The following is a 144,179-nucleotide window of genomic DNA, read 5'->3' as shown; positions in this document are numbered from 1 at the left end:
ATGAAGATAAAGTTGTAAATGAAAATTGTCTCATTGACTGGTTTGCGTTGGAGAGATTATGGTAGTGGAGCTCGCTGCCTCTGCTGTACAAAGTGCTAGCTAGCGTGGTGTGAGAGACCGCTTCATCGATGTCCGCAATGGTGGCAGGCCTATTTCGTAGATCGATCATGGTGCTCAGTTCTTGTTTAAATACGTCCCAGCCAGTTTCTATTTGCTTCAAGATGGGGGCAGAATGGGCGATGGTGCGGTGGGAGACGTGAAAAATGACTGGATCGTTTTCAGAATCTAAATCTGAAATGACATAAGGATGGACGGTAAAGGATACGTCTTTGCAAAGGACTACATCAAGCACATCGGGTTGTCCGCCGAATTTTGGATGATGAGTTGGGTCTGGTGGAGCACTGATGAAGTTGGACGTGAGTAGATATTAATGTAAAGTATCTCCAGCAGTGTATGGAGTAATGGAGTTCCATTCTCCATGTTTAGCATTAAGATCTCCAGCCAAGATGACTTTGGGTCCTAAGTTAGCAATGACATCAAAGTCTGTGGGCTCTAGCTGTGTAGCCGGGGACTTGTACGCGGTGACCAATATAAATGGAACGCCTGGAGTTATTAGCTCAACACCAAGTGCCTCCAAAGTTAGTAAGGGTGGTATTGTAATTGACCTGACGGGGAATGCCTCTTTGATTATGAGTAGTAATCTTCCCTTCTGTCTGCCCACTCTATCCTGACAATACACAATGTAATTGGGTAGTCGCCAAGTAGTGATACGAGCAGTAAAGTGTGTTTATGGAATAAACATGACATCAGCTCTATGGTGCGTGAGAAATCAAATAAGCATTTGTTTCTGCCCCTCGAGACCATCTGCATTTCACGTAGCAAGGACAAGTGTGTGATGCAATATGCTGGATTTAGAAACAGCCATCGTCAACCATTTCCGGTATTGTTTCTATTACTGCTGCAGCTTTGGAAGCTGAGTCGACTGCTTGGCGAAAACGGGTAATACCACGTTTAATATGCGATATTATTCTGCGTAATTCTAAACCCTTGGGAAATGAAAGAACGGACTTTAAGTCTAGGTCTTCTTTCGGGCCCTCCTGTTGTTCGACAGAAGCTTATTGGGTGTGGGGAGAAGTGAAAGCTTCAGCGTCTTCATTGTCCGTAGCCATAGGTTGGATATTAACAGCAGTAGGGATGGAAATCGTTTCTTTTGATGGTTTGTTGAAAGTTTTCTTCGTCTGATCTGGAAGTTTCCTCGGCTGTTGGGCTGACAATTTAAGAACTTCAGAATAGGATTTAAAGACTGGACAGCCACGGTAATTTGCCGGGTGATCTCCCTGACAGTTGGCGCAAGTGGCGGGGGTGGAGGAGTCTGCTTTACTGCAGGATTGGGTAAAATGAAATTGCCCACATTTGAGACAGCGTGGGTGGGCTTGGCAGGTGTCTTGTGAATGCCCCAAGCGTTGGCATCTGCAACATTGCAGCACTCAGAGAGGCTTGTATGGTTCGATATGGACCTTGTAATGAAGTAGGTTGGTACAATAGAGCGTTGATTATCCGAAGTAATTGGGGGACATGGGTGTTCGGAAAACTGGTTTGTTCGGATAATCGAACTGTACATGTTTATTTGCCATGCGCGGAGCGGCGCGCCTCAACTCTAAGCTGGCGTAGCTGTTGCTGTGAACAGCTTTGATACTGCCGCTACTTCTACAGCCAATGCCAAACCGACAGAAGTGTGCTGATTGTTGAAACACAGCGACTGGCGGCTTGGCCGGTCAGCAGCGCCTTATGAAGGCCCCATTAGAAGCAATGTTCCACCAGCGGTGGCTCAGTGCGGCGACTACTGTGGGAAACTTGGTTTGGGAGTGAGGGGGATGATGGACGATAGGGTGGGAGAGTAACAGGTGCGAGCGAGTACACAGTTCGGTTAAGCGGTCGTTCGGTTGACCGACGTTCGGATAATCGACGCTCTACTGTAAAGCATATATCTCCTTAACAGATGCAGTTCATTCCAAAGCAACGAAAAATAGTGGCATCATAATTTTCTTGTCATCTGTTTTGCTTTTGCGAGACATTTGGTGGACGTTTATTGGTTTGTAACCGAGACGCAATAGTTCTTAATTTAGATCGTCTAAGTCGGTGTCTATAGGCAGTTTTCGGACAACGACCTTAATAGGCCTTTCATTTTTCGCCACGCCTGTAGCATACTCAGTTTTTGTTTGTTCGCAATAAGCCTTGATAGAATTATAATCATCTCTGTTTGCTGCTTGAATACGAATGCGCTCCTTATTGGGCTGAGCTAGAGGGGGCTCCTTCAATGCTCGTGATAAGGTCTTAATAAAGGTATAGGTGTTAGTAATTCCGTAGATGAAGCTCGGAGGAGGCTTGAAACTCGATGGCTGCTTTGTCGTACCAATGTTTGTGCTAGCATTATCTGATTGTGTTGGGGACAAATCATCGAACTTGTTACTGAGTGGGAGAGGTGGATATGTTGAGGGACTATTAGAAAGGTGTTCTGCCTTGTTGAGGTTTGCCAAAGAAGACCTACGTCGTTTTAGCGTTCCTACAACAGTGAAATCCATATCTTTAGGAGTATTTGAAGTGGATGGTTGCGAAACACTTGACTGCTTGAGTGGAGTGGATTTCAATTTCGCTGGGGCGGCTGCTTGCTTCTTTTTGCCTAAAGGCACTAGAAAATCGTTTGTACGTTGGTTTTATTATTTTCCCCCTGAGGCCTGAAATCCGGGGTGATTGTACTTTTTTTATCTGATTTCGCTGATGTCTTCTGAGAAGCCATCTTTATAACTAAGGTGGGAGATGGCGCCAGCTTACCACTAAAGGGGTAGTGACATCCCCTGTGTATATTCTGGTCTTAGAGCAAAGCTTTAAGTTTAGAGATTATTAAGGTGCTCTTTCCTCCAGAGAGGAAGCACGAAAGTAATCGTTCGCCGGTATAAGTGCCAAAGTCGTCAACTATTTTTTTTCTACAAGTATCTCTACCTCCGAAGAGGAGAGTATCAAAATAAATCGTTAAGCCTAGAGAATAGCAAGGTTTTTAACAGTTAAGACCAAATTAGGGTGTCAACCTCCGTGGAGATATGAAAAAACAATTCGACGGTTGTTTCCTAAACCCCAAAGAGGCAAGTAATCCAATCGTATACACGAAGATCGCGAATAAATTCAACTAATGGGGATGGAATACGTAAATGACTCGCTTATTTTTCTCCGCCAGCTACGGATTCCCGATTTTTTTAAAACCTGGTGAGAGCTCCAGGTGGCCAGTTCAGCACCATTTTTTTGCTAGCCTAGGGCTAGCTCCCTTGCGAGGGTTACGCCCTCTATCCGGGGTGAGAGGTGAAAGTACTGGTGCAGAAAGGAGACTGGAGCTGGTCTATGGGATGAAGAGGAAATCTGGAATATCATTTATACAGATAGCACTTTATTATATTACATCTTTAGTTCATGATATTGCGGTATACATTTGGACATTATGATCTTGTGATCATAATCACTAGGGCAGGAAAAAGATGATGGTGAGGTGCACTTCACAGGACAAACACAAACAATTTGTTAAAACGACGAATGCTGGTTATCTTCTTGTCCAGGGGCTACTCTGGACAGTGATGAAGACATGTGAAGCCCTGTTAGTATAATGGATTTACAGTGCAGTATATGTGGGTGAAACATGGTGGGGAAGATGCTCGGAAGAATAAGCAGAAGCGACAAAATGGTCAGGGTGGTCAGGTGGAAGAGTTTTGAGATAAAGGGAGAAGAGCAGAGATAAAGGACAGTTGACAAAATTATATTCCAGATCGTAGTTGCGATCGAGATCCATCGTGTCCACAAGCAGAGAATGCCGTTGCTGAAAGCGGGTAGTAATGAATCTGAGCCTTAATTTTTCGATGTGATGAAGTAGAGTGGGAAACGTTATGGGGTCATACAACTCCTGCGTTGGACTCGGAAGCTTGATTCGGTATGCTAGACGAAAAGCATGTCGTTCGAGCACTTTTAATTTGTTGTAGAAGTAAGGTAATGCACTAACCCAGGCGGGATGGCCATATGTTAAGACGGGGCGCAAAAATACCTTGTAGGTATTGAGTACTGTAGAAGGCTGTAATCCCCATGTGGTACCAATAGGACGTTTAAGAAGGTTTAAACGATTATAGGCCTTGCCAGTGATTTCTTTCAGATGCTTCCGCCAAGTTAGATGATGGTCGATAGTGAGACCGAGGTAAGTGACCTGTTTAGTGGGTTGAATTTGTGTACCGACGATACAGATGTTGAGGAGATTCGGATTTTTCTGTACTCAAGAGCGCTTGCGAGGTGGAATAAAGACAATTGCCTGCGTCTTAGTGGAGTTGATGTGGAGTCGCCACTTATTGCACCATCGAAAGAAGGAGTCAATCGCTATTCTGAGAGAAGAATTAATCTGTTGAATGGTTCGGGTTGTACGGAGAAAAGCAGTGTCATCAGCATATTGAAAAGTGTGCACATTGAGAGGAAGCGCCGGCATGTCAGCTACAAACAGAAGATATAGTAGGGGTGAGGGAGCAGAGCCTTGGGGCACACCAGAGTGAATAAAAATCGAATGAGAGAAGGAGCTATTGATGGTTACATAAGAGAGGCGGTTAGAAATACAGTGAAATATGAATCGGAGATAAGAAAGCGGAGGTCGGAAACGATGTAGTTTGAACAGGAGAGCTAAATGCCAAACTTTATCGAAAGTTTTTTCGAGATCGAACAGTATGAGACAAGACGGTGGAGCAGTATTATAATGATTTGTAATGAGATTTAAGAGTCGGAGCAGTTGATAATTGATGCTAAAATTAGATCTAAATCAAGCCTGATGCACAGGAAGCAAATGATGGGTAGAGAGATGAAGTCTGGCGACGATGATGCGCTAGAGAATTTTGCTAAATACGGAGGTTAGCTGTATTGGTCGGTAAGATGCAACAGAATCTGGAGGTTTGTTAGGTTTTAGAAACATTAAAGTAGAGGATGTTTTCCAATCTGAGGGGAAGTAGCTGGTACGAAGTATAAATGTATAGATATAAGAAAGAAGAAGAAGAAGACAGAAGTAAGGTGCTTCTTTGATGTGGCGATAAGTTATCCGATCCAAACCAGGAGCTGTATTACGCTTGCGATTCACGACAGACGAGATACCGTCAGTAGAGATAGGAGCGGTGAGAGGATTATTGTCGGGAAGACTATGAGTTTCACTCAGTTGTAAGTGAGATGCTGATAGGTTCAAGATGTCCGTGGGATGCCTCCGGGGAAAGTCTGGTGAAAAGGGAGTGAATGTAGTTTGCAGGTTGTCGGTAAAAGCGTTGGCTTTATCTTCATCTGTTTGTAGCGGACAGTTCAACACCAAAGTTTTTTTTTTCGAGAGGAAGATTTTAGGTTGAGCAAGGAATGGGTTTTCTTATGGGATTTTTTATGATGTAGTATTTATTTATTTGTAGGGCATAATTCATTCCATTGGTATTTATCATCAATTATTTGCATATGGAACTGCCACTAGAGGGTTACGCCCTCTCTCTCGGCATGCGATGTACTGTGAAAAAGTGCAAACATAAATAATATTAGTTGTACAATGTGATATAAAGAAAATTATACGTGCGAAATGAAACAAATACTACCAAAAGTGCCTAATAGAACAATATGCATGAACACATATAATAAACATTAAGATACTGAGCATTGCAAATGATATAACATGAGAAAGTTATAAACAAGGAATAAGCGAGAAAAATAATGAAAATATAAACTGAAAGGATATATAATATTATATGTTGAATATAATTAGAATTTTTTATAAATATATTAGCATGATTGATGAGATGAAAGTGCATTATACGCCACAACACAATGAAATGGTTAATATAAACGAATGCATGTTAGGCTTCTGTCTTGGGGCGGCTCAAGACTGATGTAGACATGGGGAGCCCAGATTATTGTTGAGGAAGAACTGTGCAGCTATGGAAAAAGATGAGGGATGACTTGATGAATGATTTGACTTTGAAAGAATCTGCGTTGAAAGTGATCCATAGGAAGGTTGTTTACGTGAAGTGTGATCAATATACTCAACGGTGTATGACAATATTTGAAAGTGGAATCCTGCTCTGAGTCTATGAATATTGTGTCCAGAAAAATATCTTTATGGGATTCTAGGCATTTGGCTATGTATATTTTACGTAAGAGTGAGATATGTTCTACAAGTGGTGGAAAGTCTATTCGATTGTATAGTTCTCGGTTAGGATATGGTAATTTGATGCGGTATGCTAAGCGCGCTGCATGGCGCTCCATAATTTCGAGCCTATTGTAGAATCTAGACTGTGCTGGGGACCAAGCAATATGTCCGAATGTAAGTATGCTACCCATGAACGCTTTATAAGTGTTAATAAGCAGCCTTGAATTTAGCCCCCAATGCTGTCCTACAAGCCTGCGAAGCAATTGTAGCCTGTTTTTTGCTTTAAGCACAAGTTTCTGGAAATGAGCAGTCCATTGTAGTTTGTTATCGTATGTTATTCCTAAATACGTCACTGAGTTAGTCGGTTTTAATCGGTGTGTTCCAACAGTGATATCAAGCAGGTTAGGGTTGCGGTGAACTTTACTGCGGCATTTAGGTGGTATGATGACAAGTTTTTGAGTTTTCTCCTCATTTACAGTACGTTTCCATTTCGTACACCACGCAAGAAATTGATTAACTGTGAGTTGTAAGCTTCTATTAATGTGTTGTATAGTGCTTCCAAGAGTTAGGAAAGCAGTATCATCAGCATATGGGAATAAATAAGTTGGAGGAGCAGGTACTGGTACGTCTGATGCGTACAAAATGTATAGAAGAGGAGACAAGCTGGACCCTTGAGGTACTCCAGTGTATGGAAAGGTGGGATGGGAGATGGTATTGTTGATACGTACATATGCGATTCGATTCAGTATGAATGAGAAAATTACTCTAACATATGTCACTGGTAGTCCAAATTTAAGCAATTTGTAAAATAGACCATAATGCCAAATTCGATCGAATGCTTTCTCTAGATCCATTAAAAATAAACAAGATGGGAGCGATCTATTATATTGGTTAACGAGAGTGGTCATCAAACGAAGCAACTGGTCATTAATACTGTATGATGATCGAAAACCGGTCTGGAAAATTGGAAGGAGTTGACGATCATGAAGATATTGATGTAAGCGTTTTACAAGAATTTTTTCCAATACTTTCCCCAGTGTCGCAGTCAGTTGTATTGGCCAAAAGAACTGACAGAATGTGGTCAACACCAAAGACATCACCTTCAAAGTATATCACGATTTTCTAATAATTGTCAGTGAGAATTTTACTTTTGGAGTTTATTATTTGCAACGGGCAAAGCTTTAAGTAGTATCTGTGACATGTTTGCCAAGTAACAAATAACGCAACATATTCTGTTGTAATCGGTCACGAAAATAATTTTGTAAACTTATGAACTGTCTGACAGTAGTTATAGCAGTACAGTGCTGCCACCTGTTGATCTTGTATCCTAGCTCAGCGGACATTATGGAGTTGTTTTTACAATCATTCAGCTGTCATTCGTCGAAAAGTCTCTATAACACCCCCTGAAGGAAAAATGACACCTACCAAAAATGGAAGTTACTTTACATTGTTGATGAGAATGAGAGTAAAGGAATGAAAGTAAAAGTATACACTTGCACGGTATTATGGACATCTCATACACACGTGCAGTAGCCGTGCAAATGCACATGTGCACACCACGGCTTAAGCACCGGTAATTTATCTGCTTCATCTACTCAAATGCACATATGTACATGCACGGCTCAAGCATGGGTTATATACGTGTGTTGCATCCACGCAAATGCACATGTGTACATAACGGCTACAGCACGGGTTATATAAATGTGTGCTTCATCCATGCAAATGCACATGTACATATAATGGCTTTAGCACGGGGTTCTGTATGTGTGCTTCATCCATGCAAATGCACATGTGCACATACATGAGTTATATAATGTGTGCTTCATCCACGCAAATTCACGTGTACGGCTTAAGCACGGGTTATGTATGTGTTCATCATCCACACAAATGCACCTGTGCACATGTACGGCTTAAGCATGGAGATGGCACATGTATCGTATACGTACGTGTTGTCTGGGAGTAGGAACGGATTAGAAGCCCCGCAGGGCTTGGTTAGGTTCTGTTCTCTTGCCCAAATTTTTCTATACATTTTAGATAACCAACTTCAAACAGCTGGCTAGGGTAAAGTGCGGAAAATAATACAGGGTAACGCGCGAATACTGAAACTCTGAACGCGCGAATACTGGGATAGGCGTAAATGCAGCCGGATTTCTTTTTTGGAAATTATAACTTACGATGAGGAAGAATGGTAGTAATGTAAATCGGGAGTAGTTAAAAACGACGAGTTAGCCTCAACTTGAAGAACGTTTCGGGATATTTTCTTCATTGACGAAGGTCTATATAACTTGTTTTTGAGTTAAAGAAGGAAATCCCGAGTAAGTCATTGTGACACTCATAAAGAACGTCTCCTTATACGAGCATTATTATTTTGTATAGTCTTACATGCAATGATTTTAACTAGCTAATAGTTTAGATGAAAGTTTCAGTGACGCGGTAAGTAAGTGGTTAGCGTATTGAACTTCTATTCGCCGGACCCGGGTTTAAATCCCGGCCAGGTTGAAACTTTCTCAAATGTTTCAATTTCAATTTCAATATGTACTCAGTGTGACAACCAAGATCTTCTCTCCTCCAGAAAGAAAAAGATGTTGGAATGAGAATTGGAGAAGGACTCTGAATGGAGGTAATAATTCACAAACTTATTTTGAGCAGTTGTTCCAGATTTGATATTTTCAGCTACTTTAAAGCAGTTCCTGATTCCTTCGTGGTCAGTATTTTTATTTCTCTAAACATACATTATATAATGAAATAATACATTATATACACTGCAATATTGAGATTAATATATGGTGTTCCCTGGAAAACATGATCCGAACCATAGAGATTCATCTTAGAATGGATAACTGTTTCGTTAGTCACCTACTTTACAATATTACCTGCATAAACACTTAATCAATGCTGCCAAGTGCTGTCAGTGCCGAGAAAAGTTACGTGTAAGTTAAGTTGCATCTGTCTAGGCGTTCTCACAACTGCAAATGACCTGGACCCCAAATAATGGAATTAGAGCACTTAGAGAGGAGATACTTTTGTGGTTCCCTGTGCAATATGACATTTGGTATTGCTATATATTGTTGTGTTATTCCGTTCCCTTCCACATTATTATTTTCCAATTATTTCATAATCATTGATTTCTAGGGTATTACCGTACGACATTAAATAAAAACAAACATAATTTCTTTTAATAAGGCTAATTCAGTAATGGTTATAGTAGATAATGTTATGAAATGCAGTCTTCTCGTAAGTTTTGAGGACAAATTGCATAATGTAGTCAAGAGAATAAGTCATTTGAATGATACTAGCTCCTAGTGTTTTACAGCAATTCGGGACCATCATTTTTCCTTCATCAGATATTGTCAAACGCAATAGTGTATGTAGAAATTTTGAAAAGGCTTCCAAATTTATATGGTTTCAGAACTTTTGTATACATGGCTTAAAATGTAAATTTTTATCTTTTTATAATATCTTCTTCAAGAAGGACTTAAAAGCCCCTTTGCATACGCCATTGATCACACATAATTGTATATGGATGCATTTAGTGTAATTTTCAAGTCTTACATGAACGCCCTCGTTTTCATATGTTTAGTGTACGCATCTTCGGCGTGGGAGAACCGGATTTCATTCCCGGTGGGAGTTTATGTATTTCGGATTTCACATTAAGCTATAGGTCCACGTCTCAAATAGCCTGGGTGCTAAAAGGCATGCTAAACTCCAAATTAACTTTTCTTTTATGTCCGGAACAAAATTAATTTTAAATAGAGCACTTCTGAACATTTGTTTTGGCTCAGGGCTGTAGCCAGGGAAAGTAGGGGAGAAGTAGAAATATATCTAAAAGTGACCATTCTTTATTAGAAGTACCAAAAAATAACGTAAGATGCTATCTTATTTAGTGTTTATAATTCTTGGAATTTATACCCCTTATTTTCCCGTTATACAGCCTTGTTTTCCAAATTGCAGTAATATTGTGTCACACAGGTGACTGACTTCGACATCCAACCCGGAGTGTCACGTTAGGCTACTGGTTTTGTGAAAGAAGCAATGAAACAGTGGCGTCTCGTGACATAATTTGTTTCTAGTTCACAGCCGTTAGAAAATTCTAATTCTAGAATTCTTTCACTATTCTAAATAAGAAAAATGATAAAAATCAATGAAAGTAAACATATATATATATATATATATATATATATATATATATATATATATATATATATATATATATATATATATATATATATATATATATATATATATACAGTATTTTGTTTCTAAACATAGAGGTGCCGGTACGCTAGACCCTCAGGTTCATAAAGTTTAAATGCTGCATACCTGTCATTGTATTATTATTATTATTATTATTATTATTATTATTATTATTATTATTATTATTATTATTATTATTATTATTATTATTATTATTATTATTATTATTACGGTGGGTGCGCCATATATGGAATACGTTCCTAATATGAAATACCAGACTATTTTTTTCTACTATGTGCTGCCACTGAGAAAACTTTACGTAAACTTGTACAGCGGTGGACACTTCTAAATGGTGCACCTTAGCCGTAAATCTCTATATGGCTGTACCATTTAGAAGTGTCCACCGCTGTACACAGTGACACTTTAGTCTGCGCATGAATGGTTTGCTGCCGAACGATAACATAACATTTTCTTTTGCTGCAGAATATTTTGTTGAAGAATTTCAGTTTCTCTGGCGTATATTTTCAGGCTGCTGAATGTACTCAAAGAGGTATGTATTATTGTTGAGTTTGTGCTTACATACGTAATGTACCGTAAGGGCATAAAGATTCAGTACACAGAGAATCACGTAAGCGTCTGTTGGAAGACAATTGTCCAAAATGGCGATTTTCCTAATATGGAATACTAGCAGGATCCTAATATGGAATATTCCTAAATAGGTTCATACGTATGTGAACTAGAAGTGAAGAAGAATAATTGAATTGTAAGTTATATTAGACCTGACATATTATTTTAGATCTAGCGTCAGCGAAAATCTCCAAGTCAAGACGTTTATTATTTGTGCTGTCTGTCTGTGTGTCTCGCGATAACTCCTGAACGCGTGACCCGACTCGAATGACATTTTCACAGGTTACCAACTCCTTTATAGTCTACGGTGCAAAGTGAAGAGAACAGCACGATAGTACCGATTGAAGTAGTCAGTCCGCTATCACAACTACAGCCACAATATCACAACACAAGTGGTCGAAAACCAGGTGAGGCGAAAGTAGTTACGAACACTCCACACATAAACGATTTAGTAACTGCCTCTACGTCATCACAACGGGCTTTTACCTTATCATTGCAAGTAGTTAAAAACGTTTAACTATCCAAGCCCCGCCCAAGAAAACCCAATCGAAACAGCCAAAGAAAAGGACATCACGCGACTACAAGCTACATAGCTAATTCGAAGAGTCAGTGAGTGACTTGAACGAAGATCGTGACAGTTTTTAAGTGCTCCTACTGATGACGATGATGAGGAATGTGGACATTATAGTAAATTGTGGTCGCTCAATACAGGGGAGGGAGATTGGTTAAAATGTCCAGTTTGTAAAAGATGGTCACACGAAATATGTCCCATGTAAGGTGGAGAAAAATATGTTTGTGGCCAGTATTTTGCAAAGTAAAACTGGAATCAAAATTTAGACGCCTTAAAACACGCTAATCCAGTATGTTTGAACTTTTTCTTTTATGTGGGGTCTTTTTTTTTTTTACTTTATTTGTCGCATGTAGTTTGCTTCTAAGAATATTTCGTTTTATTATTTGTGTTGTTTGTTATGCCTAGTAAACATGCTTATTCCTAGGTAAAAGATATTATAGCTACTCCAAAGTTAAACAAGTAGCAATTACAGCCTATCACAGGAATTTACAAACATAGGCTTAGTATTGAATAAGTCCAGTCAAGTTGGATAATTATCTTTGTACTACGTAGAATTTTGGTATTTCTGCTGTTTTATGTTTTAATTATCTTAAGAATGTTACGATTTTTTTTTGTTTAATTGTCCTATAGATCTACCAAAAATGATATATATAGGCCACAATGCCTACAACGCGACATTTGCTTAATTCGAGTATGGGTGAGGTTTTCACTGAGTGATCACTCAGTCCCATGAAGCGTATGCCATGATGGTACTTTCCTGGTAGACTTATCTTAAGGGTCAATGTGATCTCGGAGTTTGAGGCTCGAACACTTCCTTTGCTCCTTTCCTTGAACTAATAAATTAATTTATTCCTTAAATAAACAAATAAATTGTTCGAATGCATTGCCCATGCTCGAATTGTCCAAATGTCGCGTTGTAGACAGACGCACATATTTGTTCTAGTATTCCATTTTAAGAACAGGTAGTGTTCCATATTAGGAGCGGCGTGTGCCTAATATGGGAAATTGAGTTTCTTTCAATTTTGCAATATTGTAAAAAATCAATAATGTGAAACTAACTTTCTTACTTGTATTTTGTTTTGTAAAGGTACGACAAGTATTATGATGTATAATATTTTTATTCTGAAGTACGCATTTCTGAGAAATAAAGAAGAAACAAAAAGTATTCCATATTCGGTGCCTTTACCCTATTACTGATGATGATAATGTCGAGTAGCCTCATTGTTTTATTTATCTCACGTATCCCACCCTCAACTTTCCATCTGTCACGGTCATTGAACTTCAGCGACAGACATTTTTGGGGGGATTATTTGGTTGTAGGATGTCAGTCTTTTCAGAAAAAGAAAATCTGGTGAGTTCAGAGGCGTTATGATTTAGTATATTACCGTGCGAAAAATGAATGAAAAAAAGAGAGAGACGCGAAAATGTGCCAGCGAGCGAGAGACAGAAGGGTCCAAATATTTTTTATTCTTTGAGTACAATTAACTAACTTCAAGAAGGAATAAACATTTGCAACTCTTTCTGTAGAAAAAACAAAGAGTAAGGAAAACAATAAAAAACACTGATTTTCAATAAAATATATATATTCAATATTTTGTATTTTTGAAGTTTCTCGTCAACCCCTTTTTAAGCTTGAAAAGGAAATATTCCGTCCTCATTTAAAAGGTACAGGTACGTAATGCCGTTGCATACCGCCAGAAACAAATCACTATATATATATATATATATATATATAGATAAATAGATAGATAGATAGATAGATACATAGATAGATAGATAGATAGATAGATAGATAGATAGATAGATAGATAGATAGATAGATAGATAGATAGATAGATAGATAGATAGATATACGTATAATAAGAAATATCCATTCATAAACAAATGCTCCATTGAATTCGTACATGAAATCACTTCTAATGTTCTTTTGGGCAATCAACCTGTCAATAACACTTCTGAAGTGAATCGTTTTCTGTTAAAAAGGCGTATGTGCTATAAACAAAATTTTCGGGAAATAACAAAAAAAAAAAAAAAAAACTATTTTCTCACGAGGCGGTTCGATTGATGAAGAAAGAAAATATGTGTAAATGTACATGGTTACTGATTGTTTAATAGCTATATAGGATGTAACTGTGAATTATTGTTCACTCTACAAAAAACATTAAACTTTGGACACACACGCCCTTTAAGCTCCGAATGCCATGGTCAATGATGCATAATTACGTTAAATAAATGCAAGATGTGTCCAAAAGAATACACCGACGAAAAACGTCATAGTTTCACAACCACGAATCAGAAATGAAAGAAAGAAAAACTACATGACAAGATTCAATCTAGAATTTTATATAATCGCCGCTAGAGGGGCGCATGTTTGGAGGTCATCCGCCCCTTACGCTAAATTTCAGAATTTGAAGGTAGTAATGCAGATTTAGAAACTTTTTGCTGAGCAAAGTCCAACATAAAATATTTGAAGTCCTTACACCTAATAAATACGGATTTTGATAAGTTACAATTCATTTCAATTGGCCGGAAGGAGCTATAGGCCTATATTTCTCTCCTGTATATTTTTTGGCCCAAGGATTCCAAAGGTGGCTCTACTTTCGAATTTCGTGCCTGCTTAAAATTCTGGAAATTAAGGAAATTTTTAATAAACTGTATGTTCTCCGCATTTATTCGGTGTAAAGACTTCAAGCTTGGACTTTGCTTATCAAAAAATTTCTAAAACTGCCTTACTGTCTCCAAAATCTGAAATCCAGAGGTGAATGGGAGCGGTTGCCCTCCTGTCCCACTGACGCCAGTGTCTAGTGGCTGTCATATGAAACTATCTCACTCTCTTTCGCATGGTTTCAGTTACATTTGTTTTGAACTCTTGACTGCGAAGATATTACGTTTTGAAATAGAATTCATTTGCTGAGTAAAACTGAACTTTATTGAAAATGGATTTGGATTTATTGTGCTCTTAACGCCCCAAATGTTCCTTTCTTCAATAAATTATTGACTCAAAAAACAACCAATTACATAGGCTTGCAGAAAATATTCTAAAGTTAGCACAACATGAAGTGTGCTTCAAACATTACTTTTCGAAAATTTATTATTTTAAAATAATTTTATTAGCATCAGTGTTCTGAAATAGTAATGAAATTTTGCAACAAAAATCTCACCCGCCTCACGAAACGCGAGCTTAGCCCCTAAAGGCATAAGTAGAAAAACTTCAGAGTTCGATTCCCGGTGGGGGTAAAATTGAACGACTGAACTGGTTCGGATTCCACTATAATCAGTAGTCCCACGTCTCTTTTAGCTACCCTAGCATAACTATGGGACATTAAACTAAACCAAACCAAATCAAATATCAAAGCAATTTGTATTACTAACTGCAAATCATTGAATAGTTGCATATAGCTAAATGGTATGATATGGTCTAGTTTGAGGTGGTCGGTGGTCAAATTAAAGCAAGTGAAATGTAATTAGAACTTTTAATTAAGCACGGTTTTAATCTTAAGTGTACACTAGGCCTAGGGCTTACGGGGAACAACTAGTGTTCCTGAAAATTTATCAGTTACAATTTGCATTTACATGTATTGCTGGAACGAAAACTTTGACATTAACATTATAAGTAGCCCAAAGTCTATGAGAAACGTCGTCTTTTGAAAACATTCTTGCACAATAAAACAAATTACGAGTAATTTTAAAATATTTTGCAGTTTAGCTACGTTTTTTGTATTATATTTGGAATAATATTTAGTTGTTTATTTAAGTGAGCAACATTGCTTAAAATAATGTAACTGCGACTTGTAATTAAAACCAATAAAAATAACTATTATTGTAATGTTATAGAAGCAGACGAAAGCAAAATTATAAAAAAAATATAGTGCGTCCAATAAGAGAACGTCTCTGACAGCTCGCAGTGACATTGCCACTACTCGCGTGTCAAGGTTTTTTTTCGGTGCAACTGTAGTGGCAATTTAATTAATGGTATAAGACAGAGTGATCGTGGTTGGTAACACTGGTATCAAAGTAGGGGCTGCAATGTCCCACCGCATGTGGTAAGAAACGTCAGAGACCATCTCTTGTTGGCCGTGCTATAACACAAATACGTCATTTTAAGCAGTATAATAATCACTACACATGTGTTTGGTATCTGTGAAACGATTTGAAATAACAGTTGTTGTATATGGCATTATGATCATCTAAGTCTTTTGGAAGCATCTACATGATAAGACATGATATGTCAGCATATTTTCGAAGTAAAGTCTTTAGAAAAAGTTAAATTTTCCATTTCTTATAAATTTGTTTCTTCATTCATTCGAAATACATAATATCATGATCAAAGTATTTGACGCTGATACAATTGATACGCATTGCTCAGTCCATGCCATTTAAGTTATTAGAGATCTCCAAAATTAAAAAGTCCTTGAGTTTTGGAAGGGGGCAGCTTCCAGGATATCACGATCGATACCTCCCTGATTCAATGCATTATATTTATTTCTTACAAAACATGATTGTTAGATACGTAATATGAAAATTATATCATAGTTTGACTTTTAATAGGTCTTTTCTTAACACATCCATAAATTCCGACGTTCTGTCTGCCTGTTTTATGTCGGATAAGCGAAACTCTACTGTATTTCCAAAGATAACATATACACAGGGGCTAGAGATCTCCACGGGCCGGAATTTTTAACCCATACCCGGCCAAGCCCCTTGAATCTATAAGCATTAGCGGATTAAGGGCGGAGCCAATGGAGCCCAGGCTCCGGGACCCCAAGCTCAGGGGGCCCTTTAAAATCCCTCTGTTTAATACTAAAATATAGCAATCAACTTATTATATTATAGGCTTCAGACCTATGCTAAATTTCTTTCGGCTCGTTACGCTCACGGTATCGCTAGATTTAAGTCTTTCCATCAGCAGTATTTAACTGTTAATAATGTACAGTAAAAGCTCTTTATTCGCGGGGTATATGTTCCATAAATATGCCGCGAATACAGAAACCGTGAATACGGAATGGTAATTTATATGGGATTATAGGGGATACGTTCCTAGATGACAAAATAAAAAGAAACAAATACATATATAAAAAATCAATTTACTGTAATTGAAGTAGTTGACCATATTGATTTATTATTATCTTCAGGCTTAGGCAATGGTTTGAAGAATTTTGTAATTTTTTCTTGCTTGGCAGTTTTTAAAAGCTCCTCCAATTCAGACTGATATTCAGCAGTGGCATTAGCAATTTGCCTCTTAAAAATAAGACTTCGTTCCATAGACGCATCAATTTTCATAAAGAAATCACAAAGCTCATTTGCCATTCTTAAACCTTCACTAAGATTTTTCAAATTAAATGTCACGTTTCCAGTGCTTGTTGAAGCCTCTTTTTCAATGGGCTGTGAATTTAACATTTCCTTCAAGTCGGTTTCAGTCAAATCTTTATCTTGCGATTCAAGCAATTCCTGAATGTCACTTGATTTTGTCTGTTCGAACCCATCTCGTCCTATTCCATTCGCAATTTTGGCTATGTTTGCAGTCAAAGTTTGAATTTGCACACATTCTTCGTCATTTTCCGCAATCAGAGCAGGCCACAGTTTTTTCCAGTATGACTTCAATGTGTGTGGGTTTAGTTCTTCCAATGATTCTTTTATGTTTACGATGCATTTTGCTATGTCAAATTTCTTCCAGCATTCCATAACATTCATATCAGGATTACATTCCATATTATCCAATACGAGTTTGAAGGTTCGTCTAATGTAATAGAGCTTAAAGGCCTGGATTATTCCTTGATCCATAGATTGAAGCAAAGCCGTCGTGTTGGGAGGTAAAAATGTCGCTTTTATATTTGGATGCATAGTTTCAATTTCGCTAGGATGACCTGGTGCATTGTCCAAAACTAGAACTGCTTTAAAGTCTAAATTCTATTTTTTTTTTAAATAAGTTTCAACTTCAGAAACAAAACAATTCCGGAACCAGTCACAAAAAAAGCGCTTATAACCCGCTTTCTTATAGGCACGCCAAAACACTGGCAGGTCGTCCTTGTTTTGATTTTTTAAAGCCCGAGGATTTAACGATCTGTAAAGCATCAGTGGTTTAATGACACAATCTCCAGATGCATTAGAACATAGCAGCAGTGTAACTCTATCCTTTGCTGCCTTAAATCCAGGAGCAGACTTTTCGCTTTTAGAAATGAATGTTTTGTTTGGCATTATCTTCCAAAACAGTGCAGTCTGCATTAAATACTTGCTCAGGTTTGTATCCTCCATCAGATACTAAGTTTGCAAATTATTCTGGATATCGTTCTGCTGCAGCAGTGCCTGCCGATGCAGCTTCTCCAACGATTTTTATGTTATGCAATGATTGTCTCACCTTAAATTTATTGAACCAACCTTCCGATGCTTGAAATCCTCCATCTGTACATTCACCTCATTAGGCTCTTTAAAATGAGCGTAAAGACTCTTTGCCTTCTCCCGGACCATTGGACCACTCAGGGGCACCCTTTTTTGGTTGCGGTCTTCGATTCATACTGACAACGCCACTTCCATTTTTTCTATTGGTGGATCACGAACAATTTTCGCTGACAGTAATGTTGAAACTACAGACGAACTTATTTTATCTTCGGATTTTTTTATCGATCGTACAGTTGATTCGTTGACATTGAATGAGCGTGATATGGATGCAAAAAACTCTCCAAGGCGTAAACGATCAAGCATTTCTATTTTCACTTTAAGCGGTAACACAATTTTTTTTCGTGTCGAAACTCGTTTCTCTCTCTCTCTCTCTTTCTTTCTTTCTTTCTTTTTTTTTTTTTTTAGTTGACATTACTGTATAAATTAGGAAGACAGCGTTAGAGACGTGTTACTCGATTACAATTTTTGTAACGAATGGAAAGACGAAACAATAAAACACGCAAACCGGCTCTTACCAAAGGACGGAACGTCTAATAATCTGGCGGCATTTAAAAATATACTTTATTCATTGAGTAACAAGGTTGCTTTCATTCTGTTTGTTTACATTCTCAAAAACACCGATCGCGGCGAAGGCGGTTTATGTCAAAGTCCGAACCAATACAGCAGCGATATCATTTAACAACACACTTTAGGCAAAGTTATAATAAGATCTATTTTACATTTTATTAGTCCATTTGACGGCGTTTACAAAGGATATTGGGTTGGATGCATATTGGAATCATTTTATTATTATGTATGTACGTACTGATTAGATTCGCGAATAAAGAAATATTTAACCGCGAATATAGGAATTGGGTCGCATTTTTTAATCCGCGAATGGTGAAAACGCGAATGAAGGAAGCGCGAATAAGGAGCTTTTACTGTATATAATTATTTAACTGTTAATAATGAATGTAACTAAACTAATTATTGTAAACTTGGAGCACATTAAAATATTACAGCATAGTTCTCGGTGGTTCGATAAGCCTATGAGACAGTGGAAGGCAGCAAAGAAAATTTATGCGCTGGAACTATTCGTAACATAGAGTCCCCTTAGTAGTCGGCTCCAGGTTCCCAAAAGCCTTAATCCGCCCCTGTCTATAAGCAATATTTCACGAAAAGCTGGTATTTTTAACAAATGTGTTCGTCATCAACTTTTCATAAAGTAGTCCCTTTCTTCTTTAAATAATTTCAGAGGCCGCGGTGTTTCAGTGGTAGAGCTTCACCTCTGGTGCATGGAGTCCTTGGTTCGATCCCTGTTCGCGCCAAGTGAAGCTTGCGCTGGACGAACACCGTGTGCGTGAGTTTTCTCGGGGTTCTCCCGTTTACTCCCACTTTCTTCATTCGACCATTTCGTTCATTTCTTATCATCACTGTCTCCTTTAGCCTAGCCGGCATAAACGTGGGACGTAAAACTTTTCATTCCAAAGATTTCATTTCAAATAATTTCAGTCAAAAAACAGTTGCAGGAAGGATGTAATTTCGAATAAAACAAACTACTATATAAAATTCTGAGTATATTATTTTTTTAATGAAACTCTCGCGAATCTTATTTCTAAATCAAAGGGTAAGAAGACTAAATTCACTCTCTTATTATTATAGATCCGTTTCAATTCAAGCAGTTGAAATAGTTGGGAAAAATTAAAAAGCCATGCCCTATATTCCAGTCTGACACAATCGGTATAACGCGGCCCACTGGTATGTCCAGCAAAGTGAAGAGTGTGGCGTAAACTTTTTCCTATTATTTGCAAGAACATGTGTCGAATTTCTGTTATTTATTATTATTATTATTATTATTATTATTATTATTATTATTATTATTATTATTATTATTATTATTATTATTATTACCAAAGATTTCTCCAATGATCAGTTGTCTGTCTGTATACAGTTAAGCAACCACAAGTATCACATTGAGGAATGAGTATAATTATTCACTTTAATAGTAATAGAAAAGTCTATTTGCTTGTATATTCTACCGGGAATAACTGCATCCGTCTAGAAATTTAGGACTAACAACAAAGGGATCCGATGTTCTGATCACACAGCGTGAGTGCTACAAGTTCTCTTCTACGCCTTGGCAAAATAAGGGCTATTGCTTTCAGCGAAAGAAAAAAAAAACAACTTAATTCCATTGCAGTTATATGCTTCAATAAATGTTAACTTATGTTTATAAATTATGTAAGTGATCGTATCGTTTTCTGTTTTTATTATTATTATTATTATTATTATTATTATTATTATTATTATTATTATTATTATTATTATTATTATTATTATTATTATTATTATACATTTTTAACACGTTGATTGCCATGTGTATAGAATTCCTCCATACACACGGCTCTCCCATGCAGCGCCGCGTGATGATTTTCCATACACAAACAATATAGATATTCCAAGTTCGTTGTGTTCATTCTGTAGGTGTGTATGTAATTAGATGCATATGGCGTAGAAATCAAAATTTAATGTTCAAGTCACGTATTTACAAAACCACACACAAAGAAATTTATGAACAAAGACATTGAGTTTGAGTTTAACATCTCATTCAGCAACGAAGCTATATGAGACGTCGACCTACTGATTAACGTGGACTCCGAGCCACGTGAGCTCTCGCTGAGTCTTCCACGCCAAAGGCACGTACGCTAACCGCTTAGCGACGAAGGAACTCATGAACAAAGACACTTATGGGCTAAAACAAAGATGTGTGATGTGATTTTGAGTTCATCATTCCTTTCAACAGCGAGGCTATATGAGACGTGGATCTACTGGCTAACGTAGAATCCGAACCACATGAGCTCCCGCCGGGCGGAAACAAAGAATTATTGGCGGATTGTTGTCCGTGATGCACAGGTGATAACGGTTAACAGTTGTAAATTTAAACAAATATAGTTTTAATTAAGCACGAATTTAACTTAAAGTGTACAGTGGGGAGGGCTCGGTAGTTCGCAAGGATCGTTTTCTTTACAATATCAAACCCCGTTAAATACGTTGCAAACCTGTCAGCAAGCCCCTATAAATATGAAACAGGTATTGTGTTGTAATGTTTATTTCAATGTTAACCTATGTAGGCCTACGGACTTCAATATTCGTCATTAAACGAAGGTGCAGACTGTCCATGATTTGCAGTACCGGTATTAAACTCTCTCTCACCCTCTGTATTCTCCTAACATGTTTCCCAGCGATTACAACATTTTTTGGTATCTCAATCACTTCTTAGTAGGATAGCTTTATCTAGAGGCCACTGATTAACCTGGCATTGTATTGTTCACTTTTTACCTTTGGAATTGACAATCATCGTTTGGACATTTCAGTCGCAACTACCTAATATTAACAACGTTTCTTCGATAATTTCGTAACATTGTATTATTTCTTTGTATTATTGATTAGCTTGATTAGGATTATTTAAACACTTTTTTCTTTGCACAGACGTGTCACATCTCTTGGACGAAAATACACTAGCTCTTATTGGGAATCAAATCCAGAACCAATTCACTTGAACCATTTGATCACAACAAGGCACATTTTGTTTGGAAAATTGTGATTAGGTATAACATTTAAAAATATATTTAAGAAAGGGTACGGAGCAAACGCACTGTACTTTCTCGCTCGAATTTCTCACACTGACTCATGTTAGGCTGCTGCTATTATTGAAACATTTATTTGGGAAATTGCGAATAAAATAATGTATTTTGGAAAACTTTGCTAGAGGAAACTTTAGGCCTAAAAGTAAAGTACCCATTGGTCATATTTTCGTTAGGAATAACTTAAGCCATATATTAAAATTATTAAGAATATAATTGTATGTGAACTAGAAGCAAAAACGTCTGAGTAATTTCTGAGAAAATCATGAAAAAGTCACCCCAAGAATAAATTATCCCTTGTGGATCTTTTCAGGACAAACGAGCTATGCTATATTATTAGTGTTTTCATAAAACATTTATTTATGAAATACGAACACAATCGCCTGAGTCGTTCTTGAGAAAATCGCAGAGTAAAACTTACTGTCAAAAGTAGTATACCACTTCCAGATTTTCAGGATGAAGGAATTATACCATATAGCTAGGTTATTTATGTAACATTTATTTATGAAACATGAACAACAAACATTTCTTGACTTGTTTTTGGAAGGTCATCGAGTAAAGCTTAGCCCCAAAGGTAAACTATTCTATCTGTAATTTTGAGGATAAACGATTTATGCCATATTGTAAATTATTTATATTCTGGACCAAGTATATCGAGTAATTTTTAAGCAAATCGTCGGGGAAATTTTCACTGAAAGGAAATGAAATCTTTAAGTTTTAAGTCCAATGGTTATGCCGGTTAGGCTAAAGGAGACTGTGATGATGAGAGATAAATGAAATGGTGGAATGAAGAAAGTAAGTCTCTTTTGAATTTTTCTTTTCGGAACAAGCGAGTTATACAATATTGTAAGATTACTACAGAAATTTTTTTACTGAAATTACAACAAATTTGTTCCAGTTATTACTGAGAAAATTGTAGAAAAAAATTCAACTGTTGAGAAAACGTCTCCTTCTGTATGTTATCGGGATAAACTATTTATGCTGTATGTTAGTTTATTAATGAAACATTTCTTTACGAAATATAAACAAAATTGCCTGAGGCGTTAATGGTAAAATAAATTGAGGAAAGTTCACCCCAAGAGTAAACTACTCCTTCTGAATGTTTACATGACGAACGTTTATTTAATGATACGTTTATTTATGAAATGTGGTTGAGAAAATTGTACAAAAAGAACGCATACCATACAGTAAATTACATGTATTTTTTCAGAAAAATGATTAGTGGAGAATTGTTAATAAAATATATATTTATAAAAACTAAATAAAATTGCCACAGCTTTTTTTTTTTTTTGAGAAAATTGAATTATTTTAAATTTTCATCCTTCAGTAAACACTCTTACTTTTAGGCGTCGAAGGATATAAAATTCGAAACGATAGTATGTTATTAAAACATTATGTCTAGAATTCGGTCCAGATACGTTGAACAGTATGGCTCTCTATTTGAGTGCATGTAAAAAAAGCGTGACGAACAGACAGAAGAATAGACGAACAGACATCGAAAAATAATTTTTTTGATATGTAGGTGCCATGTAACTTGAATTCATGGAAATCTCGTATTCGATTTTTATAACTATCGCCACACTTTCTTCTTTCGTCGCTCCAATGTGAAAATGAATAGCCTACACCGACACGTAAAGTGATAATTTGTAATCCCCAAAATTTAATTTGTTGTGTTTCATGTGTTGTCACGCTAAAAAAAACCTTATGCCTGTTACATCATTTTATTGTCAGTTTTTCACGCATTGTATAATTCGTACGATCGGTAGATTATAGTTAACATCCATGGCATATTTTGGGAGCATTCGTGTTCCTCACAAATAGAGCTGTATAATTTACTTTTGTTTAAAGAAACCTTTCTTTATTCCTTACACAGACTTATGATTGCATTTCTTGCACTTTGTGGATATGAAAAAAACGAGAGACAGAGAGAGTCAATACTCTAGAAAGAAACACACACACACAAACTCTAGAACAATAATTTAACATCAGCTTGTTCTTCATGACAACGAGCTATTCTACTTCATTCGCTATGACTGTAAGGCTCCAGGTCGCGCATGTCTTTTTTCTGTTCATGACTCGTAGATACACTCGAAGTGAGTTGAAATTTTTCTGCTGTGCAGAAACGGAGAGAAGAGGAATAAGCATACTATACCATAAACTGAAAACAATCGTTATTACTAATTCTAAATAAATACGTCATTAGAGGAAACAAATAGTTATTTGCTTATTATATTGTTTCGGTTCTTATTAACATAAAATTATACACTTTCTATAATGTTTTGTAAAAAAAGTAAAAATAAATGGGATGGGATTTGGTCTGGTTGAAAACAATATAAGAACTACCAGTCCGCCACTGTACCCACTTTACCACAGAGACTAGGTTTTGTTGCCTGTCTTTTTTTAACAAATAAATGCTCATGGCTATAGAGCATGTCACTTCCAAACTTAAGGAAACAGTTTTCTTCTTTGTTTCTATATTTCCGTACAACATCTCGGTTACAGAATCTAATTTATAATTGGGAGACAACTTAAACCTTAGATTTAAGCCAATAAATGCAATATTTTACTCCACTTTCCAGTTCTTTGATTCAGCTCTCCCCCTACCAATCGTGTTATTCCCTCTGCAATCATGCTCTGCTACTGCAAAATCCCTCGGAAAAAGTATTGCCAGTATAAACAAAACCGAACATATTGCTTATATTTTTATTATTTTATTATCTTTTTTGGAAATATCTTTTTAGATGGATTGGTTTCTATTATCTCCACTTATTAATAATAAAATTTTGCCCATAAACGTAAGGAAAATGGAATAATTGCAAAAATAGTGGGTTATAATATACGCGCATTTTTTTCCGCTTCAGGGTACGTGCAATGCAAAAAAGGACCACAAAGGGCCTATGACACATCCATAAGGTGTCTCGGCCACAACAACCGATTTTGATGTAATTTGGTAACTAATAGGACACCTTGCAAAACTAATATAACTGACAGGAATTTGTCGAAAAAGCTATAGTTTCTAAGATACAGTCGATTCATTAAAGATGACATTTGTAGTGATATCTCGAGAACGGCTCCACCGAGATCAAGCAAACTTTGCAAGCAATAGTAGATGCATGATAGCTTTAAAATGAAATTGAAACGAATTGTCTGCACCTTCGCAGAACTGCGCATAATGCGCAAATAATAGTGCGCAGGCGCATATCTCGAAAACGTGAAGACTGTGATATATTTTTTATTTTGCTTAGTTTCAACTATATGTACATTGCTTAGTCATACATTTCCATTGCACCTGTGTAGAAGTCGTATAGTTAACGTTAATAGCCGCCATATTCTGGTCGTAGTGATATCAAGTACTGTAAGACATCAATGTTGCACAACAGTAACACAGAGAGCGTGATGAACTATCAGGCCTGTGGTCACGATCTAGTGGAACACATCAGTGTGATGCAGACATCTATGCTTCAAAGAAGCCATAGAACATAGAGTTACCTATATATAATTAGTGTGGCCATGAGGACCATGAGACGAAACAGTCTCGTCGTCGCAAAAAGTATAGGCTGGTTCCAATTAGGGATGGGCAAAACCGGTTTTGAAAAGTTTTTCACCGAAACCGGTTCGGTTTTTTCACTGAAACCGTTTTCGGTTTTCTCCAGAAACCTGTACGGTTTTTCACCAAAACTGGTTTCTGTGAAAACTTTTGGAAAACATAAAACTATTTCTGTGGAAACGGAATCGATTTCCTGAGAGCAATGAAACACTATTCTGGTCAAAATTAGAACCAATTAAAAGAACGAAACCGGGTTTGAAGAAATCCGAAACCGGATCCAGTGAAAAACGGAACCTGCTTGGAGAAAACGAGTAACCGAACGTGTAACCGGTTTCGGTGAAAACCGAACCGATTTCGGTGAAAAACTTTTCAAAACCGGTTTTAGTTTTCCTAAAAACCGAAAACCGATTTTTGTGTCTACTACTGGTTCCAATAGATTGCGACTATAGGCCTAATAGTTTATCCGTACGCTCTCGTAATACTGTGTTACTATTGTGCAACATTGATGACCTACAGTACTTGATATCACTACAACCTGAATATGGCGACTGTTGACGTTAACTGTATGACTTTTACAGAGGTGTAATGGAAATATAACACTGAGAAGCCAGACAGAGTGCCGTAACCAGAGGTGGGTATCCGGGGGCAGACCACCCCCAACACCTTCTTACTTCAGTTGCTTGGAAACACTCATTTTGGAGTCTAGATTTTTCTTGCATTATGTTATGCTCGTCATGTAGTTCAAACTAAGCAAGAGAAAAATATATCGCAGTCTTCACGTTTTCGAGATATGCGCTGGCGCACTATTATTTGCGCATTATGCGCAGTTCTACGAAGGTGCAGACAATTCGTTTTAAAGCTATCATGTATCTACTATGGTTTCCAAAGTTTGCTTGATCTCGGTGGAGCCGTTCCCGAGATATCATGACAAATGTCATTTTTAATGAGTCGACTGCATCTCAGAAACAACAGCTTTTCTGACAAATTCCTGTCAGTTACATTAGTTTTGCAAGGTGTCCTATTAGTGTACCAAGTTTCATCAAAATCGGTTGTTGTGGCCCAGACACCTTATGGATGTGTCACAGGCCCTTTATTTCGGGAGGGGCTTGAGCCCAATAACCACCCCCTAAATACGTCATTGTATATACATCAGTGAACCGTTCCCATATTATCTGACAAAGCACCGAAACAAATTTTGAGTAAAGGTAATTTTAATAGCTATCAATATCAATATTCGAGACGAGACCGAGACTTTCGCGACTGACCTAAATCTGGTCTCGATTTATAGAGGTCTGTCTCGGTTCTCGGTATACAAAAATCCGTCTCGATCTCGGTACCATCCCTAAACGAAATGCATGAATGATGAGTTAATTTCGTTGTGCTCTCAAACGGGTCGGGTTGGGACGGGTTGTCGGGTCGGACCAGTCGAGTCAGCTCGGGTTGGGTTGTCGGGTCAGGCTACTTGGGTCGGGTTGGGTCAGCTCGGGTCGGGTTGTCGGGTCGGGTCAATCATGTCAATCGGATCAGCTCGGGTTGGGTTATCGGGTCGGGTTATCGGTTCGGGTCAGCTCGGGTCGGGTTGTCGCGTCGGGTCACTCGGGTCAGTTCACTTTGGTCAACTGAGTTTAGGTTGAGCTTAAACTCGGCTGGAGTCGAAAGCTGCTGTTTTTCACTAGCTGCCTAATTAAAAATAGCAATTTTCAATTGATTTTATAGTAACCATAAACCTATTTTGAACACTTGCAGCTAGTGTTTTTATGGCAAATGCTTATTTTTGTATTTGTGTGTACTTTAATTTTTAAATGTGGAAGATTGATTTTACCAATCGACTCTAATATTAATATCTACGCCAATATGGTGTCTGGAATTAGAACAGAACTAGAAGTTGTTTAAGCAAGGCCAAAAGAAAAAATTGATATGGACGATCAAGCCCATGCGGGGCTGCGGTGGCTCAGTGGTAGAGTCTCTGGTGCGTGGGGTCCATGGTTCGATCCCAGCTTGTGCTAAGTGGGCTTTGTGGTGGAGAAACGTCGTGCAGTGGGTTTTCTCGGGGTTCTCGTGTTTCCTCCCACTTTCTTCATTCCACCATTTCATTCATTTCTCATGGTCACCATCTCCCTTAGCCTTGGTGCAGAATCGAGGGACCTTAAACTGAATATTTCATTTCATTTCACCAAGCCCAAGAACATCGATACAAGAACAAGATAAAGATTGGATATGCAAAACGAAGTGCATAGTAATCTTGCTCTTGGCCTTATTTTGATGATCACCAAGTAGCGATGAGTATATTTTCTTGCTTTCCGTATAGTATGAAATGAAATTTTTGAGTTTTACGTCCCGCGGTTATGCCGGTTAGGCTAAAGGAGACGGTGATGATGAGGAATGAATGAAAATGGTGGAATGAAGAAAGTGGGAGGAAAACGGGAGAACCCCGAGAAAACCCACGCACACGGTGTTTGTCCACCACAAAGTTCACTTGGCGGGAGCAGGGTTTGAAACCGAGACCCCTAGCACCAGAAGTGAACGCTCTACCACTGAGCCACCGCGGCCCCTCCGTATAGTATAAAATACCATAATCAAAATTACACTTGGTCTACTTGGTCTTACCAAGACCAAGTCTTACTTGGTCTTACCAAGACTACGAAATGCAGGACCAAGACCAAGACAGGACCAAGACTGGGGTCAATTGGGTCGGATCACGGGTCGGGTCACTCGGGTCGAGTCGGGTCGGGTCGGGTCCGTCTTCAACCCAACCCGTCCCGACCCGTTGAGAGCACTATACTTGTTACCGGTACAGTGCTGCTACATTAGCTCGAAATAACTTTTCTTCGGCCTAACTTAAACATGGACAAGCAAGCCAAGATTAAAATATGACGTTAACATAAAAATTCAAGTCAGTGACGTAACAATGACGTTTAGCGTGTAATAGCACCCCCATACCCCCTAATGTGCCCAAGCACAATGCGTCCCTAGGCAATGCTCATCCTGACTACACTGCCTACCCTATTGTTATCCCACTATTTCAAATCCTAATGATATTGTACTAATAGACACCCACATTACATTTGTAATCTCTATACACATCCTTCACACAACGATGCAACAGAGAATGGGCTACTGTGCGACAGAGATTAAGTGAAACAAGTGAAAAGTTATATTGTTGATTATTTCTGATGATCAGAAAAGGAGCCTATTTGACAAAGAGTATTTAAAAACTTACAGACTTTTAAAGTCATCACAAGGAAGGGACATATTGACACATTAGCCTATGCTGATACAACATCGAAAATCAGCGATCCGCAGGATGCCACAAACGTTTGTGAGGGAGTATAATGTATTTAGGGAAGGTCCCATAATGAAATAGTGGATGAAGTCTTTTCTTTCCCTATAGTAACCATTATGATATATTATACACTAAGGTCGCCAAGAATTTTTTGGAGATCGGGCTCCCTCTACGTACTTGGAGTCCCAGAAAAGCATACATAATAGTACCTTGTTTTATTAATTACATCAATTGTATTATTTTCGGTCATATCTAATTTATTTTCATGATAGTTCAGTTCAACTTTGTCAGGGACGATCGTCCCCAATCGTTATGTTACATTGTGCCCGTTCAACGGTCAGTGATAAATACCATGATTTCTCATAATCACATTGAGTCAAACCATCAAACACAATATTCACGTTGTCAAGGAAAGAACATAGATTACACACACACAGCCGTTGATGTACTCTCGTAAAGAAATATGAAGATCTAGAAATCTGGGAGAACTTATAAAATTGAAAGAAGAGTTCACTGGTACAATCCGCGGCAAAAAACTTGCAACATGAGCATATAAGTTTATTGTGAAATAACGAAGTCTTTTGCTCCAAAATAAGTGTGCACGGGAGGAGGCCGAGGTTTATCCTGGCGTAATTCGTTCCACTTAGACATTATGTTCATTCACTGTGCTGTTAGGCGTAGTTTCACAATAAACTTACATCCTCATGTTGCAGGGTTTTTTTGCCGCGGATTGTACAAGTAATCTTCTCACTACTGACAACCAAAAAGATTGCTTTAGCGTAACAATGCTGCTGGAAGCACTTTTGAAAAATCAGAATAACTTTAGATTATCAGATGGGTTTCATTTCATATGAGAAATTAACATTTTGAAACTATCATACATTTGCCTTCGTGGCTAAGTGGCTATAGTATGTGTTTTCTGTGGGCATGATCCCTACGGAGAGGTTAGATTTTTTAAATAATTTTGAATCATCGCTGTGCATAACGAGCGCTCCTTTTAAAAATCTTCAGTTTGAGCAAGAGTTAACTCATTTTTTACGCCCTGAGTTCGAGCTCAGCTAAGCTCGTTTCAAAAGTGACCGTTTACAATCCTGTTTTTCTCATTTGCCTTCACTATCTCAGGAATAGCTTCTCTGCTGATATGAATTGAACGTTATGCCACATAAGAGTTTTGAAGAGAGTCAAACAAATGAATGTTTGACGGCGCAAAGTCTGGGGAGTATGTTGGATGTGCCAACACATCTCGCTAATTACATCTGCCCGTAGTTTCTCTATCTTAGACCATTTGTCCTTATGCACGTTGTGCACCGTCAAGGTGTGTCTCTTTACCTTGACTCGTATTTTTTCATACAATCTATATATCACTCGATTCAGCTTGACAACACAAATCGATCGATATCAGTTTTAACTACTTCCGGTATTGACTCGGATTCCATTAAGGTGCTTCAAGTTCAAATCTCGCTATCTCGAGTGTTAAGTGGTTGTAACTTAGTGTTATTTGATATTGTAGGCAGCGAGTATATAATTGAAATAAACCTACAACTTGTAAAGTTGTAAGTTGTAGGTATATTTGAAATCATTAAGTTATATACATTGTCTTAGTGAAACTCGTACAGCAAGCAAATTTGCATATTGGACCTTTTATATTGGGTCACACCAAGAGCCAAGTGTACAAGGTGAAGATTAGGATTTATTCAGTCACCTGTTTCCATCTGGCCTGAGAAATTCATTTCGGTCTTTAATAGCACTTACCTGTGCGAATTATTTACAATATAGGCCTACAAAAATGTTTACCAACCTCTGATATAGAGAATTATTTTAAGAAGGTATGAAAGAAAGAAAGAAAGAAATGAAACGAACGTATTTTTCACCAGTAAGACAATTTTGCTTTTGCGATCTCTGAGGTTTGGAAGTATGGGAGTACTCCTATCAGTAAGAGTCAGCAGAAATGTAATACGATGCAAATATCGGAAGGGGGATATTGTTTAACGTGCTCTGTTATATCACCAGGTTGACACGTATGATTAATGAAAGTGAATGATTATGATTATGGCAAAATTCCTAGAAGTGGAAGACCTCCGAGAAAACTCATAAGCACTATGTGGAACCGAAGTAACTAGTACTTCATATGAAGAAAGGGTCTCAGGGGCGGTTGGCATCAGAAAGTGAGCCACACCTGAAATTGGTACCTGTAGATTGTTTCTATTTTAAACAATTTTACGATGGATATTTAATTTTTGCCCTATGATACTGGTTTCACCCGATAGACTCGCATAAAATCGTTTGGCCCAATAAAACCATTCGACCCGATAGAACCGATTGACTGAGCTTAACGTCCCGTTCAGCAGCGATGCTATGTGATGTGTGAAACTACAGCTGAGATCCGAACCACATGATCCTGTATTGAACTCCGTTTTTAGAAAAATATCTGAACACTTGCAGCAATTGAAACTCACCACTGTGCTCCTTGAACTACTGAAGAACAATGTTGGCCTTGCGACAGATACATTAGGACTGTAGCAAAAGCATTATCTGTGACCATTCCAGATGATCAACTTGTTGACGAGTAAAAACGTCTGCAGGTTGAAGAAGCCTGCTGGAAGTGAAATCACTTTCGAGTACCTTTCTCCATGCAATATGAGTTGTGTTTGAAACTTCTCTGAATAATTGAATGAATGAATGAATATAATAGAATGGGAACTTCAGCTGCGAAGCTGTTTGTCCCTGTCACGATAGAGGCGAGAGCTCAAACACGGACTGCCCTACAAAAAACAAAGAATTCAGCTATTCGGAATCGGTGCGTGGTTAAAATGAACGCATTGCCATTTAGTGGTCATGCAGCATCGGAATGGTGCCCAACGTACTATCGATGTGAAAGCGTTTTACAAGCAGACTAATAGTGTGATTGCTGCACAAAGGGTATTTCAAAAGCATTACCAGCAATGACATCATGAGAGTGTTCAATCTTCTCATGCGATCACAAGAATTAATTTTGAAGAAACTGGTTCAGCCTTGAACACAAAGCTTCCAGGTGGCGTTCCAGCGGTAAGTACTCCAAAGAACAGTGCAGTTGTTCGAGTTTCCATCGAGAGGAACTCTCTCCGCTTTGTTTAAGAACATACATCTGAACAAGAGATTGGGAGATTAAGTGTACAAAGAATATTGCACGAATTAAAGTTCCACCCCTATAAGTTACAGGTTGTCCAGAAATTACATCCACGAGACCCTGTGTCCTGAATGGGTGTTGGTTAAAATTAAAGAGGAGGCCAATTTCCTTAACAATATATGAATGGTAGAGGAAACTCACTTCTATCTTAACGAATGTGTTAACAAACAGAATTTCCGTTACTGGGCACAGGAAATTCCTTGCGTGCTTCACGAGCTCCAAGGTTATAGCATGCTGTGCTCTATCATGTCATGGTGTCATTGGCCTTTACATTTTGAACGTGAGGATGGCTTTCCAACAACAGTAACATCCGTTCATTATGTTGGTATGCTTGAAACATTCTTTACACCGAGACTTCATGATCTTAAAGGAGCAGTTCGAGTTAAAAACAAGTTTGGTGCAATAGAAAGAGAAACAAAAAATAAGAGACCCGTATTTTTTTATATCTTGATAGGCCGTCTCGTTCAGCTTCTACAGGCATTTGTTTTTGATGAATCGTAAATTGTGACGTCATGGGTGGGATACGCGAGAAACGCAATGTGTGTCAGCAACCACTCCCTTGTACGCAGCTGATAAACCTTTAATAGTGCATTGGATTTAATAGATTGTGTTTTGGATGTGTCTTGCTCTGTGTTGAATTCTTGAGGGAAGTTTTTGTTAGTTGTTTTTCCTATAGCATTAGTATAAAAAAGAGTAGAGAGAGAAAGAGCAGTAATTACGTTTGTTGTGCGAAACAGTGTTTCTTCCAGACATGTTTTTAGGGTGGCACTGTCTCCAGGAGCTCTTAGAGATTACCCCGGAGGAGACCAAAATCATACGTCTATAATGTAATAAATATAATAGTACTGTGTAAAAATAATGTGCCTCTCCGAATACTAAGTGTCTCTTCCCCACCCCCACCCCCGGATTTTTTTCTGAAAGAAACACTAGTGTGAAGTAGAAAACACGTGTTAGTACAGCGCGTGCTTTGTCTGTGAAGTGAAGTAGAAATGCTTAACACCTGCAGTGTTTTCGGTTGTAATTCTTGTGCAATTGAAACTGAGGACGTAAAGTATCTTTTCTTACGTTTCTAAGTCGTGAGAAATCACCAGATCGATATAAATTATGGCTCAAGAAAATCAATGGGAAAAAAATGTACCAAATAAAATCATTCTTGTTCCAAACATCTTGAAGAGCCTGCCTTCGAGAAGTCAAGTTTACTGAAAGAAAAGTTAATGCCAGTGGCGGATCTAGGCTGGGGCCGGGGGCTTAGGCCCCCCAGTTTTTGAGTAACAAAATTGATTTAAGCTATTATTTAGATATTTTTGAAAGTTTTTAGTAAACATGATATACATATCATAGTCTGGGTTCTGACTCCCCCCCCCCCTGAGTTTTTACCGTCTAGATCCACTTCTGGCTAATGCCAGGAGAGTTATTTACACGCAAACTGAGAAAGAATGCTGCTCCAAGTATATTATTGAAAGGTTTAAAATCCGAGCCATTGAACACGCACCGATCTATGTCCAGTTACCAACGTACAAATATCGTACAAGACGCAATTGATGGTTGTAGTCAAGACCAGGCATTAGAGGGTAATAGAGACGATGTCACTCATGATTCTGAAGTTACTGCTTTAGAAATAAGCTATACAATGTGAATTAGGGAGTGAAATATACCGGCTTGTAGAAGGAATCAGTGACGATGACTGTTCCTCAAGACATTGATCAATCGTTTAATTTCTCTGTATCATGTGACAATGATGATGAAACGGGTGATGAGAGTTGTTCTGCGGACAGCTATGAAAATAAAAGAAATTTAACCGGTGAAGTGTTTTTCGTATTCTGGCAAACTTTACAGATGTTATTTCATTTTTGCCTCATATGTTACGCTCCTGTACATACCTTGAAGTACAAAATTATAGGGTCAGCGTTAAAAATTGCAACAAAACGTGAAAATGAACATACTTATGTTTGGGGATCGGAAGAATGATTAAAGAAAAGGTACTTAGGTGTTGCAGCAATCTCGTCCGCTATCTATTTACATATTGGTTTCGATTTTTTTAAATTTTTTTTTTGAAACGCTGAACTCATGCTTTATAGGATACGTTTTATAATATTATAAAAACGTTTGTACAGCCCACCATCAGATATCATTTTCTACATGCAGATGATATTTGTAAGGCTTTGCAATCAGTTCTGGAAAAGGAAACCGCACTTAGAACGTGCCACCGCACCTCTCACAAACGAAATGCTTGGCACTGTGTAGTATGTAAGCCTGCTCTCGCTCTTTGCCCACCTATGACGTCTTCACAAAATCTTTCTTCCTCTGTTACTCGCTAACGACTGAACGTATCGCGATCAAACAAACACCATTCCTTTTAGAATTTTCAACTCTACAAATGGAAATAAATTGTAAAAAATGCATTTCTAAGTCGAACTGCTCCTTTAATCTTAACATGTGGTTTTAGCAGGACGGAATCACGTTACACATTGCTCGGCAATCGCTGTTCGCTAATTGATTGGAAGGCACGTCATTTCACGTAACGGTGACATCCATGGCCTGTGAGATCTCCTGATCTTAGTATGTGCGATTTCTTAGTATGCGGACATCTTAAAGGCAAAATGTATCACACACGTCCTGCAAGTATTCATGAACTGAAACAGATTTGATTTAAATTGTGTGTTTAGATTTCCGTTCAGCAGCGAGATTATGTGATACGTTGATCTACAGTTTAATGTGAGGTACGAATCACATGAGCTCCAGCCAAGAATCGAGCCCAGATCTCCCACGCCAAAGATGCTAACTGCTTAGCCACGAGAGAGCTCAGAACTGAAACAGAAGATTGAAGACAAAATCACTATCATTCCCTTGAGACACGTTGCACCGAGCATTTCGAAGTTTCCACAACATGATAATGGAAAGTGAACGCCGAAAGAGAACACACCTTTCTGAAGTCATCTTTAAGAAGTAAAGAGATAGTTTGTGACTTTTCGCAATGAAAACATAAATGGGATACCGTACATGCACTTTCATCAGTAAAATACGCTTTTCTTGTGTTTATTCGCACAAATTACGTTTCTTCAAAATTTCCCGTTTCTCTACGCCACCTTATATTCTATGCATACAATTTAATCATGTTATCTAGTAAAAGAACATAATCACATTGATCATGTTTTAGTAGATAGAAGAAGGCAATCTAGCATAATTGATGTCAGGTCGTTTAGAGGGGCTGATTGTAACACTGATCACTACCTGGCAGCAGCCATAATACGAGAGAGATTATCGTTGAATAAAGGTAATATTCATTGTCCGAAAACGGCGAGATTCAATTTAGAGAAATTAGAAGCGAGCCAGGTAAGAGAGGAATACCAGATTGAAGTTTCGAATAGATTCTCGGCTTTAGAAGATTCGGAGTGCACTAGTGTTGAGGATACCTGGATTGAAATTAGAGATAGCATTAAAATTTCAGTAAAAGAAAAATTGGGACACGCGGAAATACGTAGGAACAAACCATGGTTGGACCAGGAATGCATTAAACTAGCAGAAGAGAGAAAACAGGCAAAATTACGTTGGCTACAAAATCCGAATGAAATAACTACACAAAATTTCGCAGATATCAGGCGGGAAACTTCCAAAACTTTTAGAACAAAGAAACGTGATTTTTTAAAGCTAAAATTAAGAAACTTGAAGATAATAGTAAAAATAAAAACATCCGGGACATGTATAAGGGAATCAGCGAATTTAAGAATGGCTATCAACCTCGTGCTTATATATTAAAGAAAGCTGACGGAACAGTCCTCACTGATACGGATAGCATCTTAAATAGATGGAAAGATTTATTTGTCGATTTGCTTAGCACGCAACCAAAAACTAGTGTGCGTGGAGAAAAGGAGATACACACCGCAGAACCGTATATTCCAGAACACAACCGAATAGAAGTAGAAACCGCTATAAAGAAATTAAAGAAACACAAATCTCCGGGTGTAGATAAAATTCCGGCTGAGTTAATTTTAGCTGGAGGCGAAAAATTGTGGAACAAGATAGACAAACTCATTCTCCTTATCTGGAACAAGGAAGAATTGCCATAAGAGTGGAAAGAATCATTCATTGTTCCAATTCACAAGAAAGGCGACAAAACTGACTGTAATAATTATCGAGGCATTTCTCTTCTGTCAACATCCTATAAAATACTTTCAAATATTCTATTAGCAAGATTGACCCCATACGCAGATAAAATTGTTGAAGATTATCAGTGCGGATTTAGACGAAATCGATCAACTTTCGACCAAATATTTACCATTCGCCATATACTAAAAAAAAAAAAAAAAAAAAAAAAAAAAAAAAAAAAAATGGGAATACAATACCCTGGTACATCAACTGTTTGTTGATTTTAGAAATTCATACGATTAGGTTAGGAGAGGAACATTATACAACGTTCTTACAGAACTTGGAATACCAAGAAAGCTAATTAGATTAATTAAGATATGTTTAAATGAATCCCAAAGTAAAGTCCGGGTAGAAAAAATTTTTGTCCACGAGCTTTCACGTTGAAAATGGCCTGAAACAAGGAGATGCGTTGTCGCCATTATTATTTAACTTTGTTCTGGAATACGCTATAAGGAAAATCAAAGATAGAAACCAGGGCCTAGAATTGAACGGTATTCATCAGGTTATGTATGGCATATGCTGATGATGTAAATTTAATAGGGGATGATTGGACAACAATAGAAAGAAATGCAGAGATCTTAATAAACGCTTGCAGGGACATGGGTTTAGAAGTAAATGCACAGAAAACTAAATACATGGAAGTGCGTCGGGACCGTAATACGGCAAATTATGGACGCGTTAAAATATTAAATAATACTTTTGATAAAGTGGATAGTTTCAAATATCTAGGATCAATATTAACAGATGAAAATCATATTCACGAAGAAATTAAATATCGACTAAAAGTAGGGAATTTGTATTACTATTCGGTTCAAAATCTCTTTTCGTCGCGAATTCTGTCGAGGAATTTGAAGCTTAAAATACACAAAACGATAATCATGCCCGTTGTTCTGTATGGTTGCGAAACATGGTCGCTTACTCAGAGGGAAGAACATAGACTGAAAGTATTTGAGAACAAGATCTTGAGACGAATATTCGGACCGAAGAGGAACGGGAATGGGGAATGGCGGAAACTTCATAACGAGGAACTACATAATTTATACGGTTTACCCGACACTGTTAGGGTCGTCAAGTCTAGGAGGCTTAGGTGGGCAGGTCATATAGCTAGAATGGAAGAAAGTATAAGCGCTTTCAAAGTCTTGAGTGGAAGACCAATAGGAAAACGACCATTAGGAAAACCTAGGCGCAGATGGGAGGACAATATTAAGATGGATATCGCAGAGATTGGAATACAAAGTAGAAACTGGATGCAGATAGCTAAGGATAGAAGTCAGTGGAGAGCTTTTGTGAACGCGGCATTGAACCTTCGGGTTCCATAGGCCATAGAGTTAGTTAGTTAGTTAGTTATCTAATAAAAGAACGACAATTCATGCCTGATTAGTTCTTAAACGTGTCTCCCCATATTTGAATGTCCTTCATAAAATTCATTGCCCAAGAATTCTGAAGTTTAAAGGCACAGTAGTTCCTAATTCTTTGGACCAAGTATGATAACGCCAATAGTTTTTGTTTTTTTAAATTATTATTATTTAGCTTTAAAGTTTGTTTTTCTTCGCTTTCGTCAACCTATAACTTGTAAAAAACGCCTTTACCCACATATGTTTAATAGATAATTATTTTACTTCTTTCGAAGTCCTCTACAAAATTGTTATTTTTTCGTGGACTGTTATCTTTTTGTACCAGATATATTTAATCATTAGGTTTATTTATCTTGAAAAATTGTAGCTATGTCCAAAATAATAGTATGATAGGGAAGAAAGAAGAAAATGAGTTAATAAAATATTGTCATTAGTTCGAATAAGATATTTCTATATTCGAAGACAGAAAAGCTATAATTTCATTAACAAGACGTACATTCATATGATACAGTCATATTATTTCTTTAAGAAATAAATTATTTAAATGCTCTTCTGATTGAAATTGCATCTTGAAACTAAGAAAAGATTGAATATTTTATAAGTTCAACTATGAAAACAAAGCAGTGCTTAATGTGTGAAAATTATACAAATAGGTGTTAGGTAATTCTGGAACAGTGATCAATAATGTTTCGTGAAAAATCCGCAATGGAAACAATGGTGTGAGTTGAAAGACGAAAAGAGGAAGCTCATTGTGTAGCATTGAAAAGAGGAAAGAGCCATTTCTTTGAAAGACACACACGGAAGGGAACATACTAATACGTCAGATATATCCATCGAGTCTGTTGTTATGGTGAACTTTTTTGTTGGACGGTGGCCAACATCTAGCGGCCAGTATGCAATACTAAAAATACAGCACCCGCTCTTTCCTTCTCGGACTGGAGTTCCCTTCAAGTTTCCCACTTTCCTGGCGTCTGTTAGATGCTTTTTATTTACCCTTCCCTTTCTTCCCTTTTTTCTTTCCTTCTAGCCCTTGGGTTTCTCTCGATATTTCGTTCCTAGAGCTTCTAACAGTGAACAGTGTAAGAAATTGAGAGCATTCACATTCCTTGGTATTTTCAATGAGTTACAATATACAGTTAGGGAAGAACATTGAACCTCAAGACAACAGGTAACAGGAACATATCCTTTATGTGGACCTTTATTTTAGGTAAGAAATTCTTGTTTGCTATAGTTTATTGTGACAAAAACATTTAGTAATAGCATTAATAATGACATTTAATTTTCGATTTTCGTGATGTCTCTAACTATCTCTTCTACAATAAACATAAAATACAACTCGTGGCAATATGCTCAAATAACTAACTAACTAACTCTATGGCCTATGGAACCCGGAGGTTCAGTGCCGCGTTCACAAAAGCTCTCCACTGACTTCTATCCTTAGCTAATTGCATCCAGTAATATGCTCAAATACAGAAAAGAAATTTCTTTAAAACGCCTATACTAAATTCTTCTACAGTATTATATTAATAGAATTTAATACAATGAGCATACTTATTTCTTCGTCGTTTTTGTCTAAACAGTCATCATTTATGTTAATGCAGTAATTTTATGCAGAATATTACGAAGTGTTTTTCTTTTTCATAATCCAATATAAGAACTTCAGAAGCAGCTGGAAGATAATTTATGTACATTAACTGAAGCATTGGAGTAAAAAGTAAAAGCCAATAAGGAGGATTGTGTCTTGAGATATCTGGTTTACATTTTTAAATTATTGACACGTTCCATAAAATAAATACAATTGAAACATTCTCCAGTGCTGAGTGAATGGTTATTCTGTAGTTACGTACAATTTTAAAACCGCATTGGAATTCTTTGCTACATATATTGGTGTCAATCTATAATCTTCAGGGAAACTAGATGTTCTGATTGTTTCCACTCAGATTACTTTTAATGGACGTACATCGTTAGCAAATATTCACGAAAGATATTTTACCAAAATTCAAAGACTTGGTTGGAAGATTTAAGTTTATTTCTAAACTACCATTTAAATTAGTCATTTCAAATCTGTTTTACAATGAACATCGTCTAGATTATAATTGTATTACGTATGAGGGTTTTCCTGTGAATCAAAATGATGATACATCTCTAGAGCTTAGCTGCATAACAATTGGGATAAAAGAAAGTAAAGTGACACAATAATTAATGATCTCGTAGTTGCTATTGATTCCCCCTCTACTTTCTACAATTCATTTGGGAATTATCCATCAATGTCATGAGAGCGCTAATTATCATAATCGCGCAAATCTTTATTAAATGTTTATTATAATAGGACATCTCAATTTTGAATCAGTTCAAGTTATAGAAGTTTATTCTGTGGTAATAATAATAATAATAATAATAATAATAATAATAATAATAATAATAATAATAATAATAATAATAATAATAATAATTCTGTACTGGAATAAAGTGCTGCTGACAACAATGTCTAAATATCATGGGTTAGATAGTTCGATAGTTGCACGGCAAAGTAAACTCAATTGTATTATCTGAAGTAAAATTGTAGCAATGGTATTAGCGGGTACAAACAGCTGAAACTGAATTGAATGTTACCAGTATTAGAAAGAAATTTGCCATTGTCATCTGGAGTCACAAGGGTGACTAACTCTCTCCTCTTTTCAATAATGACATCCATTCTGATCTTGACTGATGAGAAGATCAGTCTGTGGCAAAAGTTTGTTTTGTGATAAATAATACTTACGGTGTGCAATATTATTTAAATAAAAGAAGAATGAGAATGCAACCAAACAGATAAAAGAAAGGTGACTCAGAACAAAAATGAACCCTTTGAAACTCAATTATTAAATTCCTTATTAGTGCAAACTATGACCTACAGCATAATTTTTTGCAACTTCATCTTCAATCATATCTTATATTCTCTACGTGTTATTCGCCACACTAGTTTATTAGTAGAAAGCGCAGAAAATACGAGGCCAATGTAAAAAAAAAAAAAAAAAAAAAAAAAAAGCCGATTGTTTTTTACTCGAGGTTGGCAATATTGATGAAATTGAGCATGCGAAAAAGCATGTCTTGTGTGCTTGCAGCAGACATAGAATCATTCAAGTAGAGTTTTGTACATGAGAGTAGCAGCAAGGTGAAATGGTTACCATAAAAAATCCATCCAAATGTGAAGTGAGATCTGTCATATGAGTTCTGAACGGAAAGGAACAAAATGCAGCTGACATCTATCGGGAATTCTGTGACATTTTCGGGCCTGCAATAATGAGTGAATGGAAAGTTAGGCAATAATGGTAAGACTCTCGGGAAGGGTGTTCAAATTTTCATAACAATGAGAGTAGTGTAAGACGTAGTGTTCAGACGGACGACCTGGCGGAACGCGTTAACAAAATAATGATTTTTTTTCACATGCGCCTTTAGTCGAGTTAAATTGACAATCTTACCTTTCTTGAGGGAATTATTGATGTAATTAGTTCTGTTGCGACTTCCAACAATGGATTTTCTATATGAACCCCAATGAAAGTATTTGAGAAAATTATTTCGACAATGTGATCTCAGAAACCAAATGTTCTATGAACGTAGCGTTATCGCTGGTTGGTTCCAAATTTTGTGTTGATTAGTGTGTTCTCATTCAAATTTTCAGCAAGCGTCCCCTTATTATTCTATGCAACTTTTTTATGGAATGTTCTGAGTCCATGAGATTAACATCGTCGCTTTATTCTATGGGACGATAGCCCTTTACAATTATTAAAGTTCGAAACTATGTTATGCATCATATTGGAAATTTGATCGATTAGTATGTTAGTATAAACTAACTAATATTCCCAAGCGTTACAGCGAGCTATACTCTGCCTTCGAAACTTCTATGGTCGAGTGTAAGGACTAGAAAGGACCGTATGTCCCCTCACAGGAAAATGTAATGTCTGTGTTATTTCTACGGAAGACAAAAGCATTTTTCTTCCTTTCTTTCTTTTTTTTTTTTTTTTTTTTTTTTTTGTCAGTTTGTTCGACAAATAATCTACTCTAGATCTATTCTTATTTCAAACTAGATAATATTCCCAAGTGTTACAGCAGACAAAAATGTGTCTCCTCCCCCAACATTTTCGAATCTTCACTCATATTGCGCAAGAATGAAACATAAACCTTTCATGGCCCAGTGGCGGATCTAGAAAGGCGCACGCCACCTCAAAAGAAAATATAATTCTTTCGTGTTGTTTCAACAAGACGAGAGTGAATAAAATATTTTTATGTCAATACATTAGATCCATAATCTACTCTCAGTCTATTGTTACTACAAATTATGTAATATTCCCAAGTGTCAGAGCGGATAATAATTTGCGTCCCCTCCGAACTTACCATCTTATGCGAACGAATAAAGAAGCATTAATTCCATGCTCAGTGACGGATCCAGAAGAGGTTTCGCGCAACCTTGAAAGGAAAATATAACTGTTTTTGTGTTTTTTTAACATGAGATGGCAGTAGTGTTTTTTTCTGTCAACAATGATCAGATTAATGATCTGCTCTCAGTCTATTGTGACTACAAACTAGGTAATATATTCAAGTGTTACAGGTGGTAATATTTCTCGCCTCTCTAAACTTACCATCCTTTTGCGCAAGAATGAAGAGATATAAAGCTTCTGAGGTTGGAGACCTAGCATACTGAAAAAATATATAAGAATTATTCGTGACCGTTTTTGTGATGATACGTCAGTTATTCCTGGAACCAAACGAACATTTCCAGACTGTGCGGAAATGCTGCTTCAGATTGAATTATACAGAGGTTTCTAACAAGCTGTAGAACGAAAGTCATAATTCCGTACGTTGTAAGAAAGCATTTAATACCAGTTACGACCTCCCTCGTGGATATGTCGATAGCGTACGCGCCTTTGGCGTGTGAGGCCCGGGTTAGGTTCCCGGCAGGAGTCATGTGGTGCAGATATCACGTTAAAGTGTAGGTGCACATCTCATATAGTCTCGATGCTAAAAGGAACTCTAAACTCAAATGCCACTAATCAGTTACCCCTTTCAAAATTTCTGACGCTACTCCTGTTTCAGTAGAAACATGCAGCTAAAACACTAACTGCAAGCAGCTGAACACACTTCCTGTCGGAAAGTTATGTTCAAGAGCAAAATAGGAGTGTGACGGGGGGCCGCGGTAGTTCAGTAGTAGAGCGTTCACCGGTGATGCCTAGACGAACACCATGTGTATGGGTTTCCTCGTGATTCTTCCGTTTCCTCCCACTTTATTCATTCCACCATTCCGTTCATTTTCTCATCATCACCGTCTCATCTAGCCTAGCCGGCATAACCGTGGAACGTAAACCTAAAAGTTTTTTTTTTTTTTTGAAATGTGAAGAGAGTGCACCGGAACATTAGTTGCTTATGAGTGGCATGTAATCGCAAGTTTAATTTATCTTAGTCCGGCGAAGAATGAGAATTTGGTCAACTTCGGAGATTCTCCAGGTGCGTGCTTGGAAGAAACAGTACAGATAAACAATTAATACTTGTTAAGTTCTTCTTCATTTATACAGCATAAGTTATGAGGGAACAAGAAAGAGAATATCTGCGAAATTTAAACTATTATCATTAAGTATTCTGTCTGTTAGCTGGTCCTGGGACTAATGAGTTTTCTGTCCCCTCTCCTTACCTTTTGGACTGGAAATGTATCTACAACGCAGTGGCATAGCACACTTTTGCGCCCCCCCCCCCCACAAAGTATAGAGAAGGGGCCCTAGTTGTAAAGCCGATAGAAGTAAGATTGAAATTCTACTTCTTTAAATCTTTATTCATCGCAAGACTTCGGGGTCCCCTATACGTTGGGGCCCCCCCGCACTGCGGGGGTTGCGGGGGCAGCTGCTACGCCACTGCTACGACGTTTCTCAATACTCATGCAACAACTTTTATAGAGGGAGTTTGGCTTTGGGCATATAATTTGATGTAGTCACCAACCACCTCTATAAAATTGTTGCGGAAGTACTGCAGAATTCTGAAACATGGATATTTGGATAGGGCACATACTAGTTCCTAAGTGAAATCTAGACCCGACTACTGTAGGTATCATAGCTTTGGAGCTATGGACCTTTAAAGTTCATTTTTTCATGTTTTCTGTAGCCTATAACTCCGAAAGGAAGCATGTGTGCACCCAGGTTGGTTTATACTTTTTGTCTTGTCTTGGTGTCAGAAATCACCTCCCGAACGTTGTCGGTGTTGTTTTGAAACACCCCATATATATATATATATATATCAAAATCTCTATTCCCAGAACTGCACCTCCCCTCAAGAATTTTCTAGATCCACCCCTACCCCTGCTCAGTACAAACAGAAGAAAATAAACCTTACGGCACCGTCTCCACAAGAGAAAGGTAGATTTTTTTCTGCTGTGAGTGAAAGATATATTTTGATATTTTGGAAGGGAAGACAGAAATCAATGATTTAAGCACATAATTGATCGTAAGTTAACTGTCGTCTTCCGGAATATATACGTATATTGCATGAAATAGCTCGTATCATATACTGTTTTATTGTAACAAATAGGAAAGAAATTCACAGTTTAGAGGCATTGATAGTTTCGTTAGAGGGACCTTTTCTTATTAGTGTTGCATACACAAACTACAATGCACAAAAAGCCTAATGTTAATTATGCAGTATTATTACACTTATAAAAATAAGTCATATAAAGATACAGATACTGCATATACACGGACTAATCAAAACATAATGACAACTCACTACTTTTTGAACAAAGTTGTTTGGCTGATGCCAGAGCCACGGAGTATAGTAGAACTGCTCGTTAGAGACAGGTATCTCACTCGGTCACTCAGTGTGCTGCTTGTGCGTAGAACGGTAAAGGTTGGCGATATATCAAATTTGATAGGGCCAACTTGTTATACCCAGACGGTTGGGAACAAGCATCTAGGGAACATCGCAACTTTTCGGATGTTTGTTATCGGGCTGCTTCGTTAGTGTCTTCCAAAGCTGGGAAAAGGATGGTGAAACCAGCACAAAACCGCAACACATTTGGCGGCCTCACTTTATGAAAGATGTCGGACGTCGTCAAGCATCGAGATTCGTCCAACAGAAAAGGGCGCAAACTGTGGCACAAACCATAGCAGACTTTAACAGTGAACAAAGCGTGAGTATGTGCTTGACCAGCCAATTCACCGTAATACTAACTATATATAAAACTACATGAACTGACATAAAATAAAGGGGTACATCTGGTTGACATGGAAAGTTGAAATTTGACATGATTGTAGCCTTCCGGGTCTAACCCACAGGAAAATTGCCAAAAGTAAATATTTTTAAGTTTTGGGGGTCTAAAGGGGGATAAAGAAATTCCCCAAGTTATTTATATGGGCCTTTTTTGACTAATAATCTCATATTTTAGGTACTTGGAATGGGAATAAAAACTTGAAATTCGGTATGCTTATACGTTTTCGTTAAATTTACCTAAGTAAATTACAAATATTAAAAATTTCCAACTTTAGAATGGTTTTATGAGGAACTGAAAAATCTCCATGTTATTATAGTATGGGATATCTTTTACACCCCAAAATTATTGGGCACTTACTGTAGTTCTACAATAATGAAATTTGACATGATTGTAGCTTTTCGGGACTAACTCAGGAAAATTGCCAAAAGTGAATATTTTTAAGTTTTAGGGAGTCTAAAGTGTCGATGAAGAAATTCCCCATGTTATTTAAATGGATCCTTTTTGTACCTATAATCTCATATTTTAGGTACTTGGAATGGGAATAAAAACTTGAAACTCAATATGCTTACGTTTTTGTTAGCGTTAACTAATAAATGATCAAAATTAAAATTCCCAACTGTAGAGTGGTTTTATTGGGAACTGAAAAATCTTTTCCCTGTTATTTACATGGGACATCTACACCACAAAATGCTTTAGTGGGGTGCACTATATCTGAAATTACACTTCCGTGTGCATTTCTTGTTAAAATTGAACTAACACTTGATTTTTGTTCTTTCGGTGATGCTTTAAAATTCTGACACGGTTGCCACTTTTTCGTTCATTCAAATCCAATATGGCGGCTATCAAAGATGGCCGTCTTCGCGAATGCACAGCGCTGTCTTTAAAGGACTATATCTTCCAAACTAATTGACCAATCTTCATGCAACAAACACGGAAAGACGTAGAAAATAATAAATTTTTAAACATTCACCAGAATTATTACTTATCAATACAATTAATAACGTGAGAAATAATTTTATTTCAAATTTTGAACATTTTATAATCTGTTTTCTTTATATATTTTTTAAAATAACAAGCGAATGACAAAAAATTGAGAACAACGTTGTATACTTCTTAAAAGAGTAATAAATTGTCTTTAAATTGTCATGTATGTCATTCAATTTGGTTAAGAAACAACGACATTATAACAAATTAATATTTCCTTTTTTGCTTGATTTTCCCACAGGAGTAGAGGGAGACCGAGACCTATAGAAAAGCCAACCATGAATCCGTGATCTACTCTCCAAGACAAGTACTTTGATATGTCGCATGCTATACCCTGACAGACACCCCTATTAGCGCACCTCAAGTATATCACCATTTATGCAAAACTTCTAGAAAGTTCTAGAAATAGCCATAAAATTCTAATGGGAAGTTGTAGGAGGCTCTAAAGGCTTCCATGACATTTTACTTAAACGTAAGAACTTTCTGTATTTTTTCTAACATTATAGAACTTTCTAGAACTTGACCGAACATTCTAGGACTTACCCGAAAATTCAAGAAAATTTTAGAACTTTCTTGAAAATTATAGAATGTTCTAGAACTTTTTCTCGAACATTCTAGAACTTTTCATTAGAATTGAATGGGGTTTTAGAACGTTCCATTAGAATTCAATGGACGTTTCTGCAACTTTCTAGTACTCGAACAAAGTATATAAGTGCGGCGCAAAGTGGAACTACTCACAGTTAGCAGGTGAAACTGTGCAGTTACTTGCCGAATTTCAATTGTAACGTATAAGTATTGTGTCTTATCACTTGCTTTACGTTACCTTTAGTCCTCTTGAGACACTCTTCGTTTCTAAAGTGTTTCCTCAATTCTTTCTGGTATTTTCAGAAATGAAACTGTGTAATTAACTTACAAGATAGAATCAGCCAATCCGAAAGAACTTGATTATAATCTCTGTATCCTGTGCTAGGATCAGAAAAGAGGAGACGTAACTCTAAATCCATCTCTTGAATCACTAGAAAAGCTAATAACAGTTGCAGTGGACAGAAGCAAATTTGGTGATCTTCAGTATTCAGCGGTCGCATCTCTTCTTAAACCGTTATCTCCTGAGCATGTGCAGGAAAAGGCAGCATTCTTCCACAAAGTCTGTTACTCTAGTTTAGTTCACAAAGGACACTATGATAAATCGAAGCGGAGTTATGAGGAGGCTTTAAAACATGGATCCATACTGCCTACGGTTGCGAGGAGAGGACGTCCATCGAAATTAACAGTGAATAGTGCAAGTTCGGAGACAACAGTGGATGCTCCAAGCTCGAGAAGGTCTTCTACCTTTCCATTTGACAAAAACAAATGCATATTTTGTCAAGAGGCTGAGGGTGAACTTCATTTAGTGCAGTCGTTGTCCATGGGGCAAAAAATTAAGAACGTTGTTGAAAATAATTCTGATGAATTGAAGTGTCGCCTTCTCGCCTTGTGGAACGAACCCGGGGACGTAATTGCATATGACATGAAATACCACTTAAAATGTTTAGTGTATGCTGAAAGAAGAAAATCTTTAACAGAACGACATGAAACTGTATTCTTAACGTCTTCGCAGACATTTTGGCTGACAGTGAATTATTAAATATCTTGCAATGCACATTTTATCGGGATAAAGATGCTATAACAAGTATGTGGAATGTCAATACAACTTATTTTAATCTTCTCTCTGAGAAAAGTGGAAAGATAGTTGATGGCAACTATAAGCGTCATCTGAAATCACAAATACAGAAGAAGTTACCAAATGTGAACTTTGTCCGTTCACGACAAATGAACACTCCTGAGAATCTCTGCGCTCCGTTCATAGCTTCGTAAACATTTCTCATGCTGACGCAACTGCAGTACTCAAAAAATCACAAATAATTCGTGACGAAATCCTTGCCAGTGAACACTAGAAATTTGATGGATCTTTTGACGAGTATAGCTCTCCGCCAATCCTCCAACAGTTCATGCGTTGGCTGATACAAGGCTGTAAGTCCGAGATTCAGACAACACGACGAGCTGAAGAAGTTAATAAAGCCGTCAACAACTTATGCCAATTGGTTGTCGCTAGCTGTAGATCTGATCGTCAAATGAACTATCATCCAAAACATGATGATAGTAATTTCCGACAACAAGCTGATACACCATTAACCATTGGGCTTCCGCTAGTCATTCATCATAAAACCAGAAGCAAACAGCTCGTAAATGCATTGGAGAACTATGGAATTGGAGTTAATTATAAGAAAATAGATGACATTAAAATTAGATTTTCCCATGCAATGCAGACAGAAGTGGGGCAGTATGATAATGTTCATAATACCTCGATTCACAGTTAAAGAGAAGCCAATGTGGTTTCCTATTGATAACATCGACTTTAATGAAGATACAGCCACAGAAAAAGACACTTTACACGGAACTTGCAATGTAATGTATCAAAAGCAGTATTCCAAAGCAGTAATGTACCAAAAGCAGTATTAATACCAAAAGGAAACATGAGCAGGACGTAGGAATAGAGGATAATTTATTTACATGTGCTTGCACGCTCTGAATTCGGTTGTCAGAGGTAAAAGCAATAACTAGAGTACAAATTTTCACTCATCAGAAATATCACCCATGGATCAATATAATAGGTGCTTACCGGGTGTAAGCGAGAACAATGTTTTCGATATGGCAGCCATTATGATGGCCGCCATATTGGATTCGGCAAACCTGTCAGACTGGGACCACTTCAATTCCTCTTTCATCGTATCATAATATCAACACATCCAACTGCAAAGATTTCAGCAAAGTGATTCTTTGCTTATTTTATTACTTTTAGCCCCCTCTATTCATGTGGGAAAATCAAGAAAGAAAAAAAAAAGGAAATATTAATTTGTTATAATGTCGTTGTTTCTTAACCAAACTGAATGATATACTTGACAATTTAAAGACAATTTATTACTCTTTTAAAAAGTATACAACGTTGTTCTCAATTATTTGCCGTTTACTTGTTATTTAAAAAAATATATAAAGAAAACACATCATAAAATGTCAAAATTTGAAATAAAATTATTTCTTACGTTATTAATTGCATTGATAAGTAATAATCGTTGTCAATTTTAAACATTTATTATTTTCTACGTCGTTTCGTGTTTGTTGCATGGAGATTGGTCAATTAGTTTGGGAGATATAGTCTTTTAAAGACAGCGCTGTGCATTGGCGAAGGCGGCCATCTTTGATAGCCGTCATATTGGATTCGGATGAACGAAAAAAATGGCAACCGTGTCCGAATTTCAAAGCATCACCGAAAGAATAAAAATCAAGTGTTAGTTCAATTTTAACAAAAAAATGCACACGGGATTACACAATACGCCCCACTATTAGGCATTTCCGACAGAATTAGAATGATGAAATGTGGCACGATTGTAGGTTTCCGGGACTAACCCACAGGGAAATCGGCAAATATGAATATTTTTAATTGTTAAGGGGTCTAAAGGGGCATGAAGAAATTCGCAAGTTATTTAAATGGGCGTTTTCTTGGGATACAAAATCTTATCTTCAGGATAGTTGAAATAGGAAAAGAAACTTGAAATTCAGTAGAATTGTGGGTTTAAAAGTTGTGAGGCCGTAGACCGAGCAAACGTGGGGGTCTGGGGGCGGAGATCCGAGCTAGACAAAGGCTAGTTGTTAGATATAGGTCTCCGCAGCAAACGTCAATCATGTATAAAAATAACAACCGCACGGCATCATAGATAACGCCTGGAATGTGCACGTGCCTATCGTTAATGGACTGCAGAGCAATGCCACAACGTTCCAAGATTCGATTGATCACCTTTATCACATGGATGGTTGGGTCAGGGTCCGTCATCTTCAAAAGGAACAACTGCTCGGGACGTGTGCAGTAGGATAATGACTAGGTCCATGGTGGCTCCATTATGATTTGGAAAACCCTCGTGTCGTTATCAATGGCCACAGTATTGTGTGTGGAGGATTCAATGACAGCTCCTAGCTATCGGAAAGCCATTGCTGTTTACGTATGTCCATTCACGTCGGCTACATTTCCAACCAGGAATGGCATCTTTCACCAGAACAACGCGCCTTGTCTAGTGCTCTCAACGGGTCGGGTCGGGTCTTGTTGAAGACCGACCAGACCCGACCCGACCCGACTGACCCGAACCGTGATTCGATCTGATTGACCTGACCCGATAACCCGACCCGAGATGACCCGGTTGACCCGACCCGACAACCCGACCCGAGTTGACCCGATTGACCCGACCCGACAACCCGACCCGAGCTGACCCGATTGACCCGACCCGAGCTGACTCGACTGACCCGACCCGACAACCCGACCCCAGTAGCCTGACCCGACAACCCGACTCATTTGAGAGCACTATGGTCACGACACTGGGTGAACCCCAAAATGCACTCACATTGGGAATTAAACCCGGACCACGTGTACCGAAGTCTTACACGTTAACCACTAGCTAGATCAAGACATTAGATATGCATCTTAATGAATATTTGGCACTTTTGAGGTTTAGTTATTTCTTTTTATAACTGATACCAATGTCCGACGTGGGAGAATTTTTTTTCTTGCTTTAGTTCTATGTGACGAAATTTTTCTTCAAGGTCAGTGTTCTCACCTGCTCGGACGGCAGTGGGTCTTCTCGGAAGGCAGTAGCAAGAGTATCTTGGCGGAGACAAAAGGAAATCGTTTAACAACGATAAGGGTTGAGGAAACAGGAGAACAACTGTGATTTATTCCAACCCTTCAACTTTCATTCCAAAATAGGTTCCTATGATTCCGTGACCCGTGCCACTTTGATTTTTCTTTCTCGGTAATTAAAACTTATTTTACAGTATATATAGTTGCACGTAAGAAGATACATAATATGAATTTTGTAATTTAAAATTTAAAAATACAGTATGATAATTAATTATAAAGTACTAATTTTATTTCATCACTTTCAGCCCAACAAATGAAATTCAAACAATTCGCTCCCTCGGTCATCAATACTGCGTCTTATCCTTTGTCTTGCAGTCAAGTCTTGGTCCTGCATTTCGAAGTCTTGGTTATCTTTCATGCTATACAAGAGCCAAGAATGCTCGCCTCATCGGTACAAATGAAGACCAAGTGTGATTTTGATTATGGTGTCCCATACTATACGGAAAGCAAGAAAATACGCGCATCACTACTTGGTGATCACCAAAACAAGGTCAAGAGGAAGATTACTATGCACTTCGTCTTGCATATCCAATCTTTATCTTGTTCTTGTATCGGTGTCCTTGGGCTTGGTGAACTAAAATGAAATATTCAGTTTAAGGTCCCTCGATTCTGCACCGAGGCTAAGAAATATGGTGACCATGAGAAATGAATGAAATGGTGGAATGAAGAAAGTGGGAGGAAACAGGAGAACCCCGAGAAAACCCACTACACGGCGTTTTTCCACCACAAAGCCCACTTAGCACAAGCTGGGATCGAACCATGGACACCATCAGTGGCGGAGCCAAGGGAGGGCCAAGGGGGGCCAGGCCCCCTTGCTCAAATTCTTGGCCCCCCTAGTGCCCCCCCCCTCACACAGATGATGCTATTATAGGTCGACAAACGGTGAGTTGCCAGTGGCTACAAGTGAAACTACTTCCAAACATCTCTCGACAACAAAGTTACGAACTGCAGAATACCGTTGCGTTCCGAATAAAATAGCTCCACTCGTTTTAGTTTGTAGTACAGGAAGACCTAATTCACGGAAATCTGTGGGATGCTTGCATTGACCTCGCCACCTGGACATTCATTTTAACCTCTGTCCATTATCTAGTTATCTCCTTTGTTTCTGACAAACAACCAGAAAAATAGAAAATCAGTCGGCATTCTCATTCGCTTCAATGTTGAAAGTCATACTAAAATATGATATGCATACTTACAAATAACATACACTGCAGTAAAACATTACACTTGTGTTGGACGAAAAAAGTCTTCGTACACTAAGTAATTAATTTCCATTGATTATGGCGACATAGAACAAATGCAAACCATCCATTAAATAATTTGGTATTATTATTATTATTATTATTATTATTATTATTATTATTATTATTATTATTATTATTATTATGAGTTTATCTACCAAACAACTATTTATTATTAATATAAATGATTAATCAATTATATTTAGTTACGTATGGTAGATGACTTCAGATGATATTATTTAATGACCGATAGTATCCCACGCTGTCGTATCTGTGCATAAGAGGTAAGTTCTAATCTTTTCTTTGTAGAAGTTAAGTAAAAGAACCTGTTTTACCTCGAAATGCTTAATTACAATTTTATTTACACAAAGACAATTCTAACATACAAGATGATATTAACGATGCTATTTGCATATACGAGTTACTTGTCACAAAAACTAATTACGCTAGGAAACTAAAACTATGCTCAAACTGTCTTTCTTAGCTAACTTTTACAAGTGGTAGCAATTGAAACTCACATGAGTATATGGTAACCTCTCACCCGAAGTCCAAGGTTAATCTCTTTGCACATGACTAAAAAAAAAAAAAAAAAAAAAAAAAAAAAAAAAAAAAAAAAAAAAGAAAAAAAGAAAAAAAGAAAGAAAAAAGAAAGAACGTGTCTGTTGCCTCCGTTTTCACTCTCCCCCTCTGCCAGCCTGAATCCCCATTATATTACCAAATGTTATCAATCTTTAATTTCAAATTAAGTGCTTTATGATTTTCTTTTTGCAATTATAAAGTCTTATTAGTTTCTATCACCGTTGTCCCTTAGGACAAGTTATTATAACAAAGGAAAAACATATTAATGGTTCCTCTTGATTACTTTTCAAGTCTTTTTCTTATAATTCACTTAAGCACTATCACCTTTTTTTTTCTTTCTTTTTTTTTTTTTTACAAATTATCATATCCATTTATTCCCCTTTTTTTTCCATAAAATCTGTTTTCAACACATTATATTATCATGCGATATTAAAACAAATCTGGAACTTCTGATATTTATTTACCGCAATCATTCTATCCGGAAAATTAGTGTGATCTGTACATGAGGGAATGTTTTCGGGCTACTAAAATTAAGATTACTTGTGCCATGCTATAACTTTGAGTTTCGCCTTATCTCAAGTAGATGCAGACATGTCAGAAGGTTTGATCCTTGTAGATACACTAGTTCAAACGCTGTCCAAGATGAGGTCTGGTAAATATTACTCTCAACTAACAATATTCGAACAAATTTATCAAGAATGTTTGGACATGTGCAAAGAAAATGGTCTCGAATTCCAGAGCCGGAAACAAATAGAATATAGGGGTTCCTCGTGGAAAGGAACTATACATCCGCCATCGAAATATCACAAATTCATTTTGGATGAATCTTTTCCTTCATTGGATGCAGAAATCAAATTTTCTAAAGATAATATATCTATCAAGAGACATTTTTCTCCCTACTATTGATAGACAATCTCTGATATGGAAAACCGCTTTGTATAATGTTGCAAAATCATCAGATCAATCACCACTCTACATCCAAAAAGTAAAAACTTTTTTAAATTACAACATTGTCGAGTCTATAACCCAGCATTATGGTGTGATCTGCAAACATTAAAGTGAGAACTCAAAATCCTCCCAAACACAATTAATAGAGCAACCCAAAAGCATATAAAGCATAACAGCAATTTACAATATGGTTGGTACCTTGAACATGATTGTGATTGTCTAAGGGCCCAGAAGAAACTAGTGTTAAAAGCATAATATGGATGTCTCAGGATTTTTTTTTACCTAAGATCAGGGTCTTTTGCGGTAATTTGAGGCATTGTGGGGATTATTGATAAATATTTTCCCGCCCTTACTGTTCAAGATAGAAGCTTAAAATTTGGTACACACATTTAATACACCCCTTGCTATTTTCCAGTTGATTTTCAGGTCTCTGCGTTAACACAGGAGGTCCAGGGGCTCAAAATTTGAAAAAAGAAATTTCAGAGAAAAATTCAGAATTTTTTTAAAATTCCCATCCTCAGGGACATGATAGGGACATGTGAAGGGTACAATTTTAATGGTTGCTTTATTGCGAAAAAACGATGTATGAACCATCATCCTACAATAAATAGGAATGATGCTATAGTCGCTTGACTGAAAATCTATAATTTACATAAAAACCAGGATCTTAAAAGGGTTAGGGGAAACTGGGGTGTTCGCAAACACTGGGGTAATGCCGAACACCCAAGTTTGCGTCCAAGGAAACTTGTTAGAAAACATGATTTTGTTGTATGCTAGCGGAGAGACCTGGATATGTATAGCATAAATTTGGTAACGGTCAGTTGCGTGGATTGACAGAAAAAAGACGTTTTGTTGTTTTTGTCGATTCACTTATAGCCAGTGATGAAAATTTTCCGGAAAATTTTGAAACGGTTACAGAAAATTTTCCGGAAAATTTTGAAATGGTTACAGAAAATTTTCCGGAAAATTTTCCAATTCATACAATCATACTCCACTTATTCCTACATCGTTGTTTAGCCGTGATGTGAGGTGGAAAACTTTCTTCTATATTTTTCCGGAAAATTTTCCGTTCTAAACAAATTGTAAAAAAGTGAAAGATCGTTTAAACAATCTGAAAATTTTCATGGCTCAGACATTTTTCAGTACTATGTAGGAACAAGGGAAACAATTTTTCATGAATCAAAATATTTTCTGTCTTCTATGCAAAATTGAAAAACTTTTTATGAGTCGAAAAACTTTGATCATTTAGAAGCAAAAAGTGAAACAACTTTTTGTGAATCGGAAATTTTTATTGCTCTGTAGAAGCAAGTGAAAGAAATTTTCAAGGATCGGAAAATTTTCTTTCCGATATAGAAACAAGTGGAAAAACTTTCATAAGCCGAACAGTTTTGGATATTATGAACAGTGATGTTAGGTGGAAAATTTTCTCCTATATTTAACTGCACATTGATTATAAAATTCAATTCCTTTAGAGGAAAATTAGACAGCAACAAATTATAATTTTCCAATTAGATTTCGGGAACCAGAAAATTTTCTAATATTTCAAGTTGGGAATTAAAAATTTAGACAGTGTTTCTCTCTCTCTCTCTCTCTCTCTCTCTCGCTATGTGTGTGTGTGTGTATGTGTGTGTGTGTGTGTATGTATGTATGTATGTATGTATGTATGTGTGTGTTTGTTTGTGTGAGTGTGTGTGTGTGTGTGTGAAGTGCAGGGAACATACATCGAGTTCGTAGAGAACAAATATCCCATTCCAATATTTAAAATTTAACAAGAAATCGAAAACAAAAGCTTTGTTAACTTATCAATTATTTGAAAAACAGAAAATTCCACTATTTCTTCACATATAGGCCTGCCTATGTAATGAAATAACTACATAAAAGTTCCTTATGAAGATTATTTTTGTAACAGAAAATAAGAATAAATGCTTTGATTTTATTGTGTTTAACACTCATACATCATAATTTCAATATTGGAATTTTGTCTTAGAGCAGATATTTGTATTGTAAAACTACCATTATTATGTATAAAAATGTATTGGAAATAATGACAATTCGATAGAAGAAGTACATACATAGATAAAAAGAAATATATATATATATATTGTAAATTAAAATGAAATTACTTGTTGCTTTAGAACGCAGCGCTAATAGTGCAGCTTTTTACGTTTCTTTTATTATTTTATTGAAAGAACAACTACACAAATCAGCTTCCTTACTAGTTATATTTCACTTTTTCTTCTGAATGAATATGTTAATAAGTAAATGTTTATTTCCAGAAAATGGTCAGTATTTGTTTTCGTGAGTTACTTAAACTCGAATTTTGGATAGTCAAAAATTTACAGTGGGCACTTTATATTATCTCTACTTATTTATAAATATTTCAGTATGTAAATCTAGAAAAGTAGTAAAGCTATGAGGAAACTTCGTCTTACGCGTATTAAACTGACGAAATATAATTTTATGAGATCAAAGGTGGATTCTGAGGGAAGAACGCATTGAAGTTTTTGAAACATTTTTGAAGAAATAAAGTATCGTTAGATTTTCGCTTCATGAAACTTTTTAAGACAATATTTATTACCAATAAATTTTACGGCTAACCAACGATGTACGAATAAGTGAAGTATGTTTTTATGAATCGGAAAATATTCATCACTTTTAATAAATTTAAAATTTAAATAATATAATGGGATATTTGTACTTTACGAACTCGATGTATGGTTTCGGCACTTTACATATATATACACACAGAAAAAGAGAGAGAGAGAGAGGGAGGGAGAGAGAGAGAGTTGAATTGAGTTGATTTTGAGTTTAACGTCCCTTTCAGCAGCGAGGCTATATAAGACGGGACCAACTGATTAACGTGGAATCCGAACCACATGATCTCCCGCCGGGAATCGAAGCAGGTCTCCCATGACAAAGGCGCATATGCTAACCTCTTAGCAACGAAGGTGCTCGCAGAGGGAGGGGGGAAGAGAGAAACACTATGTACATTTTTACTTCCCAACTTGAAATATTAGAAAATTTTCCGGTTCCCGAAATCTGATTGGAAAATTATAATTTGTTGCTGGCTAACTTTCCTCTACAGAAATTCAATTTTATAGCTCAATGTGCAGTTAAATATAGTGTAAAATTTTCCATTTAACATCACTATATATAATATCCAAAATTGTCCAACTTATGAAACGTTGTTTCCACTTGTTTTTACATCGTAATGAAAATTTTCCGATCTATGAATATTCCTTTCACTTGTTTCTACAGAGCAATAAAACTCTCCAATTCACAAAAAATGTTTTACTTTTTGCTTCAAAATGATTAAAATTTTCCATCTCATAAATAGTTCTTCAATATTTCCATAGAAGACAGGAAATATTTCGATTCATGAAAAATTGTTTGGCTTGTTCCTACATGGTACTGAAAATTGTCTGAGCCATGAAAATTTTCAGATTCTTTAAACGATCTTTCACTTTTTAACATTTCTATACATGAATTCAATCAATTTTATGATTACTGAGAAATTGTTACTTGATTACTGATATTTTTTAGAACGGTAAATTTTTCGGAAAAAATATAGTGGAAAATTTTCCACCTCACATCACTACTTATAGCGTTGATTCAACAATCTCGGCAAGGTAAGTTGGCTCTTACCTTATCTATGTTGTTTCAGATAAGATTATATGTTCCCCAATATTTAAGCATGAGTTATTTGTAATGTTACTAGCCTGTATGCAGTCAGCAATTAGTTTCAACTTCAACAATAATATTGCGTCTCATAGGGAAATGCCAGACAAAATATTTGCCATTAACCCGGAGTGTTCGGGATAGCCCAATGGTGTGAAATAAATTATAAAAAATAAATAAATAAAAATAAAAAGTTTTTCTTTATTGAAAAGTAAGTAATAAAGTAATGAAATTGGTTTGGGAAATAGATCATGTCTTGGTAATAAGCGCTATTAGCTTTATTAGTTAGACTAGTTTGCTATATTTATTATTGTAGACCATTAGTAGTCTACTTCATTACTCTATAGTCAGTAACCCTATTTTAGATATCTGATCCTTCATCATAGGGTGCAATTTTTTCTGTATGTTATCCACAGTGTTTTACAAATTTACTTGGCCTAGTAGCGTCCATTAGCAGTTAGCCAATTTTGTTCAGCCTTTTAACTGTAGTTGAACATTGGAGTAATAAAGAATACTGCCCTTGGGAGCAAAACATTAATTCCTATATGTCTGGTTTCTACAATTTCAAATAATGATTTTATTTTAATAAATATTTTACTTAATGCACCGTTATTTCTGAATTTGTTTCATAAGAGTACATTTTGTTTAGCTCATTACCTATTAGCTTTCATTTGTAATAGTTTCAAAGGTGATGAGATCTGGTCATGTTTCTCATTAACTTGAGTTATGTTTGTAATTATAATTCTTACTAAAGATTTAAATAATACATTATGGTATTTTTTAAAAGTATTTAATGCATTTCGCTTCTTTCGTAAAGAAAATTTAAAGTAAATAGTATATTCGGGATTACCCCAACCACTGGGGCAACCCCGAACAAAGGTACATTTTAAAAACATCTCACCGATTTGTTTAAAATTGTAACTTTTGACTTTCCTCTGGACTTTACTAAACAGGAAAATCTTCAAACTTTCTATACACAAGAAATCTTAATTTCCTCTCTAAAAACAAAAGTTATTTATAATCAGAGCTCAAGTGTTCATCAATACCCCCGTCTCCCTTAATATTCCTTGATATAGAGAATTCTGACTTCTTATGGTATACTTTTATTTTATTTATTTTATAGTTTTATTTTATTTAAAATCGTTCTTTACTGGTGTTTACAACACTAATTCCCACAACTATTTAAATGTGATTACCTTCCTATTTTGATTCTGGTACAGAAGCATGCTTAGTGACCCAGAAGAGATGTTTAGGTTGTGGTTTGATATCGTACAAAGTGAAATGTGAATTACAGAATATCAATAGTACAATAAATTTCTATTTATGTAGAATGGGCCAATATTAGAGTAAAGAGTATTATATATGTGTAGAAAGCATACAAAACTATCACAGAATTTTTGATTTGGTATGAATGTTAACAGTGCATGTGTAGGAAGTAAGAATTTAATATTTCAGAAATTATGCAAATGAATACCTAAACTAATGCTGTATGAAAATGTCAAATTTATTTTAAAATTTGTCAATTACACAATTATGGAAAACCGATTATAGTGACAACTATTAACAGAATTGTAAATTAAATCAGATTAGTTGTCACTAGAAGTTCATGACAAACTTGCTTTTTCTTTTAAAATGCCAATACATATTTTGCTATAAATAAAGATTAACCTACTTGTTGCACAATTTTATTTCCCTCTTGAACTAAATAATTTTCTTACATTTTAAAAGTTGTTTCATAATTTTTCTTTTAGTACTTGTAGGAACATATTTCCTAACAGCTGCTAAAATGTAGGCCCTATATTAAATATCAAATTTACATTTATTATTATTATTAGTATAAGTACATAGTTTAAGTAAGTAGTGTGTTATACTTGTATGACAAAAGAAAGGAAAACTGAAGAATGAAAATAAAATATTATTATAACTTTCAGTTTAATCCACAAATATTTACTCAGAAGTTCGAAATTATCGTGCAAACTGTTCGATTTATAGTAACGAGATTATTTTTTCTCTAACGAGGAAGGTCCATAAACCGTGAGAGTTGAATTTTGATGAAAATTAGTGACAAGATTCAGTTCGAGATGCTAAGTAACGTAGTAATAGTCACTCGATGCTCAAATGCTTCGTTGAGCTGCTACACCGACGCCATCTTGAAATCCAATAGGCAATGTCCAAGAATATCCTTTTGGCATAAAAATGAAAAAAGCTTTTGGTAATTCTGACTTCAACATTGTAAACCGGGATAGGGCATTTATAAGTGGGAATACTTCCAGTGCATGATCGCCATCTTGAAAGGCGCCATATTGAATCGCGGTAAAATATGATAAATTGCAAGGGGGTCATGTGGGGTATCAAATAGCATTGGAATTTACTCCTGAATCCATTTCCGTAACCAATGTTTACATATCTGTTTTCAATTCAGAGTTAAGAGCTCTCTCACCCACAGGAAGATATAAACAATGTGCAAGTTAAATTTGTGTTATGGAACACGGTCATGCGAGCAGCTTCAGGGTTTTAACTAATGCAGTAGTAGTCACTTGATCTACAATAGCCACTATATCAATAAGATCTTGAGCCTAGTGAGAGAAATCATTAATTAAATTGAAATGCCTGTAGTGAAAAATGGAATAGCAGCACTGTAAGAAATTATAAGCACTTAAATGATGTAATATAAGTTAGGTACAACAGCACATGTGATTTTACAAGGATATGTCTTGAAGTTATTAGAAATTAATAGATAAATTATCAGAAAAATAATATAAACTGGTGCACATAAGCAGATATTAACCTACTGACCTTTTGCTCTTCATTTGTGATGATGGAGATCCATAACGAAGTGATTAGCATACAGCATCATGGAGCAGTACAAACACTTAACAAATGCACTTTCGTCACAATCTTCATAACCACAGACACTATTTTCTACTTGCAACATAGTCTCCGGAGCATTTGTAAATGAACCAACTATTGCTCTGGTGACGTACCCACATTTTTGCCATGTATATGTAAGCATGTCCTTTAGAACTGGCGCACAAAATTGATGGTACAAAACAGAATGCATTTTCATTATGAAAATTCTGTCATATAACTTGTTCTGTGTACCAGAAACAATGAATTTATGTCGAAAATAATCCTCAAGTCTCCGAACTACCAATTTATATTGCCGAAAAAAGTATACATCAAGAGGCTGAATAAATTTGGTGGTCTTTGGGGGTATAACTTCAACACGAATGTTTTTCTCATGTAACAATTCTCGCACGTCTTCACTCGTCTGTCCACTCCACAAGTCAAGCAACAGCAAGGAATCCTCTTTCACACCAGGAATAACCACGTCTTTTAGCCACCGTTTGACGTGTTCCCGAGTGAGTTTGCCTGATTTGCTCGCATCAATAACAATGTTGAAAGGTGTCTATCTAGCTAACTGTTGTTTCACTTTGGGTCCGAACACGCCTTTAGGCTCCTGGAAACATATATATATGTGTGTGCCTAGCCGTGCTGGGGAAATGTGAATTTGGATGGTATATGCGTGGGACACTGAGGCCAAAGACTGAACGACTGCTGTGGTATGTTTCTCCCCTATTTCTGACAGAGTTCTACCAGAGGTCATTTCGTACTCAAACCTAGACTGATCAGTATTAAAGGTGCATTCACTGTTGTACGGTTTCTCATGTATTATTTTATTAATTTTAATTACAAAATTTTGGGCATTATCAAGTAATTCACCTTCGTTTTCAACATCTTTCTTCGTTACAAATTGAGTAATCCTTCGTGAGGGAATCCTGTGCTCTTTTTTAAATTTGTTAATGAAACCACGAGAAGTACTGAATGGATAGTTCAATTTCCTCGCTGTCAGTAACATCCACGCTTTAAATAATAATCATGTACCGTAAGTCCTTTAGTGCGATAAATGTTGAATGTTTTTAGTACTTCGTATTTTAGTAGTGACATTACATGAGAGCGAGGAGGTTTGTTACTGAATTTCAAAGCCTTATACACAAACGCCGTATTGCATTTGAATTTCTTCGCTGCAGTTGCAACAGTGTTACGTTTCCCATTCTTTTTCAATAATGCAATGTGTTCCTGAATTTGTTTGTATTTTTTAACGACAGTTTCTGTCACACGTACAGATTTTGTCCGGCTTGGAGATGACATCTTATACTCGCTCGTAGAAGGCTCACTTCTCTAATTGATGGACTAGTTATCTGTTCCAAATCCATTTCGTTTGTCGAATCTTCACGCTCACTTTCTGTGTCAGTGTCTACATCTAATGTGTCACTCACTGTTAGAGAAATGTTGCCATCATATTTGCTTGTTATCATTGCAAGCAATGTACCTGTAAATGTCTTATCTTCTACCCCATTCTCACTCACGACACTATATTTTCCACCACTGCTTGATTTAAAATGTTCACTACGTTTATTGGATTAATTGTTCGCATTTTATGCACGGAGCGAATGTTTCACTGGTCCAACAAATACGTTCGTACCGAACGTCAGACGCCTGCACCAAAATTGCTGTACTACTACCGTTTGTCATTCGGAGACAGACACCATACACATCACTGCACATCCATGTTGCAATTATTGCCTGTAGGAAAATTCAAAATTCTGCGTGCTATGTCTTAATACCGTAAACAATAGTCTAAATTCAAGAGAACTAATGTCTACTTTGTTAGTTTTTAATAGTACGGAGTACAATATTGGGGAAATTCACCACATTCCCATAGAGTATTTCAAAAACAAAGTGTTAAAGCACATGCATAAACAAATCACAAATGAATTTCTTGAGTTGTCAAGTATGAGATTTAAATAATAAATAAATTTTCGAAACACCTGCTACAATTAGTTATTTATCACAGTTTTGATATGAAAACTAGTCTTGCCCTTATTATAAGCTAGTGTTTTATCGTTAAAGGTGGAAAAATGCAGATATTTAATTATTTAATATTGAAGGAGAAAGCAAGAAGAGGCTCTTTTTTATGGATTGCAACTTAATATTGAGTCTTGTAACAATCTTTATTCCCACTCTTCTTAGCAGGTGTGTATGCATTCTCTTATCACTAATAGCAGAACAGACACAAGAAAAAGTGAATTCTAAGTTTCCAGGTGTATATTCTAAGAATAGGCTGTGAACTGATAATTTAAATCTCCTTCATTGTTCAATGCGTCAGCGATAAGTCGGTTTTATTTAGACAAACTGACAATAAATGCATTAAAGTATTTTAACTTCGTAATATGCACGGTAAATTATAGGTTGTCAAATATGAGTATTGGAAAGGAACGCAATATTCTGCAACAATGAGGGTCTTTGCGTAAGGTTTCAAGATTGGAGAAGGAAACACAATATAATGGACCATGTAAAATTGCCTAAAATAGATTTTTGGTTTGATTCAGTTCAACGTCCCACGCTTATGCCCGCTATGCTAAAGGAGACCTGGACCTACTGATTATAGTGGATTTTCTAATATATATATGTATATATATATATATATATATATATATATATATATCTGAACAATCCCCTTGGTGTTCTCTGCTCTTCAGTACTATTAAACATGTGTTTCATCGACCACCAGTCTATTCCATCGCACTTTGAAATAGGTATAATTTATTACAGTGCTGCTATTCCATTTTTCACTATAGGCATTTCAATTTAATTAAGGATTTCTCTCACTAGGCTCAAGATCTTATTGGTATAGTGGCTCTTGTGGATCAAATGACTACTACTGCATTAGTTAAAACCCTGCATTTGCTCGCACGACCATGTTTCATAACACAAATCTAACTCGCACAGTTTTTATATGTTCCTGTAGGTGAAAGAGCTCTTAACTCTGAATTGAAAACTGATATGTAAACATTGGTTACGAAAATGGATTCAGGAGTAAATTCCAATGCTATTTGAAACCCCACATGATCCCCTTGCCATTTATCATATTTTACCGCGATTCAATATGGTGTATTTCAAGATGGCGATCATGCACTGGAAGTACTTCCACATATAGATGCCCTATCCCGGTTTACAATGTTGAAGTCAGAATTACCAAGAGCTTTTTCATTTTTATGCCAAAAGGATATTCTTGGACATTGCCTATTGGATTTCAAGATGGCGTCGGTGTAGCAGCTCAACGAAGCATTTGAGCATCGAGTGACTATTACTACGTTACTTAGCATCTCGAACTGAATCTTGTCACTAATTTTCATCAAAATTCAACTCTCACGGTTTATGGACCTTCCTCGTAAGTTTATTCTTTTTATGATTTTCTTTTATGTATTATTATTAATAATGGGATTTTATTTCCTGTTATATATTTTTCCTATTTTGTTTCTCATCCATTAAGCCTTTTCATGATCCTTCTTTTAATTTTTAAAGCTTTTAAAAGTGTTCTAATTTCTTAATTAATAGAATTAAGTATTTTATTTTGAAGAAAAGAATGAAATATTTTGAGTTTTAGGTCCCACAGTTATACCGTCGCTAGGTTAAAGGAGACGGTGATGATGAGAAATGAATGGTGGAATGAAGAAAGTGGGAGGAAACGCGATAACCTCGAGGAAACTCACGCACGTGGTGTTTGTCCACCACAAAGTTCACTTGGCGCAACCTGGGATCGAACACAAGAACCCCATGCACCAGAGGTGAATGCTGTACCACTGAGCCACCTTGGCCGTGTTTTATTTGGAATTTTTAATGTATAACATTTGTGCTCATTGGCCTTATCATGAGGGGAACGAATAGTCTAGGTGCTGACGTCTGTATTAAACGAATAGCCAATCAATCAGTGAACTCTATTGCTAATGACTGGCATCACTCAAAGATAAAGGAAAATAATTCACACCAGCTTTAAGATCATGTTTCAGGCTAACTTCTGAAAATAAATATTTGATTCTGAAGAAACAAGGCTTTTCTTTCTTTGTTTGTTTGTTTGGAACGTAACCACCAAATTGGGTTATTGGGATTGAAATTGGTAGGGCTGAGTAATAAGGTGATGCAAATAATCAAATTTTAAAAAAATCGTTCGCTTTTACAACTCACATATTTACTATCATTACTACTATCACTAATAATAATAATAATAATAATAATAATAATAATAATAATAATAATAATAATAATAATAATAATAATAATAATAATAATAATAATAATAATAATAATAATAAACTCTATGGCCTACGGAACCCGGAGGTTCAATGCCGCCTTCTCAAAAGTTTTTCACTGACTTTTATCGTTAGTCAACTGGATCTAGTTTCCACTTTGTATTCCTATTTCTGCGAAGTCCATCTTAATCATAGCCCTGCACGCGCCGGGCGCGCTCGGTTCTGCCCGGAATGTACTCGACCCGACCCGGCCCGGGCCTGCCCGTTTTGAAGTAATATCAAACGGGACCGGGCCCTAACCGTGCAGGGCTCATTCCTGGCCGGGCACATTCCGGCCCGGACACTGAGAGGCGGATCGGAAACTAATGTTGTCAGCCTATGTTAATCGTAATGTGTTTGTGAAACTGACTCTTTATTAAAGACTGCTAAGTACTGTAATACTACTACTATTACTAATTCTACTATTACTACTACGACCACTGCTAATACTACTACAACTGCTACGACTTCGTGTCAGAGTTGACATGTCTGGTGGTACCGAATTTACCTTCTAAGTACAGAAAAAGCGGAGAAATGCAAGTTATTATGGCCGGTCTGCATAGAATGTGAAGCGATGCTTCATCTACGAGGAACAACGGTGGCTCAGTAGGTAAAGCACTCACATCTGGTGCTAGAAGTCGTTTGATCAATCCCAGCTAGTGCTATGTGAGCTTTGTGGTGGACAAGCACCGTGTGCGTGGGAGTCCCGTTTCCTCCCACTGTTTTCATTCCACCAATTCATCCCCTCATCATCCATACGGCCTGAGCCGTAGTTACCTAAAGAACGTATGATAAAGTCAAGTACTTGACCTACTAAGTAGAATTTGGTACGCTACCGTTACACCACGGAGGTCAAAACCATGAACTGGCGTGTTCATAAGATCAGTGCAATTTGTAGTATTGTTCAATTAGCAAGGCAAATACCAAATGGTGTTACATGCCCCTGTATTGTTTATAGTATGATACTACAAATATAACAAATGATCAAATAAATTACCAAGACGCCTGGATTGATTAGGTGTTCCTGGAACGGTGACTCACTGGTTGAGCGTTCACCTCTGGTGCATGGGGCCCCTGGTTGGATCCCAGCTCTCGCCAAATGAACTTTGTGGTGGACAAATACAGTGTGTGCGGGTTTTCTCAGCGTTCTCCCGTTTGCTCCCACTTTATTCATTCGACCATTTCAATTATTTCTCATCATCACCGTCTCCTTTAGCATAGCCGGCATAACTGTGGGACGTAAAACTAAAAGATTTCATTTTCATTGTTTTGTTTTCGTATTACTGGTAATAACAGTAATGGTATTCGCTGTCGTATAAGTAGCCTATAGTAATGAGTAGTAGCAGTAGTGGTAGTAGTAATAGTAGTAGCAGTGGCAGCAATAGTGGAATTAGCACTAGCATTCGTAATCGTAATAGTAATAGTAGTATTAGCAGTAGTAATTGTAGTATTAATATCACATACGGTGTAGTAGTTTTACATAGTTTCTCTGTTACTCGTAATGCATTAATGAGTGTAGTATAAGACTTTTACGTCAATGAGCTGTATTATTGTGTAATAAACATGGCTGGACAGAGCAAGCACAGGTAACCAATAGACAGACAGAATAGGGATATAGAAAGCAAATCTTGGGTAACCTTTCACACGATTTTCCCGTTCGAGAAGGACAAATAGACATTACAATATTATGACGACACATTTCTCATTCTCCATTGCATATTAAAGGATTGACTTGAATTATCAGACTTGGTTGTTCTCAGACCGGTTACGCCCGGCCCGGTTGGAGCTCGGCCCGTTCTCCGCCTGGCTCGAGATTCGGGCCGGACCGGATGGGGTCGAGCCGGACATAGAATACAGATCCATCCGGGCCGGGCCGTCTTGGGGCCTGGGTTTGCAGGGCTCTGATCTTAATATTGTCCTCCCTTCTGCGTCTAGGTCTTCTTAATGGTTGTTTTCCGATTGAATGTCGAATTAAAACTTTAAAAGCATTTCTACTTTCTTCCATTCCGGCTACATGTCGTGCCCACCTAAGCCTCCTGGATTTGATTATCCTAACAATGTTTGGTAAGCGATATAGTTTCCGCCATTCACCATTCCTATTTCTCTTGGGTCCAAATGTTCTCAAACACTTTCAGCCTGCGTTCTTCCCTCAGAGTAAGCGACCATGTTTCGCAACCATGCAGCACAGCAGGCATGATTATTGTTTTATATATTTTAAGCTTCAAATTCCTCGACAGAATTCGTGACGACAAAAGGTCTTGAACTGAATCAGGGCCGTCGCGTGGGTGGGGCGACCGGGGCGATTGCCCCGGGCGCCGCGACCAGGGGGCCGTCGAGACGACAAATCAACAAAATTCATGGAATTCAGGTTATGTTGGTAAATAAAACAGTTTGAAAAAATTAATGTTAATTCAGACATTTTAATAATGTTCAGGGCATGGGTAAGTAAAATTTATTTATTTATTCATAAGGACAACACAATAGGCTTAATGCTCAGTTATAAATTCATATACATAATTATCTAACATACACTATTATACATTCATCATTATACATATACAAATATACGTCCTTTAATTCTGCAGAAGTTATTGCAGTTTTGTTTTTAACTTGTTTTCGGACATATAAAAAAAAAACACACACACACATTTTCCACAAAGGAGACTTATGTAATATGTTAGTTCTTGCTTTTCTACAATAGAATGTCCCAGTGTTTGCTGTTCTAGTCTTACTTATTGAGACACGTAATAATATTTCTGAAATTAATTCTGGGCAGTCAATTTTACCGTTTAATAATTTATATAACAATAACAGATCAAACACCTATATCTTATTTTCTAATGTTCTTATTTTCTAATGTTCGAAAACTAAAATTCGTTACTAAGTCTTAACAGGTTACATACTTTGAGTAGAAACCGGTTTTCTTGTATGCAAGCATTAAAAAAATTAAACTGTATATTTTCTATTACATCAGGGTATTTAGTGACATTTGGTGTCCAAACAGTACAACAGTATTCTAATTTTGACCTCACATATGAAAAATATAACCTTATAAATGTTGATTCTTTGTAGAAATCCTGTCCTATCCGATAAATTAAACCTAGGTTTCTATATGCACTACTCGTTATTGTGTCAACGTGTTGAGCAAACGTCAAATGTAACTCCTAGATCTTTGATAGTATTTGGAGTAGATAAGGAAGTGCCACTTATTGTACACGTGAAGTTAATTGGAGTTTCTTTTCTCGTGAAAGATACAGATTTACATTTGGACGCACTCAGAACTAATTTATTCTTATCACACCATATTTGAACTCTCTGTAGATCCTGTTGAAGTTTCGCGCAGTTATGAATTGAACTTAGTTTGGAGTGTAATTTGAGAGTGTCGGCAAAAGAACTTGACAAGTTTTAATATTATTAACAACAAGAAGAAAGAACAGGGGACCTAGATTACATCCGTGAGGAACTCACTATAGAGTATTGACCTTGAAAATTACCGGTAATGTAAAACATCATCTAGGATTATTCAACCCGAACTCTCTCCAGCCCTCTGTGAGAACAGAGTTTTTAATCTTGGAATTTAATACTTTTATATTCTATGTTATTACTATGTTGATGTGTATAAAGTTCAAAATAAACGAGAATAGCATTCGATTTCAATAAGTCAAAACCATGTTTTCATTAACTTTTATGTTTTAGCTACAAAAGCAATTCACTTTTTTAAAAATTGACATAATACCAACTTCTTTTATCTTACATTATGATCTTACATTCCATATTTAAATCTAGGAGTACAGAATAAACTCTGGCTGTTTCTCATAACACACTGGAAGGGGGGCTGGGATTCTCGGCCCGGGCGCTTACAACCCACGCGACGGCCCTGAACTGAATAATAACACGAATTCCTTGCTTCTAGTCGACATTTAATTTCTGGGTGAATATAGTTTTGTTCTGTTTTGATCCTAGATATTTGGAAATATCCACCTTATCGAAAGTATTGCATCCATAATTTACAGTACAGGTATTACAATCTCGACGGACTTGCATGTATTTAGTTTTCTCTGCATTTACTTCTACCGAGCGAAGTAGCTCAAGTGGAAGAGCATTGGCTTCGCATTCGGGAGATCGTGGGTTCGATTCCCGCTGCCGACCATCCTGACTGAGGTTTTCCAGGGTTTTCCTCAGTCCTACCAGGCAAATGCCGGGATGGTACCTGCTAAACAGGCCCTGGCCGATATCTTCCCAAAATTCTTTCCTTGTTATTGTTATTGTTAGATATCCAGTGTAAAATGGCCTCTGAGCTGTATCTGGTGATTTTTAAATAAATAAGTAAATAAATAAAATTGTTAAATAAATAAACCCAAGTATCTGCAAGCGTTTAATAGGACCTCTGCATTTCTTTCTATAATAATAATAATAATAATAATAATAATAATAATAATAATAATAATAATAATAATAATAATAATAATAATAATAATAATAATAATAATAATAATAATAATAAACTTGAACGGTATCGACCTTTCTCCTTAAGGATACTGCTACACAGGCCGTATCCAGGGGGGTCCGAGGGGAGCCGGCCCCCCAAAATTTTTGCTGCCCCCTAAAATGTTCACGGTAGGCTTGCAAATGAACTGTAATATGGTGATGAACTATAATATTGTTGGATCGGGCCCCCTTAACTTCGACCGCCCAAATCCATTTTTGGGCTGGCTACCGGCCTGCCGCTAAACCACTTGAGACAATTTTCTGGCATTATTTCTCTGAATGATAAGTCATATTCTTCAAATTTCTGGAGTAAAACTTTTATTATTGCCTTTTAGCACTTTTAGGTAAACTGAGAAAGACCTCTCAACGGAACAACACGAAATGGGTAACTTTTTATTATGGAGTCTATTCAAGGTGATGGCTTTTTTTTTTCTTTTGCTTGTGACATTCAAGGTAATGAATTTCTACTAGAGTTTGAGAAAGAGATAGCGGTTTCCTTCACGAAAGGCCCGTTACCCTTTTTAGATTTTAAATTAAACTCGTATTTAGCCTTTTATAACGTTAAATAAAAGAAACTTTCCTGTTACAAACCAAGGAGAAAAATAGCTTTAATTCGAGCTCTAACAATTAAATGCAGGATGGTCTTTATAATAAGAGCAAGAATGAAGTTCATTCGCATTATAATTGTAAATAAATTTATATATTTTCTACGGGATACGGACAAAATCTCGCGGCCGAAACATCACCTCCCAAAATCTCGCGGATCAAAACCTCGTCTGGCCAACACCTCGCCGCCGAAAACCTCGCGTGCCACAATCTCGCTGGGCTAAAATATCGCATGGCCAAAACGTCGCCGCCGGAAACCTCGCGTGCCAAAATCTCGCTGGGCTAAAATATCGCGTGTCCAAAACCTGGCCGCCCAAAACCTCGCGTGGCCGAAACCTTGTGTCCCAAAATCTCACGTGGCCAAAATCTCGCCGCCCAAAAACCTCACGGAGTAAAATTTCGCATGGCCAAAATCTTGCGAAATAAAAAAAATGCTCAAAATTTACCCAATGAGTTTCTTAATATGCAATTCCATATTACAAATAATAATAATAATAATAATAATAATAATAATAATAATAATAATAATAATAATAATAATAATAATATAGAAAATATCGTGTGCGTGGGCTTACTTAGGGTATTTCCGTTTCCTTCAACTTTTTTATTCCATCATTTCCTTCATTTTACGTCTTCTTTAACTTATAGGACATAATCGAGGGACGTAAAAACTTAAATATAATTTCATACTTTCATAAATATTATTCGATTTTGTTAGAATTTCCTAAGGTCACCGTCAAAGTGAAATAAAAACCATTCCTGGCTATGTTGAAAATTTGATCGAGATCGGTCGAGTGGTTCAAGAGTTATTAAGTCACAAACGCAGCCACTTTCATCTTTACGTATTTCTATGTTTCCCCTTCCCCTTCCCCTCCCGTCAAAGTGAAATGATAAAAACCATCCCAGGCTCTAACCTGATCTGTGTGGCAAATTAGATCGAAATTGGTATCGTGGTTCAAGAGTTGTTAAGTTTTATTTATTTTTATATATATCTCTCCCTCTCCTTCGTTGTGCCGTCAAAGTTAATTATAAAATACATCTCAGGCCCAAACCTCATCGGTGTTTAAAATTTCATCGAGATTTTATATAACACACGTTAGAATTTTTTCTTCTCATTATTTTAATGCAATTATGTGTTATTACAAAATATATACATATGGCAATATATAGAGCATTCTACACCAAAGAAATCGTCATGACGTTTTATACTGACATTTTTTCCCAGGTGAGATTACTTCCCGCGTAGTTTAGACCAGGCGAGATTCTGTTCCGGAGATCACGACCGCGAGGTTTTGGCCAGGCGAGATCTTGGGTATGACGAGATGTTTTGGACAGGCGAGGTTTTTATCCCGCGAGATATTGAGCGGCAAGGTTTTGGACAAGCAAGTTTTTGGCCCGGCGACTTTTTGGCTTGCGAGGTTGTGTCGGCGAGATTTTGCCCAGGCGAGTATTTGGTCCGCGAGGTTTTGTACCCAAACCATTTTCTACATGTCATTGAGCTTAACTTCATCGTAAATCGTGCTAGTTTTTATGCATGGAAATCACAAAATTTTCAGAATGATTATAATGTAAAGGAAAATGATCAATTCACATTGGCTCTTCAATCTTTGGATTCTACCACAAAAGGTACAGAATCTTCAGATACATCGCAATTACTATTACTGCGTATAAACTGAATATAGTTATTAGTAATGATTGGAAGAGGAAGAAGGAGTTTGAAACCTCCTATAATTTTAGAGTTTATTCCCCATATATTTAGAAACTACCCATAACAGCCCATAGCAGTGATTCCCAATCTTTTGTGAGAGATGACTTGCTTTACTGACCTCGCACGACATTGCGACACACTTATTCGATTTTTTTAATTAATAATAATATAAATTATAATACTGTAACTGTAAGACTATAATTTTCACTAAAGTAGTGACCCTATGTACTTACTATTAGTACTGTATGTTCTTCTATGTACTATGTTGTTCTTGGCACCGCAAGGTACAATGACTGATAAATCTGTCTCAAAGTTGATTTCAATTAATTATTAAATGCTTTAGAATTTTTAAATTCTAAAATATCAGGGCAAGTTCTAGAAGACTACGCGACACACCATTGAGAATCACCGGTCTACAGAATGAAATCCAAAATCCCTGTGAGTGCAAATTAATACACGTGGTTCTAAATATATTACTGGTTCGAACTGAGAAGTAACATATTGCCACATTATTCGTATGAAAACATACACTCGTATTTGCATTTATTCTAATATTGGTTTAATGTCCTTTTCAGGGACGAAGCTATATGAGACGGGTCGGGGTATTTGAAGTTTTTGTTAGAAATATCTTCAGAATATCACTTTGCTTTACAAGGAAAGAGGTAGAGAAATTTAATGATATAATTAACTCCAAACATTTGCTTATTTATAGTTTATTGAAAGAAAAAGAAAACTGATTATATATGAATTTAGAGAGCGTGTAACGAATTATAGAATAACAGTATAATAATACGAATTTTTTAAAAAGATACTGAAGAAAAGATAGGATTACTCAATAGTTATTGCCTAAACCAATTTATTTTATTTCGATTGTTTTTCATCCTTATCTGAAGGAAATCGGGGTTTCAGATTTCTTTTACTGTTTAACATACCGGACATTCTAAGGGTCACACGGCTTTGGTGGTCCCGTGAAGTGAAACTCACAATATATTAATTCACAGTTTTTTATTTGAAAAAAGCCACGAGTACAGATAAGATCCACTAATTTGTACACAAAGATATTATTTATTGGTTTGGATCTCTTCTGAGTTTCTTAAAATACTTTCCACTTACAATTGAAGACCTTATAATAACTTCGAAAGCAGAGCAATAAAGATACGAACTGTCAAAAAGGAACGCACTCAAAAGTCCGAGGATCTTTAAATAGCATCGCCTATATTTCAACTGTGTGTGCAGAGTGACTTGTGTTTCGTCTAAAGGATGCTTTGGCAGCAAAATAGGTGTTCTTTTTTTTATGTACGGAACGTATTTTTGACTTGTCTTAATTGTGCCCCCAATACTTCATTTGTTTCTTTCTTATTCTAGTATTAGTTTCACTTAATCAAAAGATAGTTCCTAAGGTGGATTCGAACCGCTGATCTTTGGTTTTATTAGTTTCGTTCGTCACTAAACATTTATCATCTATTAATTTGGCTGTGAGTGGGACGATTCAGTTGCTAATTTAAGTAGGAGGACAGTCAAATAAATTTGCTAGTTTAGTATTTCAATATATAATATTCATTGATTATTTCATATGTGTAAATGAATGTTAAATACTAAGTGATACAAGTATTGGGATAATATGTTAAACAACTTCATGACAGAAAGACTCAATAAAACTTTTCGTATGTAGCCTCTTTCCACGGTAGCCTTGTTCTTCAGAGTGAAAATTCAATGTTCTGCGTTAAACACTAAATAATTCTGTATATATTATTTCTTCTTTCAGTGTTAAGAGGAAAAAGAGGTTTGCCTATATTTGTCCTTTGCTTCTGATTTAATTATTTTACGCTATGATAAAACATTGAAAATATAATTACTAGTAATCTTTCATTTTCTTGAAACTTTTAAAAATTTCGAATAGGGTAGAAGGGGGAATTGGGAGTGTTTTGCAACCTTTTCCCCCTCACAGGTTATAGGTGTTTTTCTAGTTCTTAAGAACTGATTGAATGTTGCAGGTTCTTCTGCACCTACTGTGCTAGTGGTAACCTTTCGGCACCTTTACTTTTGATGCTGCAACATTTTATTGTTGTTGGTCTGATTTCCACCCAATTACCCCCTTGGTAAGTGGGTACAAGGGGGTAATTGGGTTTAAACTCTCCAATAGATTTAATGTACATGGCAAATTTCTCTCTCTAATCACAAGCTACTTGAAGGACCGTAAACAGAGAGTTGTTCTTTCAGGGGCGACTTCTAACCCCCAACCCGTGATCTCAGGGGTGCCTCAGGGGAGTGTACTTGGGCCTCTGCTGTTTGTCTTGTATATGGATGATCTCTACACGCACTTATCAGCTCAACCTAGTGGCCTTCTGCTTTTTGCTGACGATTGTAAGTTATACAGAGAAATATCGTGTCTCCATGACACAACTGCTCTACAGGAAGACATAAATTACCTTACAGGCTGGTTGAAATGTGGCACTTGAAACTCAACAGTAAGAAATGTGACAGTATTACTATTACTTTGAAAAAGTCTCCTGTTCCCTCCACATACCATATCAACGATTCCCCTATCACACATTCTGCTAGTCATAATGATCTTGGTGTCATCTTTGATTCAAAACTCACATTCTCTGACCACATCTCCTCAATACTAAAGAATTCAATGCGCATGTTGGCACTTCTTTATCGATTCACCGAACTACGCACTGTTTCTTCATTAGCAACTTTTTATAAGACATTAATAGCGCCCAAGATCGAATACTGCTCTCCCATATGGGCCATGGCAGCACCTACACATCTCTCCAGACTTGATACTGTTCTCAATTTCTTCATCGCTATAGTCCGTTTTCGTGTTCCTGCACTTCGAATATTATCTAAGAAGGAACTCTTGCGACATCTTAATATTCAGACTCCTGAAGTACGCAGAACTATCTCTGACCTGAAATATCTACATAAAATAGTTAATGGAAACTTAAGATCGGAAATATTACTTCAGGAACTATCCTTACGTGTCCCTTCCCGCATCACCCGGAGTACCCACCTATTCCATCTTGCCCGTCCTAGGTTGGCTGTTATACAGAGGTCTCTTTTTTATAGAATACCAAACAGTTATAATCAAGTAACAACTGATGTGGACATATTTTCGAGCTACCCAGTGTTTGAAAGAGCAATTAAGCGAGCTTTGACGGAATAGTTTTACTCTTACACTCTTTTTTCTATGTTGTTGTTATTGTTATCTTGTTTTTTTCTTTTGTTAGCATGTCCCTGTGTAAAATGGCAAAGTTATGCTGTATCTGGGAATTTGTTCAATAAATAAATAAACAATTGCGGGTGCACATAAACCCCTGAGGTTGATTGGGTGTAAATGAAGAAAAATCAAGCTTTAATTTGATGTGTATAACATGCATTCCACTTAAAAACTAATAGTGTTATGTGCCATAAAAAAAATATACACCTTTGTTTACGCAAACTAAGGAGTAACTTATTTCTACATCTCAAAGATATTTCAATGCTTTTTCAACCCTCCCAGTTAATGTTTGTAGCATAATATATTGTCCTGTGAACTTAATCCAAAATGTATCACATACGAAAAAAAAAATAAATAAATAAGCGGTCATAACTTTGGCCGAAAATGTAAAAAAAAAAAAAAAAAAAAAAAAAGGATATAGAAAAGCCAAGAGAGCAGGCCCTGATATTTAAACAAACATAGGAGAAGGTATAAGACGAACGCTAAATAACTATAAACTATTACACTAGAACATGTGTTGGAACTCTGAATTGATAAACAGGTCCTATTTACAGCATCAGCACAATTGGCATACGAAACGGCCACTGGAGGCCTAAGTTTGGAGTAACTTATTTCTTAATCTCAAAGATATTTGACTTCCTTTTCAAGCCTTCAAGTTGTTGTTTACAGCATAGTATATTGTCCTGTGAACGTAAGCCAAAATGTATCACATACGAAAAAACTATAAGCCGTCAAAACTCTGGCTTAGTGATGAGCAAATGCAAGACCAACACCAAGACCAGGGTGGTCTTGGTCCTGGTCTTGGTCTTGCACATCCAGTCTTGGCCTTGTTCTTGCACTGGAACCCTTAGTCTTGCACACCCAATCTTGGTCTTGGTCTTGCTTGCAAGAGTCTTGCAAGTCTTGCTTTTAAGAAATCTTATGCTTTTCAGAGGTAAATTTTACTCTGGATATAGGGGATAATAAACTTTACAATACGCCAGTAGTAACGGAAATACAATGTATGTTTCTAAATGTAATATAGTTTACCTTCCTGTAAGTATGATGATAGAGTACAACATAGGTGATGACCTTTATTTTTTTAATGGGTGCCCACGCTTCACTACTTATAAGATAAATCACAATGTTTCGTAATCTTTTTATATTTTTTAACAGATCCAATACTCCACTGGTTCCCAAAACTGGGGAGGCTACCCCTAAGACGCATGAAAGAAAATGAAGACGGCATAGATTACTGAAATACCATGAATCGCAAAATTATTGTTACACTCTGAAGGCGTCAGAGTTTTTTTCTTTTCAACCACGATTAGCTAATCTTTGTATTGAACAAAATTCCAATTAAATATTGAGATTTTGTTTTACTGATTCCAATATGTACTCTATGAGGCAGAAATATGGACATTACGGACATTGAAGGAAGGTATTAAAACAGAAAATTCTACGTCAAAACGAAGATCACCGTACATTGGCTGAGGATGACCGTACATCGAAGCTTCTCAGTTGCAGCAAGTGACCTGCCAATAATGGCAGAATAGTTATAATGATGATTATGACGATGATCATAAGTTTAGCAATATTGACCAAAAGAAGTGAGAAAAATTAAAATAATAATTATTATAATCCAACCTCTTAATATTTAAGAATAATTTGAGTGAAAACTGAAAACGATTCAACTGTCTATGTCTTCTGTGTAAACTCAATTTATATAGATAGTTTTGACCGATATTAAAAATACAAAATAACAGCATTAAACTCCAAGTTATTTGAAACAACTTTACCAAGTCAGTCTCACTTGTAAATATGGATTACTAGCATCTATTACCCACTTCATTGGGTTAAGTTTAAAAAAAAATATGTATGTTTCGTTAGTCAGTCACTTTTTACTATTACTAAAGCGCTACCTGATATCGGTCATTTTTGATGATTTTTATATTTCACTCCCCTCCTCCTCCTCAAATTGCGGTGCTGAATTTGCATTTAAACGGGATCGAAAATATCACTGTTCACCATAGCGACGCCGAAAACTACGGATTCGACACAAATATTTGATCATTTTTGATATTTTTATATCTCCTCCTCCCTCAAGTTACGGACCTGAATTTGGTCGTAAACGGTATCGGAAGTGTCACTATTTAGCTCATCGTCCTCGAAAACTATGGATTCAACACTAATATTCGTATTTTTTGATCATTTTTATATATCTCACCTCCCCTCCGCCAAGCTACGGTGCTGGATTTAAACAACATTGGAAGTGTCACTGTTTATCGCAGTGACTCCCAAACTATACATTCCTCTCTAATATCGGCCATTTTCGATCATTTTTAAATATCTCTCTCCTCCCCCTCCCCTAAGCAGCACAATCAAAGGGATATGACAGAAACCATCTGAGGTCCGCCGAACCTCATCTATGTTGAAAATGTTGAAAATATGATCGAGATCGAACAAGTGGTTCAAGAGTTATTTAGTTTTATTAATTTTTGTACATTTCTCCTCCCTAAAGTCTACCGTCAAAGCGATATGATAAAAACCACCCCAACATCGGCTGGTTCAAGAGTGATGAAGTCACAAAAACACTCATTTATGGTTTTTTACACATATTTCCCCCTCCTCTACGTTGTAGCGTCAAAGTAAAGTGATAAGAATCGTTCCAGGTCTGAACTTCATCTGTGTTGTTCCTCCCCCCCTCTCATTACGAAATTCTGGCTAAACGAACCAATATTTGTTGCCAGTAAAATAGTTTAGAATGATCGAGCCCCTGGTGTGATGACCACAGTATTTCATGCCATGCCTTTACGAAATCCTGGCTAGGTGCCTGATATACCTCCCCCTCTCCTCCTCCTCCCCTAGGTTCTACCATCAAAGTGAAAGGGTAAGGGGAAAAAAGAAGAAATGTCACAAAACTGCATTTTCTAGAAAATACCGTTTTAATATTGAAACCCCCGTAACAAGAATAGGGTTAGTTAAATCTTTTGCCCATTTTACATGGACATTTCTACATCTACGCATGCATGGCATATACAATCAAATAGTACCAAGAGTCACCAACAGATAGGGCAAACCACCCGAAAAAGCACATACATGGACATTCCTTGTTTTTTTCCCCTTACCCTTCAACTATAAAACATTTTCCAGCCCCGAATATGTTAAAAATGTTAAAAATGTGATTGAGATCGGTTGGGTATTTCAAGAGTTATTAAGTCACAAACTTAGTCATTTTAATTTTTATTTATATTGATGTTTGTATATCAATATAAAACCCCCTTCTCCCTCTTCTCCTCCTCCTCCCCTATGTTGTTCCATCAAAGTGAACTGACAAATAACATTCCAGGCTTGAACCTCATCTATGTTGAAAATTTCATCGAGATCGGTTAGGTGATTCAAGAGATTAGGAGCCACATACATAGTCACTTTCAATTTTATAATATAGAGTTATTGTTATACTATAATGTTATATCGCTCAATTTTCGATGTGCCATATACCTAAGGAGGCTAAAAGTTATATTCATTAACAACTATTCAACGTATAAGCATCCGCCCATAAAATCAAACTTGTGGTCATATGCACTAAGTTTTTGTCAATGTCATGAGATTGTTATTTAGATATAAATTTTACGAACACACACGGAAGCATGAGTCTCGGAGCCAAGGCCATATCCTTGCAGTCGACACCTACGGTGTACGGAATTACCAATGTTCCACACTACATTTATCTTTAATTTTGGAAGAAGAACACCACTAATATGCTTTGAAATGAAACGAAATATCTAGTTTAACGTCCCACGATTATGCACCAAGGCTAAGCGAGACGGTGGTGATGAGAAATGACTGAAATGGTGGAATGAAGAAAGTAGGAGAAAACACAATAACCTCTTGAAAACAGACGCACACATGTTTGTCCACTAAAAAAAGCTCACATGGCGAAGATAACACCTGCGTGGCTTGAAAATGAGCAATATCTACATAAAACTCGAACAACCAATTTAGGAAGCGATATATTGTAGCTATCTTCTATATATATAAAAGAGAACGTACAAATCCTTTGTCCGCTCATCACGCTAATACGGCTGAACCAATTTCTTTTATTTTTGGGGGGTTATTAGGATTTGGACCCTAGATGGTTTTTATCATATCACTTTAATTTTCAATTACCAGTGTCTTGAGATAATTGACCATTCAGGTGTCCATTACGTACAAATCCTTTGTTAGTTCATCATATGTATAAAAATAAACGTATTTATATGCAACCCGCATGACCGTGTCACTCGGCGGGTTAACATACATGACAGGCGTTATAATGGTTTTTATCATATCACTTGAAAGCGAAAAAGTAAAAATTATCTAAGTAACAAAGTTTATTGCGTTCGGGGGTGACCGCAGCGAAGCGGGGCGGGTTAACATAAATGACAGGCGATATAATGTTAACATTTACTGCAATCTTCTATGGTTTTTATCATATCACTTGAAAGCGAAAAAGTAAAAAATATCTAAGTAACAAAGTTTATTGCGTTCCGGGGTGACCGCAGCGAAGCGGGGTGAACGCTGCTAGTATGCTATAGGGGCAGATCGACTTACACGGATTGCATAAACTACTGGGAACACATCACTCAGCGGTATTTTTACTGAAGCCAAGAAATTCAAGTAAATGATGTAATGATTTTTTCCCCTTCTTTTTTACATTCTATAAAAAAAAATCAAGTAGTACCGGTACTTATGCAAGACCCTTGCGCAAGAGTCTTGGTCTTGGTCTTGCAGGTACGGTCTTGGTCTTGCACCCCCTGGCCTGGGTCTTAATCTTGAATCGGGATTCTTGGTCTTGGTCTTGCATGCAAGACTCTTGCAAAAACTGCAAAACCAAGACTCTTACGCTCATCACTACTTTGGCCGAAAACGTAAAATAATAATAATAAATAATAATAACAATAATAAATAAAATAAATAAATAAATAAATAAAATAAAAAAACAAGAGAACAGGCCCTGTTATTCAAACAAACATAGGAGAAGATAATAAGACTAGCACTAAATAACTATAAACTATTAGAATAGGGCATGTGTTGGAACTCTGGATTGATATGCAACGGCCACTGGAGGCCTAAGTTGAATAAAGTAGCTTAATAAGCACAATGTACTATGAAACAAATATGTACACTACAAAAGACAAATATAGCACAGCATTTAAATGAATTCTAACCGAAAAATATTCACTTATGGCATTCCACCCATTTACCCCTGGGGCTAATTGGGAGGTACAGATTTAAAAAAATAACTCCCTCACAATGAGGATTCAAGATTGCTGCTCTTCACGGCATCATCTTTATGATGTTTATAAGCAGCAGTTAAAGATCAGGATCAAAATATTAACAAAGGCACAATTTATTGTAACTCAAACCAAAACACAAACCTGAAACTCGGCTTCAAATATGTCATTTCTCAATCAAATCAGTTTTTTTTAAATTATTATTATTACACTCTCTCAAAATTCATCAAAGCTTTTGTTCTGATCAACATCTACCCACCCAACATTTGGGTGTAATTAAATTTCATAAAAATACACTGAAATGCAAAATACATTTCTAAGTTTTCCGCCCAATTACATCCTCCACCCAATTCTCCCCTTCTACCCTACATCGAGAAAACGGAAAAATTTTTGACTAAAAGTCATTTAGAAAATACATGACTTTTTCTTGCACGTAGGTGCACCTTCTATCACATTTGAGGACGTTGTTTGTCCTTTTTAGTGGTGCATTTTTAATGTCCACGCATGCATACGTCTTAGAAACTCAAAAGGCATTGCTTTGTGGCAGATAAAAATGAGCTGCTATTATTGATAAATATATTAACGCATATATAAAAGACCCCTAAAACCAAGAGAATCATTCACAATTTTGCCAAGTTTGGTGATTTTACTTTTAAAAATCTGAAGTCTGGTGTTGTTACAGTCAGGAAAATTAGGCTTTTAGGAAAACCGTAGTTCAAAATTTTAATATGATGTTAATGAAATTTGTTGCATATTACTCTTAATTTATCTAATATAGATACTTAGTAGTAATAGTGTTATATAGCTTTCGTGGCATATACTTTACATTTTTCATAATAGTTTTTCATATTTTACTCATTAGGTAACTTGAGTTTATATAGATATACAGAATTTGAATAGAATAGACATGGCCTGCTAATAATATTGATACATAACTCAGTATAGTTGATATATTATGAGAATGCTATAGACCTTAGTTGCACATAAGAATGATTGTAAACAATCCCAGGAAAATAAAAATTAATTCTAAAAACTTTTCTTATTTTCCTAGTATTTCTGTTTTCAACGGTTGCTCGTGGAGCTGAAGAATGTAATAAAGGTAAGTAAATATACGAATTTTACTGAACTTTAGAGATACAAATGTAACTACTTCTTTCTTTTCCATTCTCATCATTTCCCTTAGATAGTAGAAGCAAAGCATGCATTAATAGAACTGATTAGTTGGAGTTTTCTATTGTAGAGATATTCTTATAAAATTTTCACTTCTTGGCCAATGTAATAAATTGTATAGAAATCATTACGTATACTAATTATTGTTGTGTTAATATATATGTTAATCATCAGAATAATCCTGCCCCTCTGACATTTCAGTGACGCAAACGAATATATATATATTATATATATATATATATATATATATATATATATATATAGAGAGAGAGAGAGAGAGAGAGAGAGAGATAGGTAGATAGATATGAATCGGTCATTGTTAAAAGTTGATATGTTTTATTATACTTATCTGCTTTTAACAATGACTTAGTATACTCTTAGCACGGTACAATACTAGGTTAATGAAAATATTAGACAGTAGGTACTATACCACTGTGTAACTTCGTATCCAATTATAAAATATTCATATTTTTATAAAGAAATGGACAAACCATTTGCAAAGAGCACATTTTAAACAAGTTTTCCACATCTGTCACAGCAATTTGCAGATGCTAGTTCGAATTAATTGGAGCTCCAAACTCATAAAATATCGTTTCAAAATGAATTTTTAAAATCAGGGCATACCAAAAGCGGTTTTTTACAGCCAAAAAGAGATTCAACCCGTGACTTGGTGTAATCGTAACTTCCTTCTGAAATGAGCTTCTGGTATTTACTTTCTGCTAAATAGCCTTTCCCGAAGTCTAGACTTCAAGAAATTTCCTTCGGAAACTGTGCATACGTAGGTAAATTCGGAAAGTGTACGTACTTAGGTACTACGTGGAAATTATTGGGGAAAATTGTCAATTAATCAAAAATTCTGACGGGGGAAAAAACTAATTTTTTGCTCTTTGATTGTTCTAAATGTCAAAATAAGTGATCATGCATATTTTTGCAACTCGACTACCACTGGTTTGATAATAAAATGAATTTAAAACTTGCCCTCTTTATAAGATTTTGCTTTTCAGGAAAATCGTAGAGTTATACTTTGATATATACATCTCAACCTCAATTAAAATAGAAATACGAATTACTCCTAATTTAAATTGCAGTTAAGTGGCCCTTCTTTTGGTATTACTTTATTTTGAGTACTACCAAAAGAGGAAAACCATACAATGATGTTTTGAAATTTACTTAATATTCCTTATTGTATTCCCTTATAACCTTACAACAATCCCTCAGAGACAAACGAAAAGGAATTGAGGAGTATCGCATTATATTTTAAAAGTACACTGAAATTTGTATTCATTGCTCTAAAAATACTGTCATAAAAACCACAATATGTTCTCACTCGCAATGAAAAAGTAGAGAATTGAATTTAGCAAAGTGAGACATAAGGTTCATTCAGACGCGTTGTAATTGAAATGCAGGTACAATCTACCGTGTAACCAGTTTGAGTTACAGTTAAGTGACTTTTTCTTTGTTGGTAAATGTAGTTTGAATAGTCCCAGAACTCGAGAAATAACGAAACTTTGAAGAATTTCCAGGAGAATATGTTCATTTTCTTACTTTATTCTCTTATAGCTTGAGTTGTTTTTAATAGTATTAAAAGTCTACTAATTGTGTCAACAACAGTGTAAATGTTTCGTTTACATCGTTGATTTCAAAAACTCGTACTACCAGCCACCGCCTTTCTCCCTCTCTACTCGGACAATTTGCATGAATATAGGTAACGTAGGACCAACATTCCATATCTTTTCTGGAGTTATGAATACAACATTTATAGAATACTATGCGATAGAAAAGGATATGGCCTAATTGTTTCAGTATCACAGAGACATGGTTGCCAACTACATGTAATATACAAATAAATTATAAATGTGAGTTTTTTTTTTAAAAAAAAGGTACCGGTATTTGTCAATATCTATATCATTTCCTCTTTCGTATATTATGTTCAAACAATATATATAATTAGTTAATAATGAACTTATTGCATATGTAAACACACACATTTTTACATAATTGATTCGGCTACAAGGAGAATCTTTCCAGTGAATGAAGAACGGAACAATTACTCTTCAATGCAGTAAAAAATGATCAGCCTATCAAGCTGGTATTTAGTACCCAAAATTAGATTTAAAAATGTCAGATTTGAAAGGATGCTAGTGAATATAGATTAAGAAGATTATTAATAATTTGCCAAAAGGACGCAATTATATATATATATATATATATATATATATATATATATATATATATATATATATATATATATATGTTCGAGCATAATTATGGAGCACTTTTAGTAACTTTTCAAACTTATACACATGCTTTGCAAGCTGCAAACAAATAAACTTACATTGTCGTAAGACGTTCCTAGCATCCCTCAGAGAGTGGAAGTGGGTAACATGCAAATATATATATATATATATATATATATATATATATATATATATATATATATATATATATATATATATATAAAGTGTGCTATCCGTAACTTTCGGGATCACTGATATATATAGTGACACTATAGATGTCGTAGTGTGGGAGCAAAACGCCCCTAGCAATCTTAGGGAATGTGATAGGTTAACATGTAAAAATAGTAAAAAAACAACCGATGTTAGTATCGAATTCATAGTTTTCGGGTCGCTAAGATGAAGAGTGACATCTCGATGACGTTTAAGCTCACGTTCAGGCCTCATTAGCATGGGTTGAGAAAGAGTAAAAAATGAAATGTTTAAAATGACTAACGATTGTGTTGAACTTATAGTTTTAAGAGTTGGTAAGCTGAATGGCATTTAATTTCAAGATTAAGAAGAATGAGCAAGTCTTTTAGTCCAACGTATTGACTGGAACAACGCTCTTATTGATTCGACTGCAAGGAGAATCTTCTCAGAAAATGATGAATACAACAGCACTTCATTGCAGCAAAACGTACTCAGCAGATCGAGCTAAAGTTGAATACAGAGATGAGACTAAGAAGCGTCAGAGTTACGCTACTCAATATAAGTGAAAGGATGATTAACGAATCGAAAAATAAAAAGAAAAGAACTAAAATTCATACATATGTAATATATCAAAGGATCCACTTTTTTTAATACTGATAAAAACAATATATATACTACTATGGTTCACGCCTACATTGATCTATACAAGGAAGAAAACATGTAAATTTGAAAACATTTTAATAATTGATAGCAATATAAATAGAGAGAGGAATTAATCTTATTAATTAATGTTGATCGGGTTAATGATTAGTATGAACTATCTTAATTAACAACCTCTCGTCGGCTTCCCTAACTACACTGGATCTTGATCTCCTAATAAAGCCATACTTACCTCTCCAGCAACTAGCATGTACAGCAAATATGGTAAAAATTTATCTCGATAACAGATACCGAACACTGTTTGTTACTGCGTAACTTCACTAATCCCAAGCCAAGACATTGCCAAAAGTTGTCATTGATCTCGAGGATAAAGAGATGCTCCTGAAATATTACATGTTGCTTTATCTCGAGACCGAAGACTTAAAGATATTTTATTCCAGCCAATGTTTCTTTAATTGGAATCTTATTCAGGCACTCCAAAATGTTCAAACGTCCAGAAAAGGTTCGACGATACATTCAGAAGATCCGTGTGTGACTTGAGCTGCTCTATCTATAGACTCGAGGTATCAGAAAGTCAATCTTTAGATTCTGAGCATAATAACAGCAAGCATGATACCAATCTCATGTTAACTGATTGAGTATTTGTAATTCAGACTCTACAGTCAAACCTCTAATGCCCCACAACTGTATTTACAACATATCAACTTGATCGCGAGATCAATGAAACAATGAAGAGAGTGTTGCGTGACTGGATCCTACAACAATAGTCTCTTCAATTCGAAAATTCTCTTGGACACATTGATGTCGTGACTTCTTTCCATTTGAAGGAATTGATAATTATTTGGACAATCACTGAAACCTCGGTTGTTGGCTGTTATGTTAGCATGTTACGAGAGGTAACCTCAGTTAAGTTTCAAGTTTACATTCGAATGGTTTTGTGAGTAGATTGACAACAACAATTGGGGTTAACACCGGGGGGGGGGGGTTCAATATGTTGAAGGAATACTTTACTTTGATGCCATGCTCCATCTACAATGCGAGGGCGGGATGCGAAGTCATTGGTATTTAGTTACATGAACGAATATAATTTGGAGCATTGACTCAGAGCAAAGTTAAGATCATTCTACAAAGAAAAATATTAAATGCTTTCCATAATTCCCTGACGAATTGTTATCTAAAGAGAATGCTACATCGTATACTTGTATTTAGAGTTCATTTTTGATAACCGTAACACACATTCGTAAAATTACAATTCTAACTGTGGTGTTTTAGGTTTGTAAAATAATATTTTAAAACCTACCTGTTTACAAAAATGCGTCGTGGTTTAAGCTATCACTAAACTTCTTCTTGAGTAGCTTTCGAAATAATATCTGTATGTAATTTCCCAGTATCTCAGCTTAAGAAATTGATTTGCATCCTTTATATCATGCAGATGGTTCCAATGAAAAGTACCTTTGATATGACTTCTTGGAAATATTTAACATACACCATAAATTTTGATTTTGCTGTCTAATTATTCCCAATTTTTTTCTGGTTTTGCGACCCACTTCCCTGTCATTATACTCACAAACTGCGTAATTAAATAAGCGTACTGGCAAGTACTTGCGTCATGAAAATGCAGTTGAATCTCAGCCGACGTAACAGTCTCGATCAGGTTTTCCTTGATTCTAGTACACTTGTTACTCATTAAATTAGCATATTTTTTATCTTTTCATTCAAATTAGCTAATGTAAACAAACTGTATCTACAGAAGAAAAAATTCAAAAATAATAAGACTCTTGAAATACTCATGAAAAAGAACAAAGTAAAAAGTTATATTGTTCATGAAACAAAACATTTGCTAGCCTATATTCCATATCAAATGAAATCCCCATCGTTCCGTGTCATCTGAACTGAAAAAAATCTCGAATGGAATAGTTATAATTGTAACTAGACTATATATATATATATATATATATATATATATATATATATATATATATATATATATATATATATATATATATATAGGGAAGAGAGGGGGAATTCCGAACACTTAAGAATATCGATCTTTTTCTGGAAGGCCGTAAACCACGAACAAAAATTTTCTAGGGTTAATGAAAGAATATTGTTTCGTGCTTTAAACGGATATAATGTTTGAACATTACTCTAAATAGTAGAGAGTACATGAACAGTTATAGAAGACATACCAAAATTCGGATTTACCCCACTAGTGGGGTAAGTCCGAACGACCTACTTACAGTAATGTAATTTATAGAAAGTAACACTGTACACTGTACAGTGGCACTGTATAGAATATAACATTGACGAAATATCACTGATAAAATATAAATATGACTAGCAATATGAACATGACTGACAAAAGCCTATATGAACTTAACTTATGAATGAAAAACAGGTTGCACCATAGCGCTTGTCTGTAAATGTTTTAACATGCGTAAATCTGCTGTCCTAATGTTCGTATCGGACAAAGCATGAAAACCTATGTTAAGTTTATTGTAACCCTACCGTGATACTACTACAAATTATATTTATTTTAGCAGCATAGGTCCAAGTAGAGTTACTATTGTGCAGGCTTCGTACTTCACTGTTGACTTATCTACGCCTACTCATAGTTGCACGACACAGATCACAAGTATATTTGGATACCCGAGGTTTCTGGGTCGAAGTCATTACAATTCTCAAAGCACCACTCCTTACACTTGTCGCACAGAATCCATTTCCTCTCAGTAGGATTAAAGTACTGTTCCTTTCAGAAAATGCAGTAATAGTCTTTATTCAACTGTCATCCATTAAAATCAAGTTACAACGTGAACAAGGAGCTTCTGTTCGCATTTACCCCACTCTGTACTTGAGTGGAATATTCCAGTTCCGGCCTGAACAAAACAGAGCAATATGAATATGATGTTATACATCAGTAACTTTATCTTCAGCAATATCAATCATAAAATATTATTGCCAAAACCAGAATGTTATTTATGCTATGTGGTTACAACTACTCACTTACCTTTATAACACGAAGGGTTTTTTTTTCTAATTTTTCTTACACGTACAGAGCGTCCTCACACTTAACCATTTCTCCTATAAATATGTCCCGTGAAGAAATGAATTAGTACTTCAGTTCACTTCGCAGCGTTGCCAGTTACTGTAAATTGCACTGTTCGGAATTACCGCCGTGACTTCTCCACACTACACCCCATTTTTCACGTATCACAACTGTCATATGTCATATGTCATATCAATATGTCATGTGTTTGACAGCGTTATTTGTGAAAGAGCTTTTTATCTGTCTGTGATTTTACTTGTGCCAGGGTTTAGAAAATAAGCCATCAAATTAAGCCACAACAGGCTTTCAACCATAAAATCTATACTACAAGTGTAAATATGCATTGAGATAAGCAGCTGCGCTTCAGGTCTTAACATGCCAAAGAAATCACACCACTTGTTATATTTCTTCTCGTTTCTTTGAAATCCTTAGGTTAACAGAGAATTAAGATATTTCTTCGTATAACGAAATATCTGTCTTCAAATATGTCAGTGATTAGAGGTACTTGCAACATTTTACAAGATCATATTATTTCAATTTATGAGGTACTGCGAAATTAGGAATGAGGCAAAATCGCTCATACTTGCTCTGCATACTAACAATTCTCATATAACACGCTTGGGCGAGAATCTCGCACTGCTCAATTTTGCATTCTGATTACCATTGAATAGCTGCTGTCATAGAGTAGCTATATGAATGATACAATAAAGTAAAATAAAGATTTTTTTATTTTATTTAACAATCACCAGATACAGCTCAGAGGCCATTTTACACTGGATATCTAACAACAACAACAATGGAAAGGATTTTGGGAAAGTATCGGCCAAGGCCTGTTTAGTAGGTACCATCCCGGCATTTGCCTGGTAGGACTGAGGAAAACCCTGGAAAATCCCAGTCAGGATGGTCGGCAGCGGGAATCGAACCCGCGACCTCCCGAATGCGAAGCCAACGCTCTACCACTTCAGCTACTTCGCTCGGTAATATAATAGTTAGCCTAACCTTACCTACTACTCTGCATGATCAGGAATAGGTGTCATATTCAATTCACTCACCAGACCCTCGATTTAGTTGCTGTTTTTTTTTTAATCATCTTCGGTTTTGAAGAACTGCTCAAATGCTTCATTGCTACTGCGAAATACTAACGTTCTCACGGAGGGATACTACTCAAATCATACTGTCTCTTATATACCCTCGATATCAGAAAATGACATGAAACACTACCAACATGATAAAAATATTTTAAATGCATTTTATTAGGAATTCACACGTGTTCGTAGAATTGATATTTTCTTCATTTGTTTTTTCGTTTGATACTACCGAGAGATTGAAAAATACACACATCAAGAAAAGGTACTAGTGTCATCATAATTGAATTATAGTTGCAATACTCGTTTGTTTTTTCTGTCGCTAGGTGAGATGCTGTAGAAGTATTAGCAACAAGGTTAATGGAAGTTGCACGACTAATTCGTGCAGAAACTCCCATATACTCGAGCATACATCTGTCGTGTAGTGGTCATATGACTTCCTTACTAGATCTGTAATAGCGTTTCTAAGAAGATATACTTACTCCAAGAGCAACCAGAAATGCCACTTTGCCATTTTATCATTAACTATTTTACACGGTATGTATTCAGTAAAAATATAATTTAGCTATTAGCTATAGCAAAGTTTGTCCGAGTCTACACTCATAGTTGCCAACTTCTTGCCACTTGTCTCTACCGGTAATCAAATATTTCTGTCGAGCAAAACTTCTTAAAGAATATGAACAAAAATAAAACGTGACAATTCCGAACCTAATTTACTTGAGTTTCCACAACGAATAGACCCCAGTCTTCTGCACGCTAAAGGATAGCATCCAAGCAGTTCTGTGGGGTATTTAGTATCTATCGTTAGTGATACGAACAGAGATTTCTGTATATAACTTGTGAAATTATGGTAAGAATATTTGATTTAGAATCCAGGAAAAATGTTACAGTATTCTTTTAGTATGTACAGTTATTTACGAATAATTTTAGAAGAATTTTGTCATTTTTAGCTATATTCATTAAGTCATATTGCCACTTTCTGATGGCTTCTGTTGGCAACAGTGAGAGCAACAGATTTTCATCATTGTACATTGTTGTACAGATTTCATACATTGTTCTGTATTTCATGAGTCATCTTATGTACTGTTGCAGAAAGCTCAGACAAAAATATTGCAACGCTACAGTGCCTGACAGTTCGAGGATAATAAGATCAATCCCCAGTTTTCTAAAATGCGATCAGTTGCAGATAAGGAAGTATCCGGAAGATTTTGATTGAAAATTTTGATTACCCGATCATTTTTACTGAAGCACCATTGACAGAAATTAAGAGAATGATGGATCGCTCGCCTTAAAAGAGCCTAAGGAGGCTTTTAGTGCAATCCAAAATGTCATACTGAAGTATTCAAACTGAAGTTATGTCTTGCAAGTACCATGTTTGCTGTATGCACAAACTGAAGGTAACAGGTAAGGAAAAGCACCTGTATAGTAGACAATTATGGTCATTTGTTGACAACCATGGAATTACAGACCTTCATTAGATTTTCTTCACTAAGAAAGCGTGATTTTGTCACCGTGATTACGTGAACAGTCCAACCAGTAGTATTTGGTTGTATGAAAGTTCACATGTGTTACGTAAATACCCTTGGACCATCTGTAAATTGAAATGCGATGTGCTATATTACGTCGTCCAATAGTCGGGCTCATTTCTTCCAAAATACAGTGAATAGTACAGTATAACATCACATTGTTATATAGTTTATTTCGTTTATTAAAGTTCATGAACGTGACTATTCGTTCCAATAAGACAGTCTCAAATGTCACACATCCAGTGAAACCGTGTATTTCTCGCCCAAATTTTTCAGTAACCGCATTTATTTTGAAAGGAATTCGGTCTTCGCGTTCACCAAATTTGTAACACCAGTTTTATTTTAGAGTTACCTTGAAAGAAAGAAGAAGAAACTATATACTGGAGGACCTAAAGAATAACATTACAACAGGGGTTAACAATACAAGTGTAATGGAGCTAACCAAACTAGCCCGAACAACGATCAAAAGAGCTCACGCATGCATTACTGATTGTAGGCCACGAGCAGATGAAAAGACAATTGCCTCTCTACATAATGCATAAGGTACTAAACATTATTAAGATGTACTGTATGTACATAGCTTTATGTCTTGTAGTTTGTACTTTAAACCAGTGAGTTTTACTTGGTTGCTTTGATGAAAGGAATTTTTTCTATCAACCTCTAATTTTAAGTGAACATTAATTAGTACTACTATAAGAAATTTATCGCAATTAACTGTTTGGTCTGTTACTTCATATCGACTCAGAATCACTCAGTTATGTGACATTGAAGAAAAAAGAAATTAAAGAACATGCTTCTGATACTTCCTGCATATGTAAATTAAACATTTCTGTAATAAAAGAAAAATAAAACTGTAATAAATCAATTTATTTATTTTCAGATCGATCTATTTTGTGCTATGAGTGTAATAGCTGGGAAGATCCCAGATGTGGGGATCCATTCAATTTTACAGCATTACCTGAAAACCAACCGGAAGTTAAGGAATGTGAAGGATGCTGTGTGAAAATGGTCCGACATCTTAAGAAATGTAAGTTTCGTCTGTGAAGTATTTACAATAGAAATCGTGTTTGTTCTCTAGTAAAGCAATTAAATATAGAGGAAAATAGTGTGTAGAATGCAAGAGAGAATTAAGTCCACTTTTGGTTATCTTGAACATACTTCGTCTTTGAGATCTCTATCTGTTGCTCCTTTGAGAATCTAAAATATTTATATCCTGATATCGTAAGCAACTCTGATAATGAAAAAATAAAACTTCATGGTTTTGTTCCTTTCTATTTTGGTAATTTGACTTGATTCCATTGTACTCTAAACGCCCTAAATATTATATGCCTACGTCAAAGTTCAATGAGCCATACTTACTTAAATTGAAATTAATTAAATTGAAAAGTCATCTCCTTTAGCCTAGCCGGCATAACGTGGGACGTAAAACTAAAAGATTTCATTTTATTTAAATTGAAATAGTCTCAGCCATAATTTCAATCCACTTATTAAATACGACATGTACTGAATATTCTAAAGGCTACTGGAACTACAAAGCTAAATATTACTAAAACAAAAACATTTACAAGTCATATATTCCATATACTCACCAAAGACGTTTAGTCACGTATCCTGACCCATCGTAGTGAGATTCGTTGGAACACTAATTTATCTTGGCCATGTACAGCGTTCTACAATTTCAAAAGGTATGTATACACTACTTCCTTTAGTCAATAAAGCCCTGTAAATTCTATGTGGCACAATCTGTCTGCATATGTCACATATACTTGATGTATTATCGTGCAGATGACACCTTATAAATAGCGCTCTTGTCCCTCGTAGTTACTCGACCAGAGCCGTAGCCTGGGGGGAAGCAGGGCGGCCGCCCCAAGCGCTGATAGTAAGAGGGCGCTGAGGGAACAAGAAGAACAGAAAAGTGTTCGAAATGAGTAAATAACGCATATTGGCCCCTAAAAAGTATTGGCGCCCTATTAAATCAATATTCTTGTCGGTTTTTTAAACAATATATTTGCTGAAATTTTCTTGCTCGCTACGTTCGCAATCCACACGTTTCAAATTTTTTACTTATTACTTAAAGAAAGTTATTATGATTTCTTAATGACGATGTGATGTACATGCCACCAAGTAATGACTTATATTGTACACAGGAGCGTTTTGAAGATCAGTAACGGGCGAAGTCAGAAATACGTGTTCGGAGTGTTGATGCTGATGGTTTTGCTTAGTTAATCATGCTTTTCTACCCAATTGAGTTAATCACGACGGTGAGAAGGAATTTATTAAAATGAGAGAGGTGAAGAGACACTCAAGCTGCGGTTTGCGCAGGAATATTAAAAAGGATAAATATTGCGCAGGTGATCATTACCAGTGTTTTTTTTATTCAATTGACATGTAAATAGTTCCAGTTTGACGGAATTTACTGGGATCATTTCTCCGTCAATTACCTGCATCGCAAGGATTTGTTTTGTACATAGGCCTATAATAATTCCGATATAATTTACTTTTAGAAATGAAAATAAACTGATCAAATTATTGCTATTAAATTTAACAATTTCACAGCAGGAGCACACATAATTGTTGCTATCTGCACATATATATACATGTATAGTTAGTGTATTTTTAATATGTTAATTAATAATAAGTAACTTAAATTGAGAATTTTCATTCATTAAAAATCAAATAAATACTATAATTTCAAACACATGTAGAAGCCCAACTATATTTTGGAAATTAAATACAAACATTAAACATATTTTTCACCTCCATCGATCAATATTAAGATATTCACAAAGAAGATTCCTTCTGAACTTCTGTTACATTTCACAACTTTTTTTACCTTCAAAAAATCGAAATTAAAATGCTATTTGTGTGGCCACATACAGAATATAAAAGTTCACAATTATTACTGGAATTTAATGTTGTCGATAGTATGAAACTTCGTAAATAATTGTAAATTTCCATAACTGTTCTTCAAGTGGATTTGTATACAACCAAAGGTAGTTTTGTCAAGTTTAGCAAAAAGTCCAAAATAAGCCTCTTGAAAACAGCTTGTACACATAATGATCGCTTTTTGGTTGTTGCCATGATCTGTCCAAGCAGCTTGATAGAAATTCAGCGTAGCATAAGAACAAAAGCTGCTTGTATTAATTGTTTAAAACGCTTAGTAAGGTGCTTTTAGAGGGCGCAGAATTCTACTTCGCCCCGGGTGCCAAACTCTCTAGCTATGGCTCTGTACTCGACGCAGTAGCCCATATTTAATCCAACTTTCGTCTTTATCTGAGGACTTTTCGGTAGGATTTAGGACAGTTTTATCACTTCATTGGCTATTGCAATTGCTAATAATGACTTGCATATATATAGTATCACGATCTAGTAGCTACTACTGGATCACGAGTTCATATCGTAAAGCCTCTATACTGCTGCGAGTATTCATCAGTTACAATAGTAATGGCCAAATGGTAGGTCAAGAATAAAAATGAGTATATCTGAATCGAGACTTGGCTTTTAACTGTAAAAATTACCTTCTTTAACTTCTGGATTATCAAGCACATTCTACAACGTAAGGCGGTTGGTAAAAGATCTATGTAGATTTAATAGAATTACTTCCAGGTGTTCGGAGCTCAGTTCCTGATTGACCTGGATACATGATACAAGAAACTATAATACAGACAATAGAACAAATATTCAAAGAATGTGGTGCTTGACGTGCATTCGGTAAACCGTTACCTCAGAGAGCAAGGAAAATATAAAATGGGTTCTTATTTTATCTTGGCCTGCGGCAAATCAAAAATTACTCACTGATCTAGGAGATTGAACTAGTAGACAGCCACTGGTTGGCTGTCGATATTACTGTATTTCATGGTCGGTATGTTATATTGTAACAAAAGTCTTTAACCATAGCTACACATGTTCATCAGAGTGAAGTAGTGTGAGTCTTAATAGTTAGTATTTCTATGGCATATTTCTACTGCTTCTGCTCTAAACACCACGAATATTCTATGCTAGTAAAAGTTTGCAATATCGGCTTCTCTGCTGAAATATATTAATTGATCGGCTTCGCAGCACAATATTTCGATGGAAACTACCATCTCTGGTATTGTCTAAAACTCGTAATAAATAATAGTCATGATATGTCAGGTTATTTGAGGATCCTTTTAATCCAATGTTCTCGGGATTGCTGCCGGAGTGAGTGTTGCTGTGCTGAGCTTTCGTTACCATACAGCGGCACCTCTGAAGAAGATGTTACCGCTGTATGGTAACGAAAGCTCAGCACAGCAACACTCACTCTGGCAGCAATCCCGAGAACATTGGATTAATAGTAGACTCCAGCAAAGCTTCAAGATCATATTTGAGGATCCCATTTTCAAGTGGTCTCTGAGACCAAGTTTATTGCGGTTCCCAATACGCGAATCATTTCCACAATGCTAATCCATTTTGCACTTTGGCAGTATAAGTGAAAGATTAACTAAAACTTCTTGAAGTTTAACAGTATTATTTTAGTAAATTATCAGGATACTTACTTTGGTGGATAACCTTTTCTGTTGTCCTTGATTTTATTCTAAAGTTTTATTGAAGTTAATGCAATAAAATAATATAAATGTCTAACATACTTTAGGACGTAAATACGATGTGAAAACAATAATTCTTCATGTGGTTCGGATTCCACGTTAATCAGTAGGTCCACGTCTCACATAGCCTCGCTGCTGAAAGGGACGCTAAACTGAAATTCAACTCAACAATAATTCTACCAGGAACAGCTTCTAACAAAATTACAATGAAAATTCATCATCTGTCTCTTCTTCATCGGTTTCATCTCCTTTTTCTGAGTTGCCATCAACTTAGAAAAGCCTCTTCTAGCTCATCTTCATCTTTGACTTCGGGATCCTGAAACGGAATATTCGGTAATTCTTCTCTCGTGTGAGTGATTGGGACAAGCATGCTTTCTTCAAATTTCCAACCATGATCAGTTGCTTTTAATTTTCTCCCTGTTCTTGTATTTTTAACTAAAATGCTTGTAAGTTCTTAAGCATTGTTGTTTGAATGAGTCATCGTCTGGTGATAATCTTGAGGAATCACAGCCATTCGACAGTCGCCATTTCCTAGCCCGAGCCCGTTGCTTACTGGATCATTATAGATTACCCTGATTGTAAAAACCTTAAGTTTTTCATATAGTTTGTCACTCAGAACATTTTCTTCATGTTGCCCTAACTCTGCCATTGTTTGCAAAAAAGGTTTGCTCTGTACCTTGAGAATAGTTTTCATTGGCTTCACTTTACCACATCCAAAAAATCCTTCCACAGTATCTACCCAGATAAATGTATACAGACTAACGGCTGCAGATGCAATTTCTTTATTTGAAAATAACTTGCGTCGTCAGAGAAAGCTTGGTGGCTCACCTGGCTTCCTTTTATACATATACATCTTTTGGTCTGTTAAGAAACTTATGTATAAACTCAGAACCCATACATCTGTATCTTCGAATTCGAAAACAAGATTTGCGTCAGCTTCTATTGGTGCAGCGTGATAGAAGGCTTTAGTGTCAGCTTCCGTAAGTAAATGTGCCTCGAAATGTTGTTCTGGCACACCAGTTTTAATGTTAATGCAACTTCTATTCTTTGTAAAAGTACCACGTCACATGGAAATCATAATCATGCCATTCGCTGAGAAGGAAAACTTGAAGTCTTTGTTTATTTCAGCTTTGGAAAGAAACTGTCGAAAGTGAATTCCTGAAGGCATAGGGTGGTTACCACTTTGAGGATATATATTTGGAGCAAAACTATGATGACGACCTCATCTTCTTTGTTCATATTGCTTTAGACTGACTGTCATGGCTTTATCAGCATAAACATCGTTTTCGAGATGAAACGCTTTCGCTTCTGGGTGGTGTGACTTAATGTAATCGAAGATTCTGATTGCATATTCCTACCAAGTATTAGCAGGAGGCACTTTGATCCAAATCATACCCACATCAATAAGTACTTCATAAGCTGGAGGACAAGACTCTGCCTCAAGATTTAATGTTGAAAGGAACTTCGACCTAATTGGCTTGTGAAAGTCACCATCAGTTGTAAAGAAAGATAGAGCTACTGGTGTGACTCTATAATCAGTAGATTGGTTACCTAACTACCAGCGCACTTTCCCCCTCTACCCCTGACTACCAAAAATTATGAAGCCACCACTGACCATTGAACTTTAATAAAGAAGGTTAGCATAAAGCGAGATTGAGTAATTGCACTGCGCATATGCTTTTATGACATTTAAAATCATAAAAACTTACATCTAAAACTTACATCTAAAAACTTATAATCTAAAACTATTTCTCTTCTATCTTATAATGTCCCCATGGTAGGGTATTGACTCCATCCTTTAAAACACATCTCTTATCATCCACGCAACTTAAAGCTAACTTATTTACTTCTATACTGTACAAATCGTGTTTATAACTTCTAATCAAATTCATCTTCTTATAATATTCTTTTTGGCTAATCAAACAGTCCTTATACTCGTTAAATGACAGTTCTTTATACACGACACTCTTCTTAACACCTTTAGCCTTCTTACAACACTTTTCCTTATCGAACTTACCTTTAAAGTCTTTATCTGTTAAATCTATTTGAGGTGCTTTTATACTGTACATCTTACTTCTTAAACCTACAAACTCTTCTATGATTGTACCTTTTATCTCATCCTTCATCTTACCAAGTATTTTCTTATTGATTTGTGGTATCTTATATTTGTTATCTTTAGGGTAGTCACTGGTATCGAAGTAATCAATGTAGTTTTTCATGTCCTCGTACACATCTTCTGTTTGGATATGATATATATAGCTATCAGTATCTGTATAACATACTTCTATTTTGTCTTGGTATTTTGGTTTCATCACATTGTAATGGAAGTCGTACATTAAATATTTCGATAGATCTAAGATACTCATTCCAACATATATTGGTTTATTGAAAGTTAATTTTGTTTTATTCATTATGATCGCACATAGATTCTCAGTATAAATAATTCTATCTTTAAAAATTGGTTTAGCAATTAGTTTTTCTACTCTTGTTGGATCACATTCTATTTTTATAGGTTTACATCTCTTTCTAATATTTTCCATAGTCTTTCCAAAAACTGAATTGTTCATGAGCTTATAGAAGTCTTTTTCAAAGTCATTTGTTGCTCTAGTTCTCATCTGCGTGTTTAAATCAATATATTTCTTTAACCAATCTGATTGTTCGAACTCTATTACTCGATGTATCTTGTTAAGTTTTAATCCAAGTGAAAGACATTGTTTTAGGTTTCGATAGTGAATTACATATTTTTCTTTGTCATATAGGGTTGTTAAGAGTTTTGATTGTTTTGAAAAAGGTGGACACATGTTTTGAGGTGCTAATGGGTAGTCTTTGTGATAGTCATGCAATTCTTTAGGATATTCAAGATCAACTTCTAATATGTAACCAGTATCAGAATCATCAGGTATATTTGTGAAATCTATTTCTTTTATCTCATCTTCACTTAACCATCTGAATCCCTTATACGGCATATATTGACTCATTGCCCACCCATACAAGTTATTGGCATCTAGATACATTAAGTAAGAATCTTCTTTATTCTTATTGTAATCTTCCATATACTTATTGTTTGCTTTCACATATCTTTTTGAGCATTGACTAATCCCACCTCTTATACCTTTTTCTATCATCAATACCATATCGTAATCAGTTAATAACTCTAGTTTTATAGTTGTCATCTTTAACATTGCATCCCAAGCTAAACCTGGTGGTGTCATATACCAAGCTGGATCGAGACCATAAGCTTTAAGACATGTTTCTCTAAAGTTCTCAAACACATCTGCTAATAACAACACATCGGTTTTTAGATATAAGTCATGGTATTGTCCGATATTCTTAGTTTTAAATGTTTTCCACACTTTCTTTGCATGCTTATAATTCTCATCGCTTATATGTGTGTTGTTAAGCTTGTTGTAGAATGCTTTCTTTGGTGGTAATTTTCTTTCTCTAAACCTATCCCAATTGTTAACATAATCGTACGGATAAACACCTTTTCTTGTTACAAGGTTAAATTGTTCTTCATCAGGATAGAAGTGTTGTGTGTGCACCATTTGTTCTCTCGTTAGGTTTGATGATAATTTGTCTAAACTACATGCCATAAATCTAAATGAATCTACGAATTTTAATTTGATAGTTCCAACTTTTTTACTGAATGATATGTAGCGTTGCTCGTTATTAGGTATTAATTCTATTTGTTCTTTATTACATCCTAGCTCTTTTATAAACAAGTGAGAGTCATATCCAGATAGGTTATGTATAATCACTGGTACAAACTTTGGTACTTTAACTTTTAAATTGCAGTTATTACATAGAGGTGCTACAAACTCTCCTGTTATATGATCGTGATGTTTAACCTTGTGGTTTTCGGGTGTATATTTTACTTTACAGTAAGAACAGGATTCGGATTGGTTGAACTCTTTTATCTGTTTACGTGTTAATGGTAATTCGTTATTTTGTTTGTATATGTTCGATATGTGTTTGGCTTCTTTTGTTAACAGTCTTATAAATTTAGTAGCAGTGTTCTTACCTCTATACACAACAGGATTAGTTTTACTTCCATCACTTTTTACAATATAGTAACAGAACCCAGATGGTTTGTGCTGTTGATATTTTTTGGTATATGACTCATCTTCTGGATAACATTGTTTACATCCCATAACCTTATGTAGCAGACATTCAAAATCAGCGTAAATCACAAATGGCAACTTCATCGTAAATTGATAGTTTTTAAATTCAACGTATGTATCTTTCGGTGGCATTTCTATCTTAACAGCTTCGTGAGTGGAACAATCTTTTTCGTGTTTATCTAATGCACTTTGTGAGTAAAAATATAACAAGCATCTATCACATAAGTATTTTCGAGCTCTCCATTTAGTTATTGCTCGTAATATTTGTTTAGCATCACTTATGAATTCTTTTAGATTGGTTGATTGGAATACCTCTTTGTTATAGATGTTGAAGTAAATGTCTTGAATCTCTTTACCTTTCTTATATTGACAGCTTATTAGGAGATTAGCCTTTAACGATCCATGTTTTTGTAAGCTGATGTTCAATCTATTTATTAAAGCTTTTGATGTTGAATTGATATATTGTTCTAGAGGATCATGTTCTTTGTAAGTTGTTATAAATCTCCATGTTTCCAATCTTGATTTGAATGCTGTGCTTTTAAGTTTTACATCGATTGGTTGTGATTCAACTTTGATTCTTGGTTCTTCAATTACTTCTTGTTTAAATGGGAATACATTTCTAATCTGCCTTCTGCTTTGTTCATCGTCATGTTGTTTAAGGTCTATCAGTTCTGCTTTTCTTAATCGGGAATATCTTCTGATTCCCCGCTTTTTACATTGTCGTCTTAACTCTATTACAGTAAACTTATTATAATTACTCATCTTATTTATTATATAGAAAATCTTCGTTAGTACTTTTCACCGGGTTATTTCAGCTCATTTTCATTTTTCTAACACATCGTTTAAACATCTGCACGCGTCTACCATTGCCTACATATGTTTCCTCGTTGTGTTAGTCTAGAACTTTCATGGGATTAACCCATCAAAGTCACATATACACATTTTAAACTGAATCATTTTTGTAAACTTACTCATCATCATAATCATCACTACCATATTTGTATTCATCATCACTACTCAAATCAGATGTTTTTTGCTGCGTTACTAATAACTCTTTTTCCATTAACAGTATTTGCTTCTCTAGTAGTGTTGCTAAGAGTTTAAGATCATGATGAATTAGTTCAAGTCTATCATGTAATAAGTCAAAATGTGCTTCCATATTTGTCATATAGAAAACCAACAAAAATGAAATAAATTTAAATCTAAGAATAGAAAACAAACATGACTAGTGCTAAGGAAATATTATCTTACAAACCTGTATTTGATTGTGTATGTAAATATTTAGATATTGGTGGTTATAATGATAAAGACAAAATAAATTTTAGCGTATCCTTAGGTATGTTAGATTATTTGTTCAAGAAAGCCACTAAAGAAAACAACAAATTTCTTACACAAAACATTCTCTATGCGAACGTTATGAACTTGTCAGATGAAATATTAGATTCACTGACTGATGAACAATGGCTATCTATAGGCTATGATGATTATGAGGGGGAATACAACTATGATCACATTACAGAAGACTTCATACGTAAATATCTACAGAAAGTTAATTTAATTGAAATATGTTTATGGAAAAATTTATCGGAAGAGTTTATAAGAGAATTAGCTGATAAAGTTGATTGGGAGATTATTTCAGGAAGCCAAGACTTATCAGAAGACTTTATAAGAGAATTTGCAGATAGAGTTGATTGGAACGAAGTATCGTATCACCAAAAGCTATCTGAAGAATTTATTAATGAGTTTATAGATAAAGTTGATTTTGATGCTATATCTTACAAAAACGAACTCTCTGAAGCCTTTATACGAGAACATGCAGATAGAGTTAATTGGTGGTACATATCTGGAACTCGTCAATTATCAGAAAACTTTATAAGAGATTACGCTGACAAAGTAGATTGGGAAATGATTTCAATGTCTCAAAATTTAACAGAAGAATTTATTGCAGAGTTCGAAGGTAGAGTTCATTGGCGTAACATTTCAACTTATCAAGACCTATCTATAGACTTTATATATTCGTTTAGACATTACGTAGATTGGAGAGCTATAATAAGAAAATATGATAATAATCCCAATTTAGGTGATATGTTGAATGTAGCATTTGCTGTTGCAGCAGAGGGTAATGTTTAACTAATTATCTTTTATGGCTATTATACCATAAAAGTTGTATGTTTGAAAGGGGTCCAGTGCTGGCGTTTAATATAAAATCTGGCGAAACCCATCTTGCTATATCATGTATTAACTCTTTCCGAACATATGTTCCTCGTATAATACCTAATTGCCCACCTTTAACAATCTTAAAGTCATCCCCACGAATTCGTTGCGGGACCTTGATTTGTTTGTATGTAACTTTGTTTTTTGGAGCGACCGCCGGAATAAATACCGGCCCTGGAAATATATGTTATGGGGATGTCGTTTCGTTACTAGCTAGTTTGACTTCATATGATGCCTGTTTGAAACCCTCAGAATTCCGATGATTAATTTTCTACTCATAGTAATTTCCCCATGTGCAAAATCCCACACAGCTATTTTTGGTAGCACCGATCGGAGCTCCCTATTTTGTTCTAATACAACGCTTCGTACTTTGATGGGTTAACCCATAAAAGCAATGGTATATTTAGTTTCTCGTACTTAAATGTCTCTTAACTGAATAAACCTGTCAACAAGATCTATATCACTTAAATCTGTGTTCATATGCGAACCGTGCCAAGTTATTCTATCATCATATCTTTCTTTAGCTCTGTTATATAAGTTGATAGAGTTTGGATCGTCGACGTTAAGCAGAATACTCATACTTGGATACTTAAGTTTGAGTTGTTTAATCCTACTTTCGTAATTGCATGTTTGTACTCTTCCAACCCAATACTTATATCGTTCTATTCTTTCTTTTTGATCTCGTTCTTCTTCGTCATAGTAAAAGAGTATATTCTCAAGTTGTTCTTTAGTAAGGTTTTTCTTGATAATGAATAGCCTATGTATCTTTCCTGGATCTTCTGTATATGGTGCTGCAACTGTTGTAAGATAATCAACTTTGCTTTCTAGTTCTTAATTGTACAATCGTAATTGCTCCATTTGTTGTTCTATCTCTTCTACTCTTGATTGTAACTCTTCTTGGTCTTCTTGAATTTGTTTAAAATTAGAAACGAAATAGTCTTCGATGATCACAGAACATTTTTCGTAAAAGTCATGTGATATCCAAAAAGCAATAGCTAGGAAAATTCTTTTGTACACATATGTTCCTGAGATTAGATTGTTTATTTCGTTACCAGCTAGTTTTACTGTGTAAGATGAGTTTTTGAAATGGCCCGAATTCGGTCCACTTAGTTTGTTATTGTAATATTCTAATAGTTCGTTTGAATCTTTATTTTCTAGCCATTTTTTAAATCTTCTACCTCCACTCTGACATAGCTTAGTAGCATTGAAGTAACCAGTCTTCTTATCTATAATCAGTCTAAAGTCACCGAACAAACCATACCAGTAGTCATCTTTAATCTGTTCGTAGCAAATATCGTTTAAACTAAGAGGACTATCCATAGTACCCATATTTATTATATAGAAAATCTTTATTTTTAACTTCATTTTCGTTACCAGCTAGTTTTACTGTCTAAGATGAGTTTCTGAAGTCCCTAGCTTCGGAGGAATTTTGAAGTGGTCTATATCTAGACCGCTTATTTTTCTGAAACAAACTTGTCTTCTGATGTTTTGTTTTGTGTCATGATGGTATATTTTGCAATCGGAAAATCTTCCGTTCGGGGGTTTGCACCTTTAGATGTGAGAAAAATACTTAACAGATAGGGAGCTCCGATCGGTGCTACCAAAAATAACTAATTATCTTTTATGGCTATTATACCATAAAAGTTGTATGTTTGAAAGGGGTCCAGTGCTGGTGGACCTCAGTTGTAGCTCTGAATTTCCTACATTCGGAGGAACTTCGAAGTTTGTTGTAGTAATCTAATAACTCTTTAGAATCTTTATTATCCCTAGTTACTTCGTAGCCGGCGCCAGATATCCCGCACCGGCTTTGATTTATGTAAGAGACCAACCCTATGCTATGTTTGCTGCATTTCCAATCTCTAAACCTTTTACCAGCACTCTGACACAACTTAGTAGCGTTGAAGAGCGACCGCCAGAATTCCGGCAGTCGGTTATTTTTTGATAATTTCCACAGCTCGAATACGAGCGCTGGAAATATATGCTATGAGGGGTATCGTTTCGTTATCCCCTTATCTCGTTCAAACTATCCTTTTATGGCATAATAACCATAAAAGACAAACATTTATATTTACACTACAACATTACTCTTATCTATCCAACTATTATGCGAATCATCAAACCCTAACCATTTGACATATACTTTATCACCTTTCTTTCTCAACACCTTTTCTACCAAGTATTCATCTTTGTGTTTCGTCTTTAATAGTTCTGTTTCGTAAAATCTACCTTGCACATCCTCTTCTTCCAAATCTTTAATTCTATATGTAGGTGGATTAGATGGAATAACTTCACTAATAACAAATACTTCTGTCGACCAATTAGGTGTATATCCTTTCTCAAACAACCCTTTCGACTTACTTATACGAACATGATCACCTAACCTGTATTTGGGCTTAACACGCTTATATTCTTTTTGATACACTTTCTCCAATATTGTTTGCTCATTCTTCTTATTAACTTCTATAGGTTTTAAACCAATTGTTCTATGAATTTGATGATTATACTCTTTAACTAGTGTTGATAATATCTCTATCCATTTGTAGTTCCCTTGTGTTGTGAACCTTTTCCACATGTTCTGCTTAAGCGTTCTATTGAATCTTTCAACCACAGAAACTTTCTTACCACTATAGGTTGAGTAGTGATTAATCTTATATTCATCCATCAACTTCTTACACTCTTTATTGTAAAACTCTTTACCTTGATCTGTTTGTAAGTTACTAGGTTTTCTCGTTCTTAATATGGATTCGAATGCTTCTGTAACATTTTTCCCACTCTTATCTTTAACAGGAACAGCAAACGCATATTTCGAGAACACATCTATAATCGTTAGCAAATACTTATAACCTTTATTGATTTTGGAAACACCTTTTAATACTCCGCTATCCATTTCTACAAGATCAGCCTGTCAAAGATCATCGATACCTTTTATAACTACACTTAATCTGTCAAAGTTTTTTCTAGATGGTTTGTGAATTTCTTCTACAATGTCTTCTCTAACACCTTTACCTTCTTCTAGTCAATCAGGCTTTTTAACGAATTGAGTTTTAGTAACACCACATACAGAACAAATACCTTTCTTTAGATATCTTCCATTCTTTGTTTGTTCAATTCTAATAGTATCTTTCTTCGTATCTGTTGCTTTCTTACACTTAACACAATACATCCTGTTTATTATATAGAAAATCAATAACTATCGCTGTTTAATATTATACTATCAACATTCTCACCATCATCATCACTATCTTCGTCTTCTCTTTCTACATGCATAAGAAGCAATAATAATTTACCATGTTTCAGATCAGAACCTTTAGATGGTCTAATTGCCAAATTATCATTTGTATTAAAGTGCAATGGAAAAGTTTCAACTAGAGAATCATTTAAATATAGATCTATGTAATACGTATTGTAAGATGACTCTATATGCATTAACCTACCTTTATAAAGAAATTTGTATGTGATAGAGAGATTATGTATTAAAAAGAACGGAGTTTCAACATTTTCTGATATCAATCGACTATGAAGCTCTATAACATAACTCCGTTTGACGAAGTTAAGCTCTTCTTTCAACATAGCAATATCTTTTCTCACAACTGCATTATCTAACTCTGATGTCATTTTAACATTACCAAAGATATCCATATTTATTATATAGCAAACGTCTTTAGGAAAGCTCTCTTTCTATGTATATCACAACAAACAATAATTGTCCTTCTTCCATAGCAGAATTTTTATTTGGTTTAATCGTAATTATATCGTTCTTCTTAAAGTCAAAAGGTATCTCGTTAATCAAAGTATCACCCAAATATATATCTAGAAAGTATTTATCCAAACTTAAGTCCATGTGCATTATTTTCCCATTATAGAGAAATTTGTAACCGTTAGAGAGATTAAATATTCTAAAGATTGGCTCCTTAACGTTTTTGGCTCTTAATCGATATAGTAGAGGCATGGTTTCTTTCTGCATAACCAATTTAGTAGTATCCATCCTAATCTTTTGAAAATCTTCTCTCTTTATGTATGTGTCTTGTAACTTTTCTAATGCATCTTCAAATCGTTTTCTATCGTTCTCTAATTGGGCTTCTATTGATCTAAGTTGACTTACGCTAACAACATCATTTAAATTCTCCAACAATTTTAATTTTTCTTCACTAATATCAACATCACCTTTTCTATCTTTAACATTAGCAAATATATCCATACTCATTTATTATACAGAAAATGCCCATCCTAATTTTTCAAAACATTTCTTTAACATCTCTATTTGTCTAGGTGAGCGTTTAAAATCAATATCAACATGAACATCGTGCTTTTTCAACAGATGTTGCAATACACATTTCAGGTTAATAAACAATGCTCTTTCCGGATACAACTCCCTAAAGACCTCGTGTAAGTTTTCGAAGTCGTTTATAAGTGTTTCCTCCATATGTTGTAATTTTAATGGTTTTTGATCGGTAAGGTGATAGTGTATTAAATAGACATCATCATAATATTTTGTGTATTTGTTTTTCTTTAGTACTTCTAGAACATCTTTTGTTGATATTAAATCTCTTGGTATATCTCTAAGTTTATCATTTAACACCTTGAGCACCTCTTCGGGAATAATTCTATCCTGTAAAGCTTGCAAACGAGATAGCTGTAACTTAAATCTTTTTGTAGTATCGTACCATGGTTTTCGTACGCAAGCAGCTTTCGTTTCTTCACAAGTACTGTAAACCCAGCCATTCTCTACAGAGCAATCGTCACAAATGTAACTACTCATACCTTTTGTTAATGACTTACTACCACAATAACTGCATTGTAATGGTCTAGAGCTATAATTCGACAACAAGTCCTTTAAGGTAATTATTGGACGTAACTTTCTAAACTCTTCTTCCGTGTACAAAAATTTCGGTATTAACCTTTTCCATAGATCAATAGCATTGTATACGTTGTTTTTATCTTTTAAGTCTATCTCGCTAACATCCTGAAAATACTGATAAAAATTATATCTATCTAGCGCATCTAGTTCATCCTCATGCTTCTCAAAATAATCTAAAAATCTATTGTGTATAGCTTCCATATTTATCTTAAAGCAAAACTTTTATGGATACAAACCATAAAAGCACTTAATCATTTTTAATCATATACATAACGTCGCTAAAAGAATACCCTTGATTTAGAAGATTTAAGACCTTAACACAAAGATGGCCACATATAACTGAGTTAAAGTTTTGTATTCGTTCGTCATTGTAAAGTAAGTTTTCGGTACCAAGATATCGTACCAGTTGTTTAGGAGGAACACCACCATAAGAATCGAACACGTACTTTATGTTGTTATCTTTCCAATAGCATATCCAATGAGTACCAATGTTTTCTGATTTATCAAGGTTAACTACGCCACACTCATGTACATAGGGTTTTTGTGGAAGTTCATCACTCATAAATACACCTCTAAATCGTTTTATCTTTAGTTCTTTAGCCAACCTCTCTATATCGAAGTTGGTCAATGGTTTTAGTTTTTTGATTTCTTTGGTTTACCTGCCCCTTGTTTTTCTTCCATAGCCATATTGTGTCTTTTTTGTTCTTCAAGTTCTTGTTTATTCTTCTTAGCATCCAGTACAGTTTTAGTAATCGCTGCTGCACCACCTGCTAATGAACCAACTGCTCCTAAAGCTGCTAGAATGGCTGGAATTGTAAAAATAAAACCGCCAATATGCTCTTTCTTAATCTTTTTCATTTGTGCAGTAATTAAAGTTAAATCCATTCCTTTACCTTCTTTAATTTTCTTAGCTTTATCGTTAAGTTGTTTCTTTGTTAATACATGATCAATATTTAGATCCTTTAGTTCGTTATAAGGAACACTAAACATACAACCTTTAATAGAACACATCTTCCTATTTATTTAAGAGAAAATCTTGATTTGTAAAAGTACAGTTGTTGTAGCTCCACCAAAATCAATTAAGGAATCATTCTCATCTGTTATCCTTATCTCAAAATTGTCAACCTTGTCTTTGGATACAAGGAAAAATAATGGATAAGTAGGCTCGTAAATAATACTATGTTTGAACTCAGCATCTGTTTTGAATGATGCTATGATCCCTGTTTCTCTATGTGTGTATTCTGTATCTTTAACAAACATGCCATCTACTATATTACAGTGAACATTTACAGTATCAAACGGATGAAACTTTGGCAACTTACTTCCAATATGTGTTTTGTTCTTTTCTAAAACTTCAAAAACATTAAACCCGAGGACAGTGGCTATACTCCCAATTATAACATCATTACTATCAGTTTCAATTTTAACTCTATTTCTTAAATGATCTTCTGATAATGTTATGTTGATGGATTGAGATTTTAAATATTCATTAAGACTGTTTAAGCTGTATTGTCCTTCTGGTATAAAAACTTGCCTATCACCATATGAGAAACTGTTTTTCTTTGTTGTTATGTTTGGAGTTAGATATGTACTGTAAAACCCAACTAGTCCTGTACTTAAATAGTTGCTCTTGTTGTCTAATTCGTAATGAAATTTCTTCTTTAAAACAGAAGTATCACTCGTTAGCTTAAATACCTTAGCCATTTATTATATAATAAATGAACGAGTTTGATTTACCTAGAGATATCCCAAAAGAGAAAGTAATCAAGTTAATAGAAGATATCATTCGAAAGTTAGAATGCAGTTTAAAGAAGAAAAAGAGAAAACTACGAATTGTTAAATACGCATACTACACTTTGATCACGTTGTCGGTTATACTTTCTGCGACAACTGGGTTTATTAATATTTTTATACCCGTAACAATTTACTCAATATTAACAACGTCTCTTGCAACTGGAAGTGCTATAATAACAGGTTTGTCTTCTAAGTTAAACATAAGCAAAAGAAAAGACGAATATAAAACCATTGTCACTTGTATTAACTCATTTAAAGAACAGTTAGAGATGATAATAACATTGAATGGTGAAATGGATAGCGAATATATAAAAGATACGTTGCTTAAGATCAGAGAACAACTTAAAGATATAAGATCATAAAATTTGCTCCGCTGTATTCGGAGGTCCAAAAAGTCCAAGACTTCAACGTGTATATTTTTGGTAGCACCAATCGGAGCTCCCTATCTGTTAAGTATTTTCTCACATCTAAAGGTGCAAATCCAGCAGACCTCTTAATCTCAGGCACATACTACAAGAAGGCACTTGCTACGATCCTAACTCTATCAATCTGTTTAACCGCCTCAAAGAACAAGAAGCTATTAAAAACAATTCAAGAATCTAAGGTCCATCAGCACTGGACCTTTATCAGTTGGCCACCCTCACACAGCCTTCATCAACAAACTCGGGTCTGTACTAGTAACAAGACAAAAAACGGTGACCCGGATTTGGGTCATCGCTCTATGTATGAGGTCAAGGGTGGAGACCATATAACAAAAAAAATATCAACAACAGTATTCGGCTTTAAGGGGTATCGAAAAGACTGCATCCTCAAACTGTTTGAAAGGGGGCCAGTGCTGGTGGCCCCCAACGTGGGCGGTCAATTGCCGCCCCTAACTTCTGAAAAATTTTTCTTATCTTCTTCGTCTACATGATCTTGTGAAATGGATAGCGAATATATAAAAGATACGTTGCTTAAGATCAGAGAACAACTTAAAGATATAAGATAGGTTATGTTAATACAAGTCAAGTCTCTAATCTTTGGCCCTTCACATGTGTAGGGCCTAAAAGTCTTGTAAACGTACAAGCACTAACTAAACACATAGACGAAGAAGATAAAACACAACTGTCACATATAAAGGGGGTTGTACAGGAAACGCTACCTGTCAATTCACAGCCTCATACAATCTTCATCAATGAGTCTGGGCTGTACTCTTTGGTTCTACGTTCAAAACTACCCAAAACCAAAGAGTTTAAGAGATGGATAACAACCGAAGTGTTTTAACATCTACACAACAGCAGTCGATTTTCCCGACGTCTGTAAAGGACGATTTTCTCTATAATAAATGAGTAAGAAAACTATTAATTGGGATGTAAAAGAGATGATAAAAGAAACAACAGCTAAGAAAAGAAATGGAGAGCTTATACCTGATGATGTTCGTTGTCTTATCGTAGGTTCGTCGGGATCTGGTAAAACGTTTTTGCTATTTAACTTCTTATTACAGCCAGGTTGGTTAAACAATAATTACTTCTACATATATTCTAAAAGCATGAATCAGCCAAAGTATGAGCAGTTAAAAGATCAATTTGAGAAAGCAGAACTAAAGTTTAAGAAGCTAATAGCAACGTTCTTAAGCGGTAATGACTCTATTGTACCTATTGATGAATGTGAAGAATACTCTGTTGTTGTGTTTGACGATTACATTTTGGAGAATCAAGATACTGTTAGAAATTACTTTACAAGAGGTAGGCATAGACATTTAGACTGTTTCTATCTTGCACAAACATATTCAAAAGTACCTAAACAGCTTATAAGAGATAACGTCAACTTCCTATGCATATTCAGACAAGATGATACTAATCTTAAACATGTGTATAATGAGTTTGTTGGGGGAGATATGTCTTATGATAAGTTTAAAGAGATATGTTCAAAATGTTGGCAAGAAGATTATGGTTTCATAGTAATTGATATGACAAGGAAGGTAAACAATGGTAAGTATAGGAACAAGATAAAACACTTCTTGAACGTTTGATGTTTATTGACGTTTTACGTTTTAACGTTTGACGTTCTTTAACGTTTATTGCCGTTTTTTCACGTTTATTGACGTTCTTTGGCGTTTATTGATGTTCGTTCGTTTGCTATACAATAAATGGATGAGAATGAAATTGATAAGAATATTAAGTTGAAGGAGTTCTTGATAAAGGGCTTCAAATCTTGGAAGAAAGAAAGAGCAGGTATATACGATAAATTTGAAACACAAGAGCAACCTGTAATTGATGCGGGTTACATGCACAGGACCGACACGGCGTAGGATCGACACGGCATAGGATCGACACGGCGTAGGATCGACACGGCATAGGATCGACACGGCGTAGGATCGACACGGCATAGGATCGACACGGCACAGAACCGAAACGGCACAGGATCGACACGGCATAGGATCGACAGCAGAACTTTCATACGATCGAAATAATAAAAAATACATTATTTTATAATTACGCAATATTAAGTAACAATTATTTTCTCAAGGATATATAGGAGAGAACCGTCATACGATCGAAACGGCGTAGGATCGACACGGCATAGGACCGAAACGGCACAGGGCCGACACGGCACAGGATCGACACGGCACAGGATCGACACGGCATAGGATCGACACGGCACAGGATCGACACGGCACAGGATCGACATTCTGTAGGGTGGTCAACACTTTCTGAAAATATCAATATCGCATATCCCTCACCTTGAATTTGTGGATATAAAAAATTGTAAGGATAAATAATTCTAAATGGTATATTTTTAAAAAAATATATATATATATATATATATATATATATATATATATATATATATATATATATATATATATATATATATATATATATATATATATATATATATATATATATACAAATTGTATAAAAATATTGTGCGTAATATATCCATGCCGTAATAAATACACCTTTAATTTTGTGATATTAAAAAAAAATACGCTAAATAACTCCAATAGTTGATTCGAGGTTTTCAATACCGAATAAATAATATTATTTGTCTGATATTTTTATAATGCTGTAATTTTTTATGTATACTAAGTTGAAGTATGTACATGTAACTGCAATTTTAAAACTGTAGGCTTAGAATTTGCGTTTGGATTTTTTTTTTAAAGCGAAGCAATGCACCTATGTTAAGTTGCCTCCTTTCAAATTTCGAATTGAAATCGGAAGCCAATCGTTTGTTTTTCGTTTGTTATTGACTTTTTTGAAGAAAAATAGTAAAAATCGTATCTTTCTTAAAACATAAAGAGATGTTTACAAAATAAAGTTGGTATATGGCCAAATTTACCCTTGTTCCTCCACTTAAAATTTTGATTGAAAATCAAAATCAATTGTTTGATATGCGTATGCTACTAATTATTTTGAAAAAGAATAGTCTGTTTCGAAAAACATAAAGAGTCTTTTCAAGAGAAATGGGTGATGGAATTTCATATTGGCTCCACTTTAAAGTCTCGAATCAAAACCGAAGCCAAGCGTTTCTTATTGGTTGATTTTAAGAGCAAATCGCTTGTTTCGAAAAAATAGAGAAAGAGATTTACAAAATAAATTTAGAATGTGATCAAATTCAATCTGATTCCTTTACTTACAAATTTCGATTCAAGACCAAAATCAATCGTTTGATATGGATTTGTTGTTGCTTGTTTGGAAGAAAAGTAATTTGATTCGAAAAACATAAGAATATAATTAAGAAATAATGTTGATGAAGGTGATTTGTTTCGGGGCGGTTTGCTTATTTTGAAGAAAAAATCACTTGTTTCAAAACAACCAGTAAAATATATCTATTTCCAGGATACATTTGGTGGTCAACTTCATACTGTTTTTTCTGCTTTTAAATATCGATTCAATACTCAACCTAATAACATGTTTTCCTTTCTTATTGATTGGTTTGAAGAGGAAATAGTTTGTTTTGAAAATTATTAAGAGTCATTTACAAAATAAGGTTGGGTGGGCCAACTTTTTGGTGGTATTTCAAATTTCGATTTAAAATCAAACTCAATCATTTATTTTTCGTTCGTTATTGATTGTTTTGAAGAAAAACTAAGAACCATTAAAGAAATTTTTATAGTAAAGGTGGTCACCTTCACAGGGTTCCTGCACTTCAAATTTCGTTCAAAGCATAAAACGGTTAAAATAATAAGAGAAACACAATCAGTACTCTACGCAAATGTTTAGGGGGTTCAGGGGCTTTAGGAACACAAGTTTATAAAATATATCAAGTGTTTATATATATAAACGTGCTAATATGATAAACGTGCTTAATTTTGCATAATACCTTGCTCAAGGGGGGTTTCAAAGTCCTTAATCCCTTTACTTCAGTACGCCACTAAACATCAATTATAAGTCATTCGTTATCCAAATTGTACTTCTTGTACTGATTCAATCCTTAATTTTAAAGTTCAAAATTATATGAGCACTTATTATGCTATTGGAAAAGAGCACATATTTTACGACAGTGCAAGGTAGTTTCTTGTTTTAACAATTGAAAGAAAGGAAAACACCAATAAAAGTAATAATAATACCTGACACGAATTCCGATAGTAAATCATATTTTATTATCTTATTTGAAACTTTGAGAAAATTGAAGCTCTACACCGAATACAAATTGGATAATAAGCAATGCTTTATAATTGCTTGATAAATTTCAAATTGAGAACAAAGAGAGTGATACTGTTTAAAAGAAAGATTGGATAAAAACAAGAATTTTAGGAATGATCTAAAAAATGGATCAAAGTATTATGATCTTGGCTAATATTAATTTTTGGATCAGTTACCATAAAATATTCGAACGGTCTCTAAATCGAGTTTTCTCCAGATATGTAGTTTTCCAGGTATAAGGAGTACAAGAAAAATTTCGATTAATTAAATATTTTGGATTTTTTTATAACGGGCCACAAAATTTTTGGACGGTCCCTAAATCGACTTTTCATATTTTTTACGCAATAAGCATATCTCACTGAGTTAAGTGATATCTTGGGTTGGGTTACACTATATGTAGTTCTCCATATATAAGACATACAATAAAATTATTGATTGAATGAAATATATTGGACTTTTTGGATCAGGGGCTACAAACGTTTGGACGGTCCCTAAATCAAGGTTTCGTATTACTTTCGGAATAAGCACATCATGCTGAGTTAAGTGATAGTTTTGGTTTGGCTGCACTATATGTAGTTCTTCAGATGTAAGACGTACAAGATTTTTTTTTTTTTTTTTTATTGAATGAAATATATTAGATTTTTTGGATCAAGGGCAACAGAATTTTTGAATGGCCTCTAAATCGAGCTTTCGTTTTATTCAGGCACTAAGCACATCATACTGAGTTCAGTCATAGTTTAGGTTTGGGTACACTATATGTTGTTCTCCAGATATAAAGCCTACAAGAAATTTATTGTCTGAAATATATTGGATCTTTTGATCCAATAATAGTCCTTCATCCTCCATTTATACATTAAGCAAGTAACAGTATAACGTGTACATTACGTGATACACTTTGTATTTTATGGTGTGATGTTTAATAATATATTATTAACAGAATACCCGTTCTTCGCACGGGGAGAATAGTTTCATTTTGAGCATAAAGGGCAATGGAATCTGAGTATGGATTTAAACTGCATCGGGAGTGTTACTGTTCGTCTGAGTGACTCCAAATACTATTTCATCGACACTAATATCGGTATTATTTTTTATCATTATATATATAGTGTGTAACTTCATTAATGTAATGAACGTCTGGAGGTGATTCCTGGACTCGGAAGAAGAATTTAAATGAAACGAAGTCTTTAGCTTATCATAATTATAACTTCTATGCCGATGGTAACGGGTGATCAATCAACGGCTTCCTGTTCAACTTAAGAGTGTGTAAAAATGAGAAAAAAATAACTTTGATCCAGAGTAGGTTTATAACGACTGTGCATAAGACAGTCAGGGGCAAAAGATCATGTACGATGAACTAGAGTATAAGGGATTCTTCACATAACAACAGTGATTCCCACAAATTATGTGAATATAATTTGAGCCAAAGTAAGCTAGATTAAAAGATTTCCTCCCCGTAATGCGTAAATCCGTGGAAGATAATAACTACGAGTACAGAAGGAATGAAATTCGACGATACTCAAGGTGTTGCGGGTGTTGCACAAGGAAAGAAAGAAATACAATTTCAAATTATCGATTTATTCTGTTTCGTACAAGGTAGGATAACTGTGAAATACTCAGAGGTACCTTGTACAGTATTTGCGCAATGCAGTATGTGTACACGAGACAGCTATGAAGAATAACAGTTCACAGTCTGATATTGTCGACCGTTGACCGCATTGCAAAGATGACATCGGCGAAGCAAATTTTTCCGCCTGTGATCAAGCACATCTGAAATTTCGTAGATGATTGCCGCAGCTATATTACATCGAGCTACAAGTTCTTCGACTGTCGTGGCCGGAGTTTCATACGTATCCCCGAAATAAAAAATCAAGCAGCGTGAGGTAGAATGAACGAGGTTGTCATAACACGTTTTTCTCTCCCAATCTGGGAATGTTTCATTTAGGTAAGTCTGCATATTCCTGTCAAAATGTGCAGGTGTACTATCATACTGAAATCACATCTGCTGTCTTATGTTCAAGGGCACATGTTCTATCAATTTTGGGAGACAATTACGTAAAAATAAAAGATACGTACTCCCACACAGGCAGACCGATAATAAATAAGATCCTACCACAAAATTATCCACCACACCACACCAAATTTCTGCTGCTGATCGTTTACTAGAGTTGCATGTGGGTTTTTACGCCATACACATGATAGTTTCAAGACGGTTTTGATCATTTGACGTACGCTGTCTTCAAGTTCAGCTGTCTATATGGGGCTATTTCCTCCGATTTCACGTACGAGAAACCGAAGGGACCCCTCTCTCGAAGTCGAATATGGAGGCGTGGAAAAATACAAGGAAAGTTACTCTCTTTTGAGGGCGACGGTCACGATGTAAACGCCTCACTTCTGGGCTATTGCCCTTTGCTACTCCATAAATGAGTTGTATATCTGCCAGCTCGTGGACAGGGTAATCTTCCATCGCGCAGGCGTGTACAGGTTAACACAATCAATTTTACTTAAACACCAACGTCTACACTTTTACACGACCTTAAATACCTGGACACAACCCTCTACCGTTTAACACAACATTTCCCATCCTGTTATACAGCAATTACACGTGTAACAGTAGAGCATCTGACTATGTATATCACTCACAAGTTGCGTAGATGCTTATTACAACTCAGCCATGCTAACTGAAGCCATTCCACATTAAAACTTCAAGACAGCCTTCTGTAAGCCACTCGCAATTGGCACACAAGGGACGATAGTTCCGTAGGTATTCCTCCGTGTAGGTATTCCATACAGCTCTAAGGTATGTACATTAGACTGTCGAAAAAAGACTATCCTTTTTTTAAAATGTACTTTCAACGAGCTTCCTTTGAGAAAATTTCTCCGGCAATGATAAAATCAAAATGTAAGTGGTCTACACTAGGATAGTATTTTGGTATATTCACAATAGCAATGAAGTTTTTCATAGCTCAGGGAAAAGTTGAGGTTTGCCAACTCGAAGGAAGGGGAAAACGCCATCAAAAGTATTCCTGGGAGAAGATTCATCTAACGGATAAATCAAGTATACTATTCCAGCGCACTTCTTGGTATCGTTATGCAACGTGTACAACATCCCTTGTTTCCCCACTTTTGTTGCTTCTGTGCACAGAAGTACCATATTCCACGGAATTACATATTACGAGGAAGAAACCGTTTAATGCAGCTTACTTTTGCCCCATATCTATTCACACAATATTTTGAATCCCTGGGTCATGTGGAGAATTCCTTGTACACTCGTTCATCACATATGATCTTTGCATTTTTCGATGTTATATTTATTTACATGCCGCCTGACTGTCCTATGCACAGTCGTTTTAAACCTAATCTGGATCAAAGTTATTTTTCCTTTTTCACACACTCTTGGACAGGAAGCCGTTCATTTATCATCCGTTACCATTAGCCTAGAAGATATAAGTGTGATACGTTAAAGACTTTGTTCCATTTAAAATCTTCTTCCGAGACGTCATTATGTACTGAGACAAAATAGATGAATCACACATGTGTATCTCTCTTTCTTTCGAATTCTGAGTGTTCTTCTAACTTGAACGATGCACTATTATTTTTTAATGTTAAATCTTGTACTTGATTGATCATTTCTTCATTCAACGTTTGATAAAATACTCAAAGGAATACTCCAGTTTCTTTGGAAGTCATCCTTGCATCGTCACTGTACACTAATCGAATCTACGACTAAAAACAATGGACATTCTTTTGCCCGACTTCAATCCGACGTTTTGTTCATGAGTTATGGCGGTTTATACATTTTTCCGACAAATTTTCGGGTGTTACACCCAGGTTGTTGTATAATTTTTGTTTTATTTCGGTGTCAGGAATCACCTAACGACGTTTGTTATATTAATTAAGTTACACCCTATATATATACGGGCGCCATTTTATGTATTAAAAAAAACAAATTTGTTTAGTAACGTAAATAGCTAAACTATGAAAACGTATTTACTAGAGAAACACTTTTTAGTTCTTGTAATAATTTTCTCTCAAACAAACTGAAGGTAAATATATACCAATAAATCAATACAGCTATATTTTAGAAAATGAAATGAAATCTTTGAGTTTTACGTCCCACGCTAATGCCGGTTAGGCTGAAGGAGACGGTGATTATGAGAAAGGAATGAAATGGTGGAATGAAGAAAGTGGGAGGAAACGGGAGAACCCCGAGAATATCCACGCACACGGCGTTTATCGACCACAAAGTTCACTTGGCGGGAGCAGGGTTTGAACCCGAGACCCCATGCACCAGGGGTGAACGCTCTACCACTAACCCACCGCGGCTCCAGCTATATTTTAGAAATACAATGGGCACTGATTTTTCGAAGACTGCTCTAATACATAGGAACAATCAAATTTGTAAATAGAGAGTTTTCTTTTTAAATAAAACAAACTGAATTGCTTAAACTGCGCTATATCGATTGGTTTCAGCATCTGATTTTTTAAAAATAAATAATTAGCAGCACGAAAAATTCCTATATTATCTTCGAAAATAGACCTACATGTTAATTGCTTTACTGGCTTTATACATTTTTTTTTTTTGAAAAAGTGATTGTAGGGGAAGATAAGGCTAGTTGCAACAATTTTCAGGTCTGTTTTTTTACTCGAAAATTATTATAGATATAAAAACTATATTGAGTGTACTAAAAGGTACATGCCTTAACTACATACCAAAAAAAGAGAAGTGCAAAACATCGAACGGCAGTTTTGATAGCATCCACTTTTTGAACTAAGTCCGACTGTTGACACTTGCCCCACCCATGGGGTAAATTGCAACATCATCTGGGGTAAGTTGCAACAATCGGACTTGATTCAGAAATTTAATGCTATCAAATCTACAGCTTGAACATCGCTTCACTCATTTTCACTGTGGCAGTCAATGTCTATAATCTATACAGATGTATTAAATAGTACGGATTTCTCTCGGAACACGACCAATGAGGCCACTTCTCACAACATAAACACTGTACCCAGTCTTCTTCTGTATCCTGTTCTTCGTACGGTTCTTCAGAAACCAAACAGACGACTTGAGAATAAATTCGTCTCAGCTGATGATTTTACGTTTTCGGTTGCTTTTAGATGCTTCTTTTTCATTTCGAAAGTACTTTTTTCTAGAGTGTCTGTAAGAATAGCACATCTCTTCCTTTTCCGAGCTGTCAGTTTTCTAGTTCCAGATTTTGGATAGAACCATACATGTTCAGGAGATCATCTGAAGGATTCTACACTATCTTCTTAGATGCATTTGCAGGTGATCCATGAAGCTCACTTTGACCTGCAGTCTGAAGTTCTAACTGAGAAGATGAAAGGAAACAACTACTACTAGGCACTGCAAGCAATAAGTCATCACTGTTGTCCTATAATAATAATAATAATAATAATAATAATAATAATAATAATAATAATAATAATAATAATAATAATAATAATAATAATAATAATATTAATGGAATAATAATAATACTCTTAGTTTTATTACCAACAACAATTGTTCATATAACAATGCTTAACCGCAAAAATTTCTATTTCAATGGCATGCGGCATGTTGCAACAAATGTTGCAAGTTACCCCATCGAAATATTTATATATAAAAGCTTTCCTCCCCACTAAATAGCAGGTAACATGGGAACAGAAATATAATGTCATTGTACTTCAACTGTTATACTATTTGGGTACTACATCTTACTTATTATTACATATATGTAAGGAGTAGTTAGTGCTCTCAAATGGGTCAGGTCGGGTCGGGTCAACTCGCGTCGGGTTGTCGTGTCGGGTCAGTCGGGTCAGCTCAAGTCGGGTTGTCGTGTCGGGTCAGCTCGGGTCGGGTTGTCGGATCGGGGTCAATCGGGTCAGCTCGGGTCGGTTTGTCGGGTCGGGTCAATCGTGTCAGCTCGGGTCGGGTTGTCGGGTCAGGCCAATCGGGTCGGGTTATCGGGTCTGGTCAATAGGGTCAGCTCGGGTCGGGTTGTCGGGTCGGGTTAGTCGGGTCGAGTTGTAGAGTCGGGTCAGCTCGGGTCGGGTTGTCGGGTCAGGTCAATCGGATCGGATCACTGGTCGGGTCACTCGGGTCGGGTTGGGTCAGTCAATTCTAGTCACGGGTCGGGTCGGGTCGGTCTTGAACCCGACCCGACCCGTTGAGAGCACTAGGTATAGTAAAGAAAGAAATGGTACCAGGTTATGCGTACGCTGATGATGTAAATTTAATAGGGGATGATGGGAGAACAATAGAAAGAAATGCAAAGGTCTTATTAAACGCTTGCAGGACAAGGGTTTAGAAGTAAAGGCAGAGAAAACTAAATACATGGAAGTGGGTTGGGAACGTAATACGGCCAATTATGAATGCGTTAAAATATTAAATAATACTTCTGATAAAGTGGATACTTTCAAATATCTAGGATAACGAAAATCATTTTCACGAAGAAATTAAATGTCAACTAAAACAGGGAATTAGTGTTATTATTCAGTTCAAAATCTCTTGTCGTCGCGAATTCAGTCGAGGAGTTTGAGGCTTAAAATATATAAAACAGTAATCATACCTGTTGTTCTGTATGGTTTCGAAACATGGTCGCTTACTCTGAGGGAAGAACATAGACTGAAAGTATTTGAGAACAAGATGCTCAGACGAATATTCGGACCCAAGAGGAATGGCGGAAACTTCATAACGAGGAACTACATAAATTATACGGCTTACCAAACATTGTTAGGATCATTAACTCTAGGAGGCTTAGGTGGGCAGGACATATAGCCAGGCAGGGGTGAATTCAGGGGGTGGCCCGGGGGAATCTCCCCCCGAAGAAAATTCATCCCCCCCGGAGAAATTAAAAAAAAATCAGTCACAAAATGTAGAAATTTGCTTTTCTTTTCGTGCACGTGCAGACAAAATCCGATCTCTCAATATACATATAAATGACGCAGACCCATTCTATATAAGTATTAAGCATATAACATGTAAGATAGAATACCAAATAGCAGCGGCGGCTGGTACTAATGTTGCATGGTTGTGCAACCGGACATTTTTTTAATACTTAAAATATTTTTAAGTATTAAAGTAGTGTATCAGTGAAAAATAAACCTTTGATCTTGAGCGCAAAACAGTATTGATGCATTTCTGAAAAAAGTCAATTAAAAAACGGAAAGAAAGAGATGATTTACATTTCCAGTGGCAGCCAACGTTGTCACTGGAAGCAGTAACATTGAGCATATGGCAGCGAGCTCCTATTTCTTAACATGGAGAAGTGGATTTATTCTTGCATCGCTCCTATCTTCCCGTATTGCTCTCTTGCGATTGCATTTTCTCCCGCAACTGGTCAGCTTCTGTAATAGTTACGGATTCCTCCGCTTAGCAGCGCTTGACTCAATTGATAGGGTGAGAGAGATACAGAGAATCTTTATTAAGCCCATTACTAATATTACATATTAATATTAGCAATAATAATAATGATAACTAAATTCATGGCGCAACAGCCTTTAGAAGGCATGGACTTATGGCACTCATTTCTGTGGGGTAATGTGTTTATAGGTCTGCACGGGCTCGGGCTACTATGATAACCGTAATGGGGCTAGCCATACTGAGAGCTTTATACAGTTCTACCTGAGTTAGAGCGGCAACGCCGGAATCTGGTTACAATGAAGGATTTATGGTAGGGACAAGTAAACCCTTAGATCTTTACTTACGATATATATATATATATATATATATATATATATATATATATATATATATATATATATATATATATATATATATCTAGATAGATAGATAGATAGATATAGATAGATAGATAGATAGATAGATAGATAGATAGATAGATAGATAGATAGATATCGAGTGTTGCAAAATAAGTGTTACAACTCTTGAGAGGTGACTCCTGCCACTGAGACAAGAAAAAAAGTTCTCTTGAACTTTCGGCTATCGGACATAGTTTCGGATCTACAAAGCGTGGAAAAATGAGTTTCGGACGCCAATAGTTCGGAAACTAACCAACATAAAGAGGGCGGGTAAAAAATTCACTGAAGAAGTCATACCTGCTCCATTGAATTTTGCATGTTTCACAATCCTACCATGCACGCGCAAGGGTTCCCCAAAGGAACGTAGGGAGTCCCGGATAATCTTCCAAGTGAAACTTGGTCTAAATGGATATGAATTGATAAGCTTGTACCAGGTAACAATAATTCGTTTGTATTAAGTCGATATCTGGAACAAATATAAAATGGCGGACACCATGCCCGTTGTGTGTGGTTGCATAATCGCCAGGTATGGATGCCGGACAACAGTTGATGTTCTGAGTATTAAGTATAGCGAATTTGTACTGAAATGCTCTAGAAAGACATCTGCAATGTCGGTAGAGCATAACAGTGAAGCAGGGTGATTCAAATGTGTGGAAACACTTTACGAAAAATCCCCAGAATGCACTCATACTCAGTAAACGTGAGTTCAAATCGTCGGAAATGTAAGGATTAGCGTCAAGAACATGAAAGCCATTGCCAATTCATCAATAATATTCCCTCAAACTGATGCCATGTGATGTGCACGGTTGCATACCAATAAGGATGCGATAACTGAAGCCAAGTTACTTTACATATATATGATTGTTATTAGTAAGAAGATAAATAAGAAAATAATCAGGCAGTATATTATAAGGAAAGAACATTAATGATCATAACGAAGGATTAGGTATAGAATGCACGATACGTATGATATAGTAATGGGCGTGAATGATGTGGCGAGATGCATACACAGGACAACACGTGGGTGATATTAGTTTGACAAATGAGCTTATCTTTAGCCTAGAGGCTGCTCTATTCAATGATGAAAATGAATGAGTCCCATGTTAGTAAATAATGGTAATCACTGTGCTGGAAATGATGGGTGAATGAGAGGAAGATGTTCATGAATGACGTAATCGGCGATGATAAGTAAAGAGGGATCTAACGGTGGTAGATTATAGGAGCGAAAGTGGAGAATGATAGTAACGGTGAGGTGTTGGGTGAAATGCTAAATAAAGCATTGTATCCTGAAGTAAAGGATGTCGGTTTTCCAAACGTCTGGTGATATATGTTAGCCGAAGTTTTCCAAGAAAGTATTGTAAGGCCGGAAAGGTAATTTGGCGGAGTGTGCAATTAAAACAGTTATCGTGGAATATGAAAAGAACACGAGAAGCTGACTTCCAATACGAGGCCGAAACGTGTAAGTAGCCAGTAATGAAATTTAATGCATAAATGATATATTTACTCTTAAAACAATTCTAAGTGATATAGCCCAAGGCTTATCCTATGTCTGGCGTGTTATTTCAAATCATTTTGCTAATATGATAATCTTTGTAAGTCAAACAAAATATCTATTATTATTTTAAACTCTGTTAAACTAACCTTTGTGACACACAGAGTTTGACCCTGGTTTAGCAGATACACAGTAGTGACCAACAGATTCCCTTTTGTTGTATGTATACCTTATGTAAATAAACTATTATCATCATTATATATTTTCTCTCTTATTCCATTTTGCAATTGTTAAATAAGATTAACAAAAGGTTGTAAGAACTAATAGCGTTATATTAACAAAGGTTCACCAAGTAGTTTATAAAATAATATCGTCCTTATTTGTAATGGAATTGCAGGGGCTTATCGCCCAGCCTTGTTAGGAAGAAGAAGCATATACAGTTTATTGCATTGCAGATAGCATACCCTACAGGGAAATAAAATCATAGGTCACACTCTATCACTGTACTACCAAACCAAACTAGTAATATTCCAAGACAAGAACCATTGTCTTGTTCTAAAAATAACACTAGACTAGTAAGTGATAACACAATACGTGTACAGAAACCAATACATAGTCATTCAGGGTATAGCCAGCAAGTTTTTCTAGAGGGCCTTCATTTTTACAAACTAAAAACAAATCAAAAGTTTCTTTCAAGATTATGAAAGAATTAATAACACATAGATACATATGTATTTCAGAAGTACATATTATTATTATTATTATTATTATTATTATTATTATTATTATTATTATTATTATTATTATTATTATTATATTATTATTATTATTATATTGTTATTATTATTATTATTATTATTAATATTTAGTAGTAGTAGTAGTAGTAGTAGTAGTATAGTAGTAGTAGTAGAAGTAGTATATTTCATATATGCTACATTTCTGAGACTTGAGTCTTGATAGTACGTGAAGTTTAAATCAAAGGTTATGTTACGGACGGCAAATGATGGCTTAACACCAAAAACATATTCTGGCCGGGACCGGAGGTTAGTCTGTTTTATGTTTATTAAACGTGTTTAATAATTACAGCAAATAAAATATGTTTATAATAGAATGTGAAAGAATACAGTTTTAAAAGAATTAAACTACGTCAACATGTTAAAATAATTAAAAGAACCTAATTAATCAGCCACTTTGTACTCTCGTTTGCTTAACTGGATGAACCGAGGCCTAAAGGAAAAAGAGTTTTCTGCCCAAATCTCATAAGCAGTGGGATATTTTAATATTATAGAAACTGACCCTCCTTTCGCTTAGAAGTGTAATTTTCAAGACGCTGAAACATATAGTATTTTATTACTTTTAGTTAAAAGTTCAAATGCCGAGTTTCACGCATCTAGCTTAAACAAATCCTTCCTTAATTTATTTACATATTTTCTGAGTAAGTAATGGGGAAATCGAACATAAAAAAATGTGCTCACTTTGCTCTTTCCCTTTTATGTGTTCAATTTTCAATTTTCAATTTTCAGTTTTTTTTTTTTAATAGGAAAGCTTATATGCCAAGTTTTATTTTACTAGCTTTAGAAACTTGCGAGATACACTACCCTTTAAAAAAATCTTACCCCACCCTTTTTACGATACTTATTTCCAAAAATTCTTTCTTATGTACTGCTTTCATAAGAAAATTATATTTTATAACTAAAATTTATCGACTCTACTTGTAGTAGTATGCCCAAAAATCACTCATCTTTACTCTTTTATATAAGAGTACAGAAGATAAATACAGTCAAACAAATGGACTTCCATGAACAGTTTCCGATTTCTTATAACTAACTTATTCGTACATTTCCCACAAGCTGTGGTTTTAAATTTACGCTCTGTCAAGGTCCAGGTTTCAAAAAGGAAGTAACTGGAAATACAATAATATTATGTATTTATGTACATGTGTAATATGTATAAATTTATTGTCTTATTGAAGCTTTTGTAATCTGAAAATAAACTTTTGATTTGCTTTTAATATATAAAAATCAAGCTCCCCTAGAAAAAATTGCAGGCTACACCCCTAAATGACTATGTAGTAATTTCTGCAAAAATGGTACAGGACCTAAAATTTAGGTCTAGTGTCTATATTTTTAGGACTTGTGCCGTTTAGAACTTATGAATGTCACCCAATGTATTGCATAGTAAATGTTCTTTGTTCAATTTTAAATCTACTGCGTTCTTTATGTATACCGTTGGTATTTAATGTTCACTCGTGAAATGTCTAGTGAGCTATTGTCTTAATTAAGTAAACTTTGGTGGATTTTTGTCTTACTCTTAATAAAATTCGCTCCACACAGTATATATTGAAATTCTGAATGTTTTCTTGCTTTCAGAAGTCTGGTAAAATATGCTTTTTAAACATTTTTTCAATTTTTTATTTATTTATTTTTGTTTTAGGAATTTGTCTTGGGATTCTCGTATCTCCATTCGAAAGAAACGAATTTCTTAACTAATTATGTAATTAATTCTTAGAATGAAATAAGTTGTATTATGTAATTCACGTATAAGTGCAGAACAGATAGTGATAATAATAATCTTAGTAGTACAAATATAGTTGTTATTGTTGGAATTAGCTACGTTCGTGACATTATTGCCAACTAGTTGCTGCATCGTCGCAATTTCGTGGGGTGGTGGCGAATTTCAGAACTAAAGCAAGTGAATGAAAAAGGCACAAGACCTAAACGGCACAAGTCCTAAAAGGCAGAAGTCCTAAACGCCAGAAGTCCTAAAAATCATATCGCGGCACAAGTCCTAAACGGCAGAAATCCTAAAAATCATACCGTGCCACAAGTCCTAAACTGCAGAAGTACTAAAATTCAGGTCTAGTGCCTATATTTTTAGGAGTTCTGCCGTTTAGGACTTCTGGATGACACCCAACACATCATGCTGCCTCAGTGATGGTTTGGTGGGGAGTGAGCTACTCAAGCACAACCCAGCTGTATTTTTGCGAACAAGGTGTTAAAACATCTGCCAAGGTATACCAGAACACAGTGCTAACACCTATAGTGTAACCACTATCTGCTACCATGTTCCCTGGAGAAAGGTGGACCTTCCAACAGGATTCCGCTCCAGGCCACACAGCGAAACCAACTTAGGACTGGCTGGCGCGGAACGTCCCTCACTTCATTTCTACCATTGATTGGCCTTCTAGCAGCCCGGATCTTAACCCGTTGGACTACAAACTTTGGGCAGTACTTCAGGCAAAGGTCTGCCATAAACGGCATCCATCTGTCGACAGTCAGAAACAATCTTGGCCCGAGCAGTGAACAATTTTCCCATGGACAGTTTTGGGTAAGTTACATGTAAAAATGTAACGCGTTACAAGTTACTTTACTTTTTCCTAAAATGTAACGCGTTACTTGCCCCCAAAAAGTAACTGTTACTTTACTTCGAAAGTAACGCGTTACTTTTAGGTCTGAAACTTAGAATATGTGAACAAATGTTATCACTTCAATTTTCCGTACTACTATTACTATCGCTTTTATTATTATTATTATTATTATTATTATTATTATTATTATTATTATTATTATTATTATTATTATTATTATTATTATTATTATTGCCCTTTCTGAATTGCTTTATGTAAATGCAAGGACACATTTTTACTTGACAGCTATAAGTTATGAATATTTTCATATAAGGTAACATTGGCTAAAATGCCATACTGCGTTACTCGTACGGATGGGCTAGGGTAACCAGACGTACTGATTTTCGCAGTACAGTACTGTTTTTCAAAGAGCTGTCCTGCGTGTTGCGAAGATGTCTAGGAAATCGAGAAATATCCTTCTTCTTTAAAATGTCCTGCGAAATGTCCAGAGTTAATTTATTTGCAATATCTTAATGTTTCATTCTTTATTCACAATATTTTGAATCAAACACACTCTTTTCCTGAATGATGAACCGCTGTGTTTTTTAACACTCCTCAGAAGACTAGGGATGGAGAACAATCAACAAACCATTTTTTACAATACATCGCTTTTACTGAGAAGGCCTTGTTGAGATATCGGTAAAGTAGGAAAGGTTTCTTATTGAACTTATGACAGTGATGCTAACCAAGTTAAATAGAAGTTCCTTTGTGCCGGTCTAAATTTTCTTTCATTTCTTAAAATAATACCACGCTTCGAAATTTATTATTATTATTATTATTATTATTATTTAGCCCAACACGAACTTTGACTGTACGTTCATAAAATAAACCAATTTGTTATTCATCAAAGCATTTGGAGTTGTGTTTAATTCCTTTAATAATTTTGTTCAGTGCTTCTTCTTAACAAAAATGTTCATTAACTTAAGGTTAACATTAATTGAAATAATGATATGCGTATTGCCGACGCAGTAAGATATCATATACAGTACTATTATACTTGTGTCCTACTTTTCGATTGTTAGAATGTGGTCATCCTACGATGGGCACGAGTGAGTACGAGCGAGTATTCTTTGAAACTCGATTCGACTAAAAACAGACATCTTTGAACGCAATTCGAAAAATTTCCTCCAACTCGACTCGAATTCGGGTCGAGTCGAACCAAATCTGGTTTGTAGTTTCGAGTATTCTCTTCAAGTATTTTGCATAGACAATATAGGTTATCAATTATACTAGTACTACTACTAGTACAACTTTTATTATTATTATTAATAATAATAAATAATAATTATAATTATAACAACACTGTGTTTAAACATGAAAGAAACGCGGTCTGTGTTTGAATACTAAAAAACTAGTTGATTGCTAACCTCGGTAGTCGTGAATTCTAGGAGTCAAGTTCACGAGCTTGTGAATTTGTGTTGAGGGTTTAGGTTGAGTATTCGGGCTCGAGCCAAACATTGTTAAAAGTTATAGGGCACTGGCCAAATATCTTCAAAACTGTTCGGCCCGGGTTTACAATTGTAAACAACTTGAGCAGCTGGGCTCACAGCTCACTCACTATGGACCCGAACCGAGAAGTGAGCCGAGCCAACAGCTCACCGAACCGTGTCAGCAAGAGCCTTCGGCCCAGATGAGCCGAACCGAGCAGATGGTTCATCCAACCAAGCCAGCTCGAGCCGATGGTTCACCCCAAGCGAACCGGCTCGAGCCATCGGCTCAGTTATTACTTCCCAACTGAGCTTCTTATTAAAAAAGTCTCTTGTGGTCTCGATATCGAGACGAGAAGACATGCGAGCATGTTTCCTCTAGTGAGCAACATTAAAAGTATTCCATATTACTACTTAGCTTACATTTCTCATGGCTTTCGCTTTCTAGTGGAATCAGGCCATGATTTCAAAACGAGTTAAAACGTAATAATAATAATAATAATAATAATAATAATAATAATAATAATAATAATAATAATAATAATAATAATAATAATAATATATAAGTATTCCATACATATAGAAATGCTTTTGACCAAGCACACAAGAAATTATATTTTGTCCATTTAGCACTATCATTCTTCTGTCACTCACAATTATTAATATTGATATAGTAAATATCTTATAATTCTTATATTTTAAAATCAATTGACAGGTCTCTGATTGCTTTTATGAGAAATAAAAATTTGGTTTTATAGATACTACGCAGTGGGGATGATCGTGCGTCGTTTCGGTCCTATGCCGTTTCGGTCCTGCGCCGTGTCGATCCTGTGCCGTGTCGATCCTGTGCCGTGTCGATCCTGTGCCGTTTCGTTCCTATGCCGTGTCGATCCTGTGCCGTGTCGATCCTGTGCCGTGTCGGCTCTATGCCGTTTCGATCGTACGTATTCTATGCATATAACTTGCACAGGCATAGAATCGACAGGAGTTTATAATTTGTAAGAGCAAAGATTAAACAGATAATAAAAATATTATTTTTTTAGGCACATGATTAAAAGTTAAATTATTTCAGAGCAGCGGCGTGAGAGCAAAACGGCACAGGATCGACACGGCATAGGATCGACACGGCATAGGACCGAAACGGCACAGGATCGACACGGCACAGGACCGAAACAGGTTTCTGAGCTGAATTGTCGGTCGTATGCCGTGTCGATCCTGTGCCGTGTCGATCCTGTGCCGCATCCCCATTGATGCTATTCAAAACTTGGGAAGTGAGATCAAAGAAGTAGCAGAACAAAATAAAAATCTAATAACTGAACTTGTTCCAGTTGCACATAAGACGGTCTCAATAGATCCCAGTCTACTAGAAACACCTAAAAAGATAGCTTATGATAGTTCCCCAAGTAGTAGTGATACGCCTATAACTGGAGAAATAAAACAAATGAGAAAACAAATTAAAGACAAAGTGGAAGGAGTAGAACCTTTAACAACAGCACAGTCATTTGGTAAGATTGCAACGAAATATTATAGTAAAAGAAATGATACTGTGTTTGGAATAAGAGCTGCAAAAGAAGATGGAAAAATAATAAACAAGATAGGAAATTTGGAAGTTAAAGTGAATGGTGATGATTTGATAATTAATGGTAAAACTTATAAAGGAACAGAAGGTCTATGGGAATTGTTAACGATGAATACTAATAAAACCATTGAAGATTATGATGATGATGATTTTGAACAATACAAGGAAATAATAATAGACTCAGAAGCTGCCTTCCAAAAATATAATCGAGATAAAAAGGTAGCGTCTAGTAGAGGATCAAAGTACATTAATATTATCAAGCCTATTTGGGATAATTATATTAAACCAACTTTACCCCCAACTCCTAAAAAGAACACGACACCTAAAAGGACTGGTGAAGGAATTAAACAATATACAGAGATACCTAAAGAATATATATGGATGGATGATGTGAGAAAGCTTATAGATAGGTTAATAGTTATAGATGGAGAAGAAAAGGCTGGAAATGATAACTTTTACAATGAGAAGGTAGGTATAGTGAGTATGATTAATAATAAGCTTTCACAGTTTATTCCTAATGATCCAAAAGGTATAGGTTATTTGATTAAGATCTTAAATACGTTACCACCACGATTCTGGAATGATGAGAAGCTTGGGAAAGGATTAGTAAATGATTTGATTAATAAGCTCCCATTTGAATTACATATTCCAGGTTTTAGATTTTGCGGGCCTTGGACTAAGCTTCAAGAAAGGTTAGAGAGAGGTGATGAAGGTATTAACCCATTAGATGAGGCTTGTAAAGAACACGATATACACTACAGAGACAATAAAGATACAGAGTCGAGACATATTGCAGATAAGGAACTGGAAACTAAAGCATGGAAAAGAGCATTTAGTAGTGATGCACCAATTGGTGAACGATTAGCTGCTTTTGGAGTTGGTACTGCTATGAATGCTAAGGTTAAGTTGGGATGGGGATTATAAGCTTTAGAAAATTTTTCCTCAGTCGACTTTACGACAATGCTAATATTTATATAGCTTGATGGTGTTTACCATAAAGCGCTGTTTCAAGATTTTCTTTATAATAAATGGATAGTATTGAAAGTTATGAGTTACAAAGTTTTAAAGCTAACACAAGAACATTTAATAATTTGAATGAAGCTAACAAAGATATTGAGTTTGATTTCAACGTGGGGGACGGCTTTATACATCCACACAAAGCAGATTGTCATATGACTTTTGAAGTTGTTGGTGCATCAGCTGGAGGAACATTTGGTGCAAATGATACTATAAAACTTGTAGATAACTTCTTCCCATTTTTCTTTTCTCAAATTGAGGTTAGAAAGCATGGAGTTGTTATAGATAAGGTTGAGCTACCTGGAATTACATCTACAGCTGTCGGAACATTAAAGATTTCCAAGCCAGAAGTTGAATATTTAAAACAAGCAGGATTTGAAACAGATGATAAACTTGGTCTAAGAAAGGACTTTAGCGTTTTGTATCCATTAAGATTAATTCCAGGCTTCTTAAGTGATTATAAAGAGGTTATGTGGAAAGGTGGATTGAGAATAACATTTACAAAAGCTAACAACAATAACGATGTCTTGTACAAATGGACTGGATCGGGAGCAGCTCCTCATGATGGAAAAATAACAATAAAAAGTATGGAGATAAGAATGCCTATTGTTGAATACGAGTCTAATTACGAAAACAAGTTAAAGTTGAATATTCTTAAAGAACCAAAAATCATGTTTTCATTCCATACTTATCAATGTGTTCAAAAGACTGTTGTAGGTTCTTTCTTGGAGTTTGATGTTACTACTCAATTTAATTCTAGACAATTTGATATGCCTGATTTCGTAGTTGTAATGTTCCAAACTGATAGAAGTGGCAAACAAACAGCAGATGCAAGTAAGTTTGATCATTGTAAGGTAAAGAATATCTATCTTAAAAATGGGAGGAATGAGATATTTCCAAAAGAATCAAGAAACTTAGATATTGCTAACAAGGATTATTTCAAGATGTACGAAGATTATACTGCATTTAAGAGAATAACGTGTGGCAACACCGAAATGTACTATGATCCTAAAGAGTTTATAGACAACAGACCAATGTATGTAATTAATTGTAGTAAGAGAAAGAATGTATCAATAAATGAAAGAACGAACATAAAGATTGTTGTAGACTTTACAGAAGCTGTGGCTGCTAATACTATGTGCTATGCGATTTTAATTGGACGAAAGAACTTTACATATGATCCCAAGAATGAAAAAGTAGTAGAAGAGTTTTAGTTAGTTAGCAAAATATCAACGGGCATATAGAGATTTTAAGGGTGAGCGTTTTGCTCACCCCTTACGGTTCAAGAATCTAAGAGCCAGTATCACTGGCCCTTTATCAGTTAGCCATAAGCGACTTTAAAGGGTATCGAAAAGATACCCTTGCATCCTCAAACTGTTTTCATTAACGATTGTTTTATGGAAGTTTTTTCCATCAAACGAAATTGACGAAAATGATTAAATATTTTTTAGTGAAGATAAAAATTGAAGATTGATTTTCTATATAATAAATACGATGGCAAAACACGTTGATTTTTTAAACAAGCTTGGAAGTCTTGAACAAAAAGAGGCTATTGGATTAAGAGAATTAGAATTAAATACAGAATATAAGATTGTGAAAATGGAAAAGATTAAAACTAAGTTTGGGAAGAGCATATTAGCTGAGTGTGAGAAGTTCAAGGTTTTTCTTCCACCTAGATTTACAAAACACTAAACAGATAAAATGATTGATGAGATCGCTAAAGATGGAATAAAAATCAAATACACTGGTCTAAAAGGTAACTATCCAACTGTTGAGTTCTGTATGTAAATCCAGAAATGAACGAAAATGAACAAAAATATGTTGTCAGAAGTAAAAAAATGGAGTGTTTAGAAATGGATCCCCAAAAGAAGTTCATTCTTACTAATAACTTCAATGTAATTGTGAAAAATGTGCAAACCGAAGTTCAAGTGATTTTTGATATTAACGGTTGTCTATTCAGCTTGAATTACAATCAGTGGACAGAGTTCAAGAAGTCATTGTTTCCTATAGAGAACGAGGTTAACAGAAGATTCCATTATCAGTATCCGAACTTGTAATTTTAAGTATGTTCTAAGTGTATAAGTGTTTTTATAGTATCAACACTATAAAAGCTAAGGCCTTTGGGCATACAGAATACAATGCCGTTCGAATTTTAAAGATACATGTATAAATAAGAAAGTTATTTGAATTTTTGTAATTATATCCTTTGAGTTATGCAATTTATAAGACATTCGATAGATAGGAAATTTATTTGTCTATTGATTGTCGTTTGAATTTTGAAAATCGGTTAATAATTGACGAAGTTATAACCAATTCAAAATTTCGGGAAATTTCAGGAATTTTTTAGGGGTTTATTTTTGAGTTTTCGAAAAAATGTTATTCTTTAAAAAAGTCTTAGAATTTTGTGAAGATTATGCTAGTATTTTTTATTTTTCAAATATCTGAATTTTTATTTTTGCAGTGTTGCAAACTTAGGACCAAATTTGTTACTAGACTTAGTGATTTTTTAATTTTATAGGTTGGCAACACTTATGGGTCAGCCAAACACTAATTGCCAAAAATTAAATATCAACCCTCTATCTCTTATAGGAACCAAGATATCCACAATTTTCTTATTTTTCGTTTTAAATTTGCCAGGCAGGCGAACATATTCAAGCAGTTACTCACCTACTCAATAGATGGCGTTACATATCACTTAGTTTATCACTTTGCTAATAGATGGCGTTACTTGTAGAAGTATTTGTTCATATATAAGGACCGATTTTCTCTCCTATATACAGCGTTAACCCGTAGCTCAGTTGGTTAGCGCGCAGTTCCATAAAGCTTGTGGTTCGTAAACTGATAACGTAGGTTCGAATCCTCGCCATGGAATTGCAAATTTATATCTACGGCCGGGGTATAAATTTGTAATTTCTCAAGGAACTGTAAAGTGAACTGAGCTATACTGCTGTCTTTCATCACAGATGGTTACAGTGTCCTCACCTCTGACTCATGTGTGGATATGGCTGGGCGTCTCTGTTACTTGGGACAGCAAAAGGGGGGAAGGAAGAGGGAAGGAAGGGGAACCTGGCGCCAGGGATGGGATGGGATGGATGCAATAAGATTGTGAGCTGTGTGGGTGAATGTTGTGACTCGTATTCAGATAGGTAGCTATACTGAGGCTGGGTGGAAAGCCACAAGTTCACTTACAGACCTCAAAGGAAGGAAGGAAAGAAAGAAAGAAGAAAGGCACATAGAAATTGAACAAAAAATCCTAGGATCTATCTGGGGGGAAAACAACAACAACAACATCAGCGCTGACCTCTCAGATGGATCCTAGGATTTCTGCGATGGCAGTTTTGCTAAAATAAACTCTGATTTTTTAAACATATTTATTTAACCTACTTCTTATGATCTCGTGTTGTGATGTTCCAATGTTAGTACTGGAATCGTTCAAAATGAATCAGTGACAGATCACCTGTTCCGAAGCTATATGTATTCCTTCTTATTGAGTTTTTAAAGCTAATTATTAACGGATTTTCATGATTCAAGTGTCAAATGAAAGCTTATAAACTGGAGATTAAGATGCAATAAATATATTTTGTGTAGGATTCCATTGTAATATTTTAGATGTCATAAAAGCATATTCAATCTCACTTTGGGGTATCCCTCTGTGTTAAAGTGCACAGTGGCGGCTTCATAGTTTTTGGTAGTTAGGGGTAGAGGGGGAAAGTGCGCCAGAAGTAACCATCCCTAACTACTATAATCCAAAATTCTTTCTACCCAGGTAGAGTTATATGTGGCGTTTCTCCTCCAGTAAGAACTTCAATGATTTGTTTCATGGCCTTATGGTCTTGTATTTGGCGTTTCCCTTGCTTGCTTTTTACAGATTTCACTCCATCTGATTTGAATGTGGTATATTTTAATTTAGAAATGCGACTGTCAATAGGCTTGTTTCCTGTTGAAAGACGTTCTAGAACTTCTACAACCGCGTTTCCATGCATATGAGCTTCATGGAGGCTTTTTATTGTTTCAGGAGAGGCAGGCTTTTCTTGACTAAGAGAACGAAGTTGGGGCTGGTCAAGATCCCATGGATTTGAGTCCCATTCTTTCAGTGCTCTTTCTATCCCCTCAATTACGTCGAGATCTTTTCGTTTTCTTCAAGGACCAATTTCAGGATGATAGTGATTATTTATTTGTACTTGAGTAGTTCTCAGCAACTGTTCTTGTAAATGCTTTATTGCTGGTCTACTGATAATGTTTTTTCTATTATTGCGTGGTTCCTCGTAAAGATTATCCAACCACCGCTTTTCCTGTTTTTCGATTATTTATTCATCGTCATTTCGATAACTTCATCCGGAGCAAGTATGCTGTAGCTTTTTCCACTTAATGAGATTGAATAAATGCTGTCTGGCCATATTAGCTTTATGATCTTCTGGCAGTATCGGCATCCTCCAATAGTAAAAAGAAAGAAATCGGACGTGATTTATATTTCTATATGCTAATGGGAGCATATTGCGACAACTTGATAGGTATTCAGAAAAACTAGCTCCGCTTCTAATGTAGTGATAATGTTGGAAGAGAATTTCGATATCGTGAATGTAGGACAGCCAAAACTTATCCATATTAGAATCACTTTCTAATATTTTCTTAAATAACTTGTCCACGAACGTCTTAAATGATTCAGATTCAACGAAGGCTTCATGTTCTTGTTCTGATTTCAATTCCGAAATTTGCTTGACATCGTTCCGAATGCTGTTGTTTTCTTCAATTAATCTTTCTAACAGAATTTGCAACAAGGCTTCTGCTTTAAATTTATGAAGCCTCAGAACTCTATTGTAATATTTCTTAGTCATTGCCTTCCTGGAGCCTTCCTTTTGTATACTTCCCTGAAGCTATGAAAGCGAATGCTATAGCTAGTTCTTCAATTCCATTTCCTGCATACCTTTTTCCCAATGCTTTCAAGCGTGACATTTCAGTATGAAAACCTCCTAATACGGCGACAACTTTGGTCCATTTACAAGGTTGTGTACATAGAAACTGCTGGATGATCCTGTATATTGCTTGGTCTGAAACTAACTGGATAAATGGCATGTCCTTCACATTTGCAACTTTTTGACATCAATCTAGAATATCATTTACAACTTCTTGTGTGGGTGGTTGAGGATAACACTTGACGTTAAAAGTCTCCCATTCATCAATATTGCTATCAAGACAACTATAAAATCCCGTAAATGAAGCAACCGGTACATCAGATAATTTACGAATAAGTGCATGATCAATGACCCGATAGGATTTGACTTCTTGTTTGTTGTTTATCTTTTCAGGCTGTGGTTGAACTGATGTTGAGTTTCTCTTAGAGAAAGACGCTCTTCTTACAGTTTCTCTTAGAGAAAGACGTGTTCGATCTTTTCTTCTCATCCTTGTTTGGAATATTCAGATGTTCACCTACTGGCGTTTCCGTCGAAGAGCGGAGTGCTACAGGTCGAGCCACTATAACCTTTGTGAAATGACTTGTTTCTGAACCTGTGAAACCATCTTCTCTAAAATCGTTATTGTCGATAACTACAATAGCTGGTACTCTCGATACGATTTGGAAAGGACACAGTAATCCTTCATCATCAGATAATTCTTTTGAAATCTCCGCTCGCTTAAAATCTTCAAATGCCAAGGCTGATAATTCATCTAATACATCGTTGTATGAAATTCCAATTCCCATTTTTTTTTAGGGTTTGAAGGATTTATTTGCTTCCAGTAACATCAGGAACAGCCATGGATAACATTACTTGAAGAGGCTGTCGTTTGTTAGTTACCAGGTACATAGTTGCTTGATTCAGAAAACGAACCGCAGATTCAAGTTTATCAGAAGCTACAGCTTTGCCTTCTCTATTCATCAGGTATGAATTCACGTTCTAAATCATTCTCGCTACAAGGCCAACTCATTGCAGTGTGGCTCTTATGCTTATCGTTGATGATTTTCGCAGTACTTTGAATCAAAGTTAGGCTGTCGGTACCCCAGCTATTTATGGCACTCTCTACATACGATCCTCCATGTTTTTTTCGAAGAATACTATTGATGACTCATTTCTTTGGTATCTTGACTGAAATCCAATTGCCTCTGCAAAGTGCTTCTCAAGATTGACACGTAAAGAATGAAAGGCAGATCTGTCATCGCACGTGTCTCTTATTTCAACATTAGTAAGCATTAACTCCCGCTGTATCTGTTCATACTCAGACAGTGGATCTCTTTATATAAACTTTATTATTTATATCCATGTATTCAGTAACAAAACTATAAAGTTGAGAGAAAGCCTCCTCATCTCACAAACTCATTTCTGCCTTTCTCTGATTCGTTCTGATTTTCTGTCGGTTGCTCGAACATTGTATACAGGCGACAATAAACTTTCCAGCAGTCTTTGTGGTATCTAATGTCTAATGCACTGGTTTAGATATCGCCCCTTCATTGTTACAAAATGTCACTAATGCTTGCAGACGATCCTTTATGTTTTGGTCTTCAACAAATTCTACTGCTTTCGAAAAGGTATTCCATGCATTTTCAGTCTCTATTCTGTGATACGGAACTTTTTCTCTACTCTTAGCCTTCCTACCTATCAGTTGCTCCAAACAAAGTATACACGTGTTTTCAGTAGAACAATGAGCGCGACTACTTCTTTTGTTGATGGTACGTTCTTCTTCAGGTTGTTGGATTATAGAGGAATCTTCTTTCGTAACTGTAGACTTTTGTTTCTTCGCAGTTTCTAGTCTTTTGCCTATGAAGTTTAATCTGCATATCTTGTGAATTCTACAAGGGAAACTTTCATTTTCAAAACGTTCATGAACCTTTACAACGATTCAATGTTTTCCCATTCTGCTGCTGTTTCTTTCAGTTTTGTCCATGTTTCTTTATTCGGTTGTTGCAGAGGATTTTGTTTAGATGTAGAGGAACTCTCACAAACGACGCAAGCTTCATCATATCTCAGCTTTTTCTTTTCAGGCTTTGAGCCCCTTGCTAACGCTTTTCGTTTGGTTCTATGAGAGGAGGTCTGTGGATCCATTTCTATAAGTCAACTTGATGTTCACTTTCATTTGTCTTGTAAAACCAGAAACCCTAAAATTAGTAAACAAGTCAATAAAATTGAGCAAAAAGTATAAAAATTAAACAATTATTAGTCAAGAGTTGTAATATGGTAAAATCCTCAGATGAAGAAAAAGTTATGTTGGCAACACTGATTCGTATAGAAGTGGATAAAGTAGCAATTTTGACAGAAACAATTTTTTTCTTTATTTAAACATTGTTTCTTTGAAAATATTTTCATGCCTCTTTTCGTTTATAAGTTGTCACTATAACTTTAATATGGCGGCCATTCTTTTTTAAATGAGATGTTGGCAACACTGATTCGTACGGAGATGAATAAAATGTCAGTTAGGACTGAAACAACAATTTTAATTACATTTTCAAACATTTTTCTTCGAAAATCTTTCTCTGTCTCTGTTCGTTTTCACGTTATATCTATTACTTTAATATGGCCTGCATTTCCCAAAATGGCATCCAAAAGCCACCATTAGAAAAAGGACACCTCTTCTAAATTTCTTCTAAAGAGCATACAGATTAAGTTTCAAAAATAAAAGAAAGGTTCCGCATTACCTATTCACGGGTTTCAAGTTCCTGACTAGACTAATAAATTCACTTAAACTGGAGGAATTTCATATGCCAATGGAATAAAAAGAAACTCACTGGTAGTTATCGGTCTTTGGAAAAGACGAAATTCGTTTTGTTCAGTTCTGACCCTTTGAGCCCCTATTCTGTAACTGCTTCAAGTTCGAAAATGTTATTATTCTCCTTGTCCACCTTCATATTTAATATTCCCGTGCAAACACCAGCTTGCGTGTGCTTGCGTCTCTTCACTCCTTTCATTTTCACACCTTCATTCTCACCATCGTGATTAATCCGATTGGGTAGAAAAGCATGATTAACTAAGCAAACTCATCACGATCAAAACGCCCAGACTTGGATCGTTTCTGATTTTGAAAACACTGGTACGTACACTATAAGTTATTATTCGGTACCACATCATCATTAACAAATCATATATAATAACTTCCTTTAAGTAATAAGTAAAAACTTATTGTGACTCTTATTGAGACGTTTGGGTTCCGACGGAAGCAAGCAAGAAAATTTTTACCAAATCTATTTCTTTGCAAACCGACAATAATATTGATTTTTTCCTTTCTTCTTGCTCATTCGGCGCCCTCTTGCTATCAACTCCCGGGGCAATCGCCCCACTCGCTTCCTTAGCTACGGTTCTGCCTACATGAAAATACAATATGTCTGGGAAGCAGGCTGAACCATCGGTTGAGCATTCTCCGCTTCTTCTCCTCTGTCGCCGTCTCCTAGATTATCCTCCTTTGATTCCTGACTTGAACAGTATAGGTGAACAATCGTTGGATGAACTACAAAGGGTGTCAAAACCAGGTAAAAATTTTGAAACATCTACGGAGCAACCAGTTATCATACATACAGAAGGCAGTCATTTCTACATTTTCAAAAAAAAAAAAAAAAAGTCCATTTCAAATATAGGTTGCCCTGATTGGAGCACGCGATGAGTTCACGATGTATTTATATAGCAGAACTTCTCAATGATGTTTCGGGATTGGTACTTTTTAAAGTAGTGTATGACTCGTTTGAAATCATCTTTAGCGTTAAAATTGAACTTTCGAATTAGAACTCGAGGCAAAATTACGGAATGTAGACAGCCGTTTTCAAAATATGTTTCTACTTATATGATGCTCTGAATATAACGTAAGTTGCCATACTGCTCAAAACGACCAAATCACAATACGAAGAATAATCATGTACTTTCATAGTAGCATTGTCCTCAACTCTAATACTCGCAGTTTCACGAAGAATCCAAAGTATCTTTTTCACCCTTCCATTCAACAGATTTTCGGCATTTGATGAGAAATCTTTCAGCATGGATTGGCAACAGTACTTGAGTGATTATATTTTGACTAAATAATTTTATTTACATCATCTACGTGTATATTGTGGTTATCTCTTAACATGGAGAACAATTTATAAATTTATACTATCATGTACATATAGGAATACTATTAAGACAAAGTTTTAAAGGGGTTCTGGATGAAGGAAGTTCAGATTGGTGTGCTAATAAAATGTGGATTCTACCTAAAGTATTATTTTGTGTCTCACTACCTATCCTCCCATTCCAAATATCGTTTACTATTCTTTCTTTCAAAACTAGAACCATAAGAATCCTCAATAACATTTATTTTTTAAGATTTATATTATAAAATAACATGCCTAGTTATACTAACTCGCTTAATTATAGTCTATGTTCTATGAGTATTTTAGTACATATTCTAAACCTATTATAGACTCAAGAATAGCATAAAATTTAGTGGCCCGCATCAAAGAAAAGTAATTGTGTACTATCTTCTTGGATAATCAAAAAAAATAAAGATTTAAGCTAAAGAAACGATTAGAGACTTTATTCCACATAACTATGAGAATTAAATAAAGAAATAGAGAAAAGATTATAAATCTCACTTCAATAGTGTAACCTCATACTTCATTACCTCTATGTACAATAATAATATCTTAGTTTTGTGCGACTGTTATACTAGAAAATGATGTAAAAGTCAAAAAGAAAAAGAAAAAGAAAAAGAAAGAAAAAAGAAAAAAGAAAATAAATAATATATTGAAGTTTTCGTTGTTTCTGTTTTGCTAAAGAATCTTTGCCAAATATTGAGAAAAATATGTTTTTGATTTTTAGATAGAATTTGAGAAACTTTCTTCACCGTTTCGACAACGTTTTAAAATAAATTAAAGCAAAGAGAGAGAGAGAGCATCAACATTCAATTAATTTACGAAAGTCGGTATTTCGAATTTTACAACTGTTGAAAAGTGAAGGGTTTAAAAATGAATTCTTCAATTGAAACTTAAATTCAAGTTAATAATCTTAAGTTTTTATTTGCTAATCATGAAGATTAGGTTTTTATGATTGTATTTCTTCATGAATACTCTTACCTTACATTCTCTAAATTCAGATGTTAATTACACTATCTTTAGATTATTAGAGTACGTTCTGATTGCAAACTGCACGTAAGATATGCCATCTAGTAAAATTCAGATTAGCATTGTTACAGTAAAATTCAAATAACTTTAGAATTACTTAATAAATAACAATAAATTGAAGTTTAATGAAATTATTTGTACTATGTCCCTGTTTACAGTTTGTAAATCTGAAGAAAAATAATAAGTCTTACTAAAGTATTACTGTCATTCATGTAAACAATCATATAAAGAAAAAAATAGAAGATATTTAAAAAATGCATACGTTATGTATTTCAGTGAAAAACACTATCTTCAGTGAAAAAAATATAAAATCGGAATAAAGATGTTGCATACGAAACTTGCACACCTACCATAAGAAGTTAACAATCATCTAAAATAGTAGAAGATGTCCCTTAAATATTACAGTATTTGGTTTATCTTGTTACCGTATTCATTCGCTCTCATTTTGTGATTAATTTTGTTTATTATTCAAATTAAATTGAAAATCATAAATTATTCTCAGGCCTTTAAAATGTCAATAGATATCTGTTTAAAATTTACTTTTTATATACATATGTGTATATTTTTCTTTGCAGCATATGAATATGTGAGGCGAACCTGTACTAGTGAAGTACAAATAAACTTATTTATGGTGGATCACGTTTGCATGCAGGAAAGTAGCGGCACGGGTCACATGTGTTTCTGTGAAGATGATAAATGCAATGATGCATCAACACCCTCACTTAACACAATCTGCATCATTATTTTATCTACACTATTTAATGTCCTTATATTCAATCATCAAATCTTACAATGAAACAACGACCTCTGTAAAATATAGGGTTATGACTTCCAAACATGTTTAGTATAATAGCTATTTGAAAATATGAAACTTATAATCGCATATTCTGTTACATTTATGTGCAAAGATCACGCAAACAATAACATGACATTGGGAAAATGTTATCTTGTACATAGTTAGACAGTAAATAGGAAAGAAATCTATGTTATCTATATAACAACTTATTTCTTAAACGACATCAAATTATTAAAATATAGTTAAAGAAAGTTAGAAAATACATTAATACTATTAAATCTAGTACTTCTTATATCGTTATCCTTCACGCGTGACGCAGTGCATCGAATGACATGGCGCTGTATGTACTTTTGAAGATAATAGCCACTTGTCAAATATTTACCACGTCATTCAGGTGTTGTAGAAACACAAACATGATTTTATTTTACGTTTCGTTGAATTCCTCTATCAGACACATTAATAGCACATGGTCCTCACTATGTGAAAAATAAAGCGACAACAAATTAAATGGTTACATACTAAGTTGTACCTGTATATTTCCTGTGAGAGGAATGAGAAGATAGCATTTACATTTACAAGTTGTCTCTATGTCTACACACCTAATCTTAGGGAATTGTTTATACACCCATACACATATGCACACACATATACACAAACACACACACATAGATAGAAGATTAAATGTCAGTCCATAAACCATTTTTATATACCATGTGACCTGGGTCTATACTTTCGGCATCGTATTCGTAATCTTCCCTTTCTCAGTTCAATGTTAAAACTATATTTTAGGATGTCAATCAACCTTCTTGGAACGAATGCCATCAGTGAAAATTTCTGTATTCCTATAACAGCGACAGAATTTATTAATAGGTAACATCAAGAGAAGCGCAGACACTTTATGTAATTTGCTTTTACATGCATTGAGTCTGATATGTGAAGTTTGTTTAGTAACATTTTTAAGATATATTAAATCTTGTACAAGTAATACATTGTATAGTGTAATAAATCTTTAAAATTTATTAGGTCTTTTAATATGAATACTCATCAAACTTTTGTTGTAGGTGTATGATCATTGAATAGGGTAGGTAGCCCTAATAGTAAATTAAATTTAGATGTTGAATCTTAGGTGTTAAAGCATGGAAAGAAGTTAAAGATATATCAAATTTTTGTAACATTATCTGTAAGTAAATTATATACAATCAAGAGTCGGCAGCAACTTCCTTACTGTTGATTATCATATTTGTAAGTCAATTATAAAAGCTTAATGTAAGTCAATATTTAAGAGATTTTAGGCTCAACTATAAGTAACTTGTTGAAAGTATTTGCTAATTTTTATTGTGTTAAAATTTGAAAGTTTTAAAGATTACTATTTATAAGCTGAGCGCTACTTGTGTGATAACTTTGCGTTTTGTTCGATGCTTAAACTTCGACAACTTAAAATCTGACGATGTCGATATTTCCCGTAGTGATAATACAGGGTAAGCCAAAATGATGAACCCGATTTCAGAAATTTATTCAGCTAAATCAATAAGCATATGTTATTGTGAGACATTTGCTTCGGAATGTTAACTTTTCAACTTTAGTTTCCATGCAGTGTTTCCACTTTCTACCGCTAAAAGTCAGCAGCTATCAGTTAAGAAAAATGTCATTAGCCACTCGTTCCTTGTACTTGACTTCGTGCGTGTGTTTTGTAAAGGATCATGTGGACGTAACACCACTTCCAATAACATTGGATGACCTGTGTGCCCGCATCGCAGCAACCATTGCTGGTATTTACTGCAACATGTTACAAAAGGTTTGGCAGGAGACTATGGGCTTAATGTGTTTCTCATTATAAGAGGTGAGTGCTCACAGAAAACACTTGTCATATATTTGCAGAAACTGTTAACAGCTTTCCTTTCTTAGCACATGTCTCACAATACATATGTTTATTGGATTTCACAGACTATATTTCTAAAATCGAGTTCATCGTGTTGACATGCTGCTACTTATTGATGACAAAGTTTAATCACACCAAGGTTTAAATATGTCCTTATAGAATAGTAACCGAAGATAACTTCACATGCTTAATATTGAAAGTTTCATTAAAAGTCAGGTATTAGGTAAGGACAGAGGAGAGGATGAGAATATGAAACAGGGTTGTAACATGAAATTCGCTATAATTATCTTTATACTGGTGCCATCCAGTGTTGGGGACTGCTAGCATTCGCAATACATTCACCAGTTCGCATTAGAGACCTTGGAATGCAGTTGAGTTACCGACGCCATGACAGCCAAGAGCGTAAGGTTTTGGAACATTAAACAATTGTTAGGAGGTTTAGTTTTATGTTGCAGGTTTTGTATGTTTTTGACATAGTATTAGTTTTATTCGCAAAACAAAGTACCGTATTTTTAAAAGTACTCAGATGAGACCTTCATACGAATATAGTAATTAAAGTGTAAATGATTATCGTACCAAAGTTTTTGACGGTGCTTGGAAAAATGACTGCTAGTTGTAATATGGAACACCTTGCATTTGAAAAATTACTTATTCCACATTGCAACCACCGTTTCAATTGTTGCAGGTACAAGATGCTACGCACACGATTTTGACCTACGAAGAAAAACGTAAGACAACAATGTAATTCTGAAGATATGGAGAATGCTATACGTGCAGTTAGGGTAAACAAAAAGACATTGAGTGAAGATAGTAAGGTTTTAATGAACCGACAGCAGCCTTGTGTAGAAAAGTTAATGACAATGAAAAGGAGTTTGCAAATACAAAACTGGGCCGAAAACCACGGTTACCTGCCGATCTAGAAAAGGATCTTAAGGCCTCACGAAGAGTAGATTCAGTGCGTAAAGTGTCAGTCTTGGGCTCATCTTGAATTCAGCATGTGAAAACGATTACTACATATGTGATATTTGTTCTTACTATCCTTCAGTATTCGCAGACAGTTGGCATATTTCGGTTCAGAACGATATGCAAAATGCATTTCTTTCTGTCCAAATTTAGGTCTAAAGTACCACTAAATAGGCCTCTAGTTTGTAATTCACTATTCGTTTCTGCACACTCAACGTTGCAGTACACTGCGTAATGTAGATAATATAAGTTTATGAAACTTCACTAGACAATTAATACCTCAGTCGGCTTTTATTTTTAACTATCCCACTATTTCATATTACCACCCAATTTTCCAAGCCTTAAATTTTGGAAAAGTTGTTTTATAATTTTATATTTTCTAAATGAGTGCACAGTTCTGTATATTTATTCGATAATACATGTATCAAAGACCAAATTTTGCTCTTCTATACGTTAAAACAGTCAGACACAGAAACTTGTCAAATGGCAATGCAAAACAAAAAAGTGTTTCATATTCCCACCTTCTCCTCTGTTATTTAAGAGTCCGAAGCTACAAGGTACAAGGTGTCAATCGTTTATACTACTTACCATTAACTATGTTACAAAGTGTATACGGACTGTTTACAATTGCTTCTTCCTTGCTGTGAGTGAGGTTTCATCAATTTGATTGTATTTTCTCTTTATTAGACACTTAATTGAGAATTTGAGAAACACTTCTTTTTTATTATATTATTGATAAGCTTACAACAATAGTGCAACCTATCTACATTGATATTCGAAACTTAATTACAGCAGCAGATGAGCTCAGTATACCAGCATGAGCTCAGTATACCAGCATGACATTCATGAGCTCAGTATACCAGCATTTGGTATCGAAGTAGATGCTACCCCAAGGGGTCTAAATCAAGTTGGGACAAATATTATCCATATAGACTTATTTTTGGGGTATGCTCTGAAATTTTGGAGCAAATCAGATTTATACCAATTATAGTTAACGGTTCACACTCAACCTTTGTTAACTGAATAACAAAAATAGTCCCAGAACTTTCATTGGATGGCTGAAAGTAAGCAATGGTCTCACAATAACACAGTAAAGCAAAAATTACTTCCAATGGAAAAATCAGTTAATTCATAACATAAATATGTCAAACTTATTATTTTGACATATTTATGTTATGAATATTTAGAACACTATTTACTATTTAGTAGTATTTTTCTATTCCTTAAATATCCCCTCTAAAATGACTATTATTAGTTTGAACATTCTTGCTACTCTACTTAATGTTTGCATCTATTATTATTATGTAGTTTAATTGCAACCCACCTCAACCAGACGTAGATAATACGTATGAATACATAATAGATATTTCATGAATCAAAATTAATTTTACCCTTCACAAAGAATTCAAGACTATTCTAGGTGAAACAAACCATCAAGGAAGAATTTTCCTATATCTCTCTATTTCCCTTTATTTTATTCAACAATTTCTTAATTTTGCTGAGTCACTCCCATCTATGTTATTCCAAACTGTATTCTTCTCAAACTAATCATTCAACTTGTCTGTTACGTCAGTTTTGGTTGCAGTTTATACCAATAACAGAAAAACACAGTGATTCCTCTATCAGTGTGCAAAATTTGGACATTGACATTTCTGATTAAACATGTCCTTGAGAAACATTGATTCATTTCTTTTCTCTCTTTTTTTTTAAAAGATTTGATTAATATTCAGATTTTTTGCAAAATACGTGAAAGCTTGTAAATGAGTAATAATCGTTAAGTTCTATCATTATGCTTCATGACACTAATGGATATGTCAGAAAATTAAGTACACCTTCTCACCTATTCGGGATTTGCGTGTCGGAGGACGAATGAGGCAGTAGGTCTACATTGCAAGCAATTAATCCCTTCTATTCGGGCGAAACCCATCCCGGTGCTCGTCCATCGAAATGTTGGACGACATTCGGTTCTCCCTCTAACAACCATCCAACACTCGTCTGGACGTTCCAGAAGATATTGAAGCGGGGCATTGTGACCAATAATCTATGAATAAAACACCTGTCCGAAAGTTGGACTAGATAACATGTGTTGGCTATTGTAAATACAGTTTGCGAGTTTTAAAACCAAAAGGCGGGTGGTGAACTATTAATCCATTGCTATAAAATGTATTAAAAGTTAAGATATGTGTATTAAATTTGGTATACTGACTTGGTAAACAACAACCTGTTACACCAAATAAGTCTTCTTAGTAGGAAGTGATCATTTCAGTTTCACATGGGGAGTAGTAAGAGCAGAAATATGTCCTGTTTAAATATGAAAACAAAATATGAATAATTAAAAAGCAAGCAAAAATCGTAGGGTTACATATTGAGGAAGGGATAGACAAAAGGAAATCAGACAATAGAATAGGAAAAAATTTTATTCAGAAACATATTAAGAAGTTAGTAGTTAAAACAAGAATATGATATTGTCGCCCTATGTTATCTGCAATGAAAAATTTCGCTAATTTTTCTGAGGTAAAAATGCCAGAGTACTAACCTAGATAATATTAACTACTAACGTAATAGAAGGTTAGTCACCTCTCACATAGAAGCTTCTCATACACAGGCCTATACATAGGAGGGTGTCCCAAATGGTGTGGAGAATCTGTGTGCTAGAGACCGAAATACTGTACTAGTCGATAGAGGAGACAATGAGCAAGATGTGAATTTCATCTCTACAAGATGTCTGTAAAATTTTCATCCAAACGAAATCTAAATCTCCAGAAAAATACCAAAAATGTTTAAAATAAAAAA

The 144,179-nt window shown here is 35.6% G+C and overlaps 1 protein-coding gene across 1 annotated transcript; it reads left to right on the top strand.

Annotated features, from left to right (window-relative positions):
* The first annotated feature begins 38,008 nt into the window (after positions 1–38,008).
* On the top strand, positions 38,009–139,572 carry LOC145668035 (UPAR/Ly6 domain-containing protein qvr-like). The gene is made up of 4 exons (XM_081735504.1): positions 38,009–38,305; positions 79,950–79,997; positions 89,692–89,838; positions 138,324–139,572. Exons 1-4 carry the CDS (start codon positions 38,287–38,289, stop codon positions 138,542–138,544), a joined length of 435 nt encoding a protein of 144 aa, XP_081591630.1. The 5' UTR covers positions 38,009–38,286; the 3' UTR covers positions 138,545–139,572.
* Positions 139,573–144,179: the final 4,607 nt, after the last annotated feature.

The sequence above is a fragment of the Thermobia domestica genome, chromosome 13 (assembly GCF_964235325.1).
Source record: "Thermobia domestica chromosome 13, izTheDome1.hap1.1, whole genome shotgun sequence".
Classification (NCBI taxonomy): Eukaryota; Metazoa; Arthropoda; class Insecta; order Zygentoma; family Lepismatidae; genus Thermobia; species Thermobia domestica.
This window is presented reverse-complemented; position numbering and strand designations above follow the sequence as displayed.

Excerpts from the sequence above, each read along its gene's own strand:
- LOC145668035 (XM_081735504.1), top strand. Across the intron at positions 79,998-89,691 it reads AGCTGAAGAATGTAATAAAG|ATCGATCTATTTTGTGCTAT; the intron begins GTAAGTAAATAT and ends ATTTATTTTCAG. Across the intron at positions 89,839-138,323 it reads GGTCCGACATCTTAAGAAAT|CATATGAATATGTGAGGCGA; the intron begins GTAAGTTTCGTC and ends TTTTCTTTGCAG.